At 42.5% G+C, this 144,179-nt stretch overlaps 1 protein-coding gene across 1 annotated transcript; it reads left to right on the forward strand.

The window, feature by feature from the left end:
* Positions 1 to 26,535: 26,535 nt before the first annotated feature.
* Positions 26,536 to 109,645, forward strand: TRABD2A (TraB domain containing 2A). The gene is made up of 7 exons (XM_063180566.1): positions 26,536 to 26,670; positions 34,480 to 35,040; positions 80,970 to 81,116; positions 83,270 to 83,444; positions 96,642 to 96,732; positions 103,640 to 103,891; positions 107,359 to 109,645. Exons 1-7 carry the CDS (start codon positions 26,536 to 26,538, stop codon positions 107,537 to 107,539), a joined length of 1,542 nt encoding a protein of 513 aa, XP_063036636.1. The 3' UTR covers positions 107,540 to 109,645.
* The last annotated feature ends 34,534 nt before the right edge of the window (positions 109,646 to 144,179 follow it).

A 144,179-nucleotide genomic window follows, 5' to 3' on the forward strand; every position in this document is an offset into this window, starting at 1 on the left:
CATTGTTCATTAGGAATCATCTTCTTAATTCTGTTACCCTCTGCAGGAAATACTCAGTTAATAATTTTAAAATTATCACCTATGAGAGCCCCTCGGCATTTGTGGCATGGTGGGACTGTGCACAGGACTTGGCTTCTGTGCAAAACAGTAACATGTCCCCACCCCGATCAGCCCCACCGTCTTTTATGCTCAGATCCCACATCCAGGCAAAGGCTATATAGGGAAGATTCCTGTCTCCTTGCTGCATGTGGGGAGGAAGAGATGGCACAGACAGAGGCACAGAGAGTGGCTTGGCTCCTCTTTGTCTTCCTGAATTGTCAGAGTAGCAGAGGCCAAGTGCATTGGATTTTTGCTGCAGAACAGTGAAGCAATACAACAGATAAGAAAGGACCAGCAATTACCCATTTTCCAAGAAGTGGCTGCTTACCAGCTGCTGTATGTTTATAAATTTCCCTAAAGCTACCTTTAAATTCAGACTTTCTGTGTATAATCTGTTCTGTGATCAGAAGAAATATAGAAAGTTTCCTTTTCTGCTGCTCATTTCTGTGAATCTAACCGCCATATGAAAAAAGCTGCAATAGCTATGGGACAGATCACCCTTGAAAAGTCTGTATATACAGAAGAAACATTTGGTATGGTCATGCAAATACAATAAAGGGCTCATATCTCAAGGCTTAGTTCACACATGATTCCAACTTTCTTATCTTGTTGTGATAACAAATTGGTCCTGCCCCTCAACAGCAAGGGAATTTGAATAGTACAGGCAGTTTTACACAGCAAGGGTGTGCAGAGCTTGTCTTCAGGCTTATATTTGTGTGATACCTGAGGTAGTGTGACTGCTGTGGTCAGAGGTCTGAGATCTGTCTGGTGAAGCCTTGAGGGAACCCATTCCAGCCTACACATTTTCCCAAGCAGATTTTCACATCCTCTGTGAGCACCAGGTTATCTAAATATACTGTTCTTTATTTACATTGATAAACAGAGGTATAATGCACCCAAAACTATCTCACACAGGCTGAATCCCTGTCCTGAGGGCACCCTCATGAGCAGAGCTGACACTGTAACTCTGCTGTAAGTACACATCTGTATACACTGAGGAAAAAAGGCAGCTCCCATGCCAGCTCTGGCTTTCCAGTTTGCCTTTCTGATCTCCCTCAGCTAGGGAGACTCCACTCTGCCAGGAAGGGCATCTGCCTGTCGTCTGACGGGCAGCTGGAGGGAGTGACCTGGCCTTTGCACGCAGGGTTGGAGTGAGGATGTGCTCAAGTGTCACCTCCGTGCCATGGTGGGGAGAAGGCCACGTGGAGGTGTGTGTGGGTGGCACCCATAGCACACCCACGTGTGCCAAGCAACCCCACCACAAGGAGAAGGTGTGCATAAGCAGCAGAGATTCTGCTGGAGAAGGAGAGTGCCCTCCACACTGACGAAACAGGCACCAGCTGGGAGTTCCTGGGAGTCAGATGCACTGTGATGGAAGGGTGACACCACCAACAGAAATTGTACATTATCTTTCAGAGCAGTGGTTTATTTGAAACCTGTTTCCAAGTGACCTGACAAATTCATTTCCAAAGTAACAACAGATGGCAGCAGACAGATGGCTTAGTGATTTCAAAGCCTCTCCAGAGAAAGGAAGTGTCACTATAAGCCTGCACTATCTTAACATTAAGAAATAATGGGATCTTAACATCTGCATTAGCTGAAAATAGTGTGAGGACACAAGTTGTATGCTGCTGTTTTGCAGTTATTTTCATGGTTTCCATTTGCATAGCTTCACAATTCTCAAACCTTCTTTTTATCTCAAAATGGCATTTTGAACATTTAAACATTTAAATGATTTATTTTATAACCATAGATGTTTTCCCTACATCATCTTGGTCCAATCACATAGTTCCTCAATGCTTCAGTTCCTTGTCTGCAAAACACAGATAAAAATCCCATATTGATCCTCAGCTTTTAGACAGCAGACTCCTTGACAGAGTATTTTTCCATATTTCCATATGTCCCTTCTTTTTCGTTTTTGTTGGTGCTGGACTCTCCTTTGCTGGAACCTTATTCCCTGCAAGAAACAATGCTAAGAGGGCTGTATTCCTTTGATAAGTAAGGGAGCCTCAATTTTGACTGATTTTGGTTTTTTTTTTTTTTTTTTTTTTTTTTTAATTTATGCTAAAGGTTTGCTTGTCTTTGTTGCAATTTTACTGCTGCCTGTCCCACCCCAAAACTGAACTCTTTTGATAGTTTTTATAATTTCATTTTCCCCTTCCCTTATATATTTTACTGCAGCAATTTTTGGAAAGAATTAAGTTTGTCCTCCCTTCTGCATCCTCATCACATGGCAGAAGGCCCATTAAAGGCTAGAACTAATAATTAAAACATAAGGAGTGACCTCTTCTTTCGGAAGCCAAGTTCCATACAATCTCAGCTCTGACCTATCCTCCAGAGTACGTGTAACTTCCTCATCTTCTGAGAAGGTAATCAAACATAATCAAAAGGAATGAAAGGGATGACTCTGTCTTGTCATCTGGGGCATACCCATTAAGCAAAATCAGGAGACAGGAGGCTTGTGGCACAGCATAATTGATCTTTGGAGAGATGAAGTCATGGGCATGGATAAGACTCTTATTTCTCTCACTTGAGACAATTCATAGCTAAACCCAGTGGAATTATATACTTACAAAGTTTGTATAACTAAAAAGAAGCACCAGACCAGTTTTTCTTGTTCCAGGAAGCCCAGTCCTTCTCTACCACTGTGGTTGTACTTCCGGGCTTACAAGGCCCTTTGCTACCCTGAATTTTCCTTTCTCCTTTTCTAGTGAGAGCAGCTTGGCCACTTAGACCTGTTGTAGTTGCAGAGGAGGTAAGGCTTTGCCTGGTGGTGATGGGGCTATAGCAAGCTCAAGCCCAGAACTCCATGAGGGTTTAAAAATTAGGAAGGGTAGAAGTGATAGCATGTGGGTACTGTGCAGTCAGAAGGAAAGATATAATGAGTGTATAGACTAAACAGACATGAAAAGATCCTCTCTGTCATCAAGTAGAAGATGACCATGGGGGCAGAAGGAGAAAGGAAGATGTAAATGAGGAGGAAAAGAACCAGTCCTTAGTATGAAGCCCATGAGAGTGACATAATCTTAGCAAAGCAAGGCATAAACTGAGGAGCAAGAAATGGCAATGTCTGCTGGAACTAGCATGCAACAAGCAAACTTCAGCAGCTGCCACAGGGTTGTCTGCTGTTCACTCTTTAGACAGCCCTTGTTAGGTGGTGTGATACAGGCCTTCTGGACACAAAAGGACAGATCACCCCGAAATGGAGCATGGCTAGTGAAGGTTGGTCTGAAACAGCTGTGATACAAAGGGGCAGAGGTGCATTAGGATGGAAATTGTAGGCCACTCCCATAACAGGGAAGGGGTTAAATCTGCCTCTTGAAACACACAGGTCTGGGAAAACTCTGGTTCTGCTAGCTGCTGCAGAGATGATATACAAGCTTAGAAGACAGAAGATGCTGGGAACAATTTCATTCCCAGCTTTTACCAAAATGTTCTTACCATCCTCTTGCCTCTCATTTTTTCCTCATCAGAGCTGAGTCAGTAAAAGCTGTCCTGTTTACAGAATGTACCCTAAGATCAAATAGGATCTGAGGACTGACTATGTTCCTCTAGCAGAGATCTGGGCTCAGGCCTATCATTGTTCATCCAAGTCAAAATTTTGATGCTCAGTTGGTAGCTAGATGAGATGGGTGGATTTCCACTAGAGAGCAATGGTGTCTCCTACAAAAAGGGGTCTGCCTTGCCAGTTGAAGGAAGGATATTTAAAAAAGCATATGAGTAACCATGGGGATTGGCACCAGCTAATGTAAATGGAAAAGACACCAGTCCCTGAGCAGACATAAATACAAAACTAAAAGTACAAGGACTGAATTCACTGTTTCTGGACCAGGGGAAAGCAGGTGGAAAAGCACAGCAGTCTTACTTTCTGTGAAGCCAGCACTGCATAAATTGCCATCTCAGCTCCAGCAAACGTTCATCTGTCTCCACACAAGCTGTGAAAATAGAGAATTAACTGCTGGGTACATGAGAAGGATTCTGAGTACAACAGAGACATCTGCAAATATTCAATAAACCCAAATGTGGACTGTTGATACCAGTATAGCTTCCACCTTTAGAAAGAAAGTGGGGGGAGCCCAATCACTGCTCCAATGACTTCAGCAAAAATGATGGAAATAAAGCCAGGTTATTTTTCAAAAATATGTTTTTGACTTGTTTCCTGAAAATTACATTTCTGCCAGAAGTCTTTCCCCAGTCAGGATCCTTTCCCCAGCAGACAGGAAGCAGGCACTGGTCTCAGCGGCATCTGGCTGTGAGGGTAATTGAATAGTACAGCAGAGCAGGTTTGGGACTCATCAACTCTCATGGGCATTAAAATGAGATTACACGGTTCTTGAAATAAATCAGCTATATTCTAGCCTCTAAGAGAAATGCTGTTGCTGAATGAAACTCCTCTGGGTTTTTACAGCAATAAAATAGAACAATCATGTGTGTACATCTGCTGCCCAGTATGGTACTCACTAGTCTTGACCATGTGCTTGGAGGTCCTGTGATCACCACAGGTGAGAAAGGGAATTACTTCATGTCACGTTGTCCTGTTAGAGCTTCCTAAGAGAGGCTTTAAAGATTCCAAGTTTGAGAGAGAAAGTCAGACAAGAGCTTGACTTGACAAGATACACTTCTGTACTTACAGAAATCAACTGTTCTGCCACAGTCAAATGAAACACTAATTCTTTCCAGTCAATCAAGATGACTTTTTAGTCATAAAATGTGTGTTTTGCATGTTTGTCCAGAACTTGCCATCAGTTTTGCTGCCTTTTATTTCTGGTAAGCTAGGATTGCAAAATTTGTTGGAAAAGGAATTAGCATGGTAGATGATAGGGAATTTGTAAGGTATATTTTGAGGTAAATTAAACAGACATTTTTTTAAAGATAAAAGAAAAGCTTAATGAACAGTGCCCTGAGCAAAATCCTCCAGCAACAAAAAGTTCTGCATAGGCTCTGAAAAGTTTCATCTCAAGTAAACTTTTTACATATGCTCGCAGCAGCACTGATCCCAAGAGCATGGGACATCTCAGCCCAGCTGTGAGTCTATTCCCCAGCCTTGTTCTGCTGTCCATGGGTGTTCCCATGGGCGTTCCCTGAGTTTGGGCTCCTCTTGGATCCCATTCTAGCATGGCTACAAGAAAGTGCTGAGGCTGTTGATTTTCTCATCGCTTCGTGAAGGGAAACTTCACAGCCTTCACAGAATCTGTCATTCCTGCTTCCAGTCAGATTAACACCTCCTTCCAGATGGGGCTTCTTTCCCTCCATGCCACATCATACTTTGGTCACAAATTTCCACTACTAAGCAGTTACAATTAGGCTTTCCCCTTCACAGATCAAACTGGCTGATGAAGGGAGCTTTTTAGTCTCTTAAAAATTAATTTTGAGGAGCATTTCAAGTAGGGGGACAGAGATTCTGACTTGGATTTTGTGTCAAGAGAAGAGCCAATGTATAATTACTTTGCCCAGTTCTGTTAAGGAGATGGTCTCCAGCCATTCACAATTTTAGGCCTGCTTAAAGAAAAGGGAAGCTGAGGCCAGGCTGTTGGAACTGCTTGGGAGGCACCATACACAGCATATGGGAATCGGCTCACGCAGAGACAGGCTGTGGCATGCCATGTACCCCACTTCTGACCCCTGTGCTGTAAAATGGCACTGACAGAAGTCTCAGCGAGGCTGTGTGCTTTGCCCAAGGTCACACGTGTGTCTGAGCAGAAAATGGTGCCCTAGTCCCCTGGGACACCACATCCCCACAGTACAAGCCTTCCTGCCATCCTTAGCCTGGCTTTTCTCTGCTTAAACAGTAAGGCACGTTCCCATTCCCCTATAGTTAATTATCAAGGAATAATTTATTCTCTGAGAGAAAATACATATTTCTCAGCCTGCTGTGTGTTTCGACAACTATAAATCTCTTGAATAAATTGCTGGAACAACTATGCTGAACTTCTAAATCCTTATGAAAAATAACCATTACAGGTTTTATGTGTTTTACATACTATTAACTCAACGCCTCCTCAGGGAAGATGAGACGTGGCAGCTCTGAATGGGCACTGGAGTTCCAGAAGTGAGAAACAGGGCTGCAAATGCCTTGCTGGCATCACTCATTTCTCCACCACCTTGCAGGAGAGATGATGTCTTGTGCTGCCTGGGGCTGTAATGTCATCCCCTCATAGGCAGGGGCGATCCAGCGCACGGTGCCCCCAGGCAAGGAACAGATGTGAAGGGAATGGGTTTGGAGGGCGCAGGACAGAGCCCTGCCCACGCAGCGATCCCCGCGGCGCACGGAGCACAGCAGCCGCCACTCGCTGTCATCTCCTTCATGGCTGTGCTGACTTCAAAGCTGCTGCAGCTTCATTCTTTCAGCGGTGGGGTGTCCCTGTGCTGACCACGGGTGGTTTGTGCTCTCACGCTGGTTTCTGGGATCACTGAACTCTCCCTCTGAAGGCTCAGAGTCTGTTGCACGAACCAGGAGAAAAACATCAGTGAAACGGATGGTGCCATCTACTGGGAATTGAGATTTTTACAGACAAGACCGTGGACTGATCTGATGCAATCAGTTAGACTCTCTCCAGGCTTATCTGATTCTTTTGCAGCATGATGTTTATGGACACCCCATTGGCACGGCTGAAACTCAGAATCCAAATCTGTCTGTTAAAAAATTTCTATGGGGCACTTCCCTCCCACAAAATACTAGTGTAAGGGCACATGGAAGGGCCAAGAAAACTGCTCCTGGCTTTTGCACCTGGGAGGAGAATATGTTCATGCTGTTGTGGTGAAGTGGAGATTAAATGCCCTGCAGCTGTGACAGACAGATATGGGTTGTCTTGGAGGTCTCATAGGAGAGGAAAGTATTGAGCTTTCAAAAGAGTCTTGGAGAGATTCTCTCTTCTGCTTTTGCCAAAGCTGTTTCCCAAAAATTTATATAGAACACCCTTATAAAACAGGATATAAGTTTGTCACTAACCTTTGCCTCAGTACCTAAAGTATCCAAGAACCAGAGAACTCTGGGGCCTGGGAAGAGATGTTTTGCAGCCCCCTTTTCTAGACACTTGTATTACTGGATTTGGCCAGAGCTTTGATTACGAAATAGCATGGGATTCAGACAGCTCAGCAACTCCTGTGTCATTTGGAGCAGCAGCTTCTCTTTGCTGCTCAGTAAAACACCTTCTTGTTTATAGTAGTCATAGCCAAACACTGAGTCAGGTTTTGCTGTGGTGTGGTGTCATTTTGTCACATCCCAAAGCAGAGCTAAACCATCAATAAGCATTTGCTGCTGGCCTAAGACTGTCCACATTTGATTCAGTGGATGTTTCATCTCTGATTTCTATAGGGAAATTATCATTTCTGTCTCAGAAAAATCCCTTCTGAAGTGCAAATTTCTTTTTGTAATGTTTGAAGCCTCCCTCCTTGTCTCAATTTATTACTAATATATATTGTTTAACAAGCAAAAGCCAATTAAGTACTAATACTTTAAATGCTGTATCCAGCAGTTATTTTAGATGAGCTATTTAGTGTACTAGAGATGCAGGCCCCTGTTTTGCTTTCTAAAATCATCAGAAATTCATTATGTTGGCCTAGGAACAGAAATTCATCAATGTTTTAATGCCCTGAGAAGCAGACCTGAGACATTTTCAGAGAAACAGGTTAACACATGATTTGGATCCTGACTTGGACTGCAAGGCAGATGACTGCATGAAGGTTCACTCCAAATCCTAATCTAGCAAATCTCTCTTTAAATGAAACACACTTAGTGGAGGTACTTGAGAGCAGCCCTTTTCAACGTGCTCTGCTGTGAGCTAGGATGGGCAGGCTGCAACAGAACAGGACTTTGAAGCTGGCTTTCCTCGCTGATGGGCTCCTGTTTAGAGATGGATCATCCACCCTTCTCCTCTCTGTTTTGCAGGATTTGCTAGGCTTTTATTTTTTTTTAATCCAACTACTCTATCCTTGGTGCTCTATTACGTGCCCAGAATAGAGGCTGTCTTGTATTTGGGTAGGAAAAAAAAGAAAACAACCAAACCCCAAGAGATTTTAATTCTATCAGAGATATACCACAATAAAAACTGAGCAGCTCCCTGGTCTGTAAATCTTTCAGTGTTGTAACTTTTTAATGTGTAGGGGAGAGAAAAGCCCTTTCAAGAGCCCTAACCTCAAAATCCCAACCTGAAGTACTTGTATTCCTGGGAGAAGTCAAAAGAATGTGTAGGGAAATTGCCTTTGGATCTCTTGTGCTACTGTTTGATGTGAATGGAAATATTCTCCCAATTACTGTGCTGCAAGGGTGTTCTGAGAGCTTCAAGGGTTTTTATACCTCAGACTGGTTTTCCTCAAATCCTGAAAGGGAGAATTGTAGCCTACCTCTTGGAAGAAACCAAATGCACAGCTCCATGTGGACAAACACCTTAATGTTCTCCATTTCTTAATCCTTGACTTTGAGAGGGTTTCAGTGTATCCTTAAAAGGAAGAGCTGGGAAAAATCTTTATTTGGGAGAGAAATATAATGCTACCAGCCTTAGTAAGTGGAAATATAGTGCTCTTCTGAAAGTAATGTGTAAGAGAGAGAGGGAACAGGGGTGAGTGAAAGTTAACAGGCTGAGAAGGCTGGGGAGGGCAAGTGGGGACAGGCCACTTTAAATTATTTGCTGCTTAACCATGATGTTAATCTGTGTGTCACAAATCCTCTTCAGATAGAATTTTAAGTGAAAACATGTCTGAATAGTATGTGTGCTTCCTTTCAAGAGGAGAAGCAGTCTCAGAAAAAAAAAAAAAAAAAGTTGTTGGGTTTTTTTGTCTGCTAGAAGAGGTTTATTTTCAAACTCTGAGGCCTGATGCCATTCTTGTTTACTCAGCTTTCACATTCATGAAAATGCTTTCACTGGCTCTAACAGCTTTGCTCCTGATTTGCACCCATGTCCAGCATTCCAGCCAAAGAACAGTAAAAAGATTTAGAGGGGAGGAGCAGGAGTAAACCCAATGGTGAACAAAAATGTCTCCACAAACTTCAGAGCTGGAGCTTAAAGCAGTGTAAAGCATATGTCACATCCCTTGCCCTGTAAGGCAGTGACCTCAGAAACTCCAGTTTATACACCTTCACCCTTCATTTGCTAAAAGGAAAGGAAAAAGATTGTCATGGTGCATTAACATGAAGGCTATGTGTGTGAGAGGCTCAAGGGAGATTTATAACCTTGGAGCTTTCTTTACAAATAGTCCTTGAAATAGTGCTTTGGGAGGGGAAAGTCAAACTTTCCTCTAGCACCAGATGGAATAAGCAGCTTAGATTATTTTTTCCTCTTCTTGTGATCCAAGGAGAGTAGAGCAGGTCTTGTCTGAGCTGCCTCACAGAGGCAGTGGTAATATTGATATTGATTTGTTCCAATGCATCCCTGGAGTACTTGCTTGGGGCAAGGGGGAATGTTGTCTCCTTGGCCCCTGTGAGGAACAACTTCTACTAAAAATTGCTAGGCGGGAGTGGATCTGTTCTGAAAAACATGGTAGGGAATATTAGGAGCAAAGAAGAGACTCCTACTGCTTTGAAGTGCTTTTGGGACAAGCACATAATCCAGCCCAGTTCAGGCTGAATTGTGCACATGTGCTGAAGCCCTGCCAGCACAGCTGGCAACACCACTTTTCAGCAACAGCCTGGTTATCAGTATGTGCTAACAAAGACCTTGTGCTCTGACTCCAGTGAATGATTAACACTGTTTCTCTGGTGGCCATGTGGACCATGTGCCTTCACAGGCTAGTGCTGCCTGCTCTGGGAGCACAGTATTCATTTCCCTTACCTCTCCTGACTCTGCCTGAGATGCGACTCATGTCCTTTCGAGAAGGATTTTGCTAAAGGTGGCATTGTTGAAGAGTGAGGTTTGCTCCAACATGCATGGGAGTCACCAAGAGGCCCTGAGGCCTTCACACGTGGTGGACAAGTGTTATCAAGTGGAGAGCTGTGAGTGAATGACCCTCTATTTCAACAATGTGCTTTGTCATGGCAAATGATGTCACAGGTTGCACACAATCCCTCCTGCTTATGACTCTGAGTGGTGCCTGTACCCCCTTTGACAGACAAGGCTTCTCTGGAACAGGCTTACTGCTGGCAAAACTCTGGGGAGCGTGTGATGCAGAGAGAGTACAACAGCAACAACAACAACATCACTGCTATATTTGAGTCACACAGAAAAGGACATGCAGGACTTGAGGGATCACAGGAGCAGTAACATAATACACTGCTCGGAAGTGATCTGCTTTCAGGGGCTGAGTAACTCTTCTGGATATGGCACAGCCTCGGGGTAGGGAGGCTGCTGACATATATCTGCTTTCCTTCTCCAGTAGGAAACACCTTCATGTTCTCCTTAATGTTTCCTGTAACCACCAAACACCATTCAGCAAGCCTATGGAAAGCTGTGTCAGACTAGCAACATTTTCATGTTGTACCTGAAAATTTTGCTTTGACTTCTAGTACCTTCGCACAGTAAATATTTGCATAATGTAAAGGAAAGTGGGGAGATCCCAGCCTAAAACCTTCCCTGCCCCTTCTTCTGCACATGATACTTTTTGGTGTAGCCACACATAGTGGTGCCCACTCTCCAGATGGCCATGCTCAAGGTATTCTAGAGACCATGGAATGTGATTTCTGGTAGAAATCAATGAACTGAAACTGGAATTCAGGTTAGCAACATTGTAGGACACATTTGTGAATATTGTATTTAAGCGACAAACAAGCTGTTTTTTGAATGCAGTGGCTTATAATCTCCTTCAGCTGTGAAGATGCCCAGCTATGAAACTGCCCCTTCACGTGAAGCCTCTCCTCTTCCACTGGGTGCTTGATCCTGGTCGTTCTCCCTATGCACCAATGTCTCTGCCACTTGTCCCATCTTCAGGCCAGCTGGTGGTCCACCAGTGTCACTGGGGCCTAGGGGGAGCTAGACGCAGCTGTAAGGATGAAGTAACTTCCTTTTGTAATTGCAAAATGGCTTCCAAGGGTCTTTCCCAGACTCTTTCTTTGGAAGTGAGAGTAGCCTGCCTGTCTCTGCACACCCAGCTGTGTGCTGCCAATGTGTTGATTGCGCTGTGAGGGGCCCAGGCCCTGACATGTTCCATGTCTCCTTCCTGCAGATATTAGCACCTACCAGCATCTATATTTTCTGGGAAAGAGTTTCCCTGTGTGCACTGTGTCTTAAACATGGCAAAAGAGGTGCTTGCCCTTGTTCCCTTGCTCTCCCTATGGGGTTTAGAAGCCTAGGTTGGTTGTAGGAGTCCTGAGCAACCCAGTAATGTGAGACTGCAGTATCAGAGGGCTAGGCTTCCAGCTCCGCCTCAACAAAGCAATGGTGCCCATGTCTAGATTTTCTAGATGTCTAGATCTCTAGATTTTCAGCATGTGAGAACTCTTGTTAGCTACTCTGTATATTTAAGGACTGCAGGGAATGAGGGCAAGGCCAGATCAAGCCAAAAGGGTTATCTGTACTTTCCAGTATGATGGATAGCGTCCATTTCCCTTTCTGGGATGACAGTGTCATGCCTGTTAGATGCATTAATGCCATCAACTTTTTGCTACCAGGCACAACATCTTGGAAACACGTCTATTGTAACACTTACTGTGGAGGTAACATTCATCAGACAGTAAAACTTACTTTGTGACTTCTCTAGAGGTCTGCAGAAGTGGCATAAGACGGAAGGACCTGGAGGGGATAACACTGCAGGCATGCACTGTCATGAGTTTGTCAAGCTGAGAGCACCATACAGTGCACGCATGGCTCTGGTGTTTTCACCTCCTGCTCTGACACCCTAGGTGTGTATGGAAACCACTGGAACTATGAGATCTCTTCTTTAAGTCCCTGTCCACTCTGGCCCCAAGTGCCTTCACTTCCTCATTTTTTGTGATCTTTATCTCTGTGGGTACATTGTCACAGCCAGGACTTGGGGACCATGTCCAAGGGGCTTTGTAGTGGAGGTGCAGCTACACTCAGGACTGAGACATATCATCAGCCTGGCAGCTGGGGCAGCTCTAAACACAAATCACTAAGCAGGAATTGCATGGAAGGGACCAGTGTTGGAGGCCTGGCTGCACAACACCATGCATTGATTGTGTTTTCTAAGGAAGGCATTTGAGTACTTTAGCTGATTGTCTGGAGCATCTTTATGATGAACAGGTGGTTTCTGACTATCAGAAAGTGTTCAAATACTATGAAGAAGTTCAGGAAAAAGACATCAGATGACTTGGTCCTTGATGAAAATTCTCTGCAATATTTAATTTCATGGTGGCATGAATGGTTGTACAGGGCAGACTAGCGTAACTTTGTCAGTGGTAACCTTTAGGTATGCCTGGTTGTGTCAGGAAGGGCAGGTTTGTCTTGGATATCTGTCTAAAATCTATATACTGCATGTTTCAAGGAGAAAGTGCAAGATAGATCACTTCTCTGGGTAACACACTGGCCATCACAGGGAGGACCTGTGCTGTCTGCTTTCAACCCTTACAAGTCAGGAAGGGCAAGAGTTGAATTTACATTGTCTGGTTCTGCTGTGGGAGTGTTGTGGGTGTGGCGAAGGCCATCAGCCTAGCACTTGGATACTGCATGTGGTGTAGGACACTTGCTCTTTGGGGCTGCTGTAGCTAGTATCACAGTTGCCTGCCACAGATAAATAGTTTTGATGAAGTTTTTTCTGTCTTTGGAAGTTTTTTTGGTGCAGGATTTTTTAACTCCTATGGAGGTAAATAAGTAACCGGTGAAAAGTCCAGAACTCTTGGTGACAACCAGTTTTCATAGAGCAGGCTCTGATAAGAGTTGTGATCATGAAGAAAAATGTGAAAACTTGATTCATCAAGTGCTAAAAAAACATAGAAAACGAATTCCACCTGTATTTATTTTCTATTTGATATTTTCAGGTCTACTTCATGATTTCTCAGGAACTAGATTGATGGCACAGATATTTTTGGTGCTGAGCTAAAGACTTCATCACTGCTGATGTTTGTCACACCTCAGCGACATCCCTGGCTGTAGCTGTAGCAGGCCCACATAGCCCCACAGACATGCTCCTCAACAGACTGGCTGAACCTCCCCACTGAAAGAACAAGCCAGTTAAGCAGCTGTGATTCTGATTTCAAACACAGCTCTCACTATTGGCTAATACTCGAAAGTGCCTTTTGAACAGCTATAACAGTTTCATGTGCTTAAGCAATGGCTTTAGAGATCTTCCTTTCATAGGAGCAACACCTACAATGCAGCCAACTGCAAAATCTCACCATCCTAGCCGAGAGTCCCACTTTGGTTTTCACAAGAAACTGCTGCACTGGCTGACCAAAAGCAAAATGCATAAATTATTACATTTATTTACAGCGGACATTTATTTACAGCAGACAGATGAGTTTCTGTCTTTTTTTTGCAACATCTGTGAATAATCAGGATTCTGTCTGATTGCTGGATAGCTAGCAAATCCAAGTTGAAACATCTGTGCATGAGATATGCATCATTGCTGATCCATCTGCAAAACACATCAGACATCAGTTGATTGATTTGAGCTTGATAGGGCTAGATAACCAAGCAGTAGGAAAAGAGAAACTACATGGCATGGTGAGAGTTGTTCCCCCTGCCCTTCCTTCTTTTCAACTCTATATAGTTCCACTGTTTATGTCTTTGCAGTTGTTTTTCTTACATGGTGAAGTTATTGGGTTGAGATAAGGGAATGAAAGCCCACATCTCAAAAATGTGGGAACACATCTGTTCTTGACAAAAATAACTTTATCTGTGACAGCCATCACCAAAACCATAAATTAATATCACGAAATCTTCCAGAAACTGCTTTGGGATCTCAGTGGGAATACGGAGGGTAGCATTCAGATTCTGTTACAGGGATTTTAACATTTTTGGGTGTCTTCTCTTTTAGTTTTTAAATCAGGTGTGTTCAAATGCAGTTGTGACACTGGAGATTGTTATTTAAAGCTGAAGTCTTATTTCCTGTCTTCCTAATCCCTGATTGCTACCACCATTCCTCATTGCTTCATACTGCCTGCTTCCTATAGCACATGGACATGCAGTTCTTGCTCTTCTGTCTGCTTCTTTATTAACTTCTGGAACTGCACACATGCATGGTGATGATTAAGAAGAGTTTCATTTTTAGTTTTTTAATGTGGTGTGCAGGGGGATGTGGCCTGGTTTATGACTGCATCTGTTGCAGCAAATACAATATCCCTCAGTGCCGCAAAATCAGCCTAGACCTGGGGCTTGTACTCCCCTTCCAGCAATTAGAGAAGGATTCAGCAATTATCACTTGAGTAGCAGGGCTCCGAACAGTGCCTGAGAGGAGAAAATGAAACTCTGTCTCACTTAGCCCTACATTGCACCGTCATGGGAAGTGATAGCAGCATGAAGCTGCGAGGTTTGCAGGGAGATGTGACCACACAGACATGATACAGGCGGCAGGTACAGAGTTAGAAAGTGACTCCTTTTTACAGACATCTTTCTGATTCTAACTGCTGTTGATGTGCCACATCTGGATAGCCAGCAACCAAATCCTGTGCTGAGATCATGTCATGCTCTAGTTTTTTTATGCTGCTCTCAGAGCAATGAGTGTAGAGTGTCTGTGTGCAGGCAGTACTGGTAAAACCCTATTTCTGAGACAGGCAGAGATGAAGGCTCGCTTTAGCAGCCTTGTGGGACTCTGTGACTATTATAGCTGACAGAGGGGATCTGCCACACCGTTTAAAATCACAGCCATCAGCCAGCCTGTTAAATGATCTCCCCTCTGCCATTCAAGGGTAGCTTGTTAGCACAGTAGTTCAAACTTCCCAGTTTGATGTGATGCCTGGGTAAGTGCTTTGCAGATGTATTTTATTCCTGGTAGGAGCAGAGCAGTCATTGAGCAGCTGACTGGCCTAGCAGAAAAATCCCCTCTTCTGTAGGCATCCCTGTGTGACATTACAGATGTCTACACGAGAAAAGATATCTTCTCTTTGAAGACTGTGCCTTGGGTGTTCTTCATGAGCTGTTTTATTTGTACCATGCCATCTGGAGGAAAGGTCTTTCTGCATGAAAAGAAACAAGCAGAAAATCACAAATGGGGAGAAAAGCATGGATCTTATAAATGTGTAAATACCTGAAAAAGTTTGCAAACATGTTTCAGCTGCTCTATTTTCAGTGATGCTGGACAATGGGACCAGAGGCAATGGGCACAAGAGGTTTTCTCTGAACACCAGGAAACATTTTTTTACTGTGAGGGTGACCAAGCAATGGTGCAGATTGACCAGAGAGGTGGTAGATCTCTGTCCTTGAGATATTCAAAAGTCAACTGGACTCAGTCCTGAGCACCTGGCTCTAAGTGGCTTTGCTGGACTTTGGGATTGATTCTGTGACAATGAGTCAGGGCATCTCTTCAGACTAGTCTAATGTGAGCATGGTCTTCACCCAGGTAACGGGAGTCCACCAGCTCAGTGGCACATGGCAGTGAAATGCCTTAGCCATGATCATCTGTTAGTAGCAGTGCTTCCTCTTGTGCAGCTTCTCTCTGTTGCAGACACAGAAGCACATTAACAAGGACCCACATTTCACAACCATGGGAAAATGAAGCTCTGGAAAGTTGATATGGGGTTGTTTAGGTGTAAGACAGATCCAGAGGCCAATGCACTAGGCAACACCAGTTAGTGTGTGAGGTGGTTACACAGTGTTGTCCTAGGGAATAAAAGAAGCAATGCATTCCAGCTTTTTCTCCTACAAAAATTCTGTGACATTTCCTTTTGCTTCTGTCCATTATGCTCAATGGGGGCAATTTAACTGGTAACTGACAAAAGTGAGTTTGCAGCAAGTGTGCCCTGCTCAGATCTAATAAACCACATAAGAGTAGAAGAGGAACAGAACTGGAAGTGTTTCTGAATAACCAGCAGACCCAAAACATTTTACAATCTACTAAACTTGAAACACGGGCAAAGATTTGGTCAGTTTTGTTTCAGAACTAAGTAATTCTGTGGTACAAATTAAATAAAAGCCAGCAAGAACATTTCTCTTCCACTGTGTGGGGGAAATATGCTCCAGATGCTTGCAGTCCATTGGTAACAAGCAGCAATGTCATGGACTCGATGGATTTTTAAATTATGCCTCTAACTGATCTTGAGAAAAAATAGTGACAAAATGTTCATAGACTGGCTAGGTAGAAATAATAAATGGAATGCTGTAACCCAGACCTCAGAGATGCCTCTTACTGTGCTTCTTTTGGGGCAATTTTCAGAGACAAGACCCAAAACCAGCCCTAATGTTGAGTGATGTATTCTCTGAAGGTACTGGTAGATATATTGAAAATTTTCCAGTGACTGCCTGGTTTAAGACCTAAACCATGGTTCTGAGCATGCAGCACTGGAAATGCAGAAGAGCAACATTACTGCTGAGATAGTTTGCTGTCTGTGGAAATCAGCCTTGACTCTGACAACTTTTGGGATCTTTGCCACAGCAATAATCTTCTCTTGAGGAAGAACACAAGCACTGGTATAAAACATAGTTAAGCATTTAAAACATGAAGCTTCTGAAGCTGATACAAAAGGTTTTTTTGTCTCAGAGCACCAGCTATGTGAGATATCAATGCCATTTTGCAGGGGGCTTTGCCCTTCTGATATTATGGCAGAGTTAGTTTGGAATTCTGGTGCCAGGATCAACCTAGCCTATGCATAATCAGTGGCATAATAAGACACTGGAACCTATGTTCTTACTGGTTCTTACTTACAGACTACCTTTAATATAACTGTGTTCAGAGTTAGCAGAGGTTTTATGGCTAGAAGACAAGCAAATGTGCTCATGGATTGGTGTGGTGACTGAAGAAAAGCCCTCTTACTGCTCAGCATACTACTGCAGCATGGATGTCCCATTTTCCAGTGGCTTCTGTGGCAATTGATATCTGCTGAACTCATCTGTGCTATTCACACTAGCAAAGGTGCAGCCACAGTTTTTTGTGAGACTGAAAACTTTTTCTTATTATAGATATCACATATAACTATATACTAGAGTTATAGAGTTATGGTTATCTAATCAGCCATTTTTTTTCTATTAAAAATGTATTTTCTAAACTCTTGGTTTTGCTTACACCAGCAGTAGATAATGACCGTCACAGTGCTGGCTGCCACAGATGTATCAAGAGGTTTGACTACAATGCTTCCCTTTGGGACACTTTTCATCCTCACTCAGGATGCTCCAGGATCATGTCCACTACAACAGGTGCCTGGCCCCTGCATATTGCTGCCCTATAGAATTGTGCAACCCTACCAGCCATTGAACTAGCTTTGTTATCTCAGCACAACACTATGTGTTTATTTGACATTCATCCCACTGTCTATCAAGGAGCTTTGACCCCTATATAGTTCTAAGCAAACTTGAACACCTGGCTGTCAAACTGTATTCCTCAAATTTTCTGAAATACAAACTGTAAAAATATGAGCTTTTCTTTCACAGGGCGTCTTCTATTGGTTAGAGTGAGGTGACCAATCCCAAAAGTTAGACTCTTCTAGCACAGCAGAGAGACTCTTCTGACACAGCAGGCAGTTTGCAAATATGAATTCTCCCAGCATTTCCATATATGCAACAAGATCTGCCTATGGAGGTGTGTGAGAACAGACAGGCAGGAAAAGTTATTGTGAAAATGTTTTGGAGGCCAGACCCTGTTCTGGGGTGACAAACACTGCCTTAAAATTAGACAATAAGGGGCAAACGCACACTAGGTCTCCATCCCTCCATTGCAAATTTTCTTGAATGGAATCAGAGCAATCTCGTAGAAATCTGCTGGAGTCTGTCAATAAACTGACCTCTTGGTATGTGCTGGTGAGCAAAAAGGGTGCATTAAAGCCAAAAGGATTTGAATCCCAGGCAAGCAGTGACAAGTTTTCATTGTGTGTCCAGGAGTGATGGGGAGAATCCTAGGAAGTCAGGTGTAAATGATCTGGTTTCCTCCACTGGGGTCTAGACAAGAATTTAACACCTTTGTTTGCCTAGGAGAGGTCCTGCAGTGCTTTTAGTGTCTGTAAGGGCCCCCACACTGCTGCTGTCTCATGCAAATGTGCTGAAAGAGCACTTTTGAGCAAGTGTCATGAATCAACACTGGCCCAGGCTCTCCAGGAAAAAAATAGTCCATCCTTCAGTCTTTACTGGGAGTCTCTCTGTAATTTATGGATATCTGGAGGCATACTTTTTGAGGAAGTGCAATCTCCTCCTTCCGTTTAGGGTTACAGCCTGAAGGCCATTTTTAGAACTGACAGGGACATGTCCTGTGCCAGCACAGGAAGAAAGTGTCCTGGCACACTGCATCTCATCATGGTCTCCACTATATGCTGGTCCCGATGAGCAACTGAAGTGTTCTTCCAGGATGACATTTTGCACAGCCACAGAATTGTTACCACAGAGTTCTATTCTTAAAGTGATAATGATTTTTTAAAGTGATTATCTCAGGTGGAAAGGCTGGTTTGATGTAAGCTTACTGTAAAGAAAATCCCTTTCATATTTCACCATATCATAACTGATGCTCTGGTATCCACTTCCATTCATTCAGCCATTTATTCATTTATCAGCAGCTAAGCCCTATCACGCCATAGTCACTTCAGGAGGCCCCATGCCTGGGACTAGTTATTTTGCCTGTGTCCAAGACACTGAGCCCAAAATCACAAGTCAAGTCTGAAGTGTTATTCTGGCAGCAGTGCCAAACAGAATGAAGGAGCAAGAGGTTGGGGAAAAGAAATCCCTACTAGCAGAGCACCTTGAGGATGTGTTAAGAGCAAAAAGGTAGAAAACTTCTCCTTTCCTAGGCAAGGCCAGGAAACAATCTTATGGGTGATGCAGAAGATAAAAAGGCAATGCAAAGACTGAATGAGCAGTAGATGCAGCAAGGCTGCTGAGCTGGTGTGCAGTGTTCTGGGGGTAAAACAGGTGGTGAACAAAGCCAAGCTCTGGCACCACAGGTTTTGTAACAAGAAGAAAAATTCTTGTGCCCTAATCCCAAAATATACAATGACAATGAAAATTTTGTTCTAGTAATAATAGTAATGAAAATTTTGTTCCATTTTAACAATTAATTCACTGTCAAACATTTTGAGAAACAACACTATATCTTCCTGCCTTAACTTCCACATCTATCCATTCTTCTGACCTGACAGTGACCAGGATATATCCTATAAGACTTAGTATTCATCTGACAAAGCTTTAATACATTTTGAGACAGGAAATGCTATTGTCGTTGATATCACTTCTCCCCCAGATTTTCATATCTTTAGGACACAGTCTCTGGATTGTTGGTGTTAAAACATTTTCTGTCCACTTCAGTTGTTTGACTGCCACTCCATCTCACTGCTGCATCTGTGCAAAGCCAGACTTTGCTTTAGGATGAATCCATAGAAATCATAATGCCATCTTCTGGTCAGAATGTCTTCGTGGACCAGAAGAAGAGGAGAAGAAAACAACAATACATCCCAAATCCCTTCATCTGCAGAGAAAAAAGATTGAAGTCAATGATGAGCGCTGCTCAAAACCCTGTCTGCACAGTATCTGGTGCAGATCCCATCTGTGAATGGGTGTGCACTTGGGCTGCAATCCTGTGCAGTCTAGGCTGGGAAAGCAGCCCTGGTCCTTTGTGTGCAGATTCAAAAAAGCAGCTGAGATGAGCCTATGAGCTTCTGTTACTGATAAAAGCTAACCCCATGGCCTCAGGAGAACATACCAAGCAGCTGGCTTGACTGCTTCACAGGTGTGGAGATGAAGTTACCTGAGAGATTCACACAAGTCCTGTTTTGGATCTTGCATTTTCACTAGAAAATTCAAGATCCAAAGCAGGACTTCTAGTGAAAATTCAGGCTTAGGTGCCACTGTCTGTCTGAAGAAAGGCTACAGGCCTCATGAGATGTCAAAGCTAATTCTAGCAAATGCCTCTAAAGCTTAAAAAATGAGACTTTTGTTTAAAATAGTTGCAGATAGTCATAGTAAGTAGGAGCGCTGTCCATAACCAGACTGTGCATGTGCCTGAATCAGGGAAGAATGGGTTGTCTTGCTAATGGTTTGGCACATATGGCTCAGTACCAGCTCTTTAATCTTCACATGGTGAGGAGATATCCTTAGGAGAGAACTGCCCTCCTAAATGTTTTTACAAGTATTCATTACTAAACACACAGACCAGTGGAGGGTTGCATTTCTTTGATTGTTCTGCTTTGGGTTTGTTTTCTGCACAACAGAGCATTTGACCAGATTTCAGCCTCAAGTGGAGATCCAGTTCAGCTGTGGTACTGTCCATCTGCATCAAGTTAAGCGTGCTCCCAAGAACCCTCCTGGTTTGGATGAACATGGTCCTGCTGCTTTCATGTCCCTGGCAACTCACTCACTTGAAAGACACCACAATGATGAAAATAATTTGCTTTAAGTCATCATAGTGGGCGCAGAGGAGGTAATTTAGCCTGTTTGTGTAGCACATCTTTAACACAGGATTTAGGGAGTAATCCTGTGGTCACTGAAATCCTGGACAGAGCTGTCAGTGGAGAGAGTGAAAATCAGATCCAGACTGGCTAAAAAAGTTACACAGCATTTCCAGTAGAAATGTTCATCGTGCCTGATAAAAGTTTGGACAATGTTTCAGCTCTTCAAGATCACCTGCTTTGCAAAGTGAGATGCAACAGCTGCGGCTAAAGGCAGACATTAGTCCCCTCCCCATCCAAAAATGCTGTTTCAGCAAATAAATTCAGCATTTAGAATGGTCAGGCTGGAGTTGTGCCATTTCTTGGAATAAGTAGAAAGCACATTTATTGGCTCTTTTAAATTTATCTTCTTTAATCCTGAGGAAGAAATGAAGGCATTTTCTTCAGTATTTAGTGAGGAGAAAGAAAATTCCCAACTGACAGAAAGTAAAGCAAATGCTGACTAAAAGAAAATTACCCATTAAAGTAGACCTAGAATAAAAACTTAATTTCAGCTCTGCTACACTTGATGGGCTGACAAGAAACAAGAATCTTTACAGTCAAGTAAAGGATAATCACTGACAGGCTCATATCCAGCTACGCGGTCTTATGAAAGAGCTCAAGGCTAATCCAGAATTCCATGAAACTTTCTCAGTATGCTGTTTCTTTAATTTTCCTGGGACATTTTGCAGTCAGTGAAGCAAACTGTCTATGTAACTCTTCACAAGACCTGAGCTTTAAATGCTTTGAGGTAGGGATGGCCATTAGCTGTGCAAGCCTGCACAGCAAATAACCCAGCAGGATAAGCAGTGGCTCGCTGCCGAGCAAGGACACATTCAAGTGCTTCTCAGAAGGCAGGTCTGAAAGGGTTGGAAAACACATGGCAACTCTTTGGTGCCACAAATGACTGATCTGACCTTCACCACCCCAAAGAAAAATTCCACCCCACTGAAGTCAGTATCCTGAAAAACACCAAAACTGTTTTCCCTTGTGCTGGAGCTGCACTCCCATTATGCAGTCTGTGGCTCTCTCACTGCCTCAGTAAATGCAAGCAGCATTCACAGTGTATTTATATGATTAAAAAAAAAAAAAAAGGGCTCCTTATATACTGTTAAGACAACATTTTGTAACAAGTTACTGTTGCTTAAATATTGTCTTCAACTCTGACATGCTTGCTCATATTTTTAGAGCAAGTTACAAAAACAGAGAGAAAATAAGTTTATCTCTTGGAAAACCTCTCTCTGCTTTGTAGAAAACCCTTAATTACAGTTGCTAAAATATGAGGATATATTTTCTCCCCAAAAGACATCCTGAAAAAAATAAAAAGCTAATTTCATGGATAAACTGAATTCGATGATATCTAAGTGGTTTAAATTTCCTTCAGTTGTTCCAAAGCAAAGCTGTCCTGATATTTTCTAGATGACATCACAAATATACCTATGTGAACTAAAGATTTTACAAATTTTGGAGCCTTCTGGAGGGTCCCAGTCTTTCCAGCTGCTTCCCAGATGGATGCTTATGTGGACAGCACTAGGGTTTGCTGGAGTTTTCAGGACTGATTTCTCTTGTATCTTCCCCAGCTCAGTGGAGGGCTCGAGAAGGGAGTGCAAAGAGAAGAGGGGCTGCTGCACCCCTCCTTTCCAAGGTCTAAGCAGCTGTTTTTCTGCCAGGAGGGCTGAGGGCTATATATGGGCTAGCAGTGGGGCTACAGTTCCCACAAAGAGAGAGGGACTAAAGCCCTATTTATGGAATTTAATAAAATCATGCATTAATCACATTCATTTTTTCCAATACTTTGCATTTTTCCTTCCAACATTATGAAATACTAACTGACTTACACTACTTTTTACTATTTTGTTAGAACTTTATTCTCACATTTAAATAGTTTGGGTTTTATTGCACTCTTATAAAAATACTTTCAGATTGGGGAAAGCAGTTTGTAAACTGTCATTTAACATCTTCCAGCCTGGCTTCAAATGATCCTCTCCTTAATTTCAAGATTGCTTGGGTCTAGCACAATTCAGAGCTCCCTGTTATGGTCATGTACTTTCTCTTCACCTCCTTTTAATGTCAAAGAGATTTGTTTTTGTTTAGTTTTCTATCTCCATTCAAATTGAGATTACTATTATTAAGATGCATTTGGAGAGCAGAATTCTGCTCTCTTTCCTGTTTATTTTTGGCTTTTAGCTAACTATGCCTGATAATTACATGTAACCACTTCACTTTGTAATATATTCCCCATACTTCCCTTCCAGCTGACAGTAACATACTACAAAGTTCACTAACCTTTTTTTATCTGGAGGCATAATTGGGATTCTGTGTTCATGAATCTCTGAAGTCCACATCAATCCTTCTAAGCAAACTTCCTTTCAAATGCAGATAGAGTGCTTTTTCTCAACTCGATGAAAAAAGCTCCTTTGCTCCTTTATATGTGCTTTATGATATGTTTCATAATTTTAAATGGTGAGAAATACTCATGCTTAAATTTCATGGTCTTTAAAATCAGTTTTGCATTCATGTTCAACAGTGGGTGAATCAGAGCTGACCTTCCTGTTAAAGGACTGTGAATATAATTCTGTCCTGAACTCTGTGCAAACCCCTTTTGTGGCAGCTTCTTTCACTCAAGGTTTACTGTGTTTGGCTGTACGGGGTGGCTTTCTTTCCCTCTGTTCTTTCCCTCTGCCGGTTAATGTTAGGTAACAAAGGCACATGCATAATCGGGAGGTCTCCTGAGCATGTGTGTCACATGTACACATGGATGCACGCCATCCCAGTTAGCACGTGCAGGAGTTTTGGACTGTGATGCTCTGCAGATCTGTCACCAGTAACACCCACTTGAGGAGACTTGTGCCTCTGACAGCCTGTCAGCCATTTCCACATAAATGCTCTTATGGCCTGGGAAACTAACTGAAGTAAGGCAACTGAGGTAAGCTGAGGTACAAAAAAAAAAAAAAAAAAAAAAAAAGAGAAAGACACAGTCTGTTTTTGCACACAGCCCAGGTGATCTCCTGGCCCCACCTAGCAGGCATACCTAAAGTGCTTTTGCATGCCAGCTGCTTCACCTAGCTGCTCAAACTGTGCTGCTGTAGCAGACACAGCTCCTCCAATTACCTTGAATTAAGAACCATCTAGTGACAACTCAGGGCACAGACACTCTGTGGTCTAAGGCCCTGATCCAGAAAAGCATTTAAGTGCGAGCTTGTTTACCTTTTCTGTACAATGTTCATAAGCATATGCTTAGATGTAAGGACATTTTGAAGGCCTATTGAAATAATTTTGCAGGAGACTGGGATAAACAAATCCAATTTCTCCAGAGAGAAATTTGTTAAATAAAAATGTTGTGTTTATCTCTTAGATTTCTGATAATAGAGCTAGGGTGTGGCTTTCTACTGAAATGTCACAGTGCAAGTAAAAATTACTTTGGAAGTCTTTTTACGACACGGCCTTTGTCTTTCCTCATTCCCTATTTTTCATTAGCAATTCACCACAAAGAATGCATTTCCCAATAATTCGAAAATAAGGCCAAGCAGCATGTTAATCTGCATAGCCTGCAATTGCCATGTGCTGTATTTCAGAAAGCACTGTTACATATTTGGCTACTTTAAAACAAAAAGCAAACCAAATGGTCACACAGAAGATACCTAATTGGTCTGCCAGCACATGTCTCTGCCATGAAAAAATTATTCTCTCTAGATTGATCAGGGTATTGTATGAATGGTTGACTATCTGTGACTGGTGGGAAAACTCACTATTTGATGCTCCAGTGTTGAATCACGGCTCTTTTTTGGAGGGCAGATAAAGAAAGAGGTACCACCTGCAGTTCTTGCTCTGATGGTTACAGGAGCACCTGAATGGCTGGCAAAATGCTGGTTGTATTTTTCCCTGCTGAAAGAAAAACAAAAAGTAATAATTAAAATATCCTTGGTCATATAATGCTCTTTGCTCTGAATGGTTGGCATGACCTAACAAAAGAAGATGCATTTCATGTATTACTCCAGAAAAATTTGCATCATCAAAATCCACAAGATTCAGATATATAGCAATGCACAGAACAGAAGGAAAAACAATTAAGGGTTTTGGCTCTGCCTACTTTCTTCTGGCGGCAGTTAATTTGCACCAAAAAAAACAGACAAAAGTAAAGAATGGTACCTTTTCTTTCTTTGACCTGATGGGAAATTTGTCATCAACTCTAAACCAGAATTTTACCTTGGGACAGACATCTGGATCTTGGGGGTAGAAAAAGATGTGCTTAGAAGTAAGAACACAGGAAAGCTAAAGAGACAGTGACTATCTGAGTCCACAAACAGCCAGAAATGCTTTCTTGTGTTGCTTTGTGCATTGTTTTTTCACATACACAGCTTTGGAAGGAAGGGCCCACATTAATAAAGAAATTATAGTGGTCTTTTAAGACCATCTTTATTTACTCTGTGTACTAAGCCCAAGGGTAGGTCAGGACCACCAGCAATTAAAAAAAACTGAAAAAACCAAATCAGAAGAAAGCCCCTCAGGACAGTGAGCATAGTGGTCACTACTAAGGTAGAAATTGTAAAAATTACTGGATAGTATATATGACTAATATATTAATATTATATATATTGCAAATATAGTAGCATATATTACTAATATAATTAGTAGTATATTACTAATAAAACTATACTATAATATATATTACAATTATATATAATTAATATAATTATATACAATTATGCTGACAAAATATACAAAAATTCATCATAGAGAATGAGCTGCATAAAAGTAATACCTTATTCTTCTACTTAAACAAAAATATACTACTTCATAGACTGACATGCCTTTTACCTTTCATTTGTCCTCTATTGTCTTGTTATTTAAGGCTTCAATAGATTTTGGCTTTGTTGTTGGGAAGTATTTAATTAAACAAGTAAGAACGAGCAAGAAGGATTGCTCCATACAATAATGCCACACACCTTAGTGAGCCACAGATTGTTAGGATTTTAACTTTAAAGGTTTACCCAGTTTAAGCCTTAAAAGTGGTAACAGTTTTGCTATATATTAATTATTTACACATGCTGGAATAAAATTATCAGGAGACTACTGAATATTTTGAGCGCTACGAAAGCTCATTCTTTTAATTTGCACTGGATTAAAATCTGGTGCATTTCTGGCTTTTCTCAATATTTTTAAGACTGTATTAGCAGCAAAGTGTGCTTTTTGAAGATTTAAACACTAGCCTCCTTGGCTGGGACAGCTGAATTTCACTATTAGAGACTGATAAATTCTTCAGCGCATTTTTGATCATGTAAGGATCACACTTGGAGCACGGTACTAATAATACCAAGGTCACAGGCTCGATCCCTGTATGGGCCATTCACAGAAAAATTGGAATGTTCTGAATATTACATATATATATATATATATTCAGAATATTCTGGTGATGCTGTGAACAATGCTTATGCAGAGCACACCAGACGCACAACTTTGGAACGGCCGCCCATGAAACAAGAATGAGTCAAAATAATTCAAGCCAACGGGCAATACAGAAGCTTGTGAAGAATCACAATATTGCATTTTACATTCTCCTAAGGAGCGCGGTGGGAAGGGCGGGGACACGGGCGGGCCGGCCCAGGGCGGACAGAGCCGCGGGGCTGCGGGACGGGGCCCGCCGAGGCACGGCACGGCACGGCCCGGCACGGCCCGGCCGGAGGCTGCGGGACGCCCCCGCTGCCGCCCCCCCGCCCGCCTCCGCTGCCACGGGCCCCGCGCCCTCCCCTTCCTCCCCCCGCCCCGCAGGGACCTTTTAAGAGGAGGGGGCAGAGGCTGGAGGGCTTGGCCGGGGGACGGGGCTGCTCCTGCGAGAGCTCTGGGATTGAATCGGACGGCCAAAACCGAAAACTATCAGGGAGGAGGAAGGAAAAAAAAGGGGGGGGGGGGGCAAAAGACGTCCGAAAAGAAAAAAAAGAAAAGAAAGAAAGAAAAGAAATAAATAAAACAGGAGGTGTGGAAGCACGGAAAGGTGGGGGGACAAAACAGGAACCGCAGGGGGACTCGGTCCGCAGGCTGCGCGCAGCGCGGGGATGGTGCGCCCCGGCGGGCTGTGCCGCCCGCTGCTGCTGCTGCTGCTGCTGCTGCTGCTGCTGCTGCAGGGCTCCCTCCTCCTGCTGGCCACAGCCCCGCACGGCCGCGCCGCCGCCTGCCCGCTCCGCAGAAAGGTAAGCGCCGCCCGCGGTGCCCTCCTGCCCTGGGATGCCCTCCTGCCCGGCGGCGCTGCCGTCCGCCCGGCCCCGGCCCCGGCCCGCCCCGGCAGCGCGGGGGACGCGGGTCTGCTCCCCTCGGGCTGCGGGCTGCAGTGACCGACGGGGCGGCGTGCGGGGCCCCCGGCCGCGCTGAGCCCCCTCTGCCAGGCGGGCGCGCTGCGCCCAGCTCGGGCGGCGGGCGCTCGGCAGCGGCTCCGCGGCTTGGCGGGACTGCGGGACAGGGGGCTGGGAGCGAGCATGAGGGAGGAGGAGCCGGGGGTGAGCCCCAGCAGGATCTTTAGCCTGCAGCGAGTAGGGCGAGCTGCGCTGCTCGCCAGAAGACAGACTGGCCGAGAGTGACTTGCTAACACCATCCCGCGCAGGGTTACCGCCTAGTCCCGCTTCAGAACGCCGAGCGTGCTGGAACAGGTTCGGACCAGCAAATGGCCATTTGGCGTGAAAACGCGGTCACACGTTATGTTAGGTTTTGCTTGTCTCCTAAAGTTAGCAGCTTGACTGCAGTAGCCAGGAGCAGCATGTGCTGATTTAGCTCCAGTGGGCAGTTAGCACAGCAGAGGATCCCTGCTGCAAGTTAGGGCTGATGTTACAGCTGCTCTGAAGCTGGTGCAGGCGATGTCTGTCATTTCCATGAAAGATCAGAAAAAATCATTCTTATTGAAGCTTGAAGCTTCTGATACAAAATTACCAAAAATCTTGTAGGAAAAGCCTTCTTGAATTTACTTTGTGTTAACAGGCCATCTGTGCTGTCTGGTGGCATCTCCTTGGACCTGATGTGATTGTGGGATATGTGTACGGCCACTTCGCCTTCCCTCCCAGGCAGCTGTTAAGGAAACTGGAAGCCTTTAGAAGTAGGTGCAGACCTGCTGTTGTGCTGGGGAGGTGCCAAGGCCACAGCAGGCTCACTGCAGGGTAGGCGTGAGAAAATCTGCAACTGGAGAAGGTCTGCTCTGTGACTTTACTCCCCTCTGTCACCTAGTCCTGCACCTACATGTAGTCCTTGTTCTTGGGGGCCTTCCTGCCTCTGAGGGCATGCTGGTTCCCCAGAATGTCTTCTCCTGGGATTTAGGGCATTATGGAATCAGCCATATGCCAAGCTACATGTGCTTCGCTGGAGGTGTCTGCCTGAGCTTGAGTTAAACTGAGCCTGGCCCTACCTTGTGGGATGGTGTCTTTACAATTTGCTTGGAACCAGTCTGTCAGCTGGATTTGTAGGTGGCTGGCTGTGACGCTGCCATAAAGCCAGGTCAACCCTTTGGAGTGGTACCCCCTTCTCCTTGAGGGCATGAGGTGTAAAAGATGTGGGCCGGTATGAAACTACTGCAAGGAGCTAGTGAGAGCAATATACAAAGAGGACAGCTCCTGAGCAGAAGTCATACTTGTGGAAATGGATAACTTCACAGATTGGTGGGACATGCAGGAAGTTTTTTTCAGAAACAATTAACTGGACTTCTGCCAGTTGCTAGGAAGACTGGAGGTGAAATGTGTTAATGGTAGGTAATTATCTGCTGATTACTCTGTCATTAAAATGTGAGACCACCTGTAGTTCTAGAATCGGCAGGCCGTTTCCGAGGGTCATTTAGGACAGTGGTAATAACCACACTGTCTAGGAATGGCAGTGTCTGCCTTATTTACAAAACTGTTGAGTTTATCCTTATGAATATTTACATGAACTCCTTAGGGAAAATATACTGTCTTGTTCCTGCATCACCACGGATGGGTTTTTAATTTACTTTAGGTCTTTATAGGATTCCTTTTCTCACCTCTTTTAGTTCTTTTTGTTAGGTTGCCTCAGTCTCTGCCGTAAGAGGAGTATGTGTTGTTGCCTGAATAACTTCTATTTTAAGGAACGAACCTGCAGTATTTCAGAAGGCTTTCTCATCATTACTCAAAATTACAGTTAGAGCTACAAACCTAATTATCCTCCCCCCCCCTCAAAAAAAAAATTTGAAAGAAAGACATTGAAAACAATTAATTTAAAATAAAGTATGCTGGAATCTTTTTGGGTTGTATCCAAATACTAAGTAATGTGGTCTGGTACTGCTTTATTTTTGCTTAGCATTGGAGTGTATTCAAAGCCAGAAATCAGAGATTAATTGTGGAATACTTGTAGTTGTAGTTGGTTAGCATTTTATGATGTGTTGTTCCTGACAGAGGGCCAATTAATTTATATGGCTGCTTTTCCCCATACATGCCCTTCAGCAGAGCAAGTCATATGTCTGTTCTTAACCTGTGGCTTTTTAGTTAAAAACTTTATTTTTCATTCCTGGGACTTTGGATGTGTTCTATTAGTAGCTGTACCCAGTGCAGTGTTTATTCCTCAAGTGAGTTCTACTTTCAGTCTTAAGCTGAGTTTGAGAGTGTCAGTAATGCAGGTAGGCAAAAGCTCAATATGAGTACTATTAAAAATGCACTAACATTTTTGTGTGCATTACCATAGTTGCATAGGCATGTAATGTGGTGAGTAAAATCTTTGCCCCAATTAGGGATGAAGGAACATGACAAGATAGGATGCCAGGATAGATAAGAGAGAGGGAGAAAGCCATAATAGGTAGGGTTATAGGGCTGCCTGCCTGGGTGAAGTATTGCATGCCATGTGCTTTGGCTTCTGAAGCTAGCACGAGAACATTGTGGATTGAGAAACAGGCCAGTTCTAGGCTGAGGTTTGGAAGGTGTGGTTGTGAAGTCACGTGGTGAATATTAGGGGTCCTGAAAGACAGTGAAGCCACAGAGGGCACCAACCTGCACAGAGAGGTATACACTTTGTGCTTTGAAATGCATCGTAGATGAGATAGAAGATGGAAGGAAGCAGTTCATGTAGAAGGAAGCAGACCAAGTGTAGGTTGTCCACATCTGCAGTTCTCATCCAATTCTTCAGTCTCTAGACTGTTTTCCTTTCCCTCTGAGTCTTCATTCCTTGCATAGACAGCCTTCTGTCTATGCTTTTCTGTTTAGTTTTTTATACTCTCATGCTTTTCTAGATGTTTGGAGGGCTGTCACTAGATAAATTCTTTGTTCCTCCTGATGTTTTTCTGGATTGTTTTCTGGATATTTGCCATTTTTACTCTTGTTAGTATATAATTCAGCCCAATTTGAGATAGTGCCTTTTTTGTTCTCCCCTCATAGAAACTTTCTCTGATTTTCTTTGGCATTTCTCTTCCAGAAGAATCATTGCTGCCTCGCTTGAAGTGATGTGTGGTATCTGACAAATGCAGTAGTATTTGTGTATTTGAAGACTACAGGTTGCATCCTATAATGGCTCTCTAAATAGTGATGGAAAAGCAAGCTGTTGGTGCTAGTTAAAATGCATAAAATCTGAGGCTTGGGGTTTTTTAATCAAAAAGAAGGAACCTCAGCTCCCAAGGAACTACCCATGCATTTGCAGAATTTTTGTAGTGACTGACACTGTTGTCCTGTCATGTTGGGGAAGTGTTGTCTGTCCCTGTGTGTCCCCATTGCACCTCAGTGGACAGTGGAGTTCGTCCCCTGTGCAGCCTTGGTTGGGAAGGAGGCTTTCCAAGTCTTGTGGTAGGGAGTGGATCCCACAAGTCCCAGTGCGTTCTCTGTGACTGTGTAAGCTTTTTGACCTGGGGAAGTAAGGCAGAGGAGAAGGCACCATGCTGTAGTGCTGAGCATTCAGAAATACCTCGATCTGATGATTCCTTGGACCTTTGTGAGGCAGCAAGTAGGGAGATCTGTGTTCTCTTGTGAGACTGCCGCTCTTTCCCCTTGCTCAGGGTATTTCCTGTGACAAGTAATGCATTGACTACCACCTGTAAATTGTATAGTGGAGACAGAATTATGTATCTAAGCATCTTGAGCTACTCAAGAACCCTTTTGTTGTTACGCTGCTGAAACTGAAATTCCTCAAGCTGCACAGCCCAGCTGCCATAAGCCTTCAGGACATCACTTTGACTGTAATTTGTTTGTTTTAAAGCAACTTTTTTTGTTGCTTTAAACAGCTGTGTTAAAGGATCTTACTGCAAATGAAAATTGGGCTGTAGCACTTTTGTCTCCTGCATGCTCTCAGGGAGGCGAGGTGCTGCGGTGATGGTGTATGTGTGATGCTGAGCAAACCTGGGCACTGCTCCTGTGCTATTTCATGGCTACCTAGAGCACTGTTCAACAGCTGCCCTTTTGTGGTGCTGGAGTGAGATTATATCCTTGCTTTTCCCTCTCTGAAGGTGCGTTGAGACATGCAAGAGCTCCATGAGGTCTGCAGGGAGGTGGGAGTGCCTGAAGGTACAGCAGGGGAAGAAGACAGGTCTGCTCAGGCACACCGAGGGCTTTGCCCCTTGCCCACTCGCACAGAGCAGTAACAGGGGGCTGTTTGCAGGGGTCTGGCACAGAGGCAGAGCACTGCTGGGATCCCAGTCTCCACTTTGGAAGGAAAAGGAGATGCCAAAGGAGTGTGAGGCACTAGCTTGTCTGGAGCAGCTGCAGTGCCACCTTTGAGAAGGAGAGTGAGCTTTGGGAGCTCACTGTGTACCATCACTTGGTGATGACAACAACTGCCCAGAAACTGATCCTGCAGGGTCCAGGGAGCTTCCCATCAGTGGTGGGACACTGAGGTTTTCTGTCCTCTCATGCTGGCTCCAGGCTTTCTGTGGAGATCTGAGTGGTGCTTAGGGTGATGTCTCAAGTTCATGACTACTCGTTTTGACATGCAAGTGCCAGCAAGAGTGCTCAGCTGCTTTGCTTTGTAATGTCAGGGTCTCGAGAACTGTGTGAAAATTTTTGCTGTGTCTCAGCCTGCTCTCCTTCTGCCAGTGCTACAGGCTCTTTAAGGGAAGACTTCATGTACTCTGTGCCTGATGGTCTGTTTTTCTTCAGAGGTACGACTGGTACCAGGCAGTATTACCCTGCTTTCAGTATCCGAATATGAAAGTTGTGGGGATAAGCAAAGAAAAAAAAAAAGAGTATAATGCCAAAAGCCTTTCTAGCTGGTCTGTGTGCAGTAGTCCAGAGCAGTGCTAATGATCGTGTTAAAGTCTGGTTCCAGTTATCTGGGCTTGAGCCTTCTTGCTGGATTTATTGAGGAGCTGAAAAGCTGGCTGGTGACTGCTTGTTCTGTACAATTCCTTGCAGTTGTGGCTAGTTTTGTGCACTCCCACCTACATGATCAGGCCTGTGTGAAGAGAAGTACTGACCTCCTAACCTCATGCCTGTCCCAGGTGCCTCCTCTGTCTTTATACTTGCAGTAGATGGAAAGCAGCACTTCTGGTCCTTCCTCCTTGCTGCCTGACCACTACTTCCAGTTCATTTCTCACCAGTGGCATGCCCTTTCATTTTCCCCTTCTGACAACACTGGGGGAGAATCCTCTCTCATTTCCCCTTTTGTTTTAATTTGCATATTCATTCTTCTGTATTCTTCCCTGGTCTATGTTAGATTTTTATTTACCCGTTGTGCTGTATCTTTGGTACCCCCTGGGGCTGTTCCTATTTCTTAACCCTTCTTCCTATGGTCTTGAGGAGAGTTTTTGTGCTCTGCAATTCAGGTGTGCATTCCAGGACTGTAGGATTTGGAGTTGTAGGATGGGGTTGCCAGGTTCTGAGGTATCTTTCAGACTCTTGATATGCTGCAGAACAGTCTGAAAAGCCCTTTGGAATATATTTGATTTGTACAGTGTTCTTGGGCACATGGTGCAGTTCTTGGGGCTCTCCCATGCAGCTCCAGGAGTTGGACTTCAATGATCCCTGTGTGTCCCTTTCAGCTCAGGATATTCTGTATTCCATAGTCCATGCAGGTGAAGAGGACTGGTGGTAGCACTTTGCTGAAGTGCTGCTGGATCTGTGGCCCAGTTCTGATGTACGGAGCTGCTGGAGAAGGTTGTCTGGGATGAGCCATTGCAAAGCAGTCTTTAAGATTAACCTTTCTGACCCTGAGTCTTTAGTGTCAGAAGTTTATAGGCAATGTGCTTCCAGTAAATTCCTGCAAGCAGCCTATTCTGCTTTTGGCAGTCAGGCAGGCTTCTTAGGTCAGCACACATGCACAGTTAGCCCCAGTGCTGAGGTTAGAGTTATCTGCTGGCTCAGGACTGACCAGATGTTTGAGTGCATCTGGAAGCCTGTTCTCTTACTTAGACATGCAAAGGCTACCTCTTCCTGTCTGTGCAGACAGACACCACTTGTATCCATTGTTCCAGTGAGTACTGTGGCACCAGTGATGAAGGGTGTGCTTGCTGCTGGTGTAAAGCACATTGAAAGGATTCAAATTCAAGCAGGATCCTTGTCCCATCTGCTCTTCTGTCCCGTGGGAACACCACAACCCTGTATTGAGGTATCTCAGGTGATGCTGTGAGGTGTATTTTCAAACAGAACAAATTTAAATCTGATTCTGACTTCCGGATGGCTGTGAGTTTTAAAAGGTTTTAAAAGCTAATTTTAAAAAAGATGGGGTTTTTTTATCCCTCTGTGTTTACAAGTAGGAAATCATGGGCCGAGTTTGGCCTGCAGAATTTTTTTTCATTTATTTTCCAAGGTATTTCATGCTCTTCTCTGCTACTCAAGAAAGACTACTGGGCCATGAGGGGTCTTTACTGGGTGTCTGTCTGCCACAAGCAAAATTTTATTTCTGCCTGTTCCAGCAGGTTTGCCTGCCAGCTGTGTTTTGTGTTACTCATTTTCTTGGTGTCTTGCTGTTGTGTTATAATCCCAGCTGTCAACCAAGCACCACACTCATTAAATTCCCATTCCATGCAAGAGAGGTTGCAGGAGAGTGCTGGAAGGGTGAATTGTTTGGTTCAGATAATGACAACTTAATAGCTAAAGCAAAAGTCAGGCACACAAGCAAAGCAAAACAAGACATTCATGCACCACTTCCTCGGGCAGGCAGGTGTTCAGCCATCCCCAGGAAAGCAGGCTCCATCACACATAGCAGTGACTTGAGAAGACAAACCCCATCATTCTGAATGTCCTCTCTCCTCTTCCCCCACCTCCCTGGCTTTTTGTGCTGAGTGTGATGCCATATGGTATGGAATATTGCTTTGGTCAGTTAGGGTCAGCTGTCCTGGCTATATCCCCTCCCAATATCTTGTGCACTCTCAGCATGCATGCTCACAGTCATAAGACAGGGAGAAAAGGCCTTGGCTCTGTGCAAGCACTGCTCAGCACTAACAAAAACATCTCTATAATATCAGCACTGTTTTCAGCACAAATCCAAAACTCAGCCCCATACCAGCCACTGTGAAGAAAATGAACTCCACCCCAACCAAAACCAGCACAGTCAAAAGGGAAGTTCACCCATGATGGTGCACCGCCTTCTGACTAAGCATCACAGCAGTTTGTTTGATGAAAGGTGCCTTGCTGTGCTGAAGTGAGAGGTGAAAGTGATAGAAATCCTGCTATCCTGCTTTGCTACAGCAAGTGGTGCTAATTTTTGACTTGATGAAAGGCACAAGTTGGGTAAGTGTTGTGCCTGAATCACGGTGTGCTAGGGCTGTGCTCTGCTGCTGCTTTTGGTAGATACCCAGATGATGTATCAGGTGATCCTACTGTTGAGAAGACGCAATGTTACCCTTCAGGAAGAGAAAGCCCAGGCCAATATGTTTTTATTTCATGAAAATGGACTTTTTACCTCAGGACCTGAGAAAAACAATGGTCAAAGAGGACTTTATGTGAGCAAAGTCACTTTAGGAAAAGTCCATGCTGGCCAGCTGCTGAGCCAGGTGACCTGCTGGCTTGGCACCATGTTTTCCTTAAGCCCTATGCTGCAGTGGCCTGGCGTAAACCTGTGTACTTACTCAGCTGTGTCTCCCTCTCTCCCAGCAAAATGAGCTGAACTCCTTCCTGTGGACAATCAAGAGAGATCCCCCATCTTATTTCTTTGGCACCATCCATGTCCCATACACGCGTGTCTGGGATTTTATCCCAGAGAACTCCAAGAATGCCTTCCAGCAGAGCCACATTGTGTACTTTGAGCTGGATCTCACTGACCCCTACACCATCTCAGCTCTCACCAGCTGCCAACTCCTGCCACAGGGGAAGAACCTCCAAGATGTGCTGCCCCGAGACCTCTACCACCGGCTGAAGCGGCACCTGGAGTATGTCAAGCTCATGATGCCGTCCTGGATGACCCCAGACCAAAAGGGCAAAGGGCTCTATGCAGACTACCTCTTCAATGCCATTGCTGGCAACTGGGAGCAGAAGAGGCCAGTGTGGGTGATGCTGATGGTGAACTCCCTGACAGAGGTAGACATCAAGTCACGAGGCGTGCCTGTCCTTGATCTGTTCCTGGCCCAGGAAGCGGAGCGGCTGAGGAAGCAAACGGGCGCTGTGGAGAAAGTAGAAGAGCAGTGCCACCCACTCAATGGGCTGAACTTCTCCCAGGTGAGGTGGAGTGGTGTGCAGGGTGCCAGGCTAGCTCCTGAGCTGGATATCGCAGCAGAAACAGCATGGGCTGGGGTGCGGGGCAAGTGCTTTTTACCCAGAGACTTGTGTCTGCTCCCTGCAGCCCGTGCCTTTGCCTGCGTCCTCAGGAGGATCAGGCCAGAGCTGAATTCATCCAGGCCTGGCCTACTCTCTTCCTTGGGCAACCTGCTCTCTTCTTTGGCCATGTTCTACCCTCAGAGACACCAGACCTTTGGATGTGTGCTCTCTAACTCTGACTGGGCTGACCTGCAGGAGCTCAGGACAGGCTGGGGCTCAGTCTCCAAACTTGTTTTTGTAATAGCAGGTTTAAAAGAAAGAAGTGATTACTTGGGGAAAGCAGGGGTGTGCTGTGAGTAGTGCTGAGAAGTAATTGCTGGTTGGAAAGCATCACAGTGAATATTTTGATGCCCTCAGAAACAGGGGCCAATTATTTGCAATGAGAAAAGTATTTTTTGTTTTTTGGGGTTTTTTTCCTTTCCTTTGTTACCAGGTGAGGGTCAGCACAGCACAGACAAGTATAGGCCCTGGTGCAAATGCCTTTGTGTTTGCAAACCTGTTGGAGTTCAGCACTGCTGTTCATGCAGGAGAATGACCTTTGTGTTGTCGATGTGTTGGATGAGGTGCTCCTCTCTGAACCAAATACGCCAAGCAGTGGTGTCTGTTGTTGTCTCTGCCCAATGAGATCACAGGCATAACACTGCTCTCTGATGTGGGGTACCTTTGCTGCAGGGTGGTGCTAGTTTGGGGAGTTGAGTGGCATTTGCTTAGGAATAATCAAGACTTGCATTTTGCAATATGCCCTAGTAGCACAAGATGGGAGGACCTTTAGAGCTGGGGAGTTTGATGCCTGACCTTCCTCCCCTGCATCCTGAAGCCTGTGCTGTCACTGATGCATGGTTTGGAAGGGAAAGAGCAGAAGGCAAGTGCAGCACAGCAAGGGCAGGGGCAGCAGCCCAGGACAAATGTCTGAAGAGCTGCTACCTCAGACAGCATTGATGTGGGGACCATGGTGCACAACAGCCCATTCTGTTGACTTGAGCAGTCCTTAACTGCGGGAAGGCCTTCTGCACTTCTCTTTTCCATTGTCTGGAGCTGGGCAACCTCATTGGCATCTCGTCTTTTGCTTAACACAGTGCTTTGAATCCTTATGCTGTTGCTGTTTCCTTCCAGCTAACCTGGGAATACGCTGGGAAGTCCCTCCTTTTCCAGCTCTTATCTGGCTGAGGATTTATAAGCATTATTGCCCATGTTTTTCTTTTGCTGGCATTGCCTCTATAGTTTATCATGACAGAAGTTGAGGCGAGGGCATTTTTATCCACTGCCTTGTAAGAAAGTCGTAGGGAGACTGAGATATATTGATTGCAAATGATATCCCTGCTAAACTCATGTAAATATTGACTCTTAGGCCTTCACAGCTTTCTTCAAAGAGCAGGTGGTTTTGTGTTGTTTAGCAGATAGGATAAATACCAAGTGATCCAAGAACCTGCATGGGCAAGGGACACAACAACATCCAGAATTGCCCAGTCTTCTGAGAAGGCCAGAGAGACAAAATTTGCAGGAGAATCTAGCCTCTAGTTGGGAAAATCATACCCCTTGGTTGCCCCATGGTGAGTGGAGGTGTGCATTTGCATCATGAAGGCTGCACCTCCTTCCCTCCCTGCTCACTTCCCAGGGAAGGAGCACACTATCCCTTGAGGGAGCAGATCTGGAGCAGCTACTGCACTGCAAATTCATCCCTCCACTGCTGCCCACTACTAGATTTCCAATACAGGCAGCTCAAGGAAAAGGAAAACCAGAGGCAGATGATTGTTGAAATTGCTTCTCAGCCAATTTCATGGCTGTTTCAGAAACTGACTTGTGAACTTTCATGGTTGGCAACTGTGTAAATCTTTGATTTCAGAGCTTTCTTGTCAGTTTGTTCAGACAGTAGCGTTAATTATGTGTTTAATAGAAACCAAACAAAGGGTTTGAAGTAGGCTCTTTGGAAAATACTTTCTTTAGTGTGCTGCTGTTTGGAAAACCCCAGTATTGGGCCACTTCTGTGCAAACACACAGACGTAACTTAGAAATTTCTGTTGGGGAAAGTGGAACAAAACCCACAAGGAATAGTCTAACACTGTACAAGAAATATAGAATCACAGAATGGTCTGACTTGGAAGGGACCTCAAAGATCACTTAGTTCCGTCCCCTCCACCATGGGCAGGGACATCCTTCACTAAGACCAGGTTGCTCAGAGCCCCATCCAAATTGGTCTCAAACACTTCCAGGGATGGGGCATCCCCGGCTTCTCTGGGCAATCTGTGCCAGTGCCTTACCACTCTCACAGTAAAGAATTTCTTCCTACTATCTAATCTGAACCCACTCTCTTTCACTCTGAAGCCATTCCCCCTTGTCCCTTGTAAAAAAATCTTTCTTGTAGGCTTCCTTCCCATACTGGAAGGTGCATTATAGGTCACTCCAAAGCCTTCCCTTTTCCAGGCTGAACAATTCCAATTGTCTCAGCCTTTTCCTATAGGAGAGGTGCTCCTTTCTTCTAATCCATCTTGGTGGCCTGCTCTGGACCTACTCCAACACATCCATGGTGCTGGGAGCCCAGAGCTGGATGCAGGTTCCAGGTGGGCTCTCCCCAGAGCAGAGCAGAGGGGCAGAATCCCCTCCCTCCCCTGCTGCCCACGCTGCTCTGGATGCAGCCCAGGACACGTTTGGCTCTGTGGGCTGGGAGTGCCCATGGCTGGGTCATGTCCAGCCTTTCACCCACCAGCACCCCCAAGTCCTTCTCACAGGGGTGCTCTCCATCTGCTCATGCCCAGCCTGTACTGATTCTGGGGATGGTCCTGGCCCAGATCCAGCACCATGCACTTAGTCTTGTTAAACTGCATGAGATTCCCATGGACCCACTTGTCAAATTTGTCCAGGTCTCTCTGGATGTCATCTAGGGAGATGTTTTTTTTCTTACAGCTGAATGACAGAGAAATTATTTACTTAGCAGAAAAGCAAGTTCAGTGTTTTAAGTTTGTTTCTGCATAGGGTTTGCTTTTTCTTTCACATCCAAAATTATTCTTCTGGTGGTAAGGCAGACTCCCAAGCCACTTCCAAACTATATATTGTTAGGTCCCTGTTTTGATCCATTCTATTGAGTAAGAATAGAACATACACCTTGATGGTGTATGTTATTGCAGGTGAAGGTCTGGAACAGTTTATTCTTGTCTCCCTGGGCACAATGCTCAGTAACTGCAAAGTACGGACAAACCCAAATTAACAACTCTCTTCTCCTTGTGAAGAGAGAACAGTAAAAATGAAAAAAAAACCCAAACAAAACCCACATACAACAGCCAAGAGTGCCTGTCAAGGGGCTCTTTTTCTTTGGGCTTTTGTTCCAAAGACTCTTGGTTTATGACTCTCTTATTTTACCTGCCAAATCTCTCTGTTCATGCTCAGCCCAGGCTGCCTGCCCATATTGCCAAATCATAAAAGTATCATTTTTCTTCAGTACACAATGATGTGTACACAATCTGTGAAATATTTTACTGCCTTCTCAATCTCTCTCTCTCTTGTTCCAAGTTCTGTGCAAGTTCAGGAGTATGGAAAGATTAGTTTGTCTCCATGCCAGGGCCATGGCGTTTATTTTTCCTCTTTCATGCTGTTCCCATCCTAGTTTGTCTTACAGACTTGTTCTCCCACTCCGCCGCCTTTGCTGGGTAGTGCCTCTTTTGTTGCAATGCCCTGCGTGGGTCTCATTCCTAGCTGTGTCTGGGCTTTGTAGCAATGTATGATCTGCCACTGCTGACTTTCAGCATGGAGTCAGTCCCTCTCAACTCTTCCTTTACAGTTATGCATGTGCTTACATGTTTGCTATATTGCAGGCATTAGTGCTCCAGCCCAAAACAGCTTTGCTGTTGGCTTCAGTAGTGTCACAAACACCAGCTTAGTACTGGCTCACAAGAGGAGCAAGTGTTGGCCCTTGTACTGTGCCAGGCACTTGCTTTGGTACACTAAGGTGGTGTCCAGTCTGTATTCCTCACAAACTTGTCCCTGCTTGAACACAAGGAGGTTGGCCTTATGTCTGCTCTTTGTGTGGACCCATGGTTAAGAGTGTAAACACTGTCCAGCCGTCACTTCTTCCTAGCCACGACCCTGGCCAGTTTGGCTTTTTCAATACTGGGACCCTTGGTAGAAGATTCTTGTACCTGATCTTAATTTGAGAATTGTTTCCCCGCATGACTTTGCTGTGGTTATACCTTGTCACAGCATTCTTCCTATCTGAGCACTTGAGCATCTGATTACATTGCTGCATATTCAGACACAGTCTTCAGAACTACTTGGGATGCAGTAGGAAGCCGGGAGCCACTAAGGGCTGACTGATCATGAAATTCTGTCTCCTGCTGACCCTGTTCCTGCCGTGGCATGACAATTAACCCTTTACGTTGCCTGTCTTTGGGGACACCAACTATTGTCAGCAATGAAAGAGGCGGGAACAACTGAGGGTTGATTAGAAGCTCATTTATTAGAGCATCAGACATAATTGCATTTAGGAAGGGCAACCGCAGAAGACAAGATAATGCAGAAGACATGCTAATATATACCCTTGACTGTAGTTCTTCTGTGTCCTATCCAACTAATCAACAATTTTACAACCTTATATGGAAGCATAGCTTACCATCACTAACAATGTTACCTTATATGAAACTATAACATAGTCTTCATTAACATAACAATCCCACAATCCTTTATGCAAACCCCCTTAACAAGCTACTTAAATAACACACTTTACCTTAGCTTATTCATCTGTATATTTAATCAACCTATAATATTATGTCATGCCTAAACTGGCAGGCTCTTTAGCTCAACAACAGTATCGATCTTGATGGTACCCACACAACTTTCTATACTGTGTCTAGACATTCTCTCTCTTCAGCACTTTGCATCCCATGGTTTTTAGGTTGATACCTTCTGCATAGTCAGCCTAAGCAAATTCACAGTCCGTCCCTGCCAGTCCAACTTCCACATCTCCCCCTTTCTGTTGGGAATTTAATAAAAATTTCTTACAAAGATTTTTGCAAAATCTTCTGTAAACGACTCACTAAATGTGGTAATAACATCAACACAACAACTATTGCAAGAACTAACAATTGTGTCTTAACCAGGGATAACAACCAACCTGATAAGCCACAACCTTTAAACAGTCTGTTTAACCAGTTTATAACATTTTCCACTTGTAGTTTCTTGACTCCTTCCTTTAATGGATGTTCCAGTGTATCAACTCACTATGGTCAGACAGATTCATGCAGCATAGTCCTTCAAAGTCTTGGCAACCATGCCCTTATGCCAGCAGCAGAAAGTCCCCTTTTATAGTAGAAAGCAACCCTGTTAAATAGAGTGGCATGCCTAACACTACTGATATCTGTTAACAGACCACTTAGTGCAAGAGATGTAGCATTGGTTTGCTTACTCAGACAACACCCCGAACTATCCAATTATTTTAGTGCTTTTGCTGCATTAACCCAAGATGTCAATATAGATGCTGCAACTCTTTTTTTTTTTTTCTTTGTTCCAATAAATAACCTCATCTTTACATTCTGATTCAAATTATGGATGAATCTTTTTTCTTGAGTTTCTCTATTGTGATTTAGTGTGGTGTTGGGTGTTAGTAGAGTAAGTCCACCCAGGCTACATGGTCCACCTTTAATGTGCGACGGAAGGGCAGGCCAGGCCCTATCCCCACAAATGAAAAACATTTCTAATATTCCTAGTGGCAACTGCAGGGGTCTGTTGCTGGATCATGAAGGTGTGGGTGATGCATTATTGCATCAAAGGTTTTCATTATTATAGACAGGGTGGTAAGGGGAAACATCTCACAGAGCTGACTGATCTTTTGTTAAACTCCAGCTTGAATAATTAAACTTTACACAATACTCCATTCTAACTGAACCAAGGAGCTCTAGCTCCTAAGGTTCCAAGGTTGCTGGTAGCTCTGAGATAAGGTACTGAAGCTCTGGGCTGCTGGGCCTCTGGTGGTTGTGGGCATAGGCAGCTGGGGCATTTTTGTCATTGCACGGGCTGCCCTGTGCTCCCCTTGAGGTTTCCTGATGGTGACTTGCTGTCAACAACATATTTTGACTAGCATTGGCTAGGGTGATGACTACTTCTCTTACATCTGGAGCATATATTAAGAGCTTTAGATTTATAACAGTCTGTTTTAATGTGCCCTTGCTTGCCACACTCATGACATGGGCCAGGACCTTGTGCTGCAGCCCTTTTGGAATGGCTCGGATTGCTGTTAAAGCTTCAGCAAGCCCTTGGCCTACAGCTTGTACATGAAGAGCTACAGAGTGCTCTGATGTCCCAAGGTGATTACAACCCTTGACCATTTGCATTGTTCAGGCTCTGGTGAAAGGGCACGTGATACTTTTTTACACTGAATTTGCATTAGATACAGCCAATTTCTTTACCAATTAATGTCTTGCCCTTTTGTGTGTAACTTGTGTCTCTAGGGCTTGCCTTTGGTGATCAATGTAGGGCTCATTAGGCCCTTGCTTTATTTCTGCAAAGTCTAGTGTAGGCATATTGCCATTGGGCACTTGCGTAAGTGCCTTTCTTGCTGCATTTTTAATATCATCTAAGGCTTGCCTCAGGAGGTTTGCTGGCTGATCCTCAGGTTGTTTGTGTGCTCCTTCACTGGCAAGATGATCTGTAGTCAGTGCTGCCAAAGCTTGATTACCCAGGGAGTCCACCAACAATTGATTTAATAGCCTTTTCAGTCCTCACTCCCATAAGGTATACTGTGTTGGTGATACCAGCATTGTCATCAAATACTTGATATCATAAGGGGTTAAACATCAGCTGTGATGGTTGCATGAAATAAGTTATTAAAAAATGGTGATTCCCTCCCATAGTCCTTAGATGCTTTCTGTAGTTCCTTTTTTTCTGCTTAAGTCAGTAGCTCCCATTGTGGATTTGCTTCATACTGTCCCAGTGCCACAATAAACTTTGCTGCCACTTCTACATTCCTTTCTTTAATCACAGCTTTTTGTATCTTTTCCCAATGGTGGGAAAAGAACCTGGGGGATGTGGTGGAAGTTCCTCAGATGCAGGAGGGTCCAGGTCTTCTTCCAAGGAAGAATATCTTAAAATAAAAGTAGCTTTATTCTTAGAAAGGCTATGGCAGTGATGTTTAGCTGTAGTGGAGGAGAGTGGTAGGCTGTGTGACAAGATGGTGGCTTCCAGAGCCAAGGTTCCAGTTCTGGTTTCTGATTCCACAGAGGGGGTGTGGCCCATGGAGAGGGCAGAGTAATGGCAGGGGCCCTGGGGCAAGATGGTGGCTTGGGGGATGCAGGAAAATGGTGGCTGGCAGAAGAGGAGGAGAGAGGAAGAGGCGGAGCAGTGGGAAGGGGAGGGTCCAAGATGTTTTGGCCACCACCATCTTGGGCTGGAGGAGGAGGAGACAAGGATGGCATCTCATCCACACCTCTTGGCGGGTTCCATCTTGTAACGTACTCACAGGGGCCAAAGGGCAAGGAGCAGAGAGAACTGTGCTGCCTTGGGTGGGATTGGGGTAACAGAAGTACCAGAGCCATTAAACTTAACTAAAGGTTTCCAAAATAAGGTGAAACTCAGGCAGCATACGGGGTGCTTCGGGGTCTCTCCTAGTAGCTAGATTATAAAGTTTAATGCTCACAGAATCCCAAAAATCAACAGCAATGGTCACTGAAGTCATACCATCGGGAAAACTATGGAAGATCCACTTCATTATCCTCTTCCCTCTTTGGCAATTGTTTGCCATGCTCAATTGAAAGTGCCTTAAAACATCCATATATGCCCCCTTGTTCCACAAACATTCCTTGTCCTATGGTAATTCCCCACGGGCTCACCTGCACTCTTGCTGCAGATGAGTAGTTGGATCTGGATGCTTTTTCTTCCAGCCGTTCCAAGTGCCTGCTTCTTGCAGCCCTCCAGAATTCCCAGGGGCCTTGCCGACCGAATCAGCTAAGCGCTGCCACCTGATAGCTGATTTCCCAAACAGCGGGATCTTCTATGAAACTGGAGAGGTCCCTGTTCAGGCGCCACTTGTTGCATCGCCCCGTCCATGCCCGCAAGGACAGAAAATGGTTGTGACAGGTCGGTGCGGAAGAAAAGCGGGTCACGGGTCTTAGGTGGAAAAATCTGAGAGTCCTTTGTTCTTCTGCTGCAGTAACAGGAGCACTCTGGAACACAGCCAAACATTAAGACCAGAAGCAAGGGGGGAGCCCAACTTATGTACACTAACATAGAACATTCTAGCAACATTCTGACGAATAACAACTGGCACAAAACCCATATTAACAAAGTAATTCTCATGATCCTCTTTGAACAAACTTTAACTCTCCCTAATTTGAAACAATGTCCCTGAACTTAGGATGTTGCTTCCCATGGCCTAGGTTTGATCCCGGCTAAGGCTGGCTCACTGGCCAGGCTGGGCCGTGGGAGCTCCTCAGGCTCCAACTCTGGCACTGAGAGCTTAAAAGTCCTGTCATTTCCATCTTCCAGCCAGTCTCTCATATAGCTCATTGCAGATAGAAAAGGAAGCAAAATTTTCTACTTTGATCATTTTGTATAATTAGGACATTATTTGTTTATGTTTCTACTCAAAAAAACAGCCTTTGCAAGCAACAGAGTGCTGAGAGATTTTGCTTTTCCTGGCATTTCCAGGTTCTGGATTACTGACATGACTGTGAGAACTGTAGACTGCTGCTTAGTAAATACAGCCCTTCTGACATGACAGCAACATCATTTTTGCTGTTTAATCTGTGTACCCACTTGGGTGAAAGGGCCACCCTTGATGACGAATTGTATTAAGTTATTATGTAGGAAAAGCCTGTATTTATGGGGAAAGTAGGAAGTAAAGACACCATTGCTTTGTTAACAAGTGTTACATGATTTGTTGGTTGGATTTTTTTCCTGTTCTTAGGGAGTTAGAAGTGATGCCTTGAAGTTAGCCACAAAATATACAATATTAAATTGGTGAGATTTGTGCTAGTCTTCTCATTTTGAATAAAGGGGATACTTGCTGTACTTGATTGGCCAGTTATAATAGTTGTCTTTAATTTCCGGAATGATGAGGCCAGATTTGGCAGTGTTTCCATTCACAAAACCTTGGTTCGGCTCATCTTTGGCAGGAATAGTGATGGAGAATCTCAAAGAAAGAAAAAAGCAAGGAAGGGCACACAGTACAAAATCTGCAAAGAATAAATTAGATTCTGTGGTTTAGGTCACGATTTGGAGCAGAGCAAGGCAAAGAGCAGTTTCTTGATGAAGGAGCAGACAGAGGAGCAGAGCATTTTATTGCTAAACCTGTTGGATGGGACACTGCTTGCAGTAACCTGGTTGCATCTGCTGCCCCACAGGTGTAACTTCAAAATTTATTTGTTAGGGTCAGCCTTCTTTCCTCAGGTGGGAAATCAGGATTTTGTGCACATGAATTGGAGCTAGAACAAATGAATTGATCCTGTGTGCATCTTTAGCTTCTGGAGTCTGTGACCTAGATTTGTTTTTGTTTTCAGTTTGTGTGTAAACATACCTGCAGATTCCATGTCTAGACATCAGGGATGGGGAATGGGCTGGCTGGTGGGAACCAAAATAACTAACGCTTTGCCTATGTATTGAAATAATTACAGTTTAATTGAGATCTTTTTAACTGTCTGGAGATTTTAGGGCTCATCCCCCAGTGAAAGTGGTGTTCAGTGGTGATATGCTGCCTCTGCATTCAAAAGGGTGGGGAGTTTGTTTCAAACAGCCGGGACTCTATGGTAGGCCTTTGAAATCCCAGACTGGAAACTTTGCTCCTTGCACTTGCCCTCCATATGCCTATCAGCTAGCTGGATTTTCCCATTAAAAATGCCCTTAGCTCAGCATATTACACAGCAGAAACAGAAGATGTCAGGTGGCAAACATGACTTCTTCTTATCTTGCCCTTGCTGCTCCCAAGGAGGTTCCTTGTGAGTGTCTGGCTGGCAGTTTTACAGTGTGAGCATGCCAGTGCACTTTCCTTTTCACTCAGTGAGCAAGGGCAGGGCAATGAAATCTGTGCACTGCTCTGAGAGCTCTTGTGACTGGGTTATCATGCTAACTACTGACAAGTGCACTAGGCTGGTTATCCTGCTGTCCTCTGACAAGTAGTGCTAACCTGATGGGCTGGTTGGCTGGTGCACTGTGTGTCACTGGAGATCCTCCAGCTTTGGGTGAGGACACTGTTGCTGCAGAGGAGCACAGCCCTGTCAGCAGGCTGAGGGCTGCCAGGCATCATGGCCACTCAAGCTAGCACACAGAGCAGAATGCTTTTGGGCTCAGCTCAGGCAAAACTGAGGAGTGTGGAGCAGGGCAGAGATATGGCCTTGGCTTGGTCAGCTGTTCAGGAGTTGAGTGCCCCTGCATGAAGCTTTGTTCTGCATGTTCTCAAGTTCTGATAGAATTACGGTGGTCTGATGCTATGGCTCTGTCAGATGCCTGATCCCGAGAGCTCACTAATTGCCATTAGAGAACCCAAAGCATGGGACTGGCTGCCAGTTTTCCCTTGGACAAAAGGGTTATAACTGGTCCGGACACCTTAAAGGCACATGCCTGTGGAAGTTGTGGAAGACAGCTTCCTTTCACACCTGAGATCTGGACTGCACTCCTATCCAGTGCTAACCCTCCTGTCCAGTACTGGTGAGATGGTACTTCTGGTACCACTGGACACACTCCAGCACCTCAATATCCTAATACCAAATATCAAGGTTGGTATTTGGAATTAAGGATATTGAGGTGCTGGAATGTGGCCAGCGCAGGGCAATAAGGCTTGTGAAGGGCCTAGGAAACTTGCCTTATGAGGAGTTGCTGAGGTAGCTGGGTTTTTTTAGTCATGCGGGGGCCCAGGGGAAACCTTGCCCAGACTGGATTGCAAGATCCATGGGGATCCGTGTCAACTTCTGCATCCCAGCTGACATGACTCATGGCAGTGGTTCTGAAGACTGATTTTTAATTTTCATCAACAAATTCAGATGAAAAATAAAGCCCAGCTTTAGTTTTCATCTGTTTGATTTTGTAAGGGTTTGTGTTCCACTGAAGAGCCTCTTCTGTACTTGTGTGAGCATTTCAGCTGTAACCAGTTTGTCCTTTAATGTCCTATTTGTTGAGCCTGTTCCAGAAGAGCATATTTTCTATTTGTTAACTGTTGACTCAGCTACTCCCAGGCCTAGCAGCATCTGTCTTATGACATGGCAGTCATTTGTGTGCTGGGTGCAGTGGTATTGTCACTGCCCCCATCTTTCCTTGTTTATGCATCTGTGTTTGGCTGTGGTTCTTTCAGGCACAGCAGTTTTCTGAGCACTCATGCTTGGGACTGTCGAAGTCCTTTTTACTCACACTGCTTCCCAGGGAAGAAAAAGTGTTACTGTTGTTGTTGGTCCAGTCCCTGTCTGCTCCCTTGTCAAGGTGAGTGTGCAAGCCAACTTACATATTCTTTCTCATCTGTATTTTTAGGTCTTCTAAGTACTGTTTCTGTTCCCCATGTCTTCAGTATTTGAAGTGTTTTGTATTTCTCTAAATTCCTACTGCCATACAGTCTCTTGAGAAAACTATTCATTGATTCTGTTGTCTTACTGCAGAAAACTTGCAAAACACTATCAAGGTTTTTGGAAAGGGTATGGTTTCCATTATACTTATTGACTTAAAGTGTTTATATCCTATAATTATTTGCAATAATCTTCATGAAGGCTTTTACTAGATAATTTGAAAGATTGATTGTAAGAGGATGAGGCTGAAAATAAGATAAGTTTTAAGATAACTGTTTCTTTTTCTGACCTAAGGCATAAAGGAAAGAGTAGGAACAATTCTTCAGTTTTTGTTGATGATAGAGAAAATATTGGATTCTTCAATAAAATTCTTATAATCCAGCAAGCTTAGCAGCTATATGCACACCGGACATCATCCATTTACAGCATGCCTGAATGAGAGATGCTCAGATACTGAGATGTGTGAGCAGTTTCAAAGAGATTAGACCGATGGGTGAAGGGTAGTCACACCAGGGAAACTCATTTATGTCCCAAGTGCCATCTCTGGCTCAAGACATCTCTCAGCTCCTGAAAGATTGAATTGGGGGCAGGTGTGAGTGGAGGAGTTGTCCTGGAGGTTGTGGGCTTCTCCACTCCTGCGCAGATGTGGACAGTTTGTTCCCAATATGGAACTGAGACGGGCTTGGAAGCTGATGTGGAATGGATCAGCTGCAGTAAGTTTGGCAGTGTCCCTGCTGGAGCATTCAGATGCCCACATGTACTCCCTTTTCACAAAACTTACCTCTCTTGAGCATGCAGAGGTCACATGTGAACAGTTGAGTATGTGGGGAGCCGTTCACTGAATTCTGAAGCCAGGGAGAGGTTTCGGAAGGTTTATCCATGGATCTTGAAAACAGTCCTGTCAATTAAGACCAAATGTGTAACAGTGTTTAGTCTGCAATTAACTATGATGTCAATCCTGTTCTATTACTGTTTGAGGGAAGATTTAGGCAAGTGGCCTTGTGCATTTCTAAATCTCTTTGTTCCTAACAAGATTAGCAGGATTGCTAGCTTCAGCTGGAACTCAGATTAATCTTTGACAAAAATAGATACACTGACTTGACTTCCACAAAGTCCGGTCTGGTAAATGCATTACAAGACTGCTGTAGCAAATAAAATTTCAATTTTTTAATGGCAGATTTTATGTGTTTTTGTGTGACCCGTTCTGGTTTTTGAGTGTGTTCATTAGTAACACATAGTGTTAGAGACTGATTTGCATCTTATGCAGTCAAACCTTCATTTCTATATGGACCATCAGTGTATCCCACTCCCTCCATATTACCCAGATAACACCATATGTGAAAAATATTTATGCATATTTTAGGACCATCAGGTTGTCAAACCTCAAATTAACTGGGTTTGCAACTGTGCATCAAATCTGGCTGAATTCAATCAAAAAAAATTAGTTCTTCCAGGTGCTACTTGATGCAGAGAGCAAGCATTATCTTATTCTCTCCAAAATAAAAGCTGAGATTCTGGCTGCCTTTGCTGGGTATGTCTGGTGGACAGGTATGGTCACAGTGGCCCCTTCTCCCAGTAGGGAGAGACCCCACTGAGACATGGTTTGTGGGGAGAATATAATGCCTTGTTGCTGTCTTGAGAGTGCCCCGTGTAGTGTTAGCCCCTCTGCCTTTCAGCGGGCTCATTGGGATGTCACACAGGCTGAGCCATCCTGCTGCTACCAAGGACATGAGTTTCATGGTGTGCTTCACTTGGCTGAGTGGGGAGCCTGCACAAGCCTTTTTTTCACTTCTGCTTGAGAGAAGTCAGCACAGGATGGGATCATGCAGTTGCTTGGCTTTGCTCTTCCATCATCTTTTGGCATTTTGAAGAGCTTCCTCCAAGCTCAGGGGAAGTGTTTGTGTTTCTCATGGGAACATATTGTATAAATAATGTCAGATGCTCTACACTAGCAGGAGAGCTGCAGCCCTGCTCTGGTGTGCTGCTGGAGGTATCCCAGCACAAAGTGCTCTTGAGGACTCTAGTACTGACACTGCAGTTTGCCTGATTCAGGAGTGTAGGCCAAATTTTCAGTTCTCTCAGGTAAAAGCTTTACCTTTGTTTTGGATGCTGGATTAACTTCTTAAAGATCCTAACCACTGAGAAAATTTCATCTAGACATTGTCCTAAACATCTTCCAGCCTCTCCAACTGCAAATCTTTGAGTCCTGGCTCCTGCATACATCTAAAGAACGTGGGTAAAAAGCAGGTATTGATTTGGACTTGCTTTGCAGAAGGGAGCCGGCTAAATCACTCAAATGCTCAAAATCCACTTGTTTCTTCCCAGATTTTTACCTCTCTGTCTTCTGAAAGATAGGTTAGTTATGTCAGAATCCATCGGTAAAGAAAACCAAAGCAGCTTAGCTTTCCATGGTTGCACAGGATCAACACAAAGCTAACTTTCCCAGGTCTTTCCCTAGACATCTCAATCAAGACTCTGGCAACTCTGTGGTTGCTAGCCAAGACCAGAGCTGTCTCAGCAGGAAAGACATGCCCTTGGCCCCTGCTAGGCAGACAGATTTGCTACTATTCTGAGCTCAGTTTTCAAGCTCCTGCCTTATCCTGGCCATAACAGCCCATTCTGCTGGGAATGTGCAGCAGTTTGATCACCTGATCACAGAACCACAATTTCCAGATTACAGAATATTCAGAGTATCAAGTCCAGCTTTTAAGTGAATGGTCCATGCAGGGTTGAACCACAGCCTTGGTGTTATTTGTACCATGCTCTAACCAAATGAGCTAACCGTAGGGCCACCTGTGATAGCCAATGCCTATAATCTTGTAAGAACTCTCCCAGCTTCCATGTATGCCTGAGAGAATTCCTGCCCCTGGAGTTTCAGAGTATCCCCCAAAGTGCAAACAAACCAAACTCCTCAGTAGTTCTTTGAGAGAGGAACTAAACTGTCACTGTTGATATATTTGGCAAAATGATCTCCGGAAGTTTTTAAGGCTCAAATGTCTGTACTCAAGTACTTGTGGATATCCTGAGATGAGGTGTATCCTTACTCTCCTTGACACCAGAGTGACTAATATAGATAGGTAATGTGCCTTTCACGCTTGTGTTGGCCACTTCATTTCCAGTTTCACAGCAGCCTGTATATATGGCTTGACTCTGTAAAATGCAGACATGTCAGGAGTGGTTGGAAGCTTCTGATGAAATAAATCACACTGTGCAGCCTAAGTCTGAGCTCCTGTACAGTCTCTGTTGCTCAGCCAGTGTACAGTAACTTGTTATGCTAGGGCAATTTGATCACAAGTTTAACACCTGTGTGAATTTGTAAGGCCTGTTTATAAAGATAAATGAACTATTGTCACAGCTAGAGTCCCATGAGATAAGCTGCGTTTTTGTAATGTTCACAAACAAAGTAGCTAGACATGTTTTCTAGGAAGGATGAAATGGAGAATGAAGAGAAGGTAACACTGAATATGTTTTTATTTGCTTTGAAGCTGTTGGTAAGTCAAAAGAAGAAGACATGGAAAGCTCAAGGTTTTAGTTGATCAGCAGTAATGCAGGGGATGGAAGTACTTGTTACCAGTATTTCACAGTTCCTGGGTGAGCATGTCCTTGAAAATCCACCAGAGAAGAACAAGAGAAAAATTATACTCCCATTTAGGTACTTCAGCACTCCAAGAAAGCTATTTACCTAAAGCACGTGTGTGAATAACAATGTCTAGGAAGTATTGGTGCTGTCTTGGAGTAATGCAATTTCAGACCTCGTCCAGGTTAATAAAAAATGAAATAATCACTGAACTGAAAAGGATCCTTCCTTAGGTACAAATAATAATGACTGAACTTTATTTTTATGTGGAAAGAGAATATATAGTCCCAACCAATAATATGTATGATTGGTGCTCTAAGGGGGGTTCATATTTTTGAAACAGGAAAGAATTATAGGCCAAATAAAGTAGAAGGAAGAATTTAGGCATAAAAATAGGAGAGATAATTGGGAGTTGTTCAAGAATCCTAATTAGGTCCCCAATAAACCACTCTTCTGCATTTGCAAAGACAAAATTTTTGGTTTTGAAGAAAGCTGGTTTGGTTAACAAAGGAGATTAAAGCATTAAAAAAACCTCAAAATACAATGAATAAAGAAAATGGAGCAAGCAACACAAACAAGTAATCTGCAAGCAAGGACAGACAATTGATGGGGAAACTGAAGGGTACCAGACAAGAGCTTTTGGGCAGCAGATTTGAACAATAAATTCTTTAAATGTATCAGGGTTTCCTGAAATGCTAGCAGTGCTCTAGGCTCCATACTAACCAGGAGTGAAAAAGCATACTAAAAAACCAGTGGTGGAAATAATCACTATGTATTTTGTGATGTTTGGAAAAGAGAAGGCTGTGTTCCTAGCTTGGTCATAAGAGAATGTTTTCTGCTCTGCTGACAAATTGCTTCCAGTAATTGGCAAAAATGTTAAATGTCATTGTTTTTAATATTCAAAACAATGGTTAACTTACAGTCCATAATTTTTAGAGACTAAGCCAAGGAGTTCTTTGAATCTTTAACTGCACTTGAAAAAATTCAGGGGAGTGGAAAAAAAAAAACTACTGTAAGAGCATTATTCTGGGACAATGAGGGACTAGCCTGCCAGACTACCCAAAGTTCAGTTTGGTCAGAGCACAGAAAGTCTGATAAGCTCTGTAGCTGGTGGAGAATTGAGAAAAGACAGTATGGTACTAGCCAATTTCCCCTGAATGGGAAACTGGCTTTGTCAGACAACTTCTTCATATGAGTATGAATAATTTTGGAATAATTGGTGGAGTAATTACACATAGCTTTGGAAGCTTTTGACCTTATTCCTGGTAATACTCTGATATGGGAGTACACACCAGACAAAATCAAAGTGGCTTATTGTAAATAGCCGAGAATATGAATGCATTCTCATGAAACTGCTGCAGATGGGGAGTCTCCCCCACCAGCGAGTAGGGAAGCTAAAAAAATAATGTAAAGAAGTACTGAAGGTGTCTGTTCCTGGTCCTGTGTTACCCAGCGGCTCTGCCAGTGATACAAATGCTGCGTAAGCGTTGGCACAAGTGCGGGAATGCTGCGATTGGAGGGGATGCACACAACAGGTCAGCTGTGCTGTGTGACCGTGTACATCTAGAGCAAGGCACGGATGTCAAGCTAGCAAGACTAGAGGCCTTGTCTGGAATATCCTGGTGGTGCAACAGGCTTGAAAGATATCAGTTAACTACTCCCAAGCTTAGTAGTTCAGCTTCGAGGGAACTTGCAGTCCTCATGTGAGTGACAGAAGGAGGGGAGAGATGTTCTGAGGATCCTAGTGCAGGAATGCTGCCTAGTCCTGGTGTCAGCACTTCAGAGAGCATTGAAGAGCTAGGTAGTGGCCAGAAGAAAGCTACACAATTATTATGGGAACTGAAGACCATGCTTTTATAACAGGAAAGTTAAAAAACCCCAAAAAACTGGACTTGATCCAACAAGTTGTGTCCAGAGAAACAGACAAATTATTCCTTAAATTTGCTTGGGTATTTGAGGCAGCAGGATAAGAAATGCTATATGTCTAGTGGCCTAGATGTTGTTGAGGAAACACACTATCAGATTCAATGTAGTTGGTGTCTACTGAAGGCAATTAGCCAGTTAAACAAATTTCCTTAGGACCTAGTGGAGCAGCCATTATTTAGACTTCAAGTTGCCACTAGATATTTCTCTGAAACAGAAGCTGTTTCTAGGTATCTCCTGATTTGTGCAAGGTATCAATGCACATTTTGACATTTTGATCTATCTGGCCAGGGACTATCTTTATGGTAATGTGAAACCAGACGTTTTTCTTACAATGAGTTACAGGACAATAAGGTTTTCTAAAGCAGAAGTACTGTGACTTAAGCAGGCAAGAATGGGGTGGCATCTGCAGGTCTAAGCTGTGTGCTCTTTGCTGCACATCCTCTGCAAATGGGGTGATCTTTTAGAAACATTTAAATGAAAGTTGATAGGAGAGGGTCTTGAGGTACTACTGGAGGCCTTGCTACCTTGTTAGAAATGCCCTCAGGCATCAGCTCTGTGTGTGTGTGTGTGTGACAGGAACCAAAAGACTTGTGGGTCTGCATGCAGTGCTGCAGTGCCTGCAGAGAAAGGTCCCTAGGGAGCAGGTATCATCTCTTCTGGACTCTGTTTAGCTGCTTAGCAAGGAATGAAGTGGGACCTTAGAGCCATAATGCTGCCTGGAAGCCACGTTCCTGCTCAGGTTAGTCAGGAATGATCCACTGGAATTCAACAGGGCCTTCATCTCACTAAGGCCCTGCCTTAACCTTAATGGTTTCCCTCTGTTCCAGGACACTGTAAAGGGCCTGTTTCTGTCTGGCACAGAGTGTGACAGGTGCAGGGATGCATGGCAGGTGGGCAGTGTCCCCTGTGAGCATGTGGTCTGACACTAGTCCCCTCATATCCACAAAAGCCCTTCCCATACCTGGTGCTGTGGGGGGGACTGGGATTTTGGTAAGTGATAACAGCCCCAGCTTGTCATTGATGTGTGGCACTGAGCATAGGGAGCACCAGACAGATCAGGAATGATTTAAAAATCATCTGTATTTCCAGGTCCCCTTAATTCAAGGCTGTCCAGACACTTTCCTGTATGCTGTTGTTAAGATGCTTGAGTTGGTCCCCAGAGTAGTGCTTTGTGAAGGTTACTGGGACAGCAGCAGTGTCAGGGTGGTGCATTGAGGTGGGAAATTGTGGCAGCAGTGGTGATGGTAGGTACCTGAATTCATTCACTCTGCTTGTTCATACTCTCAGTATTTCCTCCCCAGATGAGGTTCTTACTGTCTGAGGAAGTTGCAGCATGTATACACAGTGGCACTGTAATGAATTCCCTGGGAGTAATCTGCTTTTGGCCAAAATCTGATTGCTATTTTAGGCTTGTCCAGTTTAACAATAAAAGTTAACATTTCCAGCTTACCAAAAGAATAGTTGGAGCTCATTGCCACGATTCCAAATCTGCTTCCAAAATGTCATTATGTTGTCACTGTTAGAGATAGCATTGTAGTTAGGTGGAGGTATCTCTTCTGTCCTCCTCATGCTCAGTGAGTGTTGGAAACCTGGCCAAAGACATTGCCTTGCTCAGGTAATTTTCTAACAGGTAGCATTTCAAGGCTATTACCGTGTTTTGAAGGCCTGTCATGAGTGAATCTGCTCCCTGTTGTCGTGGATTAGGGAAGATGTGTTGCCTCTGTTGTTGCAGCATAATGTTTTTGTAACCTCCGGAGATCATGGGCTTGCAGGGGGAAATCCGTGGCACTGCTTTCATGTTCCATTTACCATGTATGATGCACATGCAGCTAAGCAGACATTTAAAATTTAGAGGAATTATGTCCTTAGCTCAGGAACCTAAATGAGTTAGAGTCCGGTTTAGTTGATAAGGTGATGTTAGGTCATAGGTTGGACTTGATGATCTCAAAGGTCTTTTCCAACCTAGTTAATTCTGTGATTCTGTGTGACTGAGACAGGAGAAACAGGTGTTTCCACATACCATTGTCTTTAGGAGATGTATGTTCATCCATAATTGTTGTTTCTATGTATCCTCCTACCTGTGGGATACCTCTCTGGAAGAAGCCACCCTCTGGGCTCTTTGCTGAACTCAGAGCTGGTGGCTGTGGCTTGTCAGGGAGCGCAGGACTGCATGCTGGCATCAAGCAAGTTCTCAGGCAGTGCAGTGGAGTAATGGAGTGACTCAGTAGTATCTCCCTAGTGTACACAGTTGTGGTCCCACGTGCTGTACGCTTTTCTGTTCTTGCTCCTAATATAGATGCTGGAGATCTCTTGAGAGCCTGTTGGTTCAAGCAGGTCAGTAGAATTGCTGCATGGTGCTAGACCTCACCAAGTCGGGGCATTTGCCATGCAGTATTGAAACAGAGATGTCAAGAGCTTTGGACACAGTGTTAATAGAAACACTCAGGTTCAGTTCTACTTTCCCTTCAGCTGGGTTTTCCTCTTCTCTCCCTATCTTAACCGCAGTGAGGTTTAGGGCAGATGTCACTGTGGATTGCAGAAGTTAAATGAAATGTTACTTTGTGCTCACATGGTTGTATTCGCAGCAATGACAAACCCCGAGGTGTGTTTGTCTAGCTGAAGAAAGGGAGAGGTAAAAGCATAGGGATTTGAGTTACTCCCATTTTCTGCTTCACATGGTCATTCTTCCTTTTGTCCCACATCCAGGGCCTAGTTTTATAGCAACTATCAAGTCAGATCTGGTTTGCCTGGTACTATGATGCTCCATATAATCCTGCTGCTGTAATTTTCTTTGCTGCCTCTGAACCCCACAGGCATCAGAAATTCAGTTCTGTTCCTCTTCAGGATGAGCAGAATTCTTTTTTCCTTCCCCTTGCCAAATTCTGGGCTCCTGCTCTTTTCTAGAATAAGCACAAAGGGACAGATCTAGAACTGAGTTTTAACTTTCTTGCCTGGCTCCTTTTTACAGTTTAAAATCAACCTTTGGCCAGAGTTTTGTTGGTTTGGTTTGGTTTTTTCCTTTCAAGTATTTTTCCTGGAATACACACTGTTATTCACAGTTGGTAAGGTCTGATGCAAGCCAGTGGAGTGAGGGGCTGAGCTCTGACTGTAATCAAGCAAGCACTTTTACTTCATGGTTGAAGACAAAGGCAACCATTAAGCAAACTCTCCTGACTCTTGGGTGACAGGCATCAGCCCTGCAAAAGCATTGCTGTTTCAACTCTCTGTTGTAGTGGCAGCAAGCCTCCTGGAAGCTGGTGTCTGCTGAATGTTTGTTCCTTCAGCATTGCAGGCGGTATGTGTGATGTCCTGGCAGATGGGTGCAGGGCTCAGGGCAGCAGGTCTCCCCACTGTGCTCCTGGACTCAGTGTGCATGCACCAGGTGGTGCCAGGAGATGGCCAAGAAGGAAGCCCAGATTTCTGCCAGTCTGACTGCCAAGACTTTGCTACACACTGCTTGAAAATAGCCTCAGGCAGGACTGCATTCCTGGCTGGATTTGCACATCTGCATGCTCTGCAGGTTGCACAGCCAGATGTGCAGGGAGGGGTGGGATAAGGCTTAGGTTTCCACTCACTGACAGCCCCTTGTGAAGTAAAAAGGAATGCCCTTCCTTCCCTCCAGCTGGGAAGGGGAGGCCAGAGCATGTGCTAATGCTGTGGGTTTCCCAGAGCACATAGTGCCATTCCACTGAAGGTTAATGAGCTTCCCGGGGTCTGGTGGTGAGAGCTGTGCAGACATTTGTCATCTTCTGCCTGGCAGAGGGAACAAAAACGTGACTTGTTTCAAGGCTGGCAAGAAGCCATTCGCTCTAGAGCTGCTGCATTTTCTCAGTTATTTTCTCCCTAGCTGAGGTTCCTGGTTTTATATGCTCACATGCCTTTCTCAAGGACTTTCAGTGAACCAGAGGTTCTTCATGTTGCCACACTGTCCCAGAGCACAGTGCAGTGCTTCTGTTCAGGGCCTTTTTCTTTCCCCTCTTTGTCCCCTCATTTTTTTCCCAGTCACCCATGCCATGCAGAGGTGCAGTACTGCTGAATTAGGAGGAACGTCTGCTTTGAAGCTGGGATCTCATACCAAATTGACCATGATCTTCTTCAGTCCCAGGATCTCTGCTTGCAAATGCCTGCCTCTACAGTGTAGGAGCTCAAGTGTTTGCATTGGCACTGCTGGTTTGCTTGAAGTCTTCTTTGCTCTCTGCTCTCACTATGTTTTAATCCAGCCTGGTAATCCTAGAAACTAGTCAATTTATCATCCAAGGTCTAGCTGTATGTCATAGAATGGAAACCTGGAGATTCACCAATGTATGAGTATTCACATTAGGTATTGTAAGTATTACAATAGGTTTTCTCGCATCCTGTAGATAACTTACTCAGGTTTTAATAACATTTGTCCAGGACAAGATGTTATTCCATCCTCTTCAGTCCCTAGAGGTGAGTGATTGCAGATTAGTTAGCTGATAGCAAGAATTTTATCCTGGCCACAGACAGTTCCAGCAGAGGATTTTATTGATGGACTTTCATAGCTAAGAGTTAATACAGCTGGGAAAGCACTTTTCTGAAAGCTGTACTGCATTTAATTTTAATGAAGGCAGAAACTGTACAGTGATTTGAGTAGGAGCAGTCATCCCTTATCTCTGCTATGACCTCTAATATGAGTGGCAGGAGAAAATTAAGGCACTATCTTGTTGCTAAGACTCACAGGAATGAAAATCTGGTGAAGTGTCTAGGTCTCAGAGAATGGTGACTGAAGCCAATCCATTTCTCAGCTTCAGCTCCTACCAGGAAGATGATTTTATTATCAGTCACATGCCATCTTATTTTAGAGTGGCAGAACCATGGTAGGAAACAGCTCTTTCCCAGCATGAGTCAAACAGCAAAGGGATTGCTAGTTTAGCCTTCAAAACTGCCCAGCATGAGCAGCTGTGGGAAAATGGGTTTTGAAATGGTTGGTACAGGAGTGAAGAGGGCTGAAGTGAAATTTCTCAAGGACAGAGACTATAAGTCTGAGATACTGCAGTCATTGAGTAAGTGACAGCGCATGATAAGTGGCACAATGGAACAGCTCCTAGTGTTGGCATCACTGCTTTCCCCTCTGGTTCTCCAAGCTATGTCAGTGCAGGCACTTTGCATGCCCTGTAGACGTCTGGTGGCTCTTGAGTGTTTACATTTCATGCATATCTGCTCCTACTCTGTTTTTCTGATGTTCAAGCAACGTGTAGCCTTGCAGAATTTGGCTCTAAGGTTTTTCAAGGTGGTTATTCTTACACCAGGCTCTGCCCCTGAGATGTAGGGGTGAGTCACTCGTTGTGCATCACTTCAGGTGGCAAATGGAGTAGCAGCTACATAAAGCAATGCTTAACTGCAGAATTAAAGACATGGGGTACAGCTCATGAGAGAGTTGCTTGATATTCTCTATCACTTTTCATATATCACTTCAGGTTTTAGATGTCCAGGTCATTTGAGGACCTGTGGAGTCTCACAACTTGTCCTGGTGAAACAGTGAGGACTCCACATGGCTTTGCCAGCCATGAATCCCTGTGCTGATTTGTGGCTAGGCGAGGGCTAGGCAAGGGCTTTGTAGACTCACAAGAAAGGCTTGTGTTGGGAAGAGCAGACAGGTTGGAGTGTGGAAAACCAGGTATGGAGCCCATTGGATTGTAGCCCATTATGGTTTCTGTTTGACTGCAATCTTATAATGCTGTAATGCAAGTTGTCTGCAGAAATGTACCAAAGATTGCCTAGTACTGCATCAGTAATTATTAGTGGTAATTATTAGTGCTATCTGTGATAGCAGAGAGCCCTCTTCCTGTGTGGTTGACAAAAGTATTTCTAACCTTTTCATCTTTTGATTTGTGCTGACATGACTAGTAAATCTGCCCCTGATGTGCAGCCTGCTACATAGAAGGCTCTACTGAATTTAATTTGCATTTCTGTGCTCCATCTAATCAGACATTACAAGGACTCCAGTTATGCTTTGTAGATCAGTTATCCTCTCCTGAGCTAGAGTTTACAACTGAAAATTGCACAAGAAGACATCTTTTATTCTCTTGCATTCTTTCCGGTGAGCAGTGAAACGTGAAAATCCTGGACAGAGATTGAACATAGCAGTTCCCACCACCGCAGCGCAGCCTGACTCATTAATGTCAATTTTGCATTCACTGCTTATCAGTAAAAACTAGGAATTATGATTCTAGCTTGTCATTACAAAATCTAGATATTGGATTATTCAGAAAACATAGAAGACATATACTTAATGGCTTGCAGACCAGAGAAGGGTCCAGTGATGACTGGACACAGCACAGGATGGTGGAAAATACATGCAGAAAATTGCGTTTAGAAGCAAGGAAATTAGAGAGGATGAGAGGAGGAACCAGATATTCTCTTAGCAATGTTATACTGTAGAAAAAAATTATTGTATCTTCTACAGGAGAATGAGACACATTAACAGACTTATTTATCTGTTGTCTCCGCTGATCTTTCAAAGTGGAAGTAGATAACTTCCCTAGAAATGAGAAGGGAGCACAGGAAAAGGAACTAGTTTGTGACTGGATCTACAAGAGAAGTTTCCATTCAACTGTCTACCTTGTAATGTGATTTGTGTGTCTGCTGATGTGGACCTTCTGATAAACAGTCTTACTTGTTCCTGTGTTGGTGTTTTTTTTTACGAACAGGATGGGACTGCTTGGATATGTTCCTTGAGCTTTTATTGAAGCATCATCCTCATTACATAGTTGAAACAATAGAAAGATGGCAATAGCTCACATCTTGCCAGCAGCAGCCAAAGATTTCTTTGTTAAAGAGCATTTTAAAAGCTTTCTAGCCAATAGCATATTGCTAAAGCTTACAGACAACTGTTCCAGCCAATCACTAAAAGCACATATACACTTGCTTCGCACAGTGCTTGCTTGTCTGCTCCCTATTAACAATACACAATACTTCACTATTAAGCTTAAAACCTTCTACTATCTTGCTAGGCATATTTTTCTGCAGTCTTAAGGTCTATCTTAGCCAAGACTAAAACTCAAGCTATTGCTTCATGTCCTTGCTTGCTTTACTATTGTAACTTTTTCTACTTTCAGATTTTGCAGCTGCAACTAATTCTAAGTTTTCTGTTCTTTCTGTTTCTAAGGCCTGCTTTTACAGCTTTCTAGAAATATTTTTACCTTTACTATTTCCCACAGTTCCAACAGGTCAAAGAATGTTAATCAGGACAGCTGAATTAGTAAGTGTTGGCCTTAAATGTTTTCCAGGTTTTTTATCCTCTGAGGTCATGGTTTCCTAGCTTTTACGCTGCATCCCTCCAAGGCCTGGCTAGCTTCTTATCCAGCTGTAGCCAGGAGGGACAGCTGAACAAGATGTGGTTCCATAAAGGAGTGGATCAGATTGCAACAAATGCTATTGCATAATTAGCTCACTGTAATAGATTCAGAGGAACAGTGTGCTGAAATATCCATGTTAATTGTTCACACAACATAAGCTAGGCTGGCCTGGACCCTGCATTGCAGTGTAGCATGTTTTGCAAGTCCCCTACTTATGCACAACGAATCTCCTCTTGAAGAGATGAGCATAGAACACTGATGTTGTTGTAGGACTGGGGTATGTGAAGTGGGAGGTCAGGGAACAGAAGCTCCAAATGTGCTCTTGGTGTCAGAAGATCTGGCTGCATGATCTCTTCTTTCTTACCTTACTTCTGCTTCATCGTGCTCTGCAGTGATCAGCTCTGACACATACCAGAGACTTGGCATTCAGTGAAAAGGAAAGAAGTCTGAGCCCAAAGGATGTGTTCAAGAATGCCAGGCAAAGCCTGCGAGACAAGGTGTAGAGTAGGAGCAGGCTTTGGTGTTCAGGAGGAGGAGATGGAGAGTCTTACTTGCAAGTGGTGGCTGGAGGCAAGTTTCTGCAAACAGGTGCTGTGTGCTGCAGGGGAAGTGTGTGCTGTTGCTGTTGTGTTCCTGCAAGCTCCCGTGTATCTTGACCAGGGTGATCAGGTGATGTGGTGCCCTCCATGTCTCACCTATGCTCTGTGTCCTCAGCCAGCTCTGTGGCAGCCCTGCAATTCCTGATTGCCAGTTCTGCAGTGGGCTTTGACTAGAGATGCTCTGAGGATCTGGGGGAAACTCTTTTCTACCAAAAGAGTTTTGTGAAAAAGCCAGAGAGGCCTAAGTTTGAAAAAAAACCATGAACCTGTTAATGTAATCTTGATGATAGTTTGAAAAAGGCTGTACTGTGATTATTATTGGGATAATATGGGATGGAAAAAGAGCCTGGTGTTTCCCAGCTGAGAAATTATAATAGGAAGACCTGGCTTTAATTCTGAGACCTGCCCTTGCATTTCTGCCTGTACTGTGCCTTCTGCTCCTTGTGTAATATCAGGATTAACAGTGCTGTGTGGAGCTGTCAGAGAGATGTTGCAGTGAATACTGCTGTGCTACTTGAAATAGCAGTAGCAAAAGAGTCCACAGGAACAGAGGATGGTAGCATGCTGCTTCTGCTGTTGACTTTCCTAAACAAATACAGCCTGGCCACATGCTTTCACACTCTAGGTTCATTTTTTTTGTTCCTTTCCTAGCCTGAGAATCTAGCTCCCTTATTAGTAACAAGCCATTTCAGTAGCCTTTTAGGGAGGTAGAACACGGTTGTTACTGCAAAGCAAGCTGAGGTGACATGGGAGGTAGTCTGTCTGCTTTGAATGAAGGTGGATTTAGTTCCCCGAGAAGTCTAGGTTTTTCACATGCTGTGAAGATATGGTAATAAATTAGATTTCAAATATTTTATTTCAAGAGCTAAGAATGTATTTTTGGTAAAAAAGTAGAAAGAATGCATCAAGATTACAATACATACAGTTTCCTGGATGGGTACAAAATCTGTCCTGTAAGCAACAGACAAATAATTACATAGAACAAAAGCAAATACCAGAATGGGGTTATTTTGCTTACTTTCTCCACTGATCTGTCAATACATCTTTTAATCTCAGGTGATGCTGCTTTTCTTTATGATGTTTCCTATTAAAGGATTTAGTGAATGTGGATTTTTTTATTTATGTTGGTTTAATTTTACCATGAATTTTATTAAGATTGACAGTGGCCCAGTATGGCAAAGACCCAGCAGTAGCTGGGTGTTTTGTGTTTTTCCTCTTAATAGACCTCAGTTTCTCTAGCAGGAATTATATTTTCATGTTTGGAAAGATTATATTCTAAAACACAAGTGCTTCAGAGGATAGTGTTGCACCAGTGACTTTACATACTTTTGTGGAGGGGAGGATAGTTGTTGTTTCCTGATTTCCCTATTTTCAGGGCTCTGGTGATTGTAAATGAATTATTTTGGAGACTGGAACAGTGTTTCACATTTCTGTCACCAATGGGCATGTTAAGAAAACAGCAGGAGGGTAAGTGCCTTTCAACTGGGGAAGAAGGTGTGTTGGCAGATGCTGTTTTGCAGCCTGAAGATAATGTTCTTGAGAGTTTTGTCTCTTGAGTGCTTTTTCTTCTCATGGTTAAATGAGTTAAGCTGGGTCATGGCAAGTTTTAGTTCAAGCCTACATGTCATCTTAAGGGGGTTGTGTTTAGTGCAGGGGATGATGAACAGTTTCCTGTAGGCTTCTTGCAGTGTGAAGAGCATCCCTTTGCTCCTGGATGTGATGTTTGCCAGCAAATTGCAAGATAAGTAAATATGTATTGGCTGAAGCAGATTTTGAAAAGAGTCAGGTGGTTACAAGAACAAGTCTTTGTAGTCTCAGTATTATTTGAACTCTTATATTCCAGTCTGCCTCTAAAAATCTTTCCTGGGATAACCCAAAGTCGGCATAGTTCTGGATTTTTGAAAGAGCTATTTAAAGAGTCCTATTTCTTTTCAGTGAGACTGTTTGTTAAAAGATGTTAGGTCTGAATCTCCTCACTATTACTTTGCCTGTGTTGTGACAGTCCCGTCATCAACATCAGTGCAGAAGGACTGTGAACAAGTGATTTTCCAGCTGTTAGTGCAATGTAACAGCTCAGATTGCCGGAGGTGAGAAGATGGTTTCTTGCTGGTTTGGCCATGCTCTCAACTGTGTTGCTACGTAACAGAGATGCTGAGGGAAAGCACCAGCACACTTTCTGGCCTAGAGCAGGGTGGAGGTTGTGGCTAACTTTCCTTTGCTGAGTATCTTTTCCATGGATTATGCTTACAGCAAAGATGGCAGGATAGACAAAGACAGGCACAAACAATCATCTTTCAGTGATCTCAGGTGGTGACGTTTCTGGAAATGTGATATAACTCAGGTCAAAGGAGATTTGAACCTTTTACACATACAACTCACACTTTTTATTAGCATTGATACAGCACTGTTATCACAGGGAATAAATCAGGAGGAAGACTGACTTGGGGAATACAAGCCATGTCCTTTGAGTTCTGTAGCTTAAAGGGTCTTTCAGCACAACCCTGGTAGCTAATGCTTATTCTCCCTCCCCACTGGATTGTTCATAGCCAGAAGGCAAGGAATCATATTTTCTAGGTCTGGCTTTCAAAGGTGCAAGTAAAAGTGTGTGGGAAAGGGTTTGTTTTTCCACTACAATTTTCTAGGTTTCGGTAAGATCTCCCTGTTTTGAATTGCAGTGTGACTTTAATTTTGTGACAACGGAAACATGGAAGGACTCTGAAATTTTTGTATTTCTAAATTTTTAAACTTTAATTCTCATTTTATTTGCATGTAAAAGTTAAATTTTATTTAGTCCTACTGACTGCCAGTGATTTTGAATTGGGCTGAAAGAGTCACAGGACTTTTGAAATGCAACATCTTATACACAGGAACTCTTTCATAGGTTAATTCTCTTTGGACAGCCCATTTTGAAAAACATCACTCTGATTTTCAGAAAGCTGCATGGATATGCATTGTGCTGATTTCTTGTGCATGTTCTGAAATTCTGATAGCTTTGATTTCCTTCTGCCCAGCATTTCCAAGAGTGCCTGTTTTCTTGCTATCTTGGCAGTCTTTAAAAGATGCAGCTGTTCTATGCAGATTTCTCATGGGCTTTCAAGTTTCTGGCAGTGTAAGGCAGTAGGGAAAGACTAGAACTCTCTACCTGTGAATCCTGTTAGGTTGGAATCGGGAGAAGTTTTCCTCTCAGGAAGGCTGGACAGACATTGGAGCACGCTGCCCAGGGAGCAGCCTGGTGGAGTCACTATCCCTGGAGCTGTTTAAGAAAAGACTAGATGTGGCGCTTGGTGCTGTGACCTGTTTGACAAGGTGGTGTTTGTTCATAGATTGGATTTATGATCTCAAAGGTATTTTCCAGCCTGGATGATTCTGTGATTTCTGTGATTCTGTGACACACATTCCTGTTCAAGTGTGTGTGTGTGTGTGTGTGTGTGTGTGTGCATATGAGCGTGTTAAGCTGAAGCAGCAGTGTGATGGGAGGTGACACATGTGAAGGGGATCTGAGAAAGACATGGAGTTGAGAGATAGGGTTTGTCAAGAAGGATTGGAGTATGGGGAAATCAGAATTCTCTTTGTGAGACTATTATTTCAGTGGGATTTTTGGGGTTTTTTTGCCTTCTGGCATAAAGACTTGTAGAAGGGAGTCATCTGTGGCAGAGATTACTGCAGTCTCTTAGCTGTAGTCTCACTTTCAGCAACCTTTTCTGGTTACTAGAAATATCTTGAGAGTATGTCTGTGCTGTAAGAATGAGTTGAGTGGCTTCTGAGCGCTGTGGGTATCCATGAATAATTTCTGCTCAGTAACTAAATTAACAGCTAATTCAACAATGACACTTGGTATATTAAGTAGGTTTATAAGATAAACTGACTGGTTTAATTTAATAAAATTGAAATTGAAGGACCTGCAGTTGGCAGTTATTCAAGTTCCTGACTAAGCTGTTTTGCAGACAGCTACTGAGCTCATATGATGTAGATGAATTTTTTATCACCAGGTCTCATGATTCCGAGATAGGTATAACCACCACTATGTAAATAATCTCTAAGATGACTTGTTTTGTCATGTAACAAACAGAAATATTTCATATCTTGTGCATTTGTGGAGTTTAACAAAACTGCCAGGGAGCATATGCTTTTTATAGTCTGTCTTTTCAGATATTAATTTTTGGGAAGACTAACGTATTATTTTGATCGCTGACTTTCTCTCTGCATACATTTCTTTTCACTGCTCTAGATGGTTCTTAATTATTGTGTGTACAATATTTGGTACACAGTTTCAGGTTTGTAGTTGTTGTGGTTTAATCCCAGCCAGCAACCCAGCAACCAAGCCCCAGGCAGCAGCTTGGTTATTCCCACATGAATGGGATCGAGGAGAGAAGTGGAACGGTAAGAGGTAGAAAACTCATAGTCAACCCAGATAAAGACACTTTAAAAGGAAAAGCAAAAGCCATACCCATTCCCTGCTTCCCACGGGCGGGCAAGTGTTTGGCATCTCCAGGACAGCAGGGCCCCCTCAGGCCTCACAGTGGCTTGGGAGTACAAATTCTATCGCTCCAAATGTTCCCCATTCCTCCTTCTTCTCCTCATCCTGAAACACTGAGCAAGAAGTCTCATGGTCTGGAATATCCCTTTGGTCAGTTTGGGTCACCTTTACTGGTTGTGTCCCCTCCCATGCTTCCAGCCATCCCCCAACTTCCTCACCAGCCCGACAGTACAAAAAGCAGGAAAGGCATTGGCTCTATGTAAGCTCTGCTCAGAAATAACAAAAACATCTCTATGTTATTAACCATGTGTGCAGCACTAACCCAAAACACAGGCCCATACTTGACGCTGTGAAGAAAGTTAACTCTACCCCATCCAAAACCAGCACAGTGTTACAGCAGCAGCTGAAACCTTTTTAATAGGGAGGAACAAATTTGCAAAAAAGACTAGAGGCTGGAGCAACCTATCAGTCAATAGAGCTTTTGGTTTCATTTCAGCAATCACTTTTTCAGGGCTGGTAAGATCTGGTATTTTGGTATCATGTGAAACGGGAAAGTTCTGGGCAAAGTAGCCTGACCTAGAAAATGAGGAATGTTTCAGAGATAACTGGGAAAATAACGCAACAAACCTTTTAGAAAGCAAAAATCCCCAAGTATTACGTCACTTCAAAATGGAGATGGATCTGGGCAATTCAATTGATACTGCTATTGTAGGAAATGACAATTGGAGACGCTTTTCTTGGTTTTGTCCATGAATTCTAGTATGGCTTGTAAAAACAGAACTTGTTTCCTTTTTGCCTTTTTTTTTTTTGTCTGAATGCAGGTAATATACAGTATTCTACTTATTCTACTTTCTGAAATGAGCCCTTTTTTTGAGCTTACTTTCCTTAAGAGTACAGCTTCACAAGAGTAGTAAGCACATGATGAATTAGGTGTCAAAGGCTGAAGAACTATCACAGGGATGTTGCAACTCAGCCTTTCCTAAGAGTTTATTTGCCTAGAGTTGCTGTCTTCATGCCTGAGGAAGCATATACTTTATAGCATGAGAGCATTTGATTATGACTGTTAAAAAGACTTCCTGAACTAAATTTATTTTCTTGTCCCAAGGTAAAAGTAAAGAAAAATGATGCATGGAAATGAAGCTAATGGTGTCTTAAGTGCAGTGCTGGAAACTGTACAGTGACCCAGGGAAATGCATTCCTCTTCTTTCCTTCCCATATTAGCTTCACCTCATACCCAACACATTTGTTGTTGCAAGCTGATGTCTTCTTCTTGTGGACTATAATTTGCTGACTTTTTCTTCCTGTAGGCAGGATGAACAGTGGTGATGCCTGTCTCTTTCCTCAGGCTTCTTTTGTCCTGAATTGGTTAAGTCAGTATCTTCATCCTTTCCGGTAGCTTATGTTTGCAAACCTCTGAACAGTCTTCCTTTTCTCCTCTGGACTCTGAACTTGTTTCTTTCTCAGTAGTGTACAAAACAGAATGTAAGAGACGGGCAGAGGCCTTGACGGGACTGGATAGGACAGCTTAATTACCTCCCAGTTGTTATGTATTACACTACTGGAAACTGCTTTGGCAAAAACATCATGTTGTTGATTCACAAATTTTCTAATGCCTTGCCACCCACAGATCCTGTGATGGTATGACTACCTTCTCAATAATTCCTCATGTTTATTTTTGTATTGATCCTGATTTTTGCTTCCCACATTTTGATTTGATCCACCTGAGATTATCCTTACATTTTACCATAACTGTTGTGAAATACTGTGCTATCTCCAAAGAGGAAGTTCTAGTGACCTTTTTGACCTTGGAATTAAAACAACCTGACCAAAAATGAAAAAACCAAACCAAAACAAACCAAAACCCCACCAAAATTTGTTGTAATAAATCTTCACGTACTGAGACATAGACCTAGGAGTTCACAATCCATTTTGTTATTTTTAGCTCCTTAGCCTATTACAGAAAGGCTCATTCAGTTTGCAGTGAGAGCCCCTGTCCTGGGAAGACCTCATAAATTAGCTTGCCTAAACATACTGCCTGTTTCTAAGTCTAAAAAGTTCTTTGATTTCTGTGCCCATTTGATTTGGAAGCTCAAGAGATATGACAAGCTGGAAACCCAAATTTGTCAGAAATGTTACAAATTAATTGTAATTGTACATTTATTTCATTAATGTAGTAAATCCCATAAGCATTTATTTGATATCAAATACTTATTAAATAATGTCAGAACATATGAAGAATAAAATGGAATGTGGAAGGATTATGGTATTTTAGTTCATTTAGCCGTGTCAGTTTGTGCAGTGATCCTGAGTGCAGTGTGTTTTGCAGTGCTGCACAAGTCCCAAGCCATGTGTGCCCGCAGACTCCTAAGCTGTGGTACAGCTGTGCCCAGTAGCACAGGGCACTGTGTGTGCTCTAGCTAAAGTCCATGTTTGGTATGCTTTGCTTGGAAAGAGAAGCAGCAAATGTTTTGGGAGCTTTAGCAGTGTGTCTGAGGTTGTGGTATTTCACATCTGCAGAGCAGGACTTCTGCAGTTGGAAGCTTTAGTGCCAGCAGTGAGCCCGTGCTCCAAGTTTCTGGTAGTTCCTGGTGAGCTGTTTCAACAGGCTTGGTGCAACCATCTGGTCACCTTATGAATAGGGAACCTGGTGGTAGCACTTGGACTGTTTGTTAACTGTGGGGCTTTTTTCCCCTCCAGAGTGTGTGCTTTCTGCAAGGCTTTTGTATGTTAGCTGTAATTCTTGCCATCACCTTTGAAAGATACCCCATGCTTTGTTTTGAAAAGAATAGGGATGAGGATTAAGAACCTTATGACAAAAGCAGACATATTTTCTTATGTCAGCAGTTAAGAATTTGAAAGACTGTAAAAAAACTTTTTATAGAAAGCGACCACAGGACTCCCTTTCTACAACCACTCCCGCCCCCTCTAGTAACCTGTCAATGTGTAGCTGCCCTTCAAAAGTAGGATAAAAGTTTCAGAGGACTGTCTGGGTTTAGCCAAAACAGTTACTTATGCAGCTGATGCTTTGTTATTTAGGTTCCCTTCCAAATAAGGGAAATTGACTTACAGGTTGGTGGTCATTTAATACTTTTCTTTGACTTGTTAAATTAGGAATTTTCTTATAGGGTAGATAAAGCTGTGAAGTCTAATGAGTGTGATAAAAAAATGAATGGACATAAGCAAGTAATGTACAAAATATTTTTTCTGGTGGCCAGTTTTTTTGAGCACTGTCCACCAGCAGGTCTGCCCTTGTTATGCCCAAATATTCATTGCACCATTTTGCAGCAGGGGAGCAGAAGCTGTGGAGGTAGGAGAGGAAGATGAGAGGAGAGGAGAGAAGGACTTGAAAGAACAGCCTTGGACTACCTGAGCATGGCAGAAAGGCTGAAGTAAGCAAATATTTTTGTTTAAAAAAAGTGCTATTATGGACCATCAGGAAAAGAATAGAACTGATACTGGTTTCATCAGAAACTTACTGATGAGGGGAGGGTGAGAAGATACCTGGTAAAAATAACTATTTAAAAACCCGCAGAAGTGGGTACATGCAGCCAAGGCTTCTAAAGGAACTAGCACAGGGTACTACAAACTGCTAGGCAGCCTGTTTGAACTTTCATGGAAAACAAATGAGATCCAAGGAAACTAAACTAGGCAAATGTAGTAACAGTCTTTAACAAGACAAAAGCCCTGTCCCTGGAAATTGTTAAGCAGAAAGTTGAATTAAAACAATTTTCAAATGTTTCAAATGAAGGTCAAACATGTCAGCACTTCTATCAAAAACAGTTTTTCAGCTATTTTTGATTTGAAATTGAATTAAGCCTTTCTGCTGGTAGAAGACTGCAGACCATTCTGTGTAGTGCTGTTGCAACAATTCCATTAGTACAGAAAAAACTATGAAAGGCTTAAAGTATGTATTATTTTTATTTCATAATTGCTTAGGTTTGGTTTTTGATGAAGTTTTTCAAAATGTGCAGTCATTTCATGTATAATCGCCGGGTGTCCCTGGATGACTCCTCTGTCTGACCAAAATTTAAATCATCGCTGTGCTGCACCAAACACATCTTTGACATAATGTACTGAGGGTTGGCCCAGTTGCTTTTGAGCTTCATGGAGTAATTTAAGATAAAAGGTTGTCCTGACAAAATTTTGAGGGCCTCTGGAGCAGAGTTGTGTGATTGCTGAGTAAACTGAAAACATGAGCCTGGATTAATTGAAGCGTGAGTAAAATTGTCTCTATGTTCCATCCTGGATAAAAAATAAATGTGCTGAAATAGTTTCTGAGGGCCTCTGCAGAGGAGTGATATATTCCCAGCAGAGGCTGTGGATCTCTAGCAGACAGGCTGGGAACACATTCATGATTTGGATTGACATTTAGCTGACCATCCTTCTTGCAAAAAGAGGACTTCAGAGAAATGCCACATTCCGTTGCTGGAATAGATTGTTTCCCTAGCCAAGGATAGAGAATAAAGTAGTTACTTGCCAGGGTGTACAGGCTTTAAGTTTTGTTTTACTTGATTTGATACTGTTCAGGAATGTGTATGCAGTTGGACATGCTGAGATCCTGCTGTATGACTCGGGTTTGCACTTTCTGAGCAGTAGTGCTGCTGTTTTGTGTTTGTGAGCTTGCACTGTTCTGATGTGAACAAAACAAGCAGGACTGTTCTCAGGTAGCAGTTCTGTCCACTTCATCTGAAAGGTCTCCTGGATGAAATTGTACTGGAGGGATTGCAGTAGAGGCTGCAGAGGATTGGGATTCTGGGTTTGGCACTAAGCTTTGATGATGAGCAGAGGACATACCAAGGGACTGAGTTATTTCCCTGTGGTCTCATTCTCACCATTTATGGGTGCATGTGGAAGCACTTCCTTCCACAGTGCTTCTTGTCATCAGGCAGAGAATCAATACTGCTGTGTCAGGAGAATCTGATACATCACCTTGCAGCTCGAATGTCATACTGAAATATTGACACCCTTTGCTGCTGCATCCAGGAGGTATGGAGAGCCTCATTATAAAAAGCAAATGGGACAGCACTTAACATGTGACCATCCGGAGCAGACCCTACCCTTCTTCCCTCCTTTGGAGCAGCAGAAAACTGGGAGCACTGAATTGAGTGAGCTCTGACTGGACTTGTCAGGTCCCCACCCCACCAATGGCACTTTCATTGGCTGAGTGGCCTATTTGCATAGTCACACAGTCAAAGTGGATGCCAGCAGGTCACAAGTAAGCCTGGAAGAGGGGGCTTGGAATGGAAAAGGAAGAGAATTTATATAGAGCTCTGGTTTGTGCAGCAAGAAGAAGGGCTTCAGCCCATGTATCACAGCCAGCTCAATGCGCTCATAGAGTGTGAAATCCTTTTTTGAATGCAAGAAGGTGAGTAGAAGCAATGAAGTGAGACACTAGCAAGTGTTACACCTAATTTTCAGCACTGTTCATCTGGAAGCATGTAGCTGGTTAGAGCTGAATTTTTGGAAAGTGATGCGCATGCACATGACAAAAGGCTTTAATGTTCTCTGTGCTTGAAATTCGCATGTGCATTCACTGCATTTTGGACTCACAGAGATCACAGTGATGTGCAAGGTATCCAGTGGCTTCTGAAATCTCTTCAAAAACTTACATTTCCCTTTTACATTAATTCCAAACCTCTCAGCAGATTCTGGAAGTGTGACCATGTTTCTGAGCTTTCTGGGATTTATGTAAGAGTTTGAAATGCAGTTTTGTCACAAACATCTGTTTGTGACAGCTCAAACATGTGACAGCATGTTTGAGCTGTCACAAACAGATGTAATTCTATATAAGGTTTGCTCGATCTATACAAGATGTTTGATGTGAATTTAATTTTCCCCACCTGGGAGTGACGCCTCGCTGGCTCTCAGACACCCCATGTCCAGTTCTTAGGAGGCAACTTTGTGTCAGAAATTGTTAGTTAGAAAGTTTACAGATGAGTCAAAAATACCAACAGGACAGCATTTTTCCTATGCTCAAATGAGGAATTTGTAGAAGTTCATGTTTATGAGAGTTTCTTTCTTCTGTGTGATGGATTTTGACACAAGTATTTCAATTCCAGCTTTATTTTCCTTGCATATGAGTTTGTGATGAGTGTTTTAATCCTTTAATGTGTATTAATATTTTAAAAAACCCCATAGAAGCTATATGATGTGGGATATGTAGAATATTGCAAGGGCTGATTATGTGCTTTATATTCTGTGTCACAATTCATAGCATCAGTGATTGATACCAGAGTAATCTCTGAACTCTTTTATCCTTAATCCAGTGTCACAACACTGCATAGACACAAGGCTTGTGGGCCTGCATCTCAGATTTTGACTGAAGAGACAGAAGCATAAGGAGCTCCAGTAGGTGTTGCCTGACGCTAAGAAGGTGCACGCTACTAACAATGTAATGATGCACGAGGGAGGCGTACTTCAGCAGATCTTTGGGGTGGATAACAGTAGTGAAATTTAACCAGGACTTTGTACACATTGTGTTCTCATTCAAATCCAAATTTTAAGGGTAGACTTTTTGTAGTACAAGTCTCGTGCTTATGCTGTACAGGCCTTCTTGAGGCTTTTTTGCTCAAAAAATGGAGTTGAGTCTCTTGATGTTTTTGAATCCTTTACAATCTTTTGCACCAGAGATTTTGCTTTGGTGCTGAATATTACAGGCCCTAAGTCAATATATTCTTGCATTTTTTCATACAGAGAGTTGCTGGTTGAGTTGATACCAGTTACACTGTGGCTTTTTCACGTAATTTCTGAGAAGCATTGCCCTGCCTAGCCCAGGAAAACTACCCAGTAATTCACTTTGAGGCCAAAGTGTAACATGCCCATAGATAAATCCTGACATCCTTTGTTCTTGTTTCTGTTCATTTCATCACACCTCAGAGCCTGCCTGCTTATCTTGGACCATTTTAATCTTGCCAGTCAGACTTACATAATCACGGTGACTTAGCAAAACTTCTGAGCTCTTGGCAGAGAGCTCTGCTTTTCTCAGGGATCTTTGAGCAAATGTTTATCCAGAACACTTACCCTGACAGTAAGTGTGTGTGACCATTTGCTGGAACTGCTGTGGGGAACGTGACCTGCCCTGGCCTTTAAAAAGATGATTTGACTATCTAGGACTCAAAAGTGCTAAAGAAGACAGGGTTAGCAGTTGGAAAAGTAGTCTACCTTGTTCACTGAAATGTTTAAGACATTTCTGTTCAGTTGGTGTAAAAGGTTTAAGTTCAAAGATATTCTCATGGCTTTTTGCCCCACAAAATCTTGTAGTACCTTTTTTTTTTTTTTTGACCATTCCAAGTGGTAGTGATGGAGGAGACCTTTAATAAAGCTCCTACTCTCCAATTTGAGCTAGCATCCTTCTGCTTTCTTATCTTATGGACTGCAGTTACATTTTGATGATATAACACTTTTATTTTCAAATGTAGGCAGCAGAGGAATTTGAATAATAAAGGCATGTAATACAGTGAGCAAGGACTGCTCAGGGCTAGCACAGGAAAATAAGACTCTTTTCTTCTGGCTTGGATGCATTTAAACTGGCTCAGAAGACCACAGGTTAAAATCTTCCATATTTTGCCAGTAACAGTTTACCTTATAGGAGATGTGTTGCAAATCAGTTGAATTTAGACAGCCATTTAAAATTCCTGAGGGATCCTTGTTGGCATGAAACAATTCTTTCCAAGAGTGAAACAAAAATGTAACAAAACCACCCAGATACTTTCTAGCCTTTTGCTCCAAAGTGCCAAACAGCAGCTTCCTCTTGGCATTGGCAGCAGATGGATTTTCCTGGGTATGAAAATCTAAATATTTTAGATTGGTGTATTGGCTGAACTGGGACAACTGGTTGTGTCCTAATGTGGACAGCCAGGGAGGTGAGTGGAGGTGCTGTCTGGCAGTGGATCCATGTGACTCATTCCAAGGGTATCACCTTAGGAGGTTCTTACTGCACAGCTGGTGGCTTGTAAATTCCCATCCTACCTTGGGACATGCTATTTTTGTTGTGTGGCTGAGCTCACAGGTACTGTGAAGAACACGGATTTAGGCCTGTGTCTCACTGTTTGAAAATCTTGTCAGTCATTCCTCTTGGAAAACTTTTGCATTGAGAACTTCCAGCCTTTGATCCTCTTGAAACCAGCTAGGGACCATTCCAGCAGTTCTTGTTTGAAGTTTTTTGTTGCAAGTGTAACATTATATAACAACATAGAAATATAATGTAAATTCTTCCTTTCACCCCTGTACCGATGGAAAGGTCATCTCAGCTCTGCTGTGCTCCTTTGGGAAGCCAGAACCTTCTCTTAATAGTTGCCTACAACATAAAGAGCAGTTCAAAACTGTTGTTCTGTTTGGAACAGCAGCCAAAGTCCTGGCCTAATTGTTCTATTGAGTGGAAAAATGTTTTATCAGCGCTGAATGTTTTATAGAGAACATGCTTTCCTAGCTGGCAGAACTTAAAGAAAACCCAAAAATCTTGTTGCATGGTTACCAGAAGACATATGATAACTGTCTGGGCCTGTTTGTGGCATTGCAAGGTTAGGTTATTTACTCCAGCAACCTTGCAGTCTTGATTTGTTCACACCTAGAGGAATTGTGCAAGTAATGTACATCAGTTTTGCAGAAAGATGGGGAAGCATTCCAGTCAATTAAAAATATGTGTTCTGAATTTTTCATTCCACCAAAAAAAAGGTGTACAAATATTGGTGAGAATATGTTCAGTATTCTAAATTTCTAAGGAAGCAATCTTTGTTGTTTAGTCCTAAGCTATACATGGCCTGTGGTAGAGAGGACAAATTTAAAAAATACTGAAGGTAAGCAGGCAAGTAAGAATTTTTCTTTCATCTAGCAGCATTCCAAAGAGCATCTGTGAGCACTGAGTGAAAAAAACATGGCAGCTAAACCCCATGTCATTAATATCAAGTTTGTTTAGTGTCTGTATTTGTGGATCAGGAAGATAGGAAGTGCTTCTAAATGTTGTCCTTAGGCTGTGAAAGACAGGCAGTCTTCAGCAATTTTACTAGTTTACTCCTTACAGTCAAAAATACAGTGAAGTGTCATAATTTCTACATTTTTTAAATGCTTTCAACAGTTGGAAAGCCAATTTTTTTTTCCTTTCTAAGTTAATTTTGCTGTGTGGATGTTAAAAAGTGTAAAAAAAAATCTGTTAACCTCAGGATTTTTATTTTGTTTCAACTGCATTTAAGACTATCCAGTGAAAAGGAAAGCAGAGGAAGTGGATCAAAGCAACTATTTTGGCAGAAGATTATTCAAAACAAACAAACAAAATGCCAACTAAAACATCAGTTGCAGATGTTGAACTTTAAAAGTATATCTAGTCTAAGCCCAGGAGACCCTAGTTTCAGGTTTTTTGCCTTGCAACTTGCTTATTTTTTTAATACAATCTTGAGATGGTTCTGTTAAGTGCCTTGTGAAGTAAGTATTGCACAAAAGAAAGAAATGATTGCTCCTAGTGTACTGGTTAGACAGGTCTGTAAATTGACAGGTGAGTATATTCTAAGAGAAATAAAGATAGCTAGTAATTTCTTTTCATTTTGGTCATTGTTCCAAATTATTTTGAAACTGGACATTGCTAACTGAAGAAATGCTGAGTAGGAGACAGGTAGGAATTCCAAGTGTAGTAGGTTGAAAATAAAGGGGATTTTTTTTGCCTTCAACTTTGCTTCAGGACTGTAGAAACCTGAAATTAGACAAGGGCTAGTCTGTTTCTTGAAGTAAAAATGTATCTGATGGAGATTTGATATGTGAATGTTTTAGAAACAAACTTTGGTAATATTTACAAAATCTTTAACAAAGATGGAATTAAAAAAAAAAAAGATTAATCTTTCTCCAATAATGTGTAAATATGGATCACCAGTTCAAGGATTTTCTACACTGTACTAAGAATGCACTTCCTATGCACTATAGAATGAAAGCTTGGGAGATTCCTGCAGAACAGGGAGGAATCCCAATAAGCTTAGATGGAGATTTCTCAGGAGGAGTGCAGCTGCAGATTCATAGTCACATAATTAACCCTATAGAAAATGGGAGCAAGTTCCTGTGAGGTCTTGGAGGTGTCCAGTGGTAAATTACAAGCCATCCTGAGAAATGGGAACAATCTACTCTACTGCTGGTCTTACCCCACATTCAGCACATTGTGGGGCATTTATTTCTGCTGCAGTCCATGGAAACACAAAAATTACATTTTACACTGTAAATCACTGTAAATTACTCAGACAAAAGGCTATGTATTAGTGCAGTCTGTTAAAGTAAATGCGTTGCAGTTCTTCCAGCAGTGCTGTAAGTAGTGTTCCTTTGATTCAACATTATCAACCATCCTTCTGCAATAAGAAGAGAAGGAAAAATTCATTAATTGCTTCTAAAGCCTTGTTTTTTATAGCTCCTTGTTGAAAAAGGGTTGGTTTGTGTATTCCTGTTTAAATTCCAGACAACAACTTAAAACTTTCAGTGTCTTCTGTTTGGTCCTGGTAAGACACACTGCAAAAATTTGGCAAAAGATGTGTTAGTGTGAGTTTATTGTCAGCAGAGACAGATCAAATTCTTCACTGCCTTTACCTGTGTCTACATTTTTTTGTCTGACTTGAGGCAAACTGCATGTCATCTAAGTGACTTGGATGATGCTGCTACAGAAAAGGTACTTCCTCTATTTGCAATGCTGGCGTTGAGAAAAAACCCCAAATATGAATAATACGAAGCCCATGGGAAATGCGTAACTCATAAGTATCCTAAAGTAGTTTCCATTTCCTTTTATTTCATTGACTTCTACTGTTTGTCTCTTGTCTGCTGGACAGGTCCCTCATACCACCTCTCTCTGCTAATGGCTTTAATCCAATCTTTCTCACAGAAGTGATTCAAGTTTGAGAATTTGCCTCATTTTTCTCTCTTCGTTACTAAAGCAACAGTTATGAAAGTGACTTAGATGTCTCTGAAGGCTGCAGATGGTGGGTTAAACCTCCTTTTGCCATTTTCAGCCCATGCCAAAATCGGGCTTCTCCCGCCTGTGTGTGCAGGAGCTCCTCATGGTAGGTGGGTTCAGGCTTCAGGCACTGGCATTGCCAGTCCCAACTTTCTGTTGAAAGCTCACCAGATTTCTAAAGAGCTGCATCACACTGGAGCAAGAAATCCTGCTTTCTTCTCAACACTTGGTCTCCTGGATCATTACCATGACAAAGGAGGATTATTGACTTTTTAGTCATGATGCTTTTGATTTAAGGCCTGGTTTGATTTGGGGCAATAGTGTTCATTGGCCCAGAGAAGCAATGGTCTCCTCCAGGTGAAGAGCAAGCAGAGAAATGTGCTTTTGAGAAGGAGGAGAAAAAGGGAAAGAATTGGCTGAAGAGGCTGAATGGAAGCTGTAATGGATGCAGTTTGTCTCTGGGAAGGACCCAAAAGCAGCCCATGATTCCTTAAGACAATTAAAAGCAAATTGTCCGGCTGAGTGATCCCAGAGCAAGGAAGATGCTCCCCAGACTATAATTCAAGGGGTTGAATGGCCCTCAAAAACTGAGAGCAGAAAGAAAAAAAACCCCGAAGATGAGGCAAATGATGGAACAGATGTGAGTGCTTTTGTTGGGAAGACTCGGAGGCTAGCGGGATGGCGATAGGCTAATTTGAGGCGAATAATGCCAGGTTCCTTTCATATGCAGAGTAGCACTTTGATCCAATGTGGATGAAAGTACTGAAAAGTGGAGAGGATGGCAGGGGGTCTTTTGTCTTTGACAAAAAAGGCATCTGCCAGGCTCTAACTCCCCTTTCCCCACCCCCTTAGCCTAGCAGGCCACTCCAACAATGCTAGCAAAGGGGACAAGTGTCTCCTGACAGCTGAAGAAATCTCCAGGAGGAGAATGAGGTTTGCAGCAATATGTATACTGGAGAGCTTAATCGATTTTTTCCACAGTACAAAAAGGGAGAGGGTTGGGGGAAAACAGGGATCACAGTGAAAATGGGAGGTGGGAGATAAAAAAAATCCCTTTCTAATAAACTTGTTACTTTTGTTCTCCAAATGCATCTTTTCAGAAGATGCTTTGATGCTAGTATGAATACACTTAATGGAGCAGAGTAGGATGGAGTTGCTCGAGAGGGTGTGTGAAATGAGGAAGAATAGTCTTGCAAGGAGGATGAATGTAGAGTGATTTCTGTGCATTCCAATACAGGAAAGATCTTGAAAATAGTAAAATAGTGTAATGTAAGAGATATCTGCAAAACAGAAGAATACTTTTTATACCACCTACTGGAGGAGCTCAGATCTACCCAAATTCTTAGGTTTAATTTCTAAGATAAAACAAAAATTTCATTTTAACCTTTCCATATTTGCTGTTTTCTTAACTGCTTGGAATTACTAGCAATAAAAGGACTGCAGGATTGGATGGGGATTTTAGAAGGTAAGCAATATTTGTGCCTAGCAAATATAGCAATTTCAGACCAGCTGCTGATGTGGTACCTGCTTCTGCTCTGTTGACTTTCTTCAGTTTTTCACACCTTGTAAACAAGACTGATGTCCAGTTTGCAGAGTTTGATGGCTGTGGTCTTCTTTAAGCATCACTTTGCACCCAGTCTAATGTTTTCTTTGAGAAGTAATGACAGATAATGAGTTATCAACTTCTGAGCAAGACCCATCTCAGAAAATTAAATCCTTCAAGGACAGTAGGTTCAGGAATCTTGACCTTTTTTTTTGAGACCCTGACAAAGTTTATCTATTACTGTTTACTGGAGATAACCTTCTCACTAGGGCAGAGCTTTAAGCAACCTCTGATATCGCAAACAGATACTGCCCCTTTACCCCTCTCTTTCTGCTGAGGACTTTCAATTCCCCCAAGAAGGTAGGAGTGATAGAGGAATTGAGAGGAACTATCTAATTGCTTTGAGAGGCTGTACCCTTACACTGATGGCAAATTGTAATCCTGTGTAGCTGTTCAGTAGGTGTGCCATCATCCCCCCTCCAGCAGATGCCACCGTTCTGTTCAGACCAGCTGATGTGGAGAGTGTTTTTGACAACAGAATTTCCTGTACTCCAGCTGTGCAAAGCCTGATGCATGAATTTCTGTAACTCATTAGGGAGGGCTGATTGTCAAGGACATTGATGCTCTCTTGATTTCTGCCTCTTTGTTGTGTCTTGATTTTCTTGCTTCTGGTGCAGAAAGACATGAGCTGCTGCTGCTGTACTCAAAGGAGCTGAGACAACCCCTGTCCCTCACAGCGCCAAGGTGGAGGTCCACTCTCTATGTGGGGGACTTCAGGTGGTTCTTGTGCGAACCTCCCCTCATGTACTATGTACAGTGATAGGATGCAGGTGGTCTAAGTGGGGAAATATGTTGTTTGTGGGGAAGTCTGAGCTGTCAGGGAACAGCTGTAATCCTCCATGACAAAAGAAGAAAAGCAGCTGATGCACTGCTACTCAAACCACCAATATGGCCATGGAGTCCCAGGCAGTTGTGGTTAGGGTGGCATGTTGGAGTCTTGAGCAGTGCGCTGGGACACTTTGTTCTTTGAGATGAAACATGAACAATCTCATTGTAAAAGGTCCTTTGTGCTTTCCTATTTGGGCAGGCAAGCCCTTCAGCTGCTGCCGTCCTGAAATTTCTTCATATGTCCAGTGTCAACTCTCACACCCCCAGCCAGAAAGGTGGACTCTTAGCAAAGGCCATAGAGCTGCCAGAGCTGCCTCACTGGGGCAGTTGTTTGTCATGTCAGCGGTAGCATTAGAGATATGGAGGACGAGGGGGTGAGTTGCCTCTGTTCCTGTGACTATTTGTGCAGTCATCCTCATAACTGTAGGTCAACATTGAAATGTATGCTGTGTTTTTGGGCAGATTTGTGTCGCTCTTTGCAGCCTACTGTGTGCTCACAGGAAGGAAGATGCCTGTATGGCTTGGCCTGGCTGCTGCCGTGCAGGCCCAGTCTGTGTAGAGGCAAGACAATCTATTTCACCTGAAGCACATTGCAAGGGAGAAGGGAAGAGGTCTGTTTGGACCTGAGGGTAGCGTGCAGAGCAAGTGACAGCAGGAGTACAGGCTGCAGGGGTACAACAGAGAGAGCAAGATTGTCCTTTTTCTCACGTCTCACCCAGCAGGCTGGTGTTTTCTCCCCAGAAGCAAGTTACCCTCTACTGATTTGTGTTAGGATGAAAATCAAACAGTAAAGATTGCAAAGCCTCTTTGATGTGCTTAGTCTACATTGAGGCAGTGCTACCTGACCAGCTCAGGAGGCTGCTACATTTCCTGACTGCTGTCTGGACAGGGACTGTCTGGTCATTGTTTCGAAGTCTGAAAAAGGGCATACTGCTTTAATGGTAAATAATCAAGCAGGTGGTATCCAATTGCTTAAAAATAGGCTATTCTCATGGCCTATTTTTGTCCAGCTTTTGGCTGGACTGATTGTACATGTGACATTTTCCTGGCATGACCTAGCAGTCGTGGCTGTAGAAGTCCCATATTTTCAGGATGGGTTTGGCTTGTCTCTCAGTCAATGTTGTCTGGTCATCAGCATCCACCAAGAGTTCTCTGAAGGCAAACAAATGGAAAATAATGACTTTGGAGTCTGATAAACTCTAGCCTGCATGCAAACCTTTGTTCAAATGTAAAGTGGTTTCAATTTGGTTTTGTTCAATTTACTTTAAAATATAACAGAGGTCCTTTGCAAGATAGGCACTGCTTAGTTATATGTAACTTACCCAAGCATCTACATGGAGTTATTATTTTAGTTGCGTGCAGTTTGTACTAATAAAGTGAATTCTTTCCCTTTTTACACAAGTGAGATGTGAGTGAATGTTGCTATTCACCCTCCCAGAATTAATGCTCTGTTTTGTGCTTTCATATTGGGTTACATACACAGTGGTTTGGATCCAAAGAGGTAAGTCTAGCTGTAGTGGGGACAGCATGATTTCAAGTCTGATGGACTTTGCACCTTTCTGTAGAAGACAGATGATTGTGGTGGGGAAGTTGCACCTGTTTGTTTCTACATCTCCTCTGTAATCCCAAAATTTGGTTCACATAGTCTCAGTACAGTGAGTGTGCTTACTCATGTGTGAGTTTCATAGTGTTGGCAAATACATTCAGTTCTAGAGTGCCTTTGATGGTGTTTGAGGCAAATGTCCAGGAGGAGTTAATTACACAGAGAGCTTACAGAGCTTACAAAATAACACTCTCATGGGTAATTTTTGAAAAAATTCAAAGCAGTATATCTGAGCTTACTTCCTTTAAAAATAAAAATAACAGAGCAGTAGGTAGTCAGAAAGCTTGTTACAGTTGTCCAGTTTTGGTGTGTAAACCAGTGGTAGCCTGGTGTAAGCATGAAGAGATGTGCTCGCAAGAGATGGTAGTGTTTTACTTGCCAGGTGGTGACAGAGGCCTGGTCCCTGCACAGGAGAGTATGCAGCTCCATGCCTCACCAAAGGTGCCCACAGGCATCCCATGTTCAGCCTGGGGATCTCCACCCCAAGTCTTTCCATGGCTTCCTGCCTCTCTGGAGCTTGGTGGGTGCTGTCTGCAGTGGCTGGAGGTACAGAGATTTTGCATCTGTTTGGCTTCAGAGACCCCTGTTGGTCCAAAGTGCTCTCTTGCCCCCTTTTAGTGGCTGCCACCCTCATGGGCTGTGCAGTGCCCACGGCAGGAGACACTTGGATCAGCCACCAGTGTCTGGGTCAGGCCCTGAGGCCACCACCTTGGGAGAGCCCTGCTGTGCTGGAGGTGGGGAGGCAGCCACATCTGGAGAGTGATCTTGTCTGATCTTCTCTCTTTATGGGCAACAGAGAGGTCCCTGGGCAGCTAGATAGTTTTCCTTGAGGCCAAGGGGATGGGAATGTTTGCATTCCCAGGAGAAGGCTGAGGAGGAGGGAATGCTGTCAGCACCCTGCCTGGGGAGGCAGTCAGCTGGGAGAGACTGAGTGCTGAGCAGCTGCAGGGAGAGCAGCTTCCCGTGTGCCCCAGCAGCCACCACTCTTCCCTGGCCTGCTCCAGAGAGCCATTCCTGCCTGAAATAGGTGTGGTGTCTGAGAGGAGACACAAAGCAGGAAACAACAGCCTGTGACTGTTCTTGCAAATGAGGAAGGAAGGGCAAACAAGGAGAAGCCATGCTTTGTTTAGGAAGGTGGCTGAGGAGATATGAGGATAGGAGCCTGTCAGGCCCTGGGGCTCTGTGGTGGTCAGGCAAGCTGTCACCTAAGGGAGCAAGGTTGCCCCTGCTTCTGCCTGCCCATTTGTAGCATTTGTATTCATCAAGTCACAGGCAAAACCCCATTGAGTTAAACGTGGCGAGTCCATTCCCCCTGAGCAGCCAGGATCCAAGGTGTGAGTAGCTGTGGCGCTGTAGGAGGCATGGATTGGTGATGTCTAGACGGGCAGGCTCAGAGCAGGAGCAGCTTCAGAGAGCCTTCAGCCAGTGGCTGTGTGTCTGTGACCTTCTCATGGGATGAAAAGAGAACTTACCAGGAACTCTGTCTTTTCCTCCCTTCTCCCCCTCCCTCAGGTGGTCTTTGCTTTGAATCAGACTCTCTTGCAGCAGGAGAGCCTCCGAGCAGGCAGTTTCCAGATCCCCTATACGACAGAAGACCTTATCAAGCATTACAACTGTGGGGACCTCAGCTCCATCATCTTCAACCATGACACTTCTCAAGTGAGTCTTGCCGCTGCAGCCCTTGTGCTACACACATCTCCCTGTAGTGCTAACCCCTGTAACATGTATGCTCGTCTCTCACTCCTTTCTGGGTGAGGGCCAGGGGCATGTTTCTGGCTCCTGGCACATCTGCTTTCCTGAGCCTTCTGTTCCAGGAGTTTGCACCACCTCAACCCCTCTCCTGCACCCAAGCAGCAAAGGTGCACCTGGCTTTCCCTTTTGGATGAGTGCCGTGTTCGCTTTAGCATCAAAGCTCTGTGAGTTAATAATTTACTTTCTTAAGGATCCTGTGGTATTAAGCTAGTTTAGGTATGAGCAAACCTAATGCCAACAGAAAGCAGCAGCAGGCTCTCTTGTGTGAATAAGAACAGAGAAATGCACTCGTGGCTTGGACACTTTTATAAGGCTGGGCGAGTTACAAGCTTTTTAATGTTCCCTATTAGTATGATTGTGTGCTGTGGACAAGGCCCAAAGGAGAGAAATGGAGTGAAACAAAGAAAAGATAGATTTAGACTGAATGTGAAGGAAAAGAGACCTTCTGAGACCTCACAGACTTGGGTTTATGGAGATGGTTTCCTAAGCAGCACAATGGAATGTAACACTGATCTTTAAACCATGAGAAAATGCCCAGCAGGGACTAATTTGGCCTATTTGGGCTGTTAGATTAACTAACCTCAGGCTGAGACATCGGGCCTCTCTGTTCTTGTTTGTGAGATATTGCCTGGCAATTCATGCACATCAGTGAAAACACAGGCTCTGTCCTTCGGGTGCTGAATAGGTGTCGGTACCTGAGCTTTCTGTGCTGAATAACCATTTTGCTGTGGCATACAGTGCAGAACTGCAGAGCTGCAGAGTCATACTAACTCCTGCTTCTCTGGTGCCGAGCTTTGTGTGTGTGCTGCTGCCTCCCCATCCTGCACACCCACCCTCCTGCAGGTGCAGGCATCCTGGTCTTCAATGCTGCCTAGCTTTTACACCGTGCACTCCATGCACAGGTTTCAAAGCATTTCTCAGAGGAGACCAGCATTTTAAGAGTATGCAGATGCTGCACCACTATCCTGTTTAGATGTTACAGTCTGCAGACATTGCCCCTAGGTCCTTGGAGAGAGCAGTTCTGAGACCAGCATATTGCCAAGGGAAAAACTGTCCTTTATTTAATGTGAGGGGCTCCACCTCAGGGCACTCTCCTTGGCAGCAGAGCTGAATACTGATAGTGTGCCACACTGACAGTTTATGTTTGAAGTAGAACTTCTCCATAAGTTGTATTTGACTCCATGTTGCCCAGTAGATGACTACATCTGGGCTAACTACCCTTAGGAAAGATTCTGTAATAGTTTCTGGAGGAATCCAAAGTCTCTGCATCTGCTGCAGCCTTGCATGGGAAAGCACCTGGCTTATTAGTGGGTCTGCTCTCCAGAAATCACTGCTTGCAGGCCCTTTAGTTAACCATCCCCATAACTGAATGCCTAAAGCTACTTGTCAAGAAGCCAGGATTGCTGCAACAATAGCAGACCCACATTTTTGCTCCACTGGCAAGAGGTCAGGGTAGTGTGCAGCCACAGCTGTCCTTGGGGGCCCCAGGGGAGGAAGCCAGCATTTTAAAAGATACCGTCAGGACAGGGCACGTGGAGGTGGTAACGCGTTCCTTCTTGACAAAATCTGACCCTCTTAAAGTTTAGAGGTTTTTTTTTTAGCTACTTCAAATTGCACGGTTATTCTTTGGCAGCCTGAGGGCTCTGATACCAGTCAAATTCTCTTAGAAGAGCATAATTATTGTTATAGTTATGTCATACCTGTGGCAATTTAAGAAAGAGGTATGTAGCTAAAGGCAGTTAGGGGCAAATATTTACTTTCTTCAACTGAACAATCAGGGTTTAGGGTCTTCAACATGGCAAAATGATAGTATTTGTTGACTTTCAATTAAAAAATCCATCTGGCTAGCTCATGAAATGATGCATTGAAAGAAATGAAGCACCATGCGTCATTAGAAGTTTATTAAGTATTTTTTTAGCTTGCTTTGGGTTTTGTCCTACTGGCTGTGCCTTGGGGGATGAGGCAGTTGCTACACTCTGTGTGGAACAAAAATGCCTGTGCATAATGGCTGCCTCTGAAGTAAATTCCTGTTTCATGAAGACTTTTTTTTTCTACCTTAGGTCCCAAATTTCATTAATGCTACACTTCCAGCCCATGAACGCATTACTGCCCAAGAAATAGACAGCTACTTCCGGCAGGAGCTCATCTACAAACGAAATGAGCGAATGGGCAGGAGGGTGAAGGACCTGCTGGAAGAGCACCCAGACAAGAGTTTCTTCTTTGCATTTGGAGCTGGTATGTGACTGTGGTGCCAATTAACCTGAACTCATCCTTCCCGTGTCATTCAGAAGCATTTTGCAAATGCTTGCCTCACTTTAAAAAGAGGTCAGTATTTTTGCTGTGGCGGACACAGAACTCAGCTTTTCCCCAATAGTTGTACCCTAGTAGGGAGACTGTTTTTCTTCAGTGTGCAAAGAGCTCACAGTGCATGTGCTTACTGCAATATCTCTTAATTACAGACATACTTGTTGTATGAGGAGGCAAAGATACTGAATCAACTGCAGTGCATGCCCAGGAGGTCATCAAAATACATGCGTGTTTATTGTCTGGGCAGGCAATGCAAGAGGATGGGAGCAATAGGGAGCTGAGATGAAAGGCTGCATACCTGAGGCTGCACCAGTGCTTGAATTAACCTTTCAGGACATGTTCAAAAGACGAATATGCCAAATTGTGTGAATCTAAGGGACTCAATAAATGCAAAGGAATAAGCAAGGCACAATTTTGCCTTTCTCTTCTTCCTGCACCTCCTTACCTCTTTCACTGTGCTTCCACAAGGAAGTTGTGTCTGCTACTATTTTGGAGCAGCACAGTAGGCTCAGCTTGGGTAAACCTACTCCATTTTATGCCTCTTAGCAGTCAGCAGGACTCTACAGGCACATCCAGCAGCACATCCAACTCAATAAGGCTAGCATCCACGCTTCAGACTAGGGCTGGGTAGAGGGTGTGAACTACACGATTGTTTTGCCATGACTCCCATCTTTTACTCTAGCTCCAGGGAAAGGAAGATGTTAGGATCAGCGTTAAAAAATGTAGGTGCTAATTCCCAGAGAAGTATCACATCCCCTCCACCATGAGCCATATGGCCTTTGGGAAAGGGAGAAAACTGAGACTGGTGTCAGCATCCATGTGTGGTTTTCTAGTCTCAGTGCATATTGCTTTGGTGAGGAAGAAAGATCTAGACAAAGCAAGGAGAATACTTACTTAAACACTAAAGGCATTTGTATTCAGAGTCTGTGAGAATTTCTGTGTTGGCAACAGGGAGTTGGGGTTACAAATTTTCCCTAAAAAGGGCCAAATGTGTGAGAGCTGAGATGTCAGGAAGGGTGGCTGACCATGTTTGTTCAGATGTGTGTGAAGATTGTAACTTGCAGTCTTCCTGCAGTATCACTGCTCTGTGCAACTTGCTGTGACAAGGAGCAATGAAGCAGGCCCTGGTTGTGTATATTCTGTAGGCTAAGACCAGGGCATTGCTGCACTCCATTGCTGAAGTTCTGACCACATTTGCACCTGCTGCACTGATGTTTCTGACAAAAGCATGCACCAGCCCCAGGTCCAAGTTGCATCTGTTGCAGGTGCCTACTCTTCTGCCTGGAGGCCAGTTGATGATATTTGGGCTTTGGTTAGTGCATCACAGCTTGAGTGATGAGCAGCCCACGTAAGCAGACATATGTGTTGCTCTGACATGTCCCAAGAGCAAGATCCTTTGATAGGAGAGAGCTTCTTCTCCTCCTTGCAGACTCTCTGAATCCCAGCAGCTGCAAATCATGTCTTTAGATGGTTTTGTGTCATTTGTTTCCCCTTCCATCAACTTCTTTCTGTTCTTGCCCCTCTGCCCAGACTGTCTTCAATGTCACAGGTGTGCACAGCACTGCCTCAGAGCCCAGAAGCACTGCAGGAGCAGGACAGATCCCTGTCCTTCTTAATTTCTCAGCTTTCTTGTTCTCAGCATTCATGCAGTACTAAAATCCTTTCCCAGGCTTGCTGGAATCTTGCTTTTCTTTTTCCTGTTATTTTCCCAGTTCCCTTTTCTGTGTCCTGATTGCCAGTATTTCTATACTGCAGCACTCTTAGGAGCCTTGTGCCTAAATGAACACCCTTGATCTCTGGCTATGTGTACATGGCTTGATCTCCAAGAACCCGGTGTGCTCTTCTCATGCTTTTCCATCATACTTTTGAACCCAGACAGCTTCCCTGTCTTCTCTGGGGACTTTGGACTGATTTTGAAATTGTCTCTAATTACTCTCTGGCTTTGATACCAGTCTGTACTCTGTTCTCATCTGCTCTTCCAAATAGTTCTGTTCAAAGGATAGTGCCAGCCTCCCACATTTAGCAGCACAATTCTTGATTACACCCTTGTTTGACTGCATGAGGTTTTTTGGTGGGTTTTTGTTCATTTGTTTATTTGTTTCATTTGTTTCTTATTAAGCATCTAAACGAGAATTAGCATCACAGGATATATTGCAGAAAACAGATCAATTTTTACAGATTTCTGAGGTTTCCTGAGTGCATATTGCAATTATGAATGCAGTCTTTCATTGTTTTCCAGCACGCTAATTCAGCCGTTTGCTTATGCAGATTGCTGTATGTGATAGATAATTATGTGGAAGAGTTATTTTTATGCCAGCAAGCAGTGAAGATGAACAAATATCTTGTGATCAGTTTTAAGCATTGTTTGGAATTGTACTGCTGTTAATTACTGTGAAAAGGTTCCAGGAAAGTCCTCATACAAGGCAGGTTAGAATGAGTAGTAGGAAAAGAGAAGCAGAAAAAAGGGATATAGGAATGGAAATAAATCATGATGGCGTGGTGGCTTGCCCTCTTCTGACCACCAATGAAGAAAGTATCTCCTAGCAGTAGCTTATAACCTGCAGGACAAGTTGTATTAAAATGGTAGTAGGATATTTAAGGGTCTCCCAGTCAGTAGAGAAGACTTTCAGTTGTTTTCTTTACAGATTTTTTTCACCCTGTGAAAAAAGCAGCTAGGCTTTTTGTAAGGAAAGTTCAGTCTTTTAATTAACAAAACACCATTGAAAAAACAACTTTTATCATCAATTATATGCAAGCAAGATCATGGTTTGTGGGTATTACATGTGGTATTACATATACCTTTTCTTGTTATTTAAACTACTCTTGATATTTTTATTTTAAACAGAGGAAGATCAGAAAATACTGATTTATTTTATATGCTCACTGGATTGATAGGATTTAGAGAGGTGTAGCACATTGTGCAAAAGAAGTCTTCTCCCTTTTCAGGTCTTGATATAGCTGCATGACTATATATGTTATGTTATTGAATTATGTGTGGTAATTTGGGCCATAATCAATTTGATCATTAGATTCATTACATTTTATGCCTTTTTAAAAAACAATGAGGCAGACTCTCCCTATGTTTGGTCAAAAATACTTCACAGTCAGAGCTCATTTCTGGAACTATTTTTGTTTGGAAGTAATTTGCACCAAAGTGGAGAACTAAAAACCAGCAGATTTTGCTGAAAAGATCCAAAACACTTTGCTTCTGGCCAGAGTGCAAACAAGGAAAGTTTCAAGCCAAAGTAAGTATCTTTGAGGGAATTAGAAGAAAGCTTGGGAAGAGAGAGCTGGCAATGCCAGCAGCATTCCAATATGTTCAGTAAAAATTTGTCTTAATTGTGAACAGGCCTTTATGTATGGCAGCATCAGGGTTACAAGCCAGGCCTACTCCCTTTTGCCAGTGGTAGAACTTGTGAAGCAAATTCTTCAAGCTAGCCAGCTATAATCTTTCACCTGCAGTCTTCCTTCCCAATGCATTTCTAATTTCATTGCATTCTGGAGCGGCATGTTCAGGCTCTGGATGCTAAGCGAATGTGAGTGATGGCACATGTGATTCCATGTAATGCCAGCCAGGTAATGCCGCAGGTTTCTGGTTTATCTAGGAAGGGAACACTGACAAAGTGATAACTGCATTGTCCTGCTGTACTGTGGAGAGTTTTACCACTTGTCCAAGTTTTACAAGGGTGCTGCATGCTGGCTAAACCTTCCCAGAGTCAAGGGATAGCTGATACTGGCAGAGAGCTCTGGAAATTGTCTGATTCATCCCTGTGCTCAGGGCAGGATCATATAGAGCATACAGTTTTCCTAGGACTGGAGTATGGGCAAGGATGAACATTCCAGAATCTTTCTGAGTAATCTCTTCTAGTGTTTAAGCACTGAAAATGCTTTTTCTTATGTGTAAGTCGGACTTCCTGAATATCACTTTTTGTCCATTGCCTCTTGTCCTTTCATGGAACATTACTACTGGGAAAAGTTCTGCTCTGTTTTGCAACCTCCTATGAGGTATTTATGCATAAGTTATGGACCCCCAGCCTTCTCTTGTCCAGACAGAATAGTCTCAGTCTCTCCTAGAATTACACACAATTATGTTCTAATTGTTTCATTATCTTTGTGGCCCTTAGCAGCACTCTCTCCAGTATGTCCTCATCACTTTTGTACTGGGAAGCATCCATCTAGACACTGGATGGACCCAGCTGTGTGTTACCAGGGCTGAGGAGCAGGAAAGGATCACCCTCCTCAATCTGCTGGCAGCACTTCCCCTCACACAGCCCAGGGGGCCATTGGCTGCCTTTGCCACAAGGACACCTTGCTGTCTTAAGTCCTGCTTGATGACCACCAAGACACCACATCCTTTTCTGCCAAACTAGTCTTCAGCCAGGTGGTGCTCAGCCTGTCATGGTGCCTGAAGCTATTCCTGCCCAGGTGCAGAACTTGATTTGCTGAACTTTATGAACTGAGTTTTCTCTCATCATAAATCCATACTGACCCCTCCCAACCATGTGCTTATTGCTGACACATTTGGAAATAATTTGCAGGCTGATCTGCCCCACCACCTCCTGCAGGAGCAGAGGTGTTGCTGAGCAGTTTTTAATTCCCAGATCCTTCTTCCTGTGCTTCTTGAAGACAAGAGTTACCCTTGCTTTCTTTGAGTCCTCAGGGACCTTCCCCACTTGCCATGACCTTTTGAAGGTAATTGAGAGTGGCCTCTCAATTGAGGCCATTACATTACATTACTTTGAGCCAGCTAACAGAGTTTCTCTGGATGTATCCTACAGGGACTTGTATCCTATAGGGGCTGGTCTATTTGAATATTCCATAACCTGATCCTTCTCCACCCCTAGTGAACCTTCTTTGCTCTAGACTTTCACCCCAGTCATGGGAACCTGAAATTCCTGAAGGTAGGTTTGACCACTAAATAAAGTAACAGAGACATTTAGTACTTGGCCTTTTCCACATTCTTTGTCATCAGGTCTTCTGCCCCTTCGGTGCTTTGATTATATTTATCTAGTCTACAGTTTACTGCTGACATGCCAGTAGAGGCATTCCATGTTCCCCTTGATGTTTCTAACCAGATTCAAATCTAGATGGATTTTTCTTCAGCATGGTAATTTTATTCCATTTTATTCATTTAGCTTACTTATGGTTTCTCTTGGAGGAGCTGAAGAATAAGACAGAAAAAAAAAGTGTTGGGGTTTTTATTTTGTAGGAGGAAGCATACTTAATGGTTTGAGATCTTGACTTTATTTTGACAGACAAGACCTCTGCTGAAGCCAGGTTTCTAGGAGCCAATTTTAAATTCCCTCTAGTCTCTCCTGCCTCTTTGAATGGTTGAGAAACTCCAAAGTGTCAGTTCATGAATAAGAAGTACAGAGGGATCTAAGATTCCTTATATCCCTATGGAAGAAATTACTGACTTCAGTGAGAGAAGCTGGCTGATTTAACAACCACAGAAGCTGGTCCTCTTAATCTTGAGAACACTGGAAAATTCCTTTTTCTCTTAGAGCTATTTTTCCTTGCTCCTGAAAAAAACATCATTCTGAGGCTTTAAAGTATATTGGATGTTGGTAAGCCACCATTAACACAAATAAAAAAAAGGATATTGATATCTTCAGCTACCATTTCTTCTAATTACTAAAGGAAATAACAAATGTGTTTATTTGGCATTAGTCACTGTATGGAGTCAAATCTCCAGGGACTGACTGTTTTTTTTCCCAGACAGAATGTGTTACCACCAACGGTTATCCCAGTCTGCTGTAGTCCACCAAATGGCTTCCTTCAGCTTCTCCAGGTTTTGAGGCAATCCTTGTGATGGGAGAGGTCAGTTTTGTGTCAGCCTTAGGTGCCACATAGGCATGTCTAAACCCTTTTCCATCAATCCTTATGTCATAAAAAGAAAAAACAAAAAACAAACAAAGAAACAAAAACAATAACAACAACAAGAAAAAAGAACAAAAACAAACAAAAAAACCCAACAAAACAAAACTCAAAAAAAAAAAAACCACAAAAAAACCCCCACAACAACAACAAAAAAACCAAAACAAAACAAAAATTCCAGGGGCAAGTGTGCTGAATCTGTGTGGTGTGTTAGGTGGTGCTGTTTCTGTGTAGAGCTGTTCAGTCTTACTTCTTGACATTTTCTGTTCCATCTGGAATCTTTAGATGTGAAATTATGCAGGAAGACCAAGATTTTTTGTCTCTGAGTAAAAAAAGATGGGAGAAAGGATCTGTCAGCAGTGAGTGTAAAAAGCAGTCAATGATGTAAAAGTCCAGGATGTGTCTGTCCAACTTCTATGGGTGTTTATACACATAAAACAAAACCAAACAAAAACTTCCCATGGGAATACAACATTGCTCAGGGAAATGAGATATCACTTTGAAATTTGGTGGAAATTCAGAATCCACCGTGGAAAATTTGAAGCTGCCATCAGTATATTTGGAATTGGAGAAATGGGCTCCACAGGGAATGTAGATTTACCTATGCCTTATGTTAAAGATTTGAAATGTTTAATGAGTAAGTTCATGAAAAGTCTGTAAGAGGGTGAATATTTGTGGAACCTGGAAGAGGTAAAATAAAGCTGGTGGGAGGAGCAGGAAGACAATGAAATGATAAAATAGATTTAAAAAACAGATTAAATGAGTCCTGTGGGGCCACCTCACTTCTCCCGGGGCTCAAAGGGCTTGCTGATTGCCTGCATGCTTCTGTCTCTGGAATGCAGCAGCATTTTAACTTCCTTGGATGGGAGGAAAGGCTGAGTGCCTGAAGGTGTGCCTGTACCTCTGTAATCTGAGAATGCCAGATACAACCCAGCAGCTTTGAGACTGTTTTCCTTAGCAGGCTCTTTGAGTCTTCAGAATGCTAATGACAGGGTTTATTAGAACAACAACCCCTGAAGGGGAAAGATAATGTTGTGTGGAGGCAGGACCCACATCCAGCGCCGCAGGGTTCACATGAAGGGCACTACGCCTGACATCTCTGACACCGAAATGAAGAAAGCTTTGCATTTCTCCATTAGAGGCAGTAACCTCTGTTCTAATATATTAGAACAGCTGTCAAAATCAGCCTGGCCAAAATACTGTGCTGTTTCTGCTCAGATACTGACAGTCTTCTTATCAGTGCTGGGTTTGCCCATTGCTGCCTTTACTGGGCAACTATGGTGCAAAAACTTTCATCATGTAATGTGTGTTTTGAGCTAGGGGAATTTCAAGTCCTTGACAACTTTTTTGCAGGAAAGGAAGGAGTGGTGTGTAATGGGAGCAGGTTCAGTGGCAGAGGTGCGTGTTACTAGTGTAGCTCAGGTATTACACTGGTAATTCCTTCTCTTACTGGTAACATAGTGCTGGCTGCTAGCATAGCACCTCTGTAAGGGTCTTCTTGTCTCATAACCTAAGGAAAACTCTCAGTAAATGGATACCCACTAGCTAAGGCTGCCTGCATATAAACTGTTTCTCTTAACTATTTTTTTTTTTACAAAACAAGCAGTATGGGCATGTAAACTTTTCTTCTCTGTTAATTTAGCCAAAAATTCAGTCTCATAATCCGTGAAAAAGCTTTTTCTCACTATTTTTGGGGGATTGTTAGGGTGTTTGACTTGCCTAAGGGTAAAAATGGGAATCCCTGAGGTAAAAAATACTCACGTCTTACATTTAAGAGGCCTAATTTTCAACAAAAACAGGTAGATTAATATCTTCTTATCTTTCTCAAGAAAAATGCCTTCATTTTGGCTCATTCAAATTGTAACTCCACATGCTTCTTTTCCATGGTATTTGCCATGTTGTACAAGGCCACTTGCACAACATCTACTACTTTGAGAAGTTACGTAGGTGAGTTGATTAGCAAACCACATCACTTTTGAAGAAATGGAAGATTATATTTTTTCCTCCTGAGTGAATTTAAGTTTGAGGCACTTGATTTAAGCCCTTCCATGTCTAGGGAATGTACTTTCTTGAGCCCAGAGACACCACTGTTCCGCAATTGTACCCACCAGATTTTCCTGTTTCGTTCAAGAGTAGTGAAGTATGGTCCGCTAAGACTTTGTAGTAATAAAAGATTTCCACAAAATCATGGTTTTGTGGACAAACACTTATCATGGCCTTAATAGAATAAAACCTTGGTTCGAAGTTTATGGAGTAGTATTTCATTATTATTTCATCTTGTAGGTAATCAAAGTAAGGATTTTGTTTGGAGGTGTGCAGTCTGAAAAACACTGGAAGCCATAGGAGGGCTGTTTGTATGAGATTTGACCTGCAAGCCTGCAGAAGTGTTTTAATGCAACATCCTTATACTGCTACCTAATAAACATCCTTATACCTAATGTGAATTCAGGGATTCTTTAAGTTGACTTACAGCATCACTGGTGCCACCTCATCCCTTTCAATCTTTGTCATTTCCTTCTCCCTGCAGTATTTGTGAGAATACCAAGCTCTTTGTCCTTTGCTTTCTGTTCTGGTACCTGGGCTTTTCGGGACTTGGAAATACTATGAGAAGAGAGAATTTACTGGATTTAGTATTACATGTTTTGCATTTGATACACTTAAATGACAGATTTGGAATTCCAGCCACTTATCTGGTGGCTCTGTTTTCCATATGTTGCTTGGATTATCTAATGCAACTGTGCAAAATTTCCTCCTCCTGATTTTGGGAGAAGTGATAAGTGTGAGCTTGCTACACCTGGGTGTATCATACTCATGCTTGAAAAGAGCGTCTTCCTCTTGAAAAGTGTGTGCAGAAAGCATATGTATGAAGGAAACTGATTTGTAATTTAATTGATCACATCACCTGATTTCCTTCCTTTGCTTTGGATCATAAAAAATACTTTGTATAGCTTTTTTCTTCCATAATTGTACTAGCTGGGTTGAAATTACTCCCAAGTTATGCATCCCAATGTGTACTTAAGAAGTCTGTGTTTATGTTAAAGGCAAAGTTATGAAGAATGAATGCAAATGATAATTACCGTAAGCATTTCCAGGAAGTTTCTAAATAATTGGAAGATCCATACCTCTGAAACTTTCTTGAAAGTATTTGTTTCAGTGATGCATAGAGTCTCTGGCCCCAAAAGTCCATTCGAGTGCTTGTAGTCAAAATAAACGTCCAGCTTTATGATGTCCCCAGTGGCTGGACTAATTTGTGCTGTTTTGTGATTGCAGTGCTATAATTCTGTGCTTTAGTTGTTCCCACAACATCTTGGAAGTCAGCAGTCAAGATCAGGTTTCCTAACAAACAGTTTGGTGTCTTTACATCTATGTCCAGTGATTCATTGTCTTGGGATGTTTGTAAATGGTGAGGTCTTGACGTGCTTTTGGGGCGGATGGGAAGTGCCATCTTTCTACTAAAAAAACCACAGAATTATGTATACGTGGGGTTTTCCTTTTACACAACTCTAAGAGGTCAAAGAACTTTATTTGCCTGCTTGGAATAGTCAATTTTATTGAAATTCAGAGAGTAGTATAGTTTTCATTAGTCTTACAGGCTTGGTTTTGGTGAAAAATTAAAATTTATTAACAGAAACAGAAACTTTGTCTTGCAGTATTTCCTAACTCCTTTTGCTAGACACAGAAATATTACAGACTCACAATGGCTCAAATTTGGGTTCAACAATCTCTGCTGAAACCCAGTCATCTAGATAAAACTTACCCAAACTCTCACGGTTACAGAAGCAGCTCTGCAAGCACTGACAGTAAAAGCTGCAAGCAGGAGACACAGGTTTCAGGGCAGGAGGGGCCTGTGTTCTGCAGGATTGGGTATGGCTGTTGAGGAAGGTCAGAAGCACACAATGCCTGGTCAAGTCTGCAAGTGCACATTGGTCCAGCTGCATTGTTCTTTGAGCATATTGCCTGTTGGGGTCCCTGCGTGCCACCTCCTTTAAGTGCAGATTAAAGGCCTGGGTCTTATTTACTCTCCAGCAGAGCGCATGGCTGAGCTGGTCCACACAACAGCTTCTTAGTTTCTCTTTGAGCTTGAACACCGAAGAATAAAGATTCATGACTCCCCACCCCCTGCCAGAGTAAATTGACCTCTTGGAGGCATCTCTTCACCTAGTGGTGTGAGGATAATGCAGGGCTACGTACAGAAAGAAAAGAGAAAGCTTTCTGATAGGACAGAGCCCAGGGCCTTTCTTTTGGGGAGCATTCATGTGTGTTAGGCTAAAATAGAAAACAGGTGAAAGAGGCCTGCACCCTGTCACATGACTTATCATCTAAGTCTCCCTTGCAGCAATAGCTGCTTCATCTTAAACCTTGGGGAGTGACTCTTTCTTGTGTTTCTTACTGCTGTTTTTGACAATCTGATCTCTCATACGCCACTGAGTGCTTTTTGTGATGGTCCCCAGTAATGAGTCAAAAGTTCTGACCCTAGAGAGGCTCCTGATAGAGTCCTGTACCTCAAACCCTCACCCTTCTGCTGCTTTTCAAATCTTGCATCTCACTCAGTTGAACCTGTAGATCCTCTGGGCCACAAACAAGCTCTGTCTCATGAAAAGTGAGTGGCCCACCTTTTGGATAGTGAATACTGCATCACCCAACCCTTTATGTTCCTATCCTAAGTGGCTCCTGATTGATCATGTCTTGTGAAAAATCTAATATCCCATGCCTGTTTGTATTTGTGTGCATCTCTTTCACACATATTTATTCAACTGGTCTGTTCTCTTTTGCACAATATTAGCTCATCATTTTTCTCTCACATGCAGACACAGTTCATTGCCTTGGCAACAGTGAGCAAAGGCACTCCGTGGAAGTATGTACAGATAACTGTGATAAAAAATACATTATTATCACTGCATTAAATTAAATTTAAAATAAAGAGCCCAGCTACAGAAAATCACTCAAGCAAGTCGACTTATTGAAATGGGATTCATCCATGTGCTACAGTGATTTCCTACATTCCAGTCTAAATCACTGCTCTGAGCAAGGATGACTGAAGATTGATGGAGGAGTAGAATGTTTAATGGTGTGGCATGAGCAGCTATTCAGTAGCTCACTCACACATGAAATCCATGTAACTGTAAGCTCTTAAACTGCCTCAAGGAAAATTATTTTAAGACCATACATTGCCCCATAGATTGCTTATCTTTATGTCTTGTCCCTTTTCTTCTGAAAGATTTGGATTAGGAAAATATGAGTCCAGAGACTTGGCCCTGCTTTTCACTTCTGAAGATGAGATTTGGCTCATGCATTGTTGCCTGCATGAGGTGAATGCCTCATCTGAACTTGGAATATACACTGCCCCTATCCTTGTCAGTTGAGGGGCACTTCTCTACAAGTCCAAGTTGACCAACCTGCCTGTCATTTGAAAGGAATGCATCACCCTTTGGAAGCACCCCTTCATCTGCTGTGTAGAGGTAGGGAAGGAGGAGTGAATCCCTCTCCCCTTCCCTTTGCACATACCTCTCCTCTGTGTTGAAGGTGAGAGACAGAAGCTAGGTCTGGCATCTTATATACCTAATGTTTGTTTTACAGTAGCTAATTTTACTCAATTACAATATTTCATTGCAGTCATTCCTGTTCCCTGCTGCACCTGGTCTTTTTTGCTGACATGGTGGAATTCTTGCTTTGCTGTACCTGGAGCTGAGCCATCCTGAAGCAACAGATACCATCAGTACTAGGTTAGGTCAACATAATAGTACATAAGCTTTGCTCCTTCTGAAGACAAAATTTAATCTGAGGAGGTGGGGCAAAATCCATTTACTGTGTGAGAAAATATGGTACCCAATGGGTGTGCATTGCAGTGTTCAGTTAAAAGGTTTCATTTGAGCTAGATTGGTTTATGCTTTTAGGCTCTGGGGGAAAGCTCATCTTGTGCTCAAATGTTACCATCCAACTCATGCCTTCAGCTGGTACATTAAAAGCAGTTTGCTGTTGTGGCATGACAAACTGGTATTTTAGTACTCCAGTTCATTCAACCCCTTTTGGAATGAAAAGTCATTAATTCCTTATGTTTAGTAACCTGATAGTCTCAGCTCTATTAGAATTCTCTTTATAACTTCCTGCTTTCCCTGGCTACTAGAATAATTCTGTTGGTTCTATTGCCATGAATTTATGAACAGTATTATCAGAAAACAGTTCTTCTAGAGTTACCTATCAGTTTTAGCACTGTGTACATCTACAAAAGCAAGGAATCACTCCAATTAGTAATTTGCTAAAGGCCAATTTTAATTTATGTAGGCTGTTAAATGAAGAAATGTTTTATGAAATCTGGATCTATGAGGGCATGTGCAAGGCCTTTGTTCTGTCTTTGTTCTGTCTTTGTTCTCTCTTTCTTCTGCTTCTCAGCAGCCTGGCCTGATGACAGATTAGAGTGATGGTGGAAGCTATTCTGTGAGCAGAGCATACAGTCAGGAAAGCTCCTGCAATCTTTGAGTAGTCATTTATTCACTATGATGCCAAAATACAATCTTACCAGCCACGACAGCTGTCTGAAAATGGAGTAGAGATGTAAATCACAGAATGAGGGCAGAACTATCTAAGTCCTTCTAAAACTGAGTCCTTTCATCAGCATGGCTGAGGTCAAGTTTCTGGCCCCAGTGGCATATAAGGAAGAAGTTGGTCCGTTTGATGGTCTAAGTCATTGGCTTTCAGAGTGGAGAGTGTTGGCAGGATTCTGACCTTCTTTGCATCACCACCAGTAGTAGACTCACTGCTGCTCTTGAACAGGGGTGTCCAAACCTTATCTCTTATTCCCTCAAGTAATCCACAATGGCCTGATAATCACAGAGTCAGTTAGGTTGAAAAAGACGTCTGAGATGATAAAATCCAACCTTTGACCAACCACCACCATGCCAACTAGACCATGGCTCTAAGTGACGCATTCACTCTTTCCTTAAACACTTCCAGGGATGGAGACTCCACCACCTCCCTGGGCAGCCCATTATGCAACAACCTGTGGGACCAGAGTAATTGCAATCACATCTGCATTTTGGAAAGGCAGAATGTAGTAATTGGAGTGACCTTGGGAAAGTTCAGCAATCACTAATTAGAGATCCTCTGTTTCTGGTGCATGTTGATGGGGAGTGATAAAGGCCTGCCTGCCTTGAGTGTGGCACACCCCCTGTGATGAGGAAGGACTTTGTTGTTTTCTCCCTCATTCCATGTGGTTGGTGAGTTCTGATGTCATTTTTCTTTTAACTACAGGTCATTTCATGGGCAACAACACAGTGATTGATGTTTTGAGGAGAGAAGGGTATGAAGTAGAACACACTCCAGCTGGACAAGCCATCAACAAGTAATGCATGCTTTTACCTAGCTGAGCAGCCATTGGTGGGAGTTTGTAAACAATTATGAAGTAGGAATGGTAGCTGGAATTATAACTAAGAGGGGGCTAGGCTTTTTCTCTCCTTCCAAGCAGTTTGCTTTTCTCTTCCATGAGCTAGTTTGGAAAGGGGATTTTATTTGGTTTTGTTTTGGTGAGGCTGTTTTGTTTGTTTATTTTGTTTGGTTTTGGGGTTTTGTTGTTGGGGTTGGTGCTCTTTGGTTTGTTGGTTTGTCGTTGTTGGTTTTGTGGTGGGTTTTTTGTGGGTTTGGGGTTTTTTTGTGGGTTTTTTTTGGGGGGGGTGTTTGTATTTTTTTTTTTTGTTTGTTTTTTATTGTTCTTGTTAATAAAATTTCTACCCTTGTAAGTTTTTAAATCCTAAATGAACAGCCACAGAGTATGCATGCTTGATGCTGTCTTGTATCACACAGACTCCCAGGTTTCTCTTTCCTCTCTTTTATATGACTCCCCTGCCTTTTAATAATGCCCTTCTTTTATACTGCTATTTTTTGTTATTTCTGTTTACTCTCTCCCAGTCTGGAATGTGATTGCCCAGAGTCTTTGCAAGCTGTCTCTATGACTGATTGCTCTCATGTCCCCTCTTTTCTTCGGCATTTTTAAGCTAAGGTACTTGTTGTTCTGGTTCATCCTGCAGCTGTCCTTTGGGATATACCCTTCCTGCTTCTTTTTATCTCGCACTTTTATGGATGCTTTTATCCACCTCCATGGTTTCAGTAACTAGAGAATGCCAGGTAATCTCCTCCTCCACTCTCTACTGAGAATTACTTGTGCTTTGACTCACTTCTTCCTGTAATTCTTGCCACTAGCTTAGGGTCTGCAATCTTTGCTTTGCCCTTCTCCACACTCTTACCAAACATGTAGCTGTCAGACATACTCGCTCTTCACTGCTAAAAACCACAAAGGAGAAAATTGGAAATTGGTCCCAATTACAGTACTGTTTTCCTTTTGTCCTCTGTGCTGGCCATAGTGTCCCTGTTTGCATCTCTGTCCCTCCTTCCCCACATTTCTGATGTGGGACTCTCAGGCAGGACTACTGCCTTTTGATAGGATTTGTGCAGAGGGCACAGTGTTGGGTCTTGGTCTGTGCCAAGGACTCTACAGGTGTGGTGCAAGTTAGTAACAGCTGTTTTTCTCATACTCTGATTGCTTCATTTTTCTCTTTATACCACCTTTGCTGTTGTCTGAAAACATGATATTGAAATTCTGGCAGGTCATGTTTCTGCAATGATTCTTAATATGGACATACATCATTAACTCTACATGCACTGAAAAAAACTGATTCAAGACTTAGCTCATGATTATATGAATGCCAGTCCCTAACCCTGTTTCTGCCATTGGGCATGTGGTCTGACAAGGAGAAGCACCTGTCCTTAAGCACAAGACTTAATGATTCTGTGACACTGGAGTTGTCCTAGAAAATCAGTGTTTGTAAGGATGATTAAAAGCTAACAAACAAACAAAGAAAAACCCAAAACAGCCTGCACTGATATTTTCATGTTGCTTTTGTCATTCTTAGCTTAGGTATTCCTAAAAACAGCTACAGCAGCTTCTCAAAGCTTAAAGAAAGATAGCTTAATAGGTACCTGAGGATAAACAAGATCTGATACTGCTCTGTGAAGATGTAAGGGCAGACAACTGAATAAAGGAGGGGTAGGTTTTCACTTATCAGGAGGGCTGGTATCAAGGTTACTTGGAATAGCTGGGCACCCAGTTCCATAACCACATAGTGGGAGTTCATTTTTCAGCCTCTTGTGCCTTTGAAAGCCCTCAGTTTGGCATCAGTTGCATCTTAAACCTCTTATTAGGACTATTGGATAGATCATCTTCCCTGGAGACTTGATACTAAACCTGAGTAACAAGATGGCACTTCACTGTTAGCATTTCTGGATGACTTGGAAACAGATTTAAAAATATTAAATGCATTTTAAGAAAAATGTGGGTTCAAAGGAAAAGAGCATTTAAGATGATGGAAAGGACCTGTTGCAAGAGTTTGTCGGAGTCCTAGGGCTTGGAAGGAAGATTTCACTTAATTGCTATCCCGGGCTTGTTCTAGGGGCAAATAGCAGAGCAGCCTAGACAGTAAACCCAGTGCTGCTCACATAAATGTAAAGCTGTATCCACCTGTTGTCCTGTGTAGTGCTGCGCGCTGTGGACTGTTTCACTCTTCATGACTGAGACAGGGTAAAAAGGCAAGTGGTTGAACTGAGACAGAGAGTTTAAATGACTGCTCTGGTGTCAGACTCAGTAGGTATATTAGTTGAGATATCCTCAAATACAAGGAGGGGGAAGGCTGCAGTCATCTGCTTTCCCTGCAACATGATGTCTCGCTGTAGCAGCACAGTCTGCTGCTTCCTGTGCTCTGGCTAAACAAAAAGTTCCTTGTGAGATATGTTGTAGATATCTGTGTGTAGGAACCAATAAGGATGCAGGATAGTCATGCTCATTTTCCTGTAGTAGGCAGGACTGCCTGAGGTGTACTTTCCATCTGCAGAGCAAATGGGGTGGATGTCCCTAGATGGAGACAGAAAGGTTCCTTCTCCCTGGTCTCTCCCAGGCAGGGAAGGCAAAAGAGGTGCCCCAAGCAGGCAGTATTGCAAAGAACAGTTTCTAAATAGTACCACAAGTTTAGTCAAGCTCCTTCTGACTCACTTTGGTCTTTAACTCTTGTTCCTGATTTTAGAATATAATAATATATTGTAAAATATTCAGCACAGTCACAGCCATAATTAAGGTGCTTGCTGACTCTCCCTTAGCTGCTGTGATGGGAAATTGGCCTGGGGGGAAGAAGGATGGTCTTTTGAATCTGTTCCTTTTCCAGTGGTCTCTAGAAGAATTGCCTGCAGGAAGTGTTGGAAAGGAGGTTTGGAATATGGACGTGTCTGAGGTTGCATCTATCAGAATACATGTCTGGCCATGCAGTATGCAGGTCATCTTCTACTTGTAGCAGTGCTGAGCTACAGCATGGTGTGGCCATGGGCTCAGAAGGGAAGGCTGCAGGCAGCATGGCACTCTAATCCACAGGGGTGGGGTCCTACCCACTCTATGGCTTAGTTAAGGAACAAAACAGTGAAGAGAAATGGTGGAAAAGGGACTCGTGGGCAGAATATCTTGAAACAGATTAAATCAGGTTGCTGGAGAGAGCTAATGAGAGTTCATCACTCTGCAAGGTGGATGAACTCTCATTAGCTCTCTCTAGCAACCTGATTTAATCTGTTTAAAGAGTGGATGATGTGAAGCAGCTAAGGAGGAGAGCTGAAGGGTGATGACAGTCCAGAGGCAGTGACAATGTGTGACACTGCAATGATTTTGAATGAGATTGATAGCTAGGGTCCATTCTGCGGCAGACTCTCTCAAAAAACATGTGATCACTCTGATTTTCCTTGCAGCAAATAGGACAAATTATCTTTGTTTTCCATCTACTCTCTCAATGTTCTAGTCCACAACTTCATTTCCCCTTCTCCAGGAGCTACCCTGTATTTGCTGTCAATAAGTGTGCATACAGTGATGGGCTAGCTTTAAAAGTGTACCCATGCTGAAATATGCCTCCGTCCAGACCACCTCCTTTTCATGTCATTGGAAGCTGAAAAAGGAACACAGTTCTAGGGAAGTTTCATTGATTAAAGGCAGGTTTCTGCTCGGTGGTCTGTGGTTTCCTGTTACTTTCCTGAATTTCAGCCCAAGCCAGTCTGCCCTTTTGTTACAAAAGACTATTGCATTTCTTCTCTTTATGAAGTAGCCATGAAGATCAGTCAGATATTCCTGTTAGGTTCTGTGTACCCACAGAGTGGTTTGAGTTTGTGGTTTTGTCCAAGATGCTCATAAACAAGTAACAAGGGAAATTTGTTCCAAACAATGAGAAATGTGGCCCAGCAAAGCCATGAATGAATAGGATACTGCAGACTGCCTACCTTAGAGTATAGATGAGATGTTGCTTGCTCTAAAAATAAAGAAACAGCTTCAGTAATCATAGTGAAGCTGATTGTTGCTTTTTTCAATTTATCATCTTTGCAGGAAGCTGAGTAGTCATAGCCCTGAGAGCTTTTCCTGGGAGCTCTACTTGGGGTTTCCAAGATTTGTCTTGTATAGGACAGTTTGTACATGCCCAAAGTCTCAGTACATATCTCACTGGAGCTCCTTTGAAATTCCCAATAATGCTACCAGCCTAATGCAGGATCTGGGCAGCTGGGAGGTTAAGGTCTGACTCCCACTCCGTCATTACGTCCTATAAATGTGTGCAAAGCTCAGCTCTGTTTATGAGAGAGATGCAATTTCTCAGTTTCCTCCCCTTCATGTAGACTTCCATACTTGTCCATAAAACCCACTAAGACCACCATTTCATGCTCCTTGGTGTGCTTTATCTGAGTGGCAGAACAACATTACACCCTTTTGCATTCAACCCTAGAAGCCAGTATCACAACTGTGTGCTGAGCTCTGGTCTCTTATGTGTCAGACATGTTCTCTGATGTGATTTTTTGTAAAGGCTGTGAATCCACTGCTTTGTACTATCTGCCTTCGTCAAAAAGAAAACGAGAAGACAGTGAACTTGGTGATGCCAAAATTAATCTGCTTTCAGTTGATGCAGACTAGATGGCCCAAAGGATTCCTTAATCATAGAAACATAGAATGTTAAGGGATTGGAAAGGACTTCAAAGATCATCTAGTCCTGATCCCCCTGCCATGGGCAGGGACACTTCCCACTAGACCAGTTTGCAAGGTCTTACGCAATCTGGCTTTGGAAAATGCCAGGGCTGGGGCACCACAAGCTCCCTGGGCAACCTCTTCCAGTATTTCACCACCCTCACAGTAAAGAATTTCTTCCCAATACCTGTCCTAAATGCATCCCTTCTTCAGTAACAGACAGGAGTGTCTGTTACTCCTGTCACTACAACTCCTGACAGAGTCCCTTTCCTGCTTCCCAATAGGACCCTTCAAGATACTGGGAAATTGCAAGGAGGTCTCCATACAGCCTTCTCTTCTCCAGGATGAACAGACCCAACTTTCTCAGTCTGTCTTCACAGGGAGGTGCTCCAGTCCTCTTATCAATGTTGTGGCCTCCTCTGGACTGGATCTAGCAGTTCCACCATGTCCTTCTTATGCTGAGGACCTCAGAGCTGGATGCAGGGTTCTGAGTGGGCTCTCCCTAGAGCAGAGCAGAGGGCCAGAATCCCCTCCCTCCCCTGCTGCCCACGCTGCTCTGGATGCAGCCCAGGGTCTCATTGCCTTCCTGGGCTGTGAGTGCTCATGGCTGGGTCATGTCAAAGTTTTCTTCAATCATCACCCCCAAGTTCTCCTCAGCGCTGCTGTCAATCTCCACTCAACATGTGGCTGTGTCTGGGATTGCCACAACCCAGGGACAGGACCCTGCACTTTGCCTTGTTGGACTTCATGGGGTTTGCACAGACACACCTCTCCAGCCTGTCCAGGCCCCTCTGGATGGCATTGCTGCCTGCCAAGTGTGTTAGCTGCTCCATAGATCTTGGTGCTGATGCCAAACTTGCTGAGGGTGCCCTTGATCCCACTGTCCATGCCGCTGATCTTGAACAGCAGTGGTGCCAGGACTGACCCCGGAGGGAGACCCCTCATCACTGGTTTCCATGTGGACAAGGAGCTGTTGACCACAATTGTTTGTGTGCGGCCTTCTGGCCAGTTCTTTATCCACCAAGCAATCCATCCATCAAATCTGTGTCTATCTAGTTTGGAGACAAGGATGTCATGTCAGACAGTGTCAAACACTTTGCCTATGTCCAGGCAGACAATGGCAGTTGCTCTGCCATGTCCATCAGTGCTGCTGCCCCATCAGAGAAGATAATCGAACTTAACAGGCATTGTTTGCCCTTGGTAAAGCCATGTTGGCTGCTTCCAATCACCTCTTTGTTTTCCATGTTTGTTTTAGTCTTCAGGAAAATCTGCTCCATGATCTTGCCTCACACAAGAGGTGAGACTTTTACTTTCTCCTTTTCAAAAATGAGGGTTATTTTTCCCTTTTCCTAGGTGTTGGGAATTTTACCTGAGTGCCACAAATTTTCAGAAATTATTTAGTAGTAGCAGCTTAGCAACTTATCTGCCAGCTTCCTTAGAACCCACAGATGAATCTCCCACTCACTTGTGCACCTTCAGGCTCTTTAGATGGTCTCAAACCTGATTCTCTCCTACATTGTGCTTAGGGCCTTCATTTGCCTTTCCTGACTTGGGCAGCTTGGCTGGAACACTTGCCATTGAGCACTGACACATAGTGGTCATTGAGAACCTCAGCCTTCTCTGGGTCCAGCATGCAGCCATGTTACTGTTAATGGTATGCTAAGCCTTTCCCTTCAAAGGCGGCAATTTTCAAGATGTGTTTCTGTCGCCATGGTCATGGTCTGTGAGCTAGCTTGTTTCTTACCTTCTCCACCAGTGAGAGGTGCTGATCCAGACCTGGTTTCATCAGCTGGTGTGCTTTAGTTGTGTTATTTGCCCTTCCCTTTGTCCCCCAAGTTAGTTTGTTCTGGGCAGGAATGTTGAAAGAAATAATCTGGTCTGTGTTCTGCTGCAAACCAGATTAGAGGAGTGTGGTTTGACTCTGACTTAAAAGGGATTTGTCTCTAGATGTGCAAGCTTATTACCAAGAGTTACTCCGCCCTTATCCAGACTGCATTCTTTCCTCTGACACAGACTGCCTCTTTTCCAAAGGTTTTTTTTTTTTGCTAAAGAGTACTATTTTGATCATAAAATCAATATTGGCTTAAGGAAGAGAGAGCAGGAATACACAGCAGAGACATGAGCATCCAGGCAGAAATATCTATTTTATATGTATGTGCCTTGATACAGGATTTTGCCTCAAAGCCTTTTAAATGCTATCTGTGTTCTCTCTTTCTTCCAGCCAAAAATCTCCCAAAACCTTGTTAGCCTTTTCATCATCACACAGTCCCTATGTCATGTCCCATGAGCTCCCACTACACCCCCAGAAGGAGGAGGAAGAGGAGGAGGGAGAGTTCCTGCCTCACCTGCTCTTCCCTGACAGAATTGATGTGCTCATGAAAGTAGACAGGAAGTACAAAAAGAAGAAGAAAAAGCAGCAGAAGAAGCAAAAACTGCGACAATTTAACGACCTCTGGGTTCGCCTTGAAGAAAGGTATCTAATGGCTGGGGAGGGGGATGGCTTGTCAAACTGGACTTTACCTTAGACGGTTTCGTACAGACCCTCAAACTTCTGCAGGGGTAGATATGTCCTGTGGACAGGATCTGACCTTCTCCACTGCTGTGATTCTTTCTGAAGCATTTGCATGAGGTTTCTTGTGCGTTTAGTGGTTTAGTGGCAAAAAAAAAAAAGCTTTCTTTTTTTTTTCTTTGCATAGCTAGATTTGTGGAAAACTAGGCATAAAACAAGTGGAAGTCTTGTCTAGATCATTTTCCATTTGGGCTTGAGGGATTGTGAGCAAATGGCAGTCCTCTCTTTCATGGAAGGCTGGGTCCGGTGGTAGATGGTACAGATCAAAGCCTTGGACCATTAAACAAAAGCTGCTGCATATGAGGAAACTATCATTCCTGACATATGTTCTCCTTGTACTTGGGCAATATTCATGCAGTATTTTCAGTTTCTGTATTATTTCAGTCTGAAAAAACATGACAGCCTAATGGATGGCAGAATTTATATAAAAAATTCTGTGTGTTGTGGGGCAGATGTTCACACATATCCCTTACTTTTCATCCAGAAAAGCTTACTTACCAGAACTACGGCAATCCACAGAAAAACAAAAAAGGCCAATTTCTCTCATTACCTATAATAAGGCCTGTGACTGAATGTATACCTTAACATTTCCCTCCTGTTAGATAACACACATGCCCAAATATGCTTTCTTTTGTACTTTATGTGTTTGTATCTCTGCCATACTCAGCTTGAAGGCATTAAATTTTTGTGATACCATAAACAACCAGACAGGTGGGGGTAATGGAAAAGGTCTGACAGTTCTTGAAATGAAGCCTGTACATTATTTGGGTTTTTTCCCCTCTGAAGAATACTTCTTCCTGCTCCCCACATTATTCAGTATAGCAGAGTTCTCCTTTCCATGCTTTTCCTTTCATGTCTCTGTATCCTAATTGTACCACTGCTATGAGTGATACATGGCTCAGGCTGGCCACAAGTGGCTGCAGCAGCTGTTCTCTTTGAGGCATTCAGCCATTGTCAGATCTTTTAGACCACATTCCCTTCTTTGCTCTCTATCTGGGAGACAAATGCTCATGTAACATGTCCTCTGACAGACCTACACACAGTCCAAGATTCACCAATATAACAAATCCTATACTGATCACACTTGATTTTGTCTCTTAGTGTACTATTTACTTTCTGTTAATGTAGTTTATACTAGCTGATTGTGAATGGATTTTTGGAGTTTATGTTGATAGTCTGTTTAGTCAAAATGCTAACAAATGTCTGTCTTAATCTCCCACTGTGCCTCCACGGTGCCATGTTCAGTGTTTCACATGCAGTTGCTCCCACAAAGCTCAGGAAGTCAGAGGGCAGTGACTCTAAGACGCCTGTGCCCTTGCAGTATCAAGCCTTTAGCAGAAGAGGGAAAATTACATGTGCTACTGTGACCAAATTGAAGGCATGTTAGGGCTGCATAGATTTGAAGTACTGCCAGGCAGTAGTGAGGCAAAAGCAAAGCAAATGATGGCAGTCTAGGAAACTTTTGCATAAGTATGGGAGCAGGAAAAGCTGCTTTTCTTTTCTTCTTTTTATGTTTCCTTTCTTCCTCTACTATTTAAGATGTCCTCTGTGCTAGAAGCTTACCCTAGTGCTAGATGACAAATGCCTTGTAGGGGCGACTCCTTAGCAGCAGAGAGGAGCTTAAACATCTGGAGATGGAGATGTTGCATGGTAATGCTGGGAAAGACAAAGGATGCCTGGGAGATTGCTGTGCCCATGTGCTGAGGGAGGGAAGGCAGCTGTCCCTCAGGCAGGAGCCCCACCCGTGCACTGGGCTCCTGTAAATCCCTGGCTGTCTGCTGGGCTCTGCCACAGTGCCCGTGCCGCTGCTGGGCTGGGCTGAGCATCCCTTCCCAGGGAAATCCAGCACCTCTGGGCTCCAGGGCCTGTCTGCCTGGGAGTCTCAGCCCTCGCTCCAAACATTGCTCAGGGTGTGCAGACACCAGTAAAGTTGTTGGGATTCTTACGAATGGGCCATTCACAGCTTTCAGGTTTACAGATGGGCTTGATGACCTTAAAGGTTATTTCCAACCTACATAATTCTGTGATTCCTCCTGTGAGCCTGAAAATGTGAAAGGTGCAGCTCAAGTGATTTAGTAGTGTTGTAGTGCGCTTGTCAGAATGGCCTTGGTTCGTGCCCCTGTATGCATCAGCTGCTGGCTGTATTTCCTTGATGTGCTGCCAGCTGGCTTCTCTCTGGCCATTGTTCAGATCTTTGAGTAAGGAAGAGTAGAGTGTTTTTAAAAAGGATAGTAATTGCCTTTAATTTCCCAAAGCATTTTTGCTTAGTGGACTGAAATAAGAATGGTGCACAGCACCTGGGGATTGGCTGCAGAAGAAATTACTTGGGTTTGTATTTGCCAGGTGGACTTGCTTTTAGTTTTGTCCAGATTTGTCTTCAGGTTCTACACAGCACCCTGCAGTCCTGGGGGGTATGTGAGTCGCACAGCTGTGGTGTCAAGCATTGCTTTCAGTCCATTGCCAAAGAGAACTACAACCTGTGTAGTGTCTGACCCTTCTGACTCCTGGCCTGCTGTGGTGTGTGATCTCCCCCAGATCAGGTTCAGTTGGCCTTAGCAGCCTGGAGCATACAAATTTCTCTCCTCCATCATGTATTGCCACTATGGGAGTTCAGCTTATGTATGCTCTAATTCAGTTCTTGTTCATCACGATGTCAGAGTACTCTCTACCACTGGGAGATACTCTGAAATGTGGTGATCTAGGATATGTTTCTGGAAGCCATTCTTCTCTGCTTGAAGTATGTCATGTAAATCTTTTTGTAATTCCTGTACTGTATGATCTCTCTCTGTGGAAGTGATCATACAGTAAAGGAACAAGGTGGACCCCTGTGAAGTTTGGTGCATGGAGCATGGCTGAGGAAGATGTACTCAGAAAACAGGTGCCTCACTCCAGCTGTGCTCAACAAGTGCCCCAGCAGTGACACTCCTCTGCAACAACGCTTATTTTGTTCTTATCTATTTTCTGCTTAGCTGACAGAGGTTAGGAATATGGTCATCTTACCCACCTGACTGACTGTATGGGACCGATGAGCAGGCTGGGTAGACTTGAGACAGGGCCAGTATTTTGGTGCTGTCATCACCCTCCTCAGTCTCTTCACTGTTCCCCCTCATGTCTACCTCACAGTTTGGCTGGGTAGCACCTCATCCTTGTGGGCTGGTGTGGGAGCTGTCCACATGTGTGAGGAAGGGACAAAACAGCACTCTGCCATTTAGGAGGCACAGACTTTTGGTCAGTGTGTAACTTGTACAAGAGACCATTCGGATGGACCCAGAAAACTGACAGGGGGTCACAGAGGCTGACCACCTCCTGCTCTGTGGCTGTTGGGCAGCTGTGGGCTGGGTCAGGACTGATGTTCTTCTCTTGCCTTGCAGTGCTACTGATCCTCCTCCGCGGATCCGCATCATCAATGGCTACATCACGGTCGAGCCCCAGCCCCGGGGCCATGGGCGGCCCAGCCGCGCTCGCGCAGACGCCAGCAGCGCTCACCAGATTCACCATTCCCTCTGCCTTCCACTGCTGACTTTGACTTTGTGTAAGATAATGCTTCATTGAGACACAGGAGGATCCAAGCTGCAAGACTCTTGCCTTAAAAATCAAAAAAAGAAGTTTATGCAAAAAAGAAATAGAAGACTATGAGTGGGACACCTATTCTTTGGGGTGTTCTTAAACCGCCTCCTTTTCTTGAGTCCAGATCATTAACTCTGTTAACTGGTTTGACCTTCCCAATAGAGGAGAAGATATTTTAATGAAAGTGTTATTTATCCTTCTCTTGCAGAAGAATTATTTCATGTTATCCCATAATACTTTGGGGAGATTATAATGCCGCTATAACATAGCTGTTGTTTAGCTGTTTGAGCCCAACTAAAGTACATATTTTTCACCTTCAGTGCCTTGTAAAAAGATTTACACACCACTGACTAGTTTATTAGAACAGAATATTTTGATCATATGAGCACAGCTGGGAAAGAGAGTTGGTATTTTATGTCTCTACTGGTAATGCTTTTAATTCTTGCTTGTTAGGGCTCCAGATTACATATAAAGGTTCATGGCAACACCTACAGTAGAATAAAACAGTGAACACTTCTGAACAGAACGTGTCTGCTGTCTGTTTGGTGCTATTTAAGATGGGTCCCCTGAACCTCTAGTGGCTGGGCAAGTCTCATAAGTGCAAACTAATGTACATTTAAGAAAAAAACAATTCTGTGGGAACTTCCCAAATCATAATGTTGGAGTCTCCCAAAATAGGTTCTCAAGAGGTGATTTGCACAATTAAGACTTAATTCTAAAAAATCCTTTCAAGCTTTCTACTGAGTTCATTACTTTCCAAATTAAGTCCTTTGCTGTCTGTGTGAAGTAGATGTGTTGTTGACTGTTGAATGTAAAGAAGCTTGGAAGTGGTGATGAATTTTCTGAATTTGTACAGGACATTCTCTTGTGATCACACTTAATTTGTGAGCAATATTTCACCCCTATCTCTTAGCAGGGTTTCATTGCCTGGGAAGATCTCTGAAGTTTCACCCATGGGTGAACTTAGAGCCACTGTGTGGAGCTTAGTAACTGGAAAAGATAGTAATCATCTGTCCCAGTAAGACAAAAACCTTCAGGTTTCCTTTCCCTATGCCTTTACACCTACTTCACTGCTTTTTCCATTGATTGGAAAAAGTAGATATTTTTCATAGCTTTCTATAGAACATCAGAGGAGGAACAACAAAGGTTCCAGCTTTCCTAACAGGCTTTTCATCTCTTGATCTCAAAATTTCAGTCCATTTCCAGAAGGGCTGAGCCTGAACACAGCTTCTGTTTGCTGAGGAAAACAGAAAGGAGAGGCTAAGTGTCACAGTGAGCAACAGCATTGTGGGGAATTAAATGTGTCTGGGCTAGAGTAGAAGACAGCACCACATCATTGTGAATTCCTTCTCACAAGTAATACTGCAAGACTTTGAGCACCTGAATGCATTCTGTCTTCCTTGGCTTTCATAGCAGCCAGGCTCCCCTCTCTCTCCCTCTGGTTGATCTTTCACTGGTCATACACCTGGACAGGCCTGGAGCTTGTTTTCCTCGACCTGAATGTGATCTGAAAGGAGCAGATTGTATGAAGTGTAGGTTACTTACAAAAATGCACTGCAGGCCTGACAAACTGGGCACATGGGATCATAGAATGGTTTGGTTTGGGTGGTTTGGTTTGCTTTGGAAAGGACCTTAGGAGTTCATCTCATTCCTGTGGCACAGATTGAAAGAGCACTGCAAGCACTGGGAGAAAGTGGTTGAAGGAGAGTTTTCATTTCTTTTTTCCATTACAAGGCTGCTGTGTAAAACAGCCCCAGGCTGCCTTTCCTCTTTGTTTTCTCCTCCAGGGTGGCTCCTGAGCTTCATCTCTGTGGGGGTAACTGGGTTGAGTGAAACAGCTATCAATGTTTTTCTTAGGTTGGCATGAGGAAAGATGGTTTGAAAATACTTTGAAATAACAGAGACCCGCAGTAACACTGGATAATTCAGTTCCGGGGGTGTAACTCATTTTGTAGCCTGTTTCCAAGTGCCTGACTGTCAGAGAAGTAGAAATGTACTTAAACTGTGATGGATAGTGTGCCTACAGACGCTGCATCCTGGGAGTCTTTCTGCAAAGTAATCAAATAAAGATGTTTTTGAGGGTCTTATGGACTTGGATGGATATCTGTGAACTGAACTAGTGGTTCCAGTCCCTACTTTTCCTTCCAGACCAGTCCTCTGGTTGTCCTCTCTGCCTCCCCCCACCCCAGTTGCAGCTGGGTAGTACCAGCAGGAGGTCAGAGTCCAGCTTTCCACACATGGACACCCAGTGGAGGAACTGCTTCTGGAGTCCCAAGAAAAAATGGAGCAGAACCTTTTTGCTCTAAGGTAGCTCTGAGACTAAAATGTTGGTGAAGACATGTTTTCAGCTCCCTGCTAGAGGAGATTTGGAGCCAGAGCTCCTCCTGGTGGCCTCTTACCTGCTGCTGAAAAGTTGGTTAGGAGGACATCCTCTGTATGGAGGTGGCCTTTTCTAAAGAAATGGTAATAATCTGATATTTGGATTATGTTCAGATTAGAAGTAAAATAAATAGGACACTGTCTTTTCAAGTTGCATTGCAGCAGATATGCAGCTGCATGTAGTGACACATTATATTATTGTGATTTTCCACCTGGCTATTTGGTGCCTGATTTCAGGTGTCTGGTTTTAACATAGTGGAATGTTGTATAAACTCACTTGGCTCTTCCCCGAGCTTGGTAGCAAGCAGAACTGTTCTCTGATACCTTCCAATGGTTGGTTTGGGCGTCAGTTACATGTGGAAGGCACGTGAAGTTTTGTGCTGGACTTTTGCAGCAAATTGGAAAATTATTTGCCAGTATAGCTTCAAGGGTATAAACTCACATTTAAGTAGATAAAATGGACAAAGGCCATTAAAAATGCTGGAGAAGAAATGCTATAAGCAACAACAATCTTGAATATCAGTCTCCTGCCCTGGAATGGAAGGCAAAAATATGTGCAACACAAGTACAGCATCCCTCTCTCTGCCTGGGGGACTTAATGTTTCCAAGCACTTTGCTGCTGTGCAAACACCCCAGCCATGCTGGGGAAGTTCATCGCTACACAGACATCCCACACCCCGGCTCCTGTGCACATACACAGTCTGCTTTCCCCTCAACACGAGTGCCAGCTCCTTAAATGCCACACAGTGCTACTGGGGTTTTTTGCAGTGTTGTTAGGCTGCACTGCTACTCGTGGAACTAGACCATAGTAATCAAAGTACTACTTGGCAAAGGAACTTATTCTCTAGAAGGTGACCTGGGGCCACTGTCACTCTAGTGAAGTTTGTTCATATTAACAGAGATAAAAGAAAATACATAGTCTTTGCAATAGAAATCACCAAACATTGCCTAGGTTGCAGTCGTATTTTGCCAAAGGATCTTGGGCTGACAGAAGAGCCTCTTCAAATTTGTTCAAGCTTTTTCAAGCTTGATGCCTAAATTGTCTGGATGTGTGGAAGCTTACACACACTAAAAGTACTACACTCAGCAGAATTAACTGTATTGTTTATTTATTTATTATTGTGGGTATACTTGTCTGCTTGGGAGGCAAAGCTGTAATGTTGGAGTTGTTTTCCATGGTGAGACTCATATTTGAAGAAAAGCAGTTGCGTTTCAGAATTCTGAAAAAGCCTTTTTTTTTTTGAGCCCAAGGACTGACTAGCTGTAAAGGAAATTAGGCAAGTAGAACAGTTTGCAGAAGAGCTGGCAAATAATGTCTTAACAATTCATCACCTAGTCAGCAGGAATGGAAACTGATAATCCATGAAGTGTTTAGGTGTACCACTGTGAATGAATACAAAATAAATTGCCTAGAAATTGGGATGTCAATGATGAAGTACAGTACAGAGATTGGTTTACAGCCTAAAAATTGACGAAAAAACCTTTCCAAAATTTCAGTGGCCACTGCTAAAAAGAAGCTGAATATTCTTCCAATGCCCAGTGCTTTACTGAATTTATCTGCTTTGTCTAGTCTGCCCTCTCTACTAATGTGTTCAGCCTTTACATGGAATTTCTTGCACCTTAATTTCATTAAAACTCAGATTTCTTTTAAAAGCTCTTCATGTTTGCAATATGCCAACTGCATTTCTTAATGCATCAGTTCTGATTTTTTTTTTAATGCAGAGTAAGTGTGCTGTACAACTGGAGGTGTTTATGTCTGTTCTGTATGTGGTAAACCATAGCACGTTAGAGGTCTCTGTAGCACCTCTGCCTTGCTGCACACAATCAGCTTGTACTGGCATGGCCCACCCGTCTGTCTGTCTATCCACCACTCCCGCCTGGATCCTGAATCCTTTTGCATGCTTCACAAGGCTCCTACTCACCATTTTGTACAGTTAACAGATCCAGAACTCACACGCTCATCTCACGGGTCCCATACAGTCACAGGTGCCATCAGGTACCAGCCCTGCTCCTCTGCCTGCTTGGTACCTCTGCTTGGACCCAGCACCTTCTGCTTGCTGACGGCTGCAGCCTGAGCTCTGCCCCCCGCATCTGCACTCAGTGGCTTGGCAGAAGACACAGACCCTCTTGTGCGCCATGGCAGATGGTGCCACGCACCTGTGCCTGTGGCTCGAGGTCTCAGTGTGGCTGCTGGAGCTGAGCCCCTCACCTGCTTTGTTCTCCCTCACAGTTGCTGTTTTTCAGGATGCCCACTGTTCTTGTCATGGTGGCTGGTTGCCAAGACCACCACCCACTGTATTTAAGGAAAGATTTACAAAAGAAGATAGGAGCAACTTTATTGATCAGGCACAGGGTGTGTTCAGACAAGTGTAGTGACCAGCAAACCAGGCTGTTTTGTACCTCTTCCTGTCTACTCCCTTTCCTTGTTTCTCCCCTGTCCCTTTTCACTAAATATTCTTGTGTAAATCTTTCTTAGTCACTACACCTCTCCTCTTGAACATCTCAAATCCTCACAATCCTCTTTTTTTCCCCTTTTCTTATTAGTTATGAAGGTGGCCATCTCCAAAGCTGGGCCTGGGAGTTTCTTTCAATCATCCATCAATTAGTAACTAGAAACTTTTAATCCTTGGCATCATCTCTCTTACCTGTTGTTTATCCGGTCTGTCTTTTAGTGTTCTTCCTTATCACTTCCCCTCTCATTTATTTTCCCTTTTGCACTGAATAGGTCCTTGATTAAGCTTAATCAAGGACAGATGCTCTTACCTTCATATGCCTATAGCGCAAAATATTTCCCATTAGGATGACAAAAAGACAAGAGATTTTTATTGTTGGCAACTTGGATTTGAGTTGAGAATAGTACAGGCCAGGGCAAAAAGAGTATCAAACTCATATTAAAGCTTCCTTTGCTGAAACCAGCTCTATGTTGCTAAACCCAAGAAGCATAATTATATTGCTATCTTTGAAAATCCAGCATGGAAAGGAAAACTGTAGGTTATGCAGCTAAAAGGGCTAGCATGACACCTCGATCTAATATCTTGTCTGACCTCATGGTGCAGCAGCAGCCACCAGCACCTTGCACTGAGCCCAGTGGAAGAAAATGACAGCATCCTTTTTTTTTAGCTTACTTGTGGCTTGTGAATGATCTATAGCTTGCAGGAAGCATGGCTGCTGGATGACTCCCGGAGCAAATACAGGGATACCCTGTGGATTAGAAACTTGTTGGCCTAAAACACATCACTTCTGAATTGGTACTGTACCTTTAACCTGCTTTCTCAGGGTCCAAAGTGTTTATTAGTAAGTCTAAAATGGACACCAACAGAACAGAACACTTACAGCAGTCAGGCATTGAGACAAGGGAAGCAAACACATGATGTGTGCCTTTTGTGGTAATACTTGTCTGATCTCTAGGACGTATCCTCTTGACCTGGCCAAGAGTTTTCAAGGAAACTCTTGCACAGTCATTGATTGTCCATAATCCGATGTTCAACCATTCACGGATGTGCAGTATGCCTCAGCTAACACTAGATGCTGCTCACGTACCTCAGAACCTGATACTCATCATGCAAAACGAAAACAGGCTTGAGGCTTTAGAAAAACTAGCCCAGGTACATAGCTACAGGCTTCCTATTTCAGAATTATTTCAGTCAGCAGTACAAATATATTTCTGCCTCACTTTGAGTGGTGGTTATTTCTTCTTATTCTTCTCAGCATTGTTCATATCCGGCCAGTCCTGACTGAATGGTGATTTGAAAGGAAACTCTTACCTGCCTTCTTAAAATTTCCTTTGTCTTTTTCCTTTGTTGTATTTTTTTTTTTCACACTGCTGTTTTTTCACTGTGAAGCAGTGCTACCCAGGGTGGAAATATGCACACTCTAAGTGGATGTGGCAAAGTTGTTACTAAGCCTTCAGTACATCCTCACTCTTTTCTATCTTTGTACTCTATCTTGTTCTGTTTGTCATCTTGTTCTCTCTTGAACAAAAAAGTTATGTGGTTAAAACACTAAAGTGGGAAATTGGAGTACTTTGATCAGATTCCTGCTCATCCAGGCATCATTTATCTGTTTTAGATTAGTAGTTTTGCTCTATTTGGGCCTTGCTGTCTCTTTTTGTAAGAAGGGCCCTAGGGGTGCTCCCTCCCCACATAGACGTATTACATTCTTAAATATATATCTGAGTGCTGGAATGCGACTGATAAAATTATGTGGGAGAAAAGTACACTTAGAGATAAAACCATTGCCTATATTAAAGATGAGAAGTCAATCCCACAATATTCAGCTCTCTAGAGTGCCATGTATTTGGAGGAATTAGAGGAGTTAATGGCCAGTGTACGTACAGTCCTGGCAGCCAATTCCTCTGAACTCCAGCCAGACCACAGCTCTTGTTCTTTTGAGGCATACCTTGAAGACTTTGCCATATGCAAATCCTTCAAAGTGCTTTAATCATGACTCTTTCACAGAAAATAAAACCACAAGAGCCCCAAATTCCATTCAATGACCATAAGTAAACATCAGGCTGGCTGTAAATCTATCACCCTTCTGCAGGAGAGACTGCTCTGTTTCTGCCTCTATACCTGTGAGAGAAAGCCACTCCCACTCCCAGTCCTTCTGCCTTTCTTGAAGAAAATCCTTTCCTTCCTGGTGTGCTGTGACAAAAAGTATCATCTGTGTTTCTTTGGTTTTACTGCTCTTCTTGGGATATATATCACTCTTGGTTTTTATATCACTTATTCTCCCAATGGAATCAAGGTGCTGCATCTTAATTCTTGATGTTACACAACATTTCAAACACATACTGTCTGGATGATAAATCCATGTACTCTGTCAGACATGGTCAAGGCCTGAATGTTTGGCAATTAGCAAGCAAATATTATCAACATATCTACAAAATGCATGTTCTCCTGGTTACTACTTTGATTCACCTTGCACACAGAAAGAGGTCCTTAGCAAGAGAAACTCAATGACCCATTTGTCAAGGATTTCTGACTTTATAGAGAAATCTCATCAGGTAATTTTCTTTCTCTGCACTGGTCTGTGAGTGGCTTCTCTGTAGTCAGTCTGAATTAGAAAGATCTACAGCACAGACTTCATCTGTTTGAAGAGAGAAAATAGAAGATTTGACATTTAATTGCTGCAAAGTTAGACAGCAGGAGTGTCTGAACTACTGTAGTGAGTTTGTCCTGGCAGGCAGCTGAACCAGACAGCCACTTGCTCAGTCCCCCACAGTGGTGTGGAGAGAGAGTTGGAAGGGTAAAAGTGACAAAACTTGTGGGTTGAGACAAAGACAGTTTGATAGGTAAAGCAAAAATTGTGTGTGCAAACAAAGTTTCAGCAGGCAGATGTTCAAGTGTCTCTGGGAAAGCAGGGTTTCATCACATGTAATGATTGCTTGGGAAGATAAATACCATAACTCCAAGTGCCCATACCCCTTCTCCCTTTTTGCCCCCCAGCTTTATGTGCTGAGCATGATGCCATACAATATGGAATATTGTTTTGGTCAGTTGGGGTCAGCTGTCCAGCTATGTCGCTTCCCAACCTTTTGTGCACTCCCCTCTTGCTCACCGGCCAAGCACCATGAGAAACAGAGCAGGACTTGCATTGTTCAAGCACTGTTCAGCAGTATCTAAAACACATGAATATCACTCTATTTTCAGCACCAATCCAAAACATAGAACCATACAAGCTACTATGTAGAAAATTAACATTATTGAGCAATACCCAATACAGCTATGGAGGAAGAAGTTATGCATTTGAAGTCTTATATTTGAAGTTGCTAAAACTTTGTTATTTTTCTTTAACAGATAATACATGTTTCATTTGTAAGTAATAATGTCTAAGAAGCTTTCTCTCTCACTATGATGTCTAATCCTTCTGTTTGAGCAAACAGCATATTTGACAGATATTCAAATGAGGGGCTACTTAGAGTGCTGTCAATAATAACAGCAGTCCAGGAGGAAGTCTGGTTTGTGTGTTTCCCAAACACACAAACCCAAGTGCCTTGAGATTTATGCATAACACAGAACTACGAGACAGAGCAAGGAAGGGACAGCAAGCTGTAAGTGTGGAACCCTTTGAATGTTGAAAGATATAATAATATTTTAAAGATCTGCTTTTGAATCTGCTTCATTTGTAGACTTAAAAATTTAGGGCAAATGTTGTCTAAATGGTTCTTTCAAAACTGTGATACTGACTTTCTTGAGGAATATTCTCTGTCATGGTCTGTGTGAGGATGACCTGGTGCCGCCTACTGGGAATTTATCTCTACTTGCTAACATAGGTTAGATGATTAAAGGGCCATTTTTCTAATGAGGAAAGGCTGAGAGAGCTGGGCTTGTTCAGCCTCAAGAAGGAATAACTGAGAGGGGACCTCACCAATATCTATAAATATCTCAAGGGAGGGTGTCAGGAGCATGGATGAGACCATGTTCTTTGTGCCCAGCAACAGGGCAAGAGGAAGAAACTGACGCACAGGAAGTTCCACCCGAACTGAAGAAGAACTTTGCTACTGTGCAGATGACTGTGCATGGAACAGATTGCCCAGAGAAGGTGTGCGGTGTCCCTCACTGCAGATATTCAAGAACCACCTGATCACAATCCTTTGCCAAGTGCTCTGGGATGACCATGCTTGAGCAAGGTGGTCAGACCAGGTGATCCATGGTGATCCCTTCTGACCTGAACCATTTTGTGATTCTGTTTACAGCTGCAGTGTTCAGAACTGGAAATCTCAGTTTCTGAAACAGTATTCTCCGGAGTACAGGTCTGTTCAATAACTGAGCATGTTATTTTTCTTGTGAAAATTATTATGACTGATTGAATGTATCTCAAGTCTGTAATATTATAGACCCCTTCAGGGTCTGTTCCTTTCCACTGACAAGTTAAGCTTTTTGGTCCATATTCAGGGGTTGAGGAGTGGGTAGAAAAGCCTATTCAGAAAGGTGAAGCATCTGCCTGTGTATACGGTAGTGAAGTGAAAACATCATCAAAGCTCTGTGTAAGAAGTAGAAAGAACAGAGAACAGACTGTTCTGCTCTTGGCAGCACTGTGTGGTGCAGGAACATGAAAAACTTAGGCAAGTAGTCCCAAAATTGCTTTTATGGTGAGGACAATGAATACACAGACACACAGGACAGGTCGGGGTATGGAAATTTTCTCAACTGTCAACAGTTCTTGGCTTTGGCACTTTTGTAAGCTAGATGTGTACTTAGTAACATCTTACAGATTTTGCTTCCATAAACTTTTTCCATCTCCCTTTAGACCCTTGTAATAGTGTTTGCAGTATGTTTTGTCAAATGTTTCTATGGATGTGCTTATATGAAGACATACATCCCTATTCATTTTCAACCAGACTCTTGGTAGCTTTATATGTCCTTGAAAACAGCTGAACTGTCCACAAGTAGTATTACCTTGGACAAAGACATAATATGGGGTATACTCTGATGGGAATATACTGTATTAGCTTTGGAAACACTTGAAAAAAAGCTCCTTCATCCTATTCTAAAAAATACACATTTCTTAAAATGTAGCTTTGTCTTGGTAAATGGTATTTATTGGCTGGCAGACCTTGTAGCTAGCACTGCTTAACCTTCAAAATATGTAATACAAACTCAGTGACATGTGTCTTTGTCATGTTGGAAAAGGTTACATGGCAGCCTGGAGGAACCTGGAGGTTCCCAGCTCAGACAGCTGGAGGAGGTAATTGGATGTCACTGGCTCAAAGCTCTGGCATTTTCTGTTAGTTATGTTAGAGTTTTCGTTAGCTCCTTTGTTGCACTACTGCCTTCACATCACAATCCGACTGTTGGAATCCAGGGACCTTGGAAAGAGTTGTTGGAAGAGATCCACCTACACCTTGTGGAGAGCCCCCACAGGGCAGTGGACCCCCAGAGGAGTCTGTGGCCCCTGGGGAAGCCCAGGCTGAAGCAGGCTCCTGGCAGGACCTGTGGCTCCCTGGAGAGGAGAACCCATGCTGGAGCAGGTTTGTTGGTGGATTTGTGACCCCAGGAGGCACTCGGCCTGGAGCAGCCTTTTCCTGATGGACTACACCACGGGGAACAGACTGATGTTGGAATAGTTTGTGAAGAACTACAGCCTTTGGGAAGGACCCTCATTGGAGAAGTTCATGGAAGACTGTCTCCCATGGGAGACACTCCAAACTGAAGCAGGTGAAGAGTGTGAGGAGTTCTTCCCCCGAGGGAAGGAGCAGCAGAAGCAACGTGTGATGAACAGACCACAGCTCCCGTTCCCTCTTCCCCTGATCCACTGGGGAGATGCAGATGAGCTGGAGAATTTGTGAGTAAAGCTGAGCCTGGAAAAAAGGGGAAGGTGAAGTGAATGTGTTTTAAGATTTATTTCTCATTACCCTACTCCGATTTAATATATTAAGCTTATTTTCCCAAGTCTGTTCCCTCCATGATGGTAATTGCTGGAAGATCTCTCCCTATCTCAGCCTGTAAGCTTTTGGTTATATTTTTTCCCCTTGTTCCATAGAGGAGTGGAAGTGATAGGGCAGCTTTGGTGGGCATCTGGCATCCCACCAGGATCAACCCACCACCAGCTGGCACAGAAAAGTCTACAGCAACTCTTCAAATGTTTCTCCTTGTTTTTCAGGAAAATCAGAACTACCTAATGTTGTGTTGCATTAAAGATTATGACATAAATGTTTAAAAAATAAACTTTTTCTCTAGTTGCATTTATTCCACTGAAACTCACAATTTTTTCCTCCTTTAGTTGGTCTTCCAAGAACAGCTAGATAATAATAAACCTGAAATTTGGTTCAATGCCACTAATGCCCAACATTGCTCAAAAACACCATTGCAAATTTCAGGTTGGCCACACCTATGGAGATGTAATTATACACAAACTGTTCTGGGGCAGTGCTAGTAAAATTATGTGTGTGAAAAAAAGGAAAAAAGTGCTCATATGTTTAAGGTTATCTGTTCTTGTATAGCTCTGTGTAATATTTATTTCCTAATAAGGAAGTTATTACAGAATTATGCTTTGAGTAGTAATAGCCTGTTTGGTTTTCTCCTATTTCTTAGAGTGATTATACATTTCCTAGGACTGTATTTAAATGTGTAGGTTTTACTTTTCTGTACTTTGAAGCAATCAAATAAATGAAAATTAAAAGCAGCTTTGTTTTAGTATTCTCTGGAAATTTCACTAATATTTGAAATGTGTAAGTTTTATTTTTTAGTCATGAGCTAAATAAATGTTTCTTAATCCCTGCATCTGTTGAAACTTGGATAATCCTAAGAAAGCTGTATTATACACTCCATCAGAAAATGGCTTTATAATGTATTTCTTCATTTCAGCAGGTGTACTGGATGCATTAATTCCTAGTAATCTTCCTAAATTACACAGAGATATTCCTAAATTAAACAGCACTGATAAATATTGACAGGAATGTCATAGGGATTGTTGCTGGGATGTTGAGGTACAGAGTTACAGAGTTTCTTCATGTACAAACCTGCCCAAGACAACAGTGTGTTTAATTTCTGTAGATGCCAACTCTACCAACAATTTTGAAAGGCAAAAATAAGGACATTACTAGTGGGACATGGGTCTGAATAACCATGCCATGGGAATGAGTCTATCCCAGTGTACATTTGTTTATGGTTACCTGGGTCCAAGTTTGGTTATAACCCCAGAAATTTATGAATTTAATTATATTTTTTGTTATTCAATTAATGCACTGTTGGATTTTAATTGGATACAGCTGTAGAACGCTTGTATTTATGGTTTTTAACTACTAGTATCCATTTGGGTTGATAGTTCATACCCATGAGTATGACATAGACTTGTAGCATGGACAAAATGGGAATGGTGCAGGGTAATCAATGATTGTGAGCTTGCAACTGCTAACTTTTGTAAATACCTGTAAATATATAATTTAAAACATTCTAATCCTGCCTAGAGGCGTGTCTTTCTCCAGACTTCAGTACTTGCATCATTTTTTTGTCATCACTTAGATGAACTGTTTGAAATACCTGCACGTTATGATTTCATTCAGACTGAACTTGCCAAACTGTTACTGTAAAAACTAGTCTCACATGTTAGTAAGAAACATCACACTTGTACATCTGAGCTTTTACACTCAGGCTTAGGATGTTTTTGGGTATGGGACTTATCTTAGATCTATCTCTTCTCTCTGGCTTTGTGAATACCTGTGCATCCCTTTCCCATGGCTTGCTATGCTCAACATTTCAGTTCCCTTTTTGATGAATTAATTCTCTTTGATGATCAGATCAATGCAATTCTTAACCTCTTCAACCACACAAAAGGATAGAAATAGGGGTTGTACTCAATTTTTTTTAGGCATCACTTAATTGACAGATTGGGACCTACTGAAGTGTAATGCATTTTTTTTGTTTGTTTCATATTTTCCTAGAAAATGGCAGTACTGTGTAGACTGCAAGTACACACACCTGTCCATAGATTTCACAAGTTTGCCACTCTATCATAAAGTTAGCCTATTCTTTAAAAGAATTTTATAACAATGGAAATAATGACATTCACTCAGTGCAATAACTTTGTTTTGCATATAATTAATCTAATATATCACCTGTGACAATAAAGTATCTATCCATAAAACTTTCCTCTCTGCTACTCCATGTATGGTAGTTATTCTCAGGAGCAATCTCTATGGCCACACCTCAAGTTTTTGTTATTGGCCTTTAATGGCATGGCAATATGTTACTTTTTACCACAGGATATGCATCCTAATTGTGAATAGCTGTTGGATTCTTGAAAGTCTTTAAAAACCAATATTTTGGTTTGGCCATCCTGGTTACTTCTGCTTTTTCTGAAACTGAATGAGCTCCTACTGTAAATAATTAAAAAGCCTAACACTGAAGTTCCTAAAACAGCCACGAATGTGCCCCTTCTCATAAGAAGTCATGTTTGTTCAATGGTTTGGCTCAGTCTGCGACATAGTGCTGCTTTGACGAGTTTATTCATATTGATATTGAAATGATTTCTCTGGTTTTGCAGTAGGTGATTACTTTCAGGGAAACTAAAGATACAAATATGGATTCTTTTGTGCTTATATTTGTGATAAATTTATGTTATATTTAGAATCATATTATCATAGAATATCCTGAGGTGGAAAGGAAGCACAAGGATTATTGAGTTCAATTCAAACCCTGTGCAGGACACCCCGAGTCACATCATGTGTCCCAGAGCATTGTCCAAATGCTTCTTGAGCTAGACAGGCTGGGTGCTGTGACTGCTGCCTGGGGAAGCCTGTTCCAGTGCCCCACCACCCTCTGGGTGAAGAACTTTTTCTCAATCTCCAAGCTAAGCTTCCCCTGATACAATTTCAGGCCATTCCCTTGGATTCTGTCACTGGTCAGCAGAGAGAAGAGATCAGTGTCTGCCCCTCCTCTTCCCCTCACAAGGAACTTGTAACTGCAATGAGGTCTCCCCTCAGTCTCCTCCAGGCTGAACAGAACAAGTGACCTCACCACTCCTCATCCAGCTTCACCTCAAGGCCTCACCATCTTTGTTGCCCCCCCCCCTCCTTGGATGCTCTTTAACAGCTCAATGTCTTTCTTATACTGTGGCACCCTGAACAGCCCCCAGCACTGGAGGTGAGGCTGCCCCAGAGCAGAGCAGAGCAGGACAATCCCCTCCCTTGCCTAGCTGTGATGCTGAGCCTGATGCACCCCAGGACAGAGCTGGCTTTTCTGGCTGCCAGAGACATTCTACTTGTCCTCAACCCTCCCTCAGATCTCCTTCTGCAGTACTGCTCTGCAGTATCTCATTCCGCAGGCTGGCTGCACATCCAGTACTGCTCCATTTTAGGAACAGAATCTGGCTCTTTCTCTGGTGTAGACTTCACATTGTTGGTGATTGCACAGCCCTGTAAATTTGTCCAGGCCTCTCTTTGGGCTCTCTCTGCTTTTGAGGGAGTCAACAACTTCTGCCAACTTAGTAGCATCAGCAGACTTAGTACAACTTCCAGACCTTTTTCAAATGGTACTCTGCAGAAAAATACTGTACAAAACACTTTTAAACCGGTATTTATTCCTCACTCAAAAATACATACCATTATCTGCCTACTTTTGCTTTCTGTTTTTCATGGTCAGTGGGTGGAAACTAAACTGATTACTACTAATATGGTTTTGTTTTATTTGTTTCGAAGAAACATCTTGGCATCACATTGATGCCAAAATGAAGAAATCCAGTAACTCTGTGAATTTCTAGGAGACCAAAGTAATAATTTTAAATGTAGAAATAAAAATAAAAGTGTTACTTTTTTACTGAAATACCATGCCTCAGATACCTATAGTCTTTGGAGGTTTTCTGCTAATTTTTTTAAGCCTCACAACCTTACACTTTATTTGCTATATATTGTATATTCACTTTCACTTATACAGCTATCAGTTTATATCAACTTTTTCCTGTTTCACAAATTGAGTGAATAATTAAAATGTAGAGCAGTAGCATATCTGGGTACCGCTGTGCTCATCATGGGGCTTTTCTTTTTGGGAATATTCACCTGCGTAATCACTTGATTCAGCCAAATGATTCTGTGATTCTCTAGTGGTGAGCCTTCTTCACTCCCTGTGGTCCAGCAGATAGAGTTGGAAAGTTCCTTCCTAGTGTTAATTACAGAGTTGTTAATCTGTTAAGTGATAAATATATATGTGTGTGTTTGGTGAAAACCTGCAGTTGGACAAAGAGGTATAGCAAAGAGTACATATTTATATATACTGCGGAGTCTTTTGAAACTATCAGACATTGATTCTTAAAACATTAATTAGCAATCTTTTAAGCTGAAAAGAAGATAATTGTCTGTATTTCTGGATAGTGAAAATAGGGAGAGCAGGATAAGAAAACTGTGACAGTGTTGTAATCAGGAGTTTCCATCTGTTAACAACTCTTAGAAAAATATAACTTCATAGTTAACAACTCTTAGAAAAATATAACTTCATAGCATAGGAAATTCAGTGTTGGCATATGCAAAGCAGTGCTCTCATAGCCAATGATTATCCCTGTTTGCAAATTTTACTTTACTATGACTGTTTTTATATATATTATTTACTTACATTTGTCTGACAGTTTGAGATAAAGGCCTGGGCATCACGTGCCGAATGATGATTTTAAGATACATCAAAAGTAAAAAAATCTTAAAGTAGAAATAGCAACCAAACTCAATTTAATTTTAAGAACAAACGTGGACCAAGTTATTCTGTACACCTTTCTCAGCTTCATTTATAGAAATATAAAATCAATGCAATTCAAAAAGACCTCTAAAATCATCAAATCCATCTGTTAACCCAGTACTGCCCTATTCACTACTCACCCATGTCCTTAGGCACCACATCTAAAATGCCTCCAGGGATGATAGTTTCACCACTTTCTGTTCATATACCTGACAAGCTGTCAGTGAAGAAGTTTTCCCCTATATGAAATTCAAACCTCACCTGTCACAGCTTGAGGCTATTTCCTCTTTTCCTATTGCCTGCTCTCTGGAAAAAGAGGCCAAATCTTCCCTGGCTACAATCTCCTTTTCAGAAGTTGTAGAGAACAATAAAGTCACCCTGAGCCTTCTTTTCTCCAGGCTAAACAATCTCAGCTCCTTCAGCTGTTCCTCATAAAACTTGTGCTCCAGACCCTTCCCCAGCTCTGCTGCTCTTCTCTGGACACACTTCAGCACCTCAATGTCGTTCTTGCCATGAGGGGCCCAGAGCTGCTCATGGAACTTGAGCGGTGGCCTCACCAGTGCTGAGTACAGGGGAGAATTGCTGCTCTGGTCATGCTGGCCAGGAGTGGATTCACCTGCCACCCCAAGAAGCAATCTGATTACATCTCACCCCATCTATTAGGTCCTCTTCTTCTGCAGGGGTTGAGAGGGTGAAGGATCCTTCCCTTCCTGCGGCGCAGCCAGCTGGGGAGCTTATCTCAGGGGTGGCTGAGCATGACTCCACCAGTCAATCTCCTCCTCAGAAGAGCATCCTTGTCCCTGATGCCTCTTAGCCATTCTGCTGCCTCTCTTAGCTCTGACACAAGGCTGAACAGCTTGTCTACTGGCTGAGCTAGGGGCACCTCACACAAGTGCCACCAGTGACGGGCTCTGGCCCTCCCCGCACCCTGCCATCCAGACAGATGCATGAATCTGTGGGAGCTCTGTCGAGGTTCCCCACATCCCTTGTGGTGCATGCAGAGGGATCCATGCAGGGATCTGCTGCTGCCACTCCCAGTTGTGCCTGCATGGGATTGGAGCTGCCTCTTGTCAGAGTACCAGCAGTCCTTACTTAAGAACTTCTCTCTGCTCTGAGATTGAATTTTTGCCAGTTTAGGAAAACTCCCTGTGGTGCTTGATGCAACCCACTGCTCCAGAGTTTGATGCCAGTGCAGTTCACCTCGCAGATTGCAGATTTCCCCTGCAATACCTAGTTTTGGTAGAAAAAAGTTTCTGGGATAATATGGTAATTCATTGTTCCAAAGCAGCAGACATCGCAGGAACTTGTAACTGCAATGAGGTCTCTTCTCATTTTCCTCCAGGCTGAGCAGACCAAGAGATATTGGTCTGATGTCCAATATCCTGGGTACATTGGTTTGTGCTGCTGTGTGTCCCTGGAAGTGGAGCGGAGCAGTGCAGCAGCCTGTTGCAAGGAGACCTGGAAAAGTGAATGAAGGACTTGTATCTGTTTCATGTCTTCCATTACTTTGAATTATATCATGTGTAGTATTCCATAACTAGGCATAAAATGGAAGCATTCAACTATACTCATGGATATACTCCACCAGTAGCTGGAAATGCACTATAGTTGTTACTAAAGGGTTCTTTTTCTTTCTGATGTCTGTAGCTACAACTAATACAAGATAAACAGGCTATGTGCCAATTTATCTAAATTGCTCTGCTCAAACAGCATCAAGTACACAAGAGATTATTAAATCCAAATTGGAAAAGACAAAGAAATACATTTGAGGTAATTATTTTTCTAATTATTTCTTTATTTGAATATCAACATTTTGAAATACTTTCTGCTGCAGATTTTGATATCCTAGAGTTAGTTTCACTGGAACGCCACCAAGGTAGTGAGGGGGTTGTTAACACCTGACATTTTAACAATGTCTTAGAGAGCACTAACAATGTCTGAGAGAACAGGGTTTGTCTGTTGATTTGCCTAGACAAGACTCTAAGGAGTCTTCTAAGTTGTTTGGGGTCGGGTGTTTTTTGCCTTGTCCTTTTTTTTGCTGTGTGGGTGAGAAAATACTGGAATAGTTTGCTCACAGAGATTTTTAAGTCTCCATCCTTGGAGATACTTAACACTTACTGGACAAGTACAGAGAAGTGCTCTACTGGACAGGAGACCTAACTAGATTAGTCCCACTTTGAGCAGAAGGTTCATAAACAAGATCCTGGAGGTTTCTTTTGGCCTAAAATATTTCATGATGCTATTGTTCATGATTCTAATTATATATTAAGCACCATGATGACTTTGCTTTCAACAAATGTGGTCCTTGAACTTTTACAGCTGAGCACAAAATTGGGGTATCTCATAGTTCAGTTTTTTTTTACCTTGTAGCCTCTTATATGGCAAAGTTTTAAAAATTATTGCCAGTATTTTTTCTAATGTGATGCTCAATCACACCTATATAGTCTGGCATTACAATTTATTTTAGGTTATATTTGTAGTATATTACCATTCAGGCAACTTACTAGCAGTGATAGAAAGAAAACCTATCCACATTTAATTCACATCTAGGCTTAGCCCTGACAGTTCAACTGAACAAATCCAGGCTCTTCTGCTGAGCTGTAAACTGGCTTTTATTATCAATATTTTTGCCTGCAATGCAACCATCCTTTTTCTCACAAAGTATATTCACTCCATAATCTAAACAGCAGTTACCTACCCATAAAAACATGTTGATATAAAATAAACAGAAGATGACATTTTGAGGAACCCAAAGAACACAGCTAAAAAGAAATGGCAACAGACAACAACTGCCTTTATGGAACTAATAAAAATTACTCATTGGGGAGCTTCTCAAAATTTGGCAATTCCTCCTGCCCCATGTAATTTTTCTCTTTTGTCAACCCTGATGGCAAAATATTAAATTGTGGCAGTGAAGAAGCACTACATGTTTATTTGAATGATTTTTTGTTTTCCTTTCAAAATTTTACCACTTTTGACTTTCCTGAAAGTCGAATATCTTTTTGAAGTGTGATTTATTTGTCATTGTTAGATCATAGAAGACAGTTAACATGTCTGAGATAGTAAAATCTCTTGCCTTGATTAATTTAGACCTTGAACTAGGCAATATAAAGAATACTGTAGAAGTTTGGTCATCTTGAGACTATCTATGATTTAGAGTGATGGTTAAAAATTACTTGCCTGATTTAAGTATTTACCTGCTCTTTGAGATTCCATACAAAATGCCATGAAAATATTTTTTCCTTCCTATCTGTCCTCACTTACTCTTTCTTTAGTACCCACTCTGTTTTCATGCTTAGTGGATTTTGTGGGGTGGGCTTTTTTGGTGTTTTTTTTTTCAGTTGGTTTGTTGGGGGCTTTTTGTTTTGTTGGTTTTGTTTTTGTTTTGGGGATTGTTTGTTTGTTTGTTTGAAGTTTTTTTGAGGGGGGCTGATAGGTTGTTTTTTTACTGACTCAACAGGATTTTCTTTTAAGTTTCACAGCATGAGAATGCGAAGGAAACTATTATCCAGATGTCTGCAGCATGACTAGATCTGTAGGATGGTGTTCCTTTGATCTAACACCATATCCTATTGCATAGTGAAAACCTCAGAGGTTACACAAAATTAAACAAAACAACAATAAAGCTTGTGTTCCTTGTTTCAAGTGAACGCTTTTGAGACAAAAAATGTGAGAATTTGCCAAGTAAAGAGAAGTGAGCCAGTAGAAATCTCATGAGGGGTTAATAAGGCCAAATTCAGGGTGCTGCATTAGTGTTAGGGCATCAGCACAGGCTGGGCGTGAGCAGATGCAGAGCAGCCCTGTGAGAAGGGCTTGGGGGTGCTGGTGGGTGAGAGGCTGGACATGACCCAGCCATGGGCACTCCCAGCCCAGAGAGCCAAACGTGTCCTGGGCTGCATCCAGAGCAGCGTGGGCAGCAGGGGAGGGAGGGGATTCTGCCCCTCTGCTCTGCTCTGGTGAAGGATGGAGCATCTCTTCTGTGAGGAAAGGCTAAGAAAATTGGGATTGTTCAGCCTTGAGAAGAGAATGCATCAGGGTGACCTAGTTGCAGCATCCCGATCCCTCTGGATGGCATCCGGTCCTCCAGGAGTGTCAGCTGCACCACCCACCTTGGAGTCATGTGCAAATTCATTGGGGGTGCACTCAATCCCTTCATCTGCGTCACTAATAAAGACATCAAGTAACACTGGTCCCAATGTGGGCCCCTGGGGGACACCCCTTATTACTGATGTCCATCGAGACTCTAAGCCATTGACCAACCACCCTCCGGATGCAATTATCCAACCACTTTCTCAGTCTGCTCATCAAATACACCTCCCTGCAGTTTAGAGAGAGGAATAGTGTGCGGGACTGTGTCAAAGGTTTTGCAGAAGTTCAGATAAATTGCAGCTGGTCCGCTGGTGGAGTCACTCCGTCAGAGAAGGCCACTGTAGGCTGACCAGGAAGGACTTGTCCTCAGTGAAGCCATGCTGGCTGCCACAAATCACTTCCTGGTCCTCCATGTACCTTTACATTTAGCAGGAAAATTAATTTTCATCACTTATTATGAAATGACTGGAAATTACTATATTAATAAAAGAGTGTTCTGTCCAGCTGTGGTCTCCGACTGTCAAAAAGCAAGTTTCCCCTTGCGAATAATCTGAACTACATATAACACTGTAATGACTGCAGCTTTTGAGGTCTAAATACTTAAGAGGACCTGCTAAAAATTCTGAAAATAAAAAGATAAGTGGAAGTTTGATCTGTTTGTCACAGAAGTAGCTGATGTGTTTTTCAGCAGAGCAAGCTGCTAATGTTTGGGAGCTGTTAATAACAATTGTAGCTGCAATGGCTGGCAAGGATTTGACAGTACAACTTCTCCAGCAGCAATGTTGTCAGAAAACATCCTAGCTTCCTGTCAGCTCTTTCTTATTCTAATATATGTAATGTCTTCCTTAGTACCTGTTTGTGGAGTAAGGTCATTCAGCCCTTTCTAACAAAAGCAATAAAAAAAAAAAAAAACAAAAAAAACAACAACAACAAAAAAAAAACATTGAAATATACTTTTTTTTTTTTTTAAGCCTGCTTTCAAAGGCACAGTTTACATATTAATTTTAATGGCTGAAATTAATTTATTCCCCCTTGAGTGAGATTTCTTGGATAGACAAGTGAGGTCCCATGGTAGTTCAAGAGTTAGCAGATATACATGTACGATACCAATAACAGGGAACACTAATTATTCTCCCTGCCTCTTTGCAGGTCCCAGGGGAGGGTAAATTGCACACAACATTTTGATCATTCGGCTCCAAGGAACAAAGGGGAAAGGAATCTGTCACTGACACCATTTGTTTTACACTAAACTCCAGCCCTGAATTTTTTTAAAACAATTAATTTCATCAAAACAATAATGCTTAAAAGGAATTTAAGGAATGAAAAGGAATTTAAGCTAGATTGTTTTCATCAAAAAGAGCAGATCATTTAACTCTTTATCAGAAGAGGTTTCAGAGGCAACCACCTTTCACAAAGATACTTCCACTCTTCTCTGACAAGCAAAGGTTTTATTGTGTTTTGTTTAACTTCAACAAAAAGTCAGTGAGAGGAAACTTTGGACATTTTAGGAATTCCTTTCTACCTAGTCCCAGAAGATATCTCATTGTAGAGGTAGGAAGAATTAATTTGGCATGCAAGTAGGCAAGGATATGTTTATGAGATAAGAGATAACAATACCTGAAATATTCCACTTGCATTGTGAGAGTGATTTGACAGAAAATGAGGCATGAAACATAATTTAATTGTAATTAGAATAAGTTGATTGCCAATTGTAACCTATATTGAACGATGAGAGGGTGGAGCTTTTAATGAGCTGAAAAACTAAACTGAAAATTGAGATAAGGGTGTGAGTGCACTGGAAAAATCAAGCATGGATTTTAAGAATCAGGGTTTTTTACATAAAAATAAATATAAGTGAGTTGCTGCATTTCTAATTTTGAAAATGTGAACCAGTAGACTTCAAGATGTTTTAGAACTGTGCTACTTTATATAGTTTTTGCAGTTTTATTCCAGTTTTATATAGTATTTTATATAGTTTTCCAATTTTTCCAGTTTTATTTTCTTCAGATAATTTACACTGAGTTTGGAACAGAAAAAACTGATAGGCTGCATAGAAGATCTGGCTGATGTGGCAACAAACAAATTGTGTAAATCCTAACACTGAAGATAATCTGTAGTAACCTAAAACGGAAGGAGACAGTTGTAATTTACTGGGAATGCTCCCACACTGAGTGCTGGGACCAGGAGCTCCAGCAGCTGGACAGACAGTCACAGGTTGGCTTGCCTTGGGATTGCAGCCTAACTAAGGATGCTGCATAGCATTTTGTCCCTGCCTTGGATACACAATACAGAGCACATCCTTCTCAGGAGCTCTGCTTTGTCTAAACCAAAAACCAGCATAGGAGGCTACCTGTCCATATTAATCCCTTCACGAGAAGTCGTTATCTATGGCGATTATTTATATCAAAAACAGTTGTTTTTGTCAGCTTCTCTGGTCTTCTCTACAATCAAAAGGGTTTCAGTGACCATCCTTCTATTCAAGTGTTTCCAAATCTCTTCTTATTTGCAGTCTAAATTCGCTTTTATGGACATTTGAAAGCTCTCATGCCTTTGTGTCTTTGGCTTCTATCAGGACTTTTTCATGTTGAAGGTGATCCATGAACCATACCCACATAGTATCAAAGATGCTATGACTTTCTGAGTCCATGACTTAGAGACATAAAATGGAAACTGTGAAGAATATGTTTGGAATTTTTGTGGATTTGAAGGAGAGATCATGGATTATTTTTTGGTCCTTTTTAATAGTTTGCAATACTTTTCAAATGTTTTTTCTCTGTCTCCCATAGGATTTATAATGTGAGTATTTATGCTATTAATTCCAATTTTTGTGGTCACTTTGTCAATCTTCAGTGTTGCAAGTGGTAATCAAATGCATGTATGGTCTTACCTGTAGATTGCAATACAGAAGTTCTTGAATGATGTAAATACTCTTCAGTTTGTGGAATCCTATAATATATTTGAAAAGGAAGGATTAGATAGGCAACTATCAGACTTAAACAGAAGTGGAAATACCAGATTGAAATATACAGACAGCATTTTGCATGGAAATCAAGATACGTATTTTGAAAGAAGGAAAAGAGAAATTTTACTCAGAACCATTTATTAATCTTTTTTTTATTTCATTTGAACAGAGAAGGATATTACATTTGCTCTATAACTGAAAAAACCACTGTGTAGGATTTCTGATTAATACAGTGATATGTCAGGTCTGGATAAAATATTGATAGCCTGCTTGTAGTGAAAGTCAGTAGGTAAATAAGTATTTCAGAAAGGTGACCTAAGTTCATAGTCAAAACTGAATTATTTTCTAGCATCATCAGAGGAATGATTACTAATCAGTCGGAAAGGCTGAAGCTTAATGTTGCAGCCAATTTAACTTGCTTTACCTTGTAGAAACAGTGTTCTTAGTTGAAGGAGAAAGAGGAATAGGAAGGTCCAAACATGCATCTTTTTGCATAGCAATACAAAAAGAGAAAAATTAAAGAGGAAAAAAAAGACAAAGGAGTGTCCTTAAAATCAAATACATTTTTATATATCTCTGAGTGCTTTTGTATATAAATGTAGTCAAATACTTTGTAAGAAGGTGCAGACAAAATAAGCTATCCTTTAAGTGAGCAATAACAACATCATCTTTGTCCTTAATGTTGTACTATAGTCAATGTTTTACTTTTCCAATGATTCTTTTTTAGGGCCTAATATTTCAAGGGTACCGAGCAGGCCTCATACCTAAAACAGTCCAAATTCTTCAAAAATACATACCAAATTCTTCAAAAATATTGGCTACTGTCAATAGCTTAACCAAATGAAAAGTTCATGGGCTTTTGAGCGCTTCTTTATGGCCCTTTGGTGGACAAACTACAGTAATCACTCCTTGTGTAACAAACAAGACCAGAGATGCTGTCTAAAAAAGCAGGAGAAAACCCCCCCCGAAAACTGCTTTTCCTAAAGAGCAGTTCTCAGTTTGTGAGGTAATATGAAACAAGAAACTCATGATAATTATCTCTGCCTAATAACCTCAAGGGGTAAATCTGTTAATGTAAGACATATTTCCTGGTTTCTGAACATAAAATGCTTTATTATAAAAAAAAAATACATATGATGGGGGAAAAATGAGAAAACAGCGGAACTTAAGACTGTGATTCTGGAAACCATCTTGGTGGAAGGATAATTATTTTAAGACAACATAGCAGCGTTGTTTGATTTTAAAGATTCTTGATGCCTTCTAAGAAGGACAAAGAGGCAGAGGAAGAGAAACTACAGAAACCAGATCCACGAAAGCCAAAGAAAGAAAAGCTTTGGAGGAAGCAGTAAGTGTACTGACATATCTGGAGAGAAACTGTACACAGGGACAGCCCTTTCCTGTTGTTGTTTATTGGACGGGCTACAGAGAATTCACACTTTCCTGCCTACCCAGCAGGTGGCATCCAGAAGACACAAATCACATCAGAATTCTAGTTTCTTCCTGTAAACCATAGCTAAGAAACTTCTTCTTGGATGTTTTGTCTTCACCTTCTTCCCTGGGGAGAGATGAAAACAGTTTTGTGACCAGAACTTTTGACTGCCTAATGTGTGACCTCTCCCTGTATCACAGCAGCCAGGAAAAAGAAAGAAATCCTCTTTGAACTAAGCCTGACATTGTATAAATGAGAATTCTAATCTAATAATTTGAACAGGTAGTAGTATAGCAGAAAAGTGCTTCCTCCCAAAGTGTTGTTGGGGTCAAAAATGTAGAGTATTGCCCAGAGTCTTCAAAACCATAATTACAAGAATACTTTGTTACAGCTACCCAGGATGGTTGGTCTTTACTATCCAAGTAGTCCTCAGAAGAATAGTTTCTGCTCTTCTGGAAACATAAAAAAGAGTTCTAGGTCAACCATGCTAAAATGTTCGATGAGGTAATTTCAATACCTGAGTGCCATAATCTCCTATTTATTCCTTTAAATCTATTTTACTCAGAAAATTAAAATCTACTGGAAAGCAGTTTCTATCATGAGGTTTACTATCTGAAATCCATTCTATGTGAAGATTTTATAGTCCATTTATGCCAAACTCTAGTCCATAAGACACTTCTTAATTTTTAACCCTGAAAATTGTTGCCTGTTAGTTGTTTCTATGCCACTGCTATGGTTGATTCTCAATGCTGTGTATTTCTAATTTTTTTAAATGGAATTGTGACTGCTTTTTAATTTTATAGTTAATGCTGTGTATTTCTATTTTTTAAATGGAATTGTGATTGTGACTGCTTTTTAATTTTATAGTTAATGCTGTGTCATTTTTAGCACAATGGGTGTATTTATTGTATACATGTGAAGGATGCTGTTTGCCAGGCTGTTCTGTAGTTGAGGTCCTTTGGTAAGAGGGGCCAGCTAACAGAGGAAGAGCTCAGAGGCAGCCAAGGAACGCGGCAGTTTGCAGAGCAGGCAGCACAGAATGGGGCTCAGCAGCTTGGCCGAGGAAGGCACGTGTGTGCTCAGCACAGAGCAGCCCTCAACAGCTGTGGGGCTCCTGTCCCTGTGGCCCTGGAGCTGCTACCCTGTCACAGCTCTGGTGGGTGGATGCTGCCTTCCAGGAGAGCCTAAGGCTCTTGCTGGGAATGGAGCAGTGGGCTAAGGCTCCCTATGCTGCAGGGAGCGTGCCTGTGCTGAGAAATGGTGCTGCCAGCTGAAGAAGCTGTAGGAAAAGGTCCGCAGACTGTGCAGCAGCAGAGATGATGGAGAAAAGATTAAGCATGTCTTTTCCATGGTTCTGTCTTCAAGAACTTGAACTTAGAAGTGTACTGAAGGCAGCACAGGTAGAGTGTGGTGTGAGAGATGGACACTCCCATTGCGGCAAGTGTTGGAAGTTTGTACGTCCAGGCATTAGGAGAACAGCTCCTGCTCTGTTTGTAGAATTGCTAATAAGGAGTGGGTGCAGTGCTTTTTTGGCTGTCAGGGGTTGACAGCTCTGTGAAATGAAGCCTCTAATTGGGCGGAACTTGAGCCCTGCATCAACACCAGGATGAAGCAGAAGTGTGAGACTCTCTATGGTGATCCCTTTATGACACTTAAGAGGTGAATAAACAAAAAAAGATCTGTTTTAGTTTTGTTGAGGTAAAATGAGACTTTCTGAAGTCTTGAACTGAAGGAAAAGAAAACAAGGATCACAAGTGTCAGGGCAACCAACAGAAATACAAATCTTCCCTAGTGATGATGTACATCTGTGGAAATCAGAGCTTGAAGATCAAAGGATTCAAATCACTGTGAGCACCAATGCTGCCAAAAAAAAGTATAAAAATCTGGGCCATTGAGGACAAAACTCTCAGAAAGATTCTCATGGAAACATTCTGGACAATGAGGAAATCATTGACCTACTGCAGCAATCAAATGCAGGAGATATGCTTGCAGTTCCTGGGCAGAAATCAGAATAAATTATTGATGCAATGATTTTTGGTTTTGTGTGTCTCCAGGATGGGGTTATTTCTACAGAGGAAGTGTTGCTCTCTGTTTCATGTCAAGGACTTGCTGGAGTGGATGGAGTTCTGCCCTGGGATGGATGTGGAGCCAGCTGAGAGTTCATGGATCTGGATTAAAGGCAGGGCAGAGACGGGTGACATTATAGCAGGGGCTCACTACAGGCTGCCTGACCAGGAACATTGAGCAGATGAGTCCCTCTGCAGACAGACAGGAGCAGCCTCACATTCACAAGCCAGGTCCACAGAGGGGACTTGAATCACCCTGAGAGCAGTTCAAGGGAGAATACAGCAGGACATAAGCAATCTGGGAGATTCCTGGAACACAATGACAATTTCCTTCTCCAAGTGACCGAGAAGCCAACAGGGAAAGGTGTTATCCTGAACCTTGTTTTCACCAGAAGTAGAGGTCAGTGGGGAATAGAAAGCCCAAGGGCAGCCTGGGCTACAAAGTGGTGGAATTTGAGATCTTCGGGGCAGTGAGGAAGGCACATAGCAAGTTCACCACTCTGGATTTCAGAGGAGCACACTTTGGCCTCCTCAGGGATTTGCTTAGTTGAGTACCATGGGATAACTCCCTGAAGAGATGAGAGGCTGTAGAAAGCTGATTGATATTCGAGGATCACCTTCTCCTAGCTCAGGAATGATGCACCCCAGTAAGGAGGAAGTAAGGCAAAAATATCAAGATGCCTGTGTGGATGAATGAAGAGCTCCTGGACAAATTCAAACATGAAAAGGAAGTGCACAGAGGTGGAAGAAAGGACAGCAGCCTGGGAAAAATACAAAGATCCTGTCTGAGCAACCAGGGATAAGGTTAGGAAAGCTAAAATCCTGATAGAATTAAAACTCGCCAAGGATATCAAGAGCAACAAGAAAATTTACTGTAGGTACGCTGGTGATTAAAAGAAGACTAGAGACAATATGGGCCCTCTCTTGAAGGGAGCAGAAGACCTGGTTACCAGAAATATAGAGAAGAATGAGGCACTTGAATTTTTTGACTCAGTCTCCTCTGTGAGTGCTTCAGCCACACAGCCCAAATTGCAAAAGTCACAGAAAGTAAAGGGACTGGAGAAACACCTGCTATAGGAGAAGATCAGTTCTGAGACCATCTAAGAAACCTGAAGGTGCACAAATCCATAGCACTTGATGAGATTCACCCATGGATCCTGAAGGAAATGACAAAGGAAGTGACTAAGACGCTGTCACTGTCAGGATATCTGAGAAGTTGTGGCAGTTTGGTGATGTCCCCATTGCCTGGAAAAGGGAAAATATATCCCACATTTTAAAAAGGGTATGTAAGGATGGAATGGGGAACTACAGGCCAGTCAGTCTCACCTATGTTTCTGGACCCGTCATTGGTCAGATACTCCTGGAAAATATGGAAGTGCACAAGAAAAATAGTTTGATAATTGTTGATGACCAGTCAGCAATATGCCTTCCCTAAGTGGATAATGCCTGACAAATGGATGTCCTTCTCCAGTGGGGTATCAGGATGAAGGGAAATGGCTTTAAACTGAGGCAGAATAAGTATAGATTAGACACTCGAGAGAAATTCTTTCATGTGAGGGTGGTGAGTCACTGGCAGAGGTTGCCAAAAGAAGACATGGGTACCTGGAAGCTGCCCTCCCCCTCCCAAGGCCAGGTTGGATGTAGCTTTGATGGGCTGATGTAGCAGAAGGTATTCCTGGCTGTGGCAGGGGCTTGGATCTAGGGGGTCTTAAGGTCCCTTCCAACCTAGGCCATTCTATGATTCTTTAAACAGGGAGCCTTAAGGAATTGAGTACATTTCCCTTTCTCACAGAGCAACTTCTATTTGCACATATTCCATGTAGATTTCTGCTTAAAAGACATTCCTCAGCTTCTATGGTGTGGCATAATTTAATTGACATTTTGAGTAGGCTGTCCCTCTGCAGCTTAAAATAGCTTAGATACCCTCCACCCTGCCCAGAAAGCAGAGCTGAGAAGTTACTTTGTTGAAGTAAAGGTCATCAGCAGACTACTTTTAAAATCTTCAGAACATGTTACATAATTTTTTCTTCTTCAGAATTTTTGATCAGGTAGTCAGTTTACATGATCTGCTGGCACAGTGCCTGTAGAATAAATATTAGCTACTACCTTTTCTTGGTATCAACTTCTTCAGTTCTAAAGCCACCAAATGCTACAGAGTCCTCTGGGTTTTAAGTTTACTTCATTATTTTAGAAGTGCATAGCTCCCAATATAGAAATAATCCCTTGTCCTGAGTTCCTGCCTTTGGTGAACAGAAGAGAGAGAGAGAAATTTAAGTGGAGTCAGGTCTCCTTCAGCATGACTTAACAGTTACATACCAAATGTGCTCTGACAAGCTGTCCCTGTAACCACTTCAGCCTTGGGAGAAGAAAGTTTCCTCCAGTGTTCAGTTCCTAGTAATGGAGAACATACAAAATATTGCGGGAAAATGTATTTCTTTTACATTACTACAAGACTGAAGGAGGCAGAAGAAATGTTACAGAAAATGAGTGCCACTCATGAGAAATACTCAGTTGTCACCACTCTGTCATGCATTTTGAGGATGCAACTCTACCAGAGACAGACCCTGTGTATCAGTTTTTCTCTGAAGTGTTTTTAGTAGATTTATTTAGAATATCTTTTAAGAAAGTAGCGTTTTGCATTACCTAGGTTTTAAATGCCCCAAGACAGCATCTTATTAAATTGCACTAAAATTTCCACACTTAGAAACTGGAATGTTTGTAGAAAAAAAAGTTGAGAATATTTCCTAGAAGATGGGATTAGCGTGGACTTTATGAATTTACCCTGCAATGTAGGCCAGACTTCTTTATTCCATACCTCAGGTAAGCATTCATTCTATTTGTGTTTACATTATGAGAAACTAAAGAGGTCATTGAAGTTGTAAAAATGTTCATGCTTTACTTCCAGTGCATATTCTGTATTAAGTCTTAGTTTAGGTGACAAATAAAATTTCTTTCTCTTTCAAAGCATATATAAACATGTGCATGTATACATGTATGCAAGCTTCCTTTTAAGGTTAAGATGCTTAAATAAATCTTTCAAAATGCTCCTGGACCAAGAGTGCTCATCCCCTTCTGTTCCAAAGTTGGGTTTGAGATGCCTAGGTCTCTCTCTACAAACATTTGTTTAAGGGATTATAGCAAACCACTGACAGAAATTCTGCAAGTTCCTCTTACTATCTTTTGCCATGGCTGATTGCTATTCATCATCTTTTGAAATCAGGTCGTTTTTACTGTGAGGTAGATGAATTTAAACTAAGTATCAAGCAGCATTTGACTAAATCAACTTTCTTCAAGGTCACATAAGAATTCTTTAAAGGGACCAGGTTCTTCTACTCTTGTTTTCCCTAATATTTCACTTTTTTCCTCTCTGGTTTATCACTATCAAAACAAAAATAAGACTATGCTGCCTTGTAGGTGTCCCCATTTTAAACTAATTTTCTTGTCATCTTGCCTCCCTAGTGCTCTTTTATGTGTTTGGCATCTAATACACTGCCACTTCTAGAGAAAAAATAAGGGAGTCACTAGTGAGAACTGAAGGTCTATGACATCTTTAGTTTAAACTGTGATCTAGCACATGAAATCAAGAGTAATGTTTTCAGATAGTCTAGTGAATTACACCAGGATTTGGCTGTAATTAAGTTACTGAGCTCATCTAAAGCTAATCTGTTCTTCTTTCAACTACTCAGTAAAACTGCTAAGACTTTTGAAGGGAATGAGAGTCTGGATAGGCTCTTCCTACGACAGCTTAGTCAGACTCTCCACACAATGTGCACCCATGTTTGTTGAGGTCTCTCTGAGCTTCTGACCAAGTCCTGTCTAGCTTTGTGCTGTGCCTTGAAACCCTACAGCGAAGAGGAGGATTTAGAGATATGGAATGGAATTCTGCCTCCAGGGGCCTTCTGACTTTGGTTTGGTACCTTGCCACAGGCTTGGGTTAAGTTTGCTCTACTGAAAGTGATGCACTTCCTAAACTTTTATTTGTAATTCTCTTTATTTTATTTTCACAGAGTATTCTCCCTACCCAAGAGCAATGCCTTGTTAAACTGGATGTGCCATGGCTTGGAGACACCGAGTGATTTATGTGGCATGACTGATCTGAAGTGTACAGAAAGAAATTCAAAAGGATGGGAATGGTAGTCCTATCTTCATTAAATTAGGTAACAAAACAAACTGGATATATTTGAAAGATACTTCTGTGTTTTTCAACCCATTGTTTTAAAAGTAAATTTTTCATAGTGACAGTGTCTCATGTTGTTGGATGTATTTTTGAACAATTTCAAAGACACCAGCTCAGCTCTGTCTGTAAGTAGTTTTCTAAAGCCCATTTCTCTGTTTCCTATGCCTCGATGGGACAGTTCAAAACTCCTCCTCTTCCACCTCCACAGAAGCAATGCAAAAGAGTATGTGGAATACTTCTCCCTTCTTCCCACACTTACCTGTTCCTTGTCCCAAACCCAGACCATGTCAGTGTTTGTGCACTTGTTGATGAGGGCACATGAGAGATGTTTGATTGTTTTGATGAGACATGCTGTAATAAACTCTACACATACAAAAAACTATCTCTAGCAGTAGGATGGGCATGGCTGTCAGTCTGAAAATGATCTATTTGTTGCCGTAGATTCACTGAAGTTAGACGAGATGCAAGAGATTACCTAGCTCGATCCCCCTGCTCAGAGAAGACCCAAAGAATTATTTACTGATTTTTATGCAGTCTGTGCCTTCTGATTCTGTTTTAATCCTTGTAGTGTGTTCCCAGTGAATGTAATAAAATGTGTGTTCACTTTGAAGTTCCAAGGGCTTTTATCTTAGAAGCATAAAAAATCTGTTTCTTTCATCTGTGTCATATTTATGACTTAGATATGAGATTATTGATATGGTATGGACTAGACAATCATGGCATAGAAAATGGTAGTTCCATATGTAAAGTTCTTTGGAGTTCATGTTCATCCAGAATGGGGACACGATGATTAGGAGCCTTTTCCTATGGAGCAACAGGAGGAAGAAAGAAATAAAAATGTGACAAAAGCTTCCTGAGACTCAAGACTGATCAGGTTTTAGAAATTATTTGTGGTAAAGTTCTTTATTTCAGAAAAGTTATGGTTCCTTTTGAATTCTACTTGTTCCAAACTCCAATACTTCTCTGTGAAAGGAATAATGAAATGTGAGTCCTGAGAGAGTGAGGGCATGGCTCTCTACGAGCCAGTTCAAGCTGGGTTTAAGGTAGACCCAGACTAGCTTGTAGATTTGTAGCTGTTACAGAGGAACATAGATCTTAAAGGTAGTTTCTGTCTGTTCTTCCTGCTTTTTAGAGGCTTTTTACAGCTGTACAGTGCCATTTACAGTCTATATATGTGAATGTAGTGGGAACAGTGGCTTCAGTAAGACTACTTGGAGACACTGCTCTTTTGCAGTTCCTCCCTGTGACATGGACCAGGTCCAGCTTCTAGAAGCTGACCTCAATTTCTTGAAGCATTGACAGTTACAGGTAATATTATTTGAATTAATAGATTGAAGACAGCTCTTTCTTTTGCTTGTGGATATACTGAAGCAGCTGTTTCTAGACATGACAAATTTTTAAATTAGTATCCCAGATGATTGTAGTTTTTTTTTTTAATTCTGAATTTTTTTGTATAACGATGAAAAAATAGGATACATATGATTTTGTCGGGTATTGTTGAAGAAGAAATGGATTTGCTGCTAAGGTACAGTTTGTTTTGCTGATCTTTTCTGCATTCATGTAGAGCTGTATCATGATTTCTTCTGATCACCTCTCCACCTGCAGAGTTTGGAACAGCGCATCTTGGAAAACAATTCACAGGGAATCTTCAGGCTGGATTTTTACCTCTGCATAATGACAAATCTTCCTCAGCTGCACTGGTGATTGTCTTGAGCACATGTCCCGACCCAACTGAGGCTTCTGAGCAATTTCACAAAAAGCAGAGATGTTTAGAAATGCATCGATTACACTGTTTGATTGCACATGCTGTCAGGCAGATTTTTGCAGATGTCAATATCAAAATATTTTAGTAATATTTAGTAAATCATATTTTTAGACTTATTTGGAAAAGAACTCTAATTGGTCCCTTTAAAATGCCAGTCTCCTTTAAACGTATCCTTATCGTGTCATAATACTTGTTGCTACATTGCCGTGCATGAAGCTGTGTAACAATTGACAAGATTTTACTGCTGCCTTAGTAGAAGCTGAGATTTCATCCGCATAGTGTAAGTGTAGATATATCTTTCTATATATTTTATGTATATTCTGTAGTTTTCACCTTTATAAGAACAGCAGCAGGTGTTTTCTGTCTAAAGTAATACGGAACAACTAAATGCCTAATGATGCCTTGATTTCTGGTTTTTAGGCCACTACTGCCAAAATGATGTGCTCACGGATTTGGTGGTGTTTAACTCTTCAGAAAATTAAGTCATTTTCATTTTAGGTCTGAAAATTAGACTGAAAACCCTGATTTCAACAGTTAAGCTCCAGAGTTTTAAAAATGCAAATCCCAAAGCTTCAGTTATTTCAAAAGTGATACATAATTGTACTTACTATGAACACTCATAAAACGTTTGCTTTATTGCAGGCTGGAGTAAATTTCACTGGGATAAAGCCAAGGCTCTGTTGCAGAAAATCATGATGTAGGATGCAATAAAACAAATGGAATATTTCTGATAAACTGCCAAGTCAGCTTTTCATGGGAGTTTGCTCTAAAAGAGCTTGTAAAATGTCTAACCCAGCCAAGTATGCAATTTTCACTGGAGCATGTTTTCACAAAGTTAATGTCAGATCAGAGCTGTGCTCTTGTAATTCTCACTTACAGTTTAGGATAAATGGAAAGATGCTCTATGATTTAAAAGTCACTATTTACTGTACTGTTATGCAAAATGTAACGTACATTATAGTGGCCTTCAAGACACTCCCATATTTTATGGCTTTTTGAGATGTACCCCATTACATAGATGTGGTTCTTTTATGAAAGAATGAATGACAATCCACTGGAAAACTGTACACTTAGCCAGTTTTAAAGCCTGAGAGCTGAATCATAGAAAGGTCTACATAACATGTGGCCAGCCATCATTTTTTGCTGCATCTACTCTTCAACCACCACCAGGTGCTCATTCTTACAGCTCTCACTTTGCTTTGATATCCATAGTCTCTGATTTCTTTGCTATAATTTCACTGGTCTTCTACTTTTTTAATAGGTAGCAGTGATTCCGAAAGGGATGTCAGTATTCAAGCCATGGTGATAAAATTGTATGCCGAGAAAGACTGTTTTTGCGATTATATGGTTGCACAAACAGCACATAATTACTGCCTTTCCAATTTTCAATAATTATCTTCTGCCTTTAATTTCAATCCTTAACTGCTATCTCCCGTAAATTTTCTGTAGGTTTTGTGCTTTTGTTCATTCTTCTGAACCTCCAACCAATTCCAAACTCCCCAATTCCAAGAAGACTTCCTAAATGCAATTAGAAAATTGTTTCTTTTGTCCCCCAAATCACACATATAGGAATTAGCAAATATTACTCATTTTAATTAGTTTTGCGACACCATGTTATTTAAAAATTGGATTAGTGCGTTAAGCCAAAGTTAACAAGAGAACAAGCTGTTCGCATGTGCTGGTTTTGGTTGGGATACAGTTAATTTTTGTCACAGTAACAAGTATGGGCTGTGTTTTGGGTTTGTGTTGGAAACAGTGCTGACAACAGAGATGTTTCCACTGCTGCTGAGTAGCCCTTACACAGAGCCAAGGCCTATTTTGTCTCTCACACCATCCCACTGTATGTGAGCTGGGGTCCACAAGGAATCGTGAGGGGACACAGCCGGGAGAGCTGATCCCAGCTAACCAAAGGGATGTCCCAAAACCCACGCTCAGCTGGGGGAGAGCCAGGGAGGACACTTGGTGTGATGGTGTTGGTCAATCCAAGTCACCATCACTTGTGATGGGGCCCTGCTGTCCTGGAGGTGGCTGGACACTGGCCTGCCCATGGGAAGTGGTGAATGAATTCCATGCTTTTCTTTCTTGTGTGTGTAGCTTTTGTTTCCCCTATTAGACTATCTTTATCTCAACCCACAAGTTTTCCAGCTTTTACCCTTCTGATTCTCTCTCCCAAACCCACCAAGGGGACAGTGACTGAGTGGCTGTGTGTGGTGCCTAGTTAACAGCTGGGGTTAAGTTGCAACAATTGCTTGTTTTTCAGGTATTTCTGCTCATGTGAACTTCCATTTCCATTTAAGCTCTCTGCTTTGTAAAACCTGTTTGGTCCCTGTGCTGCCAGATATTGCCAATGAAAATACAAAGCAAAATAAAAAAGCATTTCCTTATAGAATCTTTCAGATAAAATATTTATGTTGTTTTTTTAAAAATATATTTGTGGATGTTGGTTTTACACACTGATAGATTTGTCTTTAGTTATCTTCCTTTATGTTTCAAGACACACCTTATTTATGACTACATGAAATGGGATGAACTGTCATCACTGGAGGTACTTAAGAATATCAAGTTCCAACAAGTCATGACATATTGCAATTTTAGTCCTCATGTATAATGTGGTACATGTAAATACAAGTACTAAGCAAGTACGTATATCAAGTCTCAGGAATGGAAATGTAGGTTCTGAGGAAGCACAGAATAAACTCCAATCTTCCCTTGCTTTTAAAAACATGTGATGTTTTAAAATTCCAGAGAGGTAGTTGCAAAATAAATGATCATAAATAGATCTTTTCCAATGATAGCAGAAACTGGAAGTGGAAATCTCCAGTTAAATAAGTTATCAAATAACAGAATGATTATGACAGAAAGCATAAATTGAAGTTTGCATTTTCTATTCTGGTGGATGAACTTTAAGTAATTCCCAACCAGAACCTCTTTGTTCTGTCTTAAATGTTAGTATTGGCAGAAGTGATGTGGATACAACACCTGATATATTTGAGAGTTGCAAGTAACAAGAACAGAGTAGCATTGACCTCACCCTTGCAAGGATAAAAAAAAATGTACTACTCACTCAAGTGTAAATAGACCAGTTCAAATTGCCTCAGTATCTGCAGTTCACTTTGTGGCAAATGTGACTGCAATTTTTAAAAAGGATTCAAGCAACATTCTTGGAAGCTACAGAAGAGTCTTTGTTGAGACTGAGAAAATTTGAAAAAATTATGAATCATAGAATCATAGAATTTACTACTCATTCTATGATTCATTCTATGAGTCAATTTATTCTCAGGAATGTCATCACCCATTTTTCCTAAGAATGGATGAACAAGTACTCTTGGGAAGCATCACACAGCCAGGGAGCTCCATTTGTGAAGTGAAATCAGGCCCCATGGATCAGTTGCAGGTCCTTGAAAGAATTAAAGGTGCAAACCAGTTGTCATACTGGTAACACTCTTGGCATTCAAAGTACTCAGCAAAGTCTCCAATGAAAGAGTAGGAGTGCCTGTACTTGTTTAAACACAAAAACCAAACCCAGAGGAGATAGCATCCATAATGGTGCAAGCAATTAGTAAAAACCCATGGACCTCCTTGCTAAGATCACTTGTGTCCATTACGACTGCAACTGCCCTGTAAGTGGGGGTGATCAATGGAGTGGCATTATTGAAGATATACACAGAAGTAAAAACAAAAGCAAACTGAAGAGCTGCTGAAGAATCTCATGCAGTAAAATGAATAATAAAGTGCCAGATGTGTAGATAAACTTTAAACAATGCATGTGGGAAAAAACCCTAATTCTTCCTACAACACAATCTGAGGAGATTTGGCACACAGTCCTATGAAAACCTAAGAAGAGCAATCAGGAAAGGGCAAAAAGGTGGAAGGAAAGTAATGGAGAGGAGCACAGTTCTGTACTACCCCTCTGTAAAAATCATGTTGATTCCACTGAGTCCTGTGTGCTATTCTGGTCATCCCCTGTCAAAAGCTACATAAATAATAATTTAAAGAAAAATTAAAAAAAAAAAAGGTTAGAAAAGAGCATTAAGCATCATCACAGATGTAAAACTTTGGGGGTTTTAATATGTTTTTTAGCTTTTTTTATGTGGAACAATTAAATAGACTAGTAACCTTCAACCTGGAAAAGAAGTCAATGAGAAAGAAATAACAGACCTTTATGTTAAGATCAAAAGAGTGTAGAAGGGGAATAACAGTATACTTTAAAAGAGGAGGATGGGCATCAAATTAAGCCATTAGTTAGCAAGTAAAAAAAAAAGATCCTACTATATGAAATCTAAAGAGAAAAAAACACTCCTAGATTAGGAAAGCATAAGCTCCCCACAAAGCAAGGTTACCTAGAAGAGGTTCTGAGAAATGAATATTCTATGATATCTCTTATTTTATACTCTCTCTCCATACTTCCTGAAATTGCTTACCTTTGCAACCCTCATCTTATTAATCAAGCTGCTGGCTCTCCTGCCTGGCCATCCTTTCTGCCTGTTAGGAAAGGTAACTGCTGCTTCAAAATGGGATATTATAATATGCTAAACAAGGCCATTAAATTGTAAAAGGATGTACTCAGTCAACTTTCAGCTAATTTATAAAATGGT

This window comes from Melospiza melodia, chromosome Z (genome assembly GCF_035770615.1).
Source record: "Melospiza melodia melodia isolate bMelMel2 chromosome Z, bMelMel2.pri, whole genome shotgun sequence".
Lineage (NCBI taxonomy): Eukaryota > Metazoa > Chordata > Aves > Passeriformes > Passerellidae > Melospiza > Melospiza melodia.

Coding starts and splice junctions, on each gene's coding strand:
- TRABD2A (XM_063180566.1), top strand. CDS start 26,536: ATGGTGCGCCCCGGCGGGCTGTGCCGCCCGCTGCTGCTGCTGCTGCTG. Junction 35,041..80,969: donor ATGGGCTGAACTTCTCCCAG/GTGAGGTGGAGT, acceptor CCCCTCCCTCAG/GTGGTCTTTGCTTTGAATCA. Junction 81,117..83,269: donor TCAACCATGACACTTCTCAA/GTGAGTCTTGCC, acceptor TTTCTACCTTAG/GTCCCAAATTTCATTAATGC.